The sequence below is a fragment of the Lepisma saccharinum genome, chromosome 2 (assembly GCF_977018435.1).
Source record: "Lepisma saccharinum chromosome 2, izLepSacc3.1, whole genome shotgun sequence".
Lineage (NCBI taxonomy): Eukaryota > Metazoa > Arthropoda > Insecta > Zygentoma > Lepismatidae > Lepisma > Lepisma saccharinum.
The window spans coordinates 1,229,931-1,330,912 of record NC_139230.1 but is presented as its reverse complement, the minus strand read 5'-3'; the positions used below and the strand labels follow the sequence as shown (position 1 = coordinate 1,330,912).

Sequence of the window (100,982 nt, the reverse complement as noted above, 5' to 3'; positions counted from 1 at the left end):
TGTTGGCAATTTCTATTTGTAGGTTAGCTTAGCCAGTGAAAGATCATATAGTGGAATTTTCTTCGGATGGGTTGGCAAAACCCAAGCCTCAAAAGAGAAACATCCAATAGAGTTGCCAAATATAAAAAAAGGACAATAGGTCCCCCTCATAAAAAACTACAGTAAAAGCCCACAGGTCGCCAACACTAGGCCCCCAACAGTGTTGCCAGACATAAAAAATACATGGACCCCTCAGGCCCTTTGATGAAAATTTACAGTGAAAAACCCAGTAGGTTAACAACACTGTCAAAAAATCTACGGCAGTGTTGCCAGATGTAAACAGGGGGGGGGCAATAGACCCCCCCTCATAAAAAGCTACAGTAAGAGCCCACAGTGTTGCCAACTCTGTGCCCTCAAAATATACATCATAAAAAACTACGACGGGCCTCAAATGATGATTCGAGCCTCAAAAGAGGATTTAGAACTGTCCAATTGTCTCTACTAATGAATAAAAACTGTATAAAATCAGTTTCGCAGTGTCAGTTGACAATGATAATGGATTTTAAAAACAGATGTTAACAACTTCAAACAAGATTAATATTGTCTTTGTACAACTACCCAATACTAAGAAAGAGTTGTTTCGCAAAATTGATTAGAATATTATTTTTACGAACTTTGAAAAATGATAATTAAGAATTTTGTTTAAAACCTTTCTGCCTACACCATACTAAAATTTCATCACGATTACAGTAGAGCGTCGATTATCCGAACGTCGGTCAACCGAACGACCGCGTAACCGAACTGTGTACTCGCTCACTTTCAGATATCTGTAATGAAAAAAGTACGTGACTTAGCTGCTCGTAAGCGTGTAGGCTTGCTTAGACAGATCAAAATAAAGGATTTTTTTAAACATTAATTTTGTGTACTGTGTGTATTGTTCATGCAAAATGCGTATGTAATATGTACATATTTTTGTTTAATAAACTGTACCACATACTATATATTCCTACTAAAGTTGCCTTTGTATGTTACTTTGTAATACATACTTAAAGAGATGCCTGTTTTTATGAATAAATTTACTGTACAGTACTTCTTTTTGGCAAATAAACATGTACAGTTCGATTATCCGAACAAACCAGTTGTCCGAACACCCATGTCCCCCAATTACTTCGGAAAATCAACGCTCTATTGTATTTATACGATTTCAAAGAGAGCAATGGTTTGCAAAACCAAAAAATTCACTTTATTTGTTCTCACAACGATTAAGAATGTAAGGCATACTTGAAAAAAGAAAGTGGTTAGCATCAATTAACACAGAATTGAATAAGCTAAATTTTGATATAACTCATTTTTATGTAGGTCTATTGGATAATTTTTAATTGGAGTCAAAACTCTAGTATAGTTTTTAATCCGACAGTAATGGCACACATCAGTCCAAATTAAATTAACATGTCCAAAATTTTAGTACCTGTTCACATTGGTTACATACATATTTGCACGGATTAAGAATTGACAGTGATAAGTGAAATATTTCATGACTGAATATGTGCACTACATTTACTTTAATGAATGAGATTGGCTAATATGGCGGTTGTTACAGGTTTTTGCTTCAAATCTTGCCCTGATTATAGGAGTTTCACTACTAGCTAAGTGTCAAAAAGCAATACAAAATATGCTTGATTTATTATATTTTTTAGGCTGCTCATTCTAATATCTATTAAAATAGTTGTTACCCATATTCAAAAGAAGACGCTCCTTAAAAACATTAATTACTCAATAAAATAATGACAATCTTTTGTAATGATAGAAATTACATTTTGATGAGGCTTTGTGGGATTCCAGCAATGGGAATGGTAAGACATGGTTATAATCTGCTGACACAATATTTCGTTGCAGGAGTGGTTTCAAGAAAGATGCTCCTTAACATCTATTCATTATTCTGTGAGATTAATGACAGAATTCCTAGTGAAAATGCTTAGAAGGCATAGAAATGACAATTAAATTAAAGGTTTCTTCACATAAAACAAGCATGCAGTGGGAAAGATAAGTTACAAATATGCACCTTTACAACATGCTTAAAAAGGATAGAAATGAAGTTTAAATTAGATATTTCAGAACATATGGCATGCATTTTGTGGGAAAGATAAGAAACGAATATATATTGCCGCTACACCGGGTTGAAGGGAAACTTTATTTAGAAATTAACCTTTATTCCACAAAATAATGGCAGAATTCCTTGAAAATATGTAGAAATGAAGTCTCAATAAAATACTTCTCCACATGTGGCATGCATTGAGTGGGGGATATGTATTGCTGCCACAACACTTCGTTGCAGGAGTGGTTTGAATGATTTGCTGCCACAACAGTTAGTTGCTGGAGTGGTTTGAAAAAAGATGCTCTTTAAAAATTATCTAATTTTCCACAACATGATGGCATAATTCCTTGATAAAATGCTTAAGAGGAAAAGAAATGAAGTTTAAACGAGATATTTCAGAACATATTGCATGTATGTTGTGGAAAAGATAAGAAACGAGTATGCATTGCTGCCACAACACTCTGGGTTGATGGGAGACGCTCTTTAAAAATTAACCATAATTTCACAAAATAATGGCAGAACTCCTTGAAAATATGTAGAAATAAAGTTTAAAATGAAATATTTCTCCACATGTGGCAAGCATTTAGTGGGAATGATACGATACGGATATGTATTGCTGCCACAACACTTTGTTGCAGGAGAGGTTTGAATGTATTGCTGCCACAACACTTTGTTGCAGGAGAGGTTTGAATGTATTGCTGTCACAACACTTTGTTGCAGGAGAGGTTTGAATGTATTGCTGCCACAACAGTTTGTTGCTGAAGTGGTCTGAAGGAAGCCGCTCTTTGTAAATATTCGTTATTCCACAAATTGATGGCATAATTCCTTGAGAAAATCCATTTAAAAGCAGAAATTATGTTTAAATAAAATATTTTCTTCATGTGGCATGCATTTAGTTTTGAAAGATACGAAACGGATAGTGTATTGCTGCCACAACACTTCATTGTAGGAGCAGGTTGAAGGAAGACGTTTTAAAAATTAAATTTTATCCGACAAAGAAAAATAAAAGAAATAACGGAAATCATTGAAGAGTGTAGATATGAAATTTAAACCAGATATTTCAAAACATATGGCATGTATGTTGTGGAAAAGATAAGAAACGAGTATGCATTGCTGCCACAACACTCTGGGTTGATGGGAGACGCTCTTTAAAAATTAACCATTATTTCACAAAATAATGGCAGAACTCCTTGAAAATATGTAGAAATAAAGTTTAAAATGAAATATTTCTCCACATGTGGCAAGCATTTAGCGGGAATGATACGAAACGGATATGTATTGCTGCCACAACACTTCGTTGCAGGAGAGGTTTGAATGTATTGCTGCCACAACACTTTGTTGCAGGAGAGGTTTGAATGTATTGCTGCCACAACAGTTTGTTGCAGGAGAGGTTTGAATGTATTGCTGCCACAAGTTTGTTGCTGAAGTGGTCTGAAGGAAGCCGCTCTTTGTAAATATTCGTTATTCCACAAATTGATGGCATAATTCCTTGAGAAAATCCATTTAAAAGCAGAAATTATGTTTAAATAAAATATTTTCTTCATGTGGCATGCATTTAGTTTTGATAGATACGAAACGGATAGTGTATTGATGCCACAACACTTCATTGTAGGAGCGGGTTGAAGGAAGACGTTTTAAAAATTAAATTTTATCCGACAAAGAAAAATAAAAGAAATGACGGAAATCATTGAAGAGTGTAGATATGAAATTTAAACCAGATATTTCAAAACATATGGCACGTATGTTGTGGAAAAGATAAGAAACGAGTATGCATTGCTGCCACAACACTCTGGGTTGATGGGAGACGCTCTTTAAAAATGGCAGTGTCTGCTGCCACGTTCTTTTTCTGCTGGAACCTCAAAAAAGATGCGCGTGGCAGTAAACTCGGTCTTTGTTTTATCGTGATTTCATCATGCTATGTATGCAATTACGTCTGTAACACATACTGTTAAGTTGTAGCGATTACTTTTACAAAAATGTTTTAAGATTACGTCCCTCAGCATTCTTCTAATAATAAACCTAAATGCTCTCGTAGTTAGGTTAAGTTCTGTTAGCATTAAAATAATATCGCTAAATGCTTTCTAAAGATAAAGGTTCTAAATTACCCGTACATTCATTCCCACTAATCATAAACTTGCATTTCTCTCGTCTTAATCTGTTCTTAAGATTTGTAACATCCTCTTAGCAGACGAATTACGTGGCAGCAGCAAATTTGACGCTTATTCTTACTGCTGAGACGTGCGTGGCAGCAGACTCGGCCTTTAAAAATTAACCATTATTTCACAAAATAATGGCAGAACTCCTTGAAAATATGTAGAAATAAAGTTTAAAATGAAATATTTCTCCACATGTGGCAAGCATTTAGTGGGAATGATACGAAACGGATATGTATTGCTGCCACAACACTTCGTTGCAGGAGAGGTTTGAATCAAAGTAAGTATATAATATAGTTGAGAAAGTAGCGCAGTCTTCCCTCCCGAAGCTGAAAAAAGAGGGTCGTGGGCGTTCCCAACCCTGACGTCACTCACGGGACAGAACTGACGCTGTCACAGACCTTTCCGCTTGTTATAGGATCTGCATTTGTGTGAGGGAACGTGAAAGTGCCTTGTGTTTTCTTTTTCTCTAGCTCTTGTGTGATAGTGGAGAATTTTTTCAACAACAACAACATTTCAGGAAAATGCCACGCAATTGTGCTGTTGCTTTGTGCCCGAACAACGCAAGAAATACAGCAGGACAGGCACATATCCAAGAAAAAGTTTTCGGTTTAAACTAGATAAAATGAGGATTTTGGTTTCTTGTGTGAAATAAGATAATGTGACGATAATTTTAGGAGAGAAATAATTATCAAGGCAAGACGGAGAATGTTCTGTAACCCTGTTATTGATAATAGCACGCATCCAAAGTGGGGAATAGGGGGCTTGACCCCCCCTCTCTCCAGGAAATGTTTCAGTTTACATTAAATAAAATTAGGATTTCAGCTTCGTCAATAATATGACTGAGAATGTTCTATAACCCTGTTATTGTTACTATCGCGTATCCAAGATGGGGATCAGGTGGCTCGAGTCCCCTCAGGTAATTTTTCAGTTTACACTACATAAAATTAGGTTTTTATCTTCTTGAATAATGTGACGATAATTTAAGGAGAGAAATACTTATGAAAGCAAGACGGAGAATTACCCTGTTGTTGATAATATTGCACGTAAACTTTACTTGAGCTTTCAGTGCTGTCGCAGTGAACTTGAGCACAATGTAGAGACTTGTTAGTATTTGGAAGCTGCACAACAAAGGTAGCTCCACACGTAGGGCGATTCGTTGTAATTTCTAATCTCTGGAAGACGCGAGTGGGAATGTTCTTGAATAAGAGGAGTCGAACTACTGGCAATATCTATGAATCGTTTATCTGCGGAACATTCTAGAATATAATAAGGATAAATATGCTTTAATTAGAACCATTCCTAAATAGATATACTTTGACCGGATCTTGGATCCAATGAGAAAAATTGCGTTGTTTCTGACTTCATTGCCTTTTAAGTGTTCAATTCAAGGACTTGTTCATGATTTATTTAATCGTGTACAAGGCGCTTTACTTCAGTCTCCAATACGAAATCATAAAAACTTCTGGGGACTTGATTTCAAAAAATGTTTCCGAGATAACGAGTGGTGTTCCCAGGATTTTCGGAAGGGAAAGTGGTTACGTATACTATTTTTGGTGGTCAGTCCTCATTTTGCCATCTTTTCCTGTCTTTGACGTTCAAATGGGGCTATGACCCCACCAACCCTCCCTTGGGCACATCGCTGGAGATAAATAAGTAAGCATTTAACCATATTGGGAGACGAAACATTAGATGTGTTGGGAACGGAAGGGTTTTCACTGTGCATTAATTGTTTCGCGATCCAACTGTATTCTAGATTTCCTTTGTTTCGTGCCGATGTGTGAGACTGGGGAAGCTGTGACAGACAATTTTGAACACTTGCGAGTGGTTATGCCTGAATATGAACAATTTGGTGGGTTTCTGCTTTTATAAGAGCTGCAAACATGGGAGGACAAGACACATTAGTAGTGTTCAGGCTCGAATCAGATAGAAATATTCGAGAACTGCCTGTGTCCAGTTCGCAGCCCACAGCTTGAATCTCGCGTTGTCGAGTGGATTGTCCATCTCGTGTATGTGTAACAGCTTCGTAAAAGCACTTCTGGTACACAGATGGTTTGATCCTGATCAGAAGAAATTGATAAACACACATACTGAGATGGTTATATACAAAGTTATAGCATGGAAACAGGAGTCGAGTGGTAAAAAATTAGTGTTGCCCACGGGACGAGACGGGACAGGCTTTTAAAAATTCGAGACGAGACGAGATTGATCATGTGTCCCGAGACAAACGAATATTTTCGAGACGAGACAGCATTTCCACGAGACGAGACAGGCCAAAGTCTCGTCTCGTGGTGAACATAAAAAAATGTCCCAATTTCACGTTCTGATTCAAATGAGAGCCTTAAACAGTGACGACGATTTAGGGGATTGTTGCTCCCCATTTTCTTGCCTCCACACTATGTCCTCTTAATGCTAAGCCTTGTCTATCAAGAGAAAGTAAACTTTCCTTGCAAACCCCCCAGTTTTAGAATCAAATTGCCACCACCTGGCCTTAAACATACAATACCCCTTAAAAAATGGTGTTCACCCACCTCGTCGAAAGGAATTGCTGGATACGTGCCTGGGTGTAAGCTATTTTTCGTTCCTAAAGGATCCGATTACGTGCAAGATGTGGGTTTCAAAGTGAAGAGATTAGATCCTGTTAACACCAAAACAGCGACAGTGTGCTCATCGCATTTTCTGTATGCCGATTACGAACGGAACTTAAAAGCAGAACTGCTGAGTATTATTACCTGTAGACCGCAGCTTAATAGAAAAGCTGTACCATGTATACATTTGCGTGGTTGTGTGGTGAATTGTAGTAGTGTTCAATAGCCAAATGGCATAATTGATCGGAGTTTACGTGCCAATAAACGTCAGATTCGAAAGCGAGCAGTGGACAGACTTGAAGAATTGTCTCCTCGCAAAAGAATTTGCATGGCACATAATTCACAGACTTTGAGTACTGGAAATATACCCAATCTCCAACAAGATAGTGTGTTGGAAACTCTGAAAAAGAAATTAAAATGTGCTGAAGAACAAGTAAAGAAATTGCAGACACTACAGGATGAAAGTGCTAAAAAAGCAACTTTTGGATTATAAAACATGAAGTTGTAATTTCTCGGCCCCAGTGATTTATCCAACAACTTCGCCCTAACACCCCACACAATGTTTTAAAAAGGACAACTTTGTGGTCATTTTGGCTCAAAGTATAACTTTTCACCCCCATAAACACGAATTTACACCACTCAAATAGAAAATTCTGAATAAACCTCTCTGCTCCACCTCCGAGCCGTCTTTCCCGCTTTTCATTACATGTAATTCTATTGATAGTTAACTTTCAGCGACACAGTTTACTAGATATAGTCTGCTCTATACATATACATTTACTTATACACACACGCCAGAACATTCATTCGATTTTTAAAACAAATTTATTTCCGAAAACACGGAAGAAGTGTGAATTACTATGACGTTGCTGGTGCTCGTCTTTGACATGTCCCGTGGCTGACGTCATCCGTGGAGGTTTACGAATGGTTCCGAACTTTTCCGAACGCCAGACTGCACCTCCCTGGTTTGAATGTATTGCTGCCACAACAGTTTGTTGCTCAAGTGTGTTGATTAATCTGTCAGCTAAGTATTCTGATACAATTTTAAAATGTACCGAATGTGAGGCAATCTTTATTTTTAAATTAATTATTTCCAATTTTATTGTGCCTATTTTTGAGGGCAGTCTTTCGCAATAAATGACTTCTTTCTTCGTTCAAGTTTTTAAGTAATGATGTTACTACGCCGCCATTTAAAACAAGAGCTTCTGAATCGTGTTGTTTGGCCCTTAAGATTCAAGATCCACATTAAAGTTCAAGTCTGACGTCATTGTTATGACGTTGCACTAGCACATGCGCAAGCCTACCTTTTACGCTACGTATTAGAAGAAGACAAGGAATAAGTGTTGTGGTACTAATTCCAACCCCAGGCACCAGTACGCGCGCACTAGCCCACGAACGAAACACCTCCCATGTGAATGTGTGGCGAGTCCTGGCAGAAGAGAGGATGCACCCATACAAATTGAAGAAAGTGCAAGACCTTTTACCTCGGGACTTTGGCCCACGTGAGGACTTTTGCCAATGGTTTGTTCATCAAATTGAAACTATCCCCATTTTTCAGAATACGGTACTATGAACTGATGAAGCTATCTTCACGAAAACTGGCGTGTTCAATAGTAAAAACAGTCATGTGTGGGAACATGAAAATCCACATGCACTGCTAGTAGCACATCATCAGCACAGATTTGCAGTGAATATGTGATGCGGGATACTGCATGACCATTTGATTGGACCGTACATTCTCGCTGTTCACCTGTGTGGACCCACTTATCGAGCATTTCTCAGTGAGGTTTTGCCTGAACTACTAGAGGACGTTCCCTTGGCACTGAGATAAAGACTGTGGTTTCAACATGACGGTGCACCCCCACATTTCGATCGGAATGTGCGCCATTTCCTCAATACCGTATTGCACAACAAGTGCATTGGCAGGGGAGGGCCTCTACCATGGCCACCTCGATCGCCTGATATTACGCCCCTGGATTTCTTCCTCTGGGGAGAGATGAAACGCCTCGTTTACGCTGAGGACCTTGTTGCCCGTATCAATGTAGCTGCAGCATCGATAGCAGAAACGCCGGGGTTGTTGGGTCGCACTAGACAATCCTTGATTCACCGTTGTCGCCTCTGCTTGGAAGTACATGGTGGACACTTTGAAAACCGTCTGTGATGAGGTTCCCTTCACATCTCCATTAAGCATACTGTGTGCCCTTCAGGGTATGCAACCTATGACAGTTCATTTTTTTCGTTTTTACTTCATGGTGCCGTTCGCTCAGGAAATTTTCTTTGTTTTTTGGTGCCATTCAACACATGCCAATTTTCGTCGATACCAGCTCACGCAGAACGCACACCTACCCCATTCCCGTCAACATCTTCGTTCGCGTCCTTTGGGGAATCCCTTGCACCGACATTGCACAACATTGCCGCGTGATTTTTTGACAAGAGCGTATCCAATTTCTTAGTGAACCGCCCAACACCGACGACTTCTCTCCACCCGTTTTGAAAATATTCACTTCGGAAAATCATTTTCCCACGTTTTCAAACGTCAGTAACTCGACAACAAAGCCGTTTCCGGAATTTCGTTACATGAACTTTCTACCTTATTTTCACTCGTACAATCACCTCCCAAGCGTTGTAAACGAACTTACGAAACACCCTGTATAAATATAGTATTTATGAAAGCAATAGACCGAAATTAGTTTCTAGTCATTCGATTTTTGACAAATTCTAGGTTGTTTTTTTGTTTTTTGTTATGAAATAATTTTCTAGTTAACGAGGTGAGACATTTTAAGTGTGAAGGAAATCCATAAAAACAAGAACATATATTTAAATAAATTGAAATAGTCAAAGTATGGAACTCATCCAAGGAGCAGCGGTAGTCTGGTCGGTAGGGTGTCTGACAACCACTCAGGAGATCCGTGATCGATTCCTGGAATTGGTTGTAATTTTTCCGACTTTGTCCCCGCATAAATGTCCCCGATAATTCACATCTGGATTGTCTCGCTGTTCTTACAAACAAAACATTTTACAATAGTTAAAATTGTTGTAAATTGGCGCGGTAAACAATGGGAAGGTGGACTGGTTACAGTGTAGCTATTCTTGTCTGCCTAGCCTTTGTCTATACATTAACCACTTACAACGAACAAAGAACTTTCTTTAGTTAATGCTCATTCTTCACACAAAAAAAATACATGTTCATTGAATATTGTTGCAGATGAGATACAAAACAAATTTTTTCTCTTTTAAATCATAGTTGCCGTCATATTTTATTTTCAAGAACTCTGTTTATTTTCAAGGCATTCACTCTGAAAGACGCGTGTGTTTGGAATGCTGTGCTTTTCTCAGTGCTGCATGGGAACAATAATTCAAATTATTTTTATTATTATTATTATTAGTAGTAGTAGTAGTATTGTCGCAGATCTTTGACTGTGATAAATCGGCCATTTTTATTTTCTTCCACAGAATTTTTCATAATATTTCAAAAGCTCAAGGGGGGTTTAAACCCCGTAACCCCCCTTGCGTACGCCACTGATCTGGAGAATCTATTATGACACTGCACGTTGTTTTCTGATATATAAACTGTTCAGGCAGCAGGAAATATTTCAACCTGATTTTACCAGGACGAGGTTAGTACTTCAATAATATTTAGTTTCTTGAGATTTAGATGAATATTAATCCTAATCTACTTCAGCAGTGGCGGAAAAAGGAGGGCTATTACCCACAACTTTTGTCCGTGCAGTAGAGGTGCGCAGGATCCCGAAAGGTCGGGATCGGGGAAAAAAATTCCCGTCCCGATCCCGACTTCTGGAAATGACTTCCCGACTTTTCGGGATCCCAAGCAGTCGGGAAGTACCGAATGGTCATTTTAAAAGTCGTCAATTCTCGACATTTTCTGCGTTGTAAATGTCTGGAACTTATCGAAAATTGTTAGTTTTTTTTTACCCTGAAGTGCAAAAACAAGCACTTAAGATGGAAATTACGTGTAGAATTCGACATTTCAAGTGCTTTGGGAAAGTTCGAACATATCTTTGTCGGGAAATGGAGAACTTTCCCCGTCCCGAATGTCGGGATTTAAAGAATTTCCCGTCCCGACTAGAAAGTTGCGCGGGGACTTTTCGTCTCAAGGTTTTTTCCTTGTGGTTGATCTATAGCATAACAATAAAATAAATGAACTGTGACGGGAGAACGCAAGGTTGCTCAAGTGTTGTGCAATAAAGGAGACCCGGTCTGTGTTGTGCTGTGGTTGAAAAAAGAAGTGTTCGCTCAATGTAAGAAGGGGAAGGAAGTGCGCAGGGGGTGCTCGTTCGGCAGCGCAGATCGTATGCGCAGTTGTCCGTGGATGCATGACGTCATCGTCGAAACGCTCGGCACGGAAAAGGCTGGTTCCTTATGCAAATATTGAGATATTTGACAACAAATATCTTCTAAAATATAGTAGCAGGGGAAAAGCTACAACTTTTACTGTTAAGATTCATCCTTTCTAATCAATTTATCACAAAGTTGATCCAAATGTGTAAAATGGTTTTCAAGAAATCGTGTTACGAAGGAAACCCTGTTTTGTTCTCTCCAGGCTTCCAATGTAAGGGAGTTTTAACTTAAGCGCGTTGGATTTCTTTTTGCTCTATGTTTTGAAATAAGATTATTTTGTTCTTGTCAACTGAAATCATGCCTAAATGCTATGGAAAGCTGTGAAAACTATTATCAGAAAACTAACGGAAGAAATCTAAAATATCACAGCTTGATTGATATAAAAAATGCGGATTGCCCATTTTTGTGAAAAATGCATTGTGCGAGATCTAAAAGCAGAACTTTTTAATATTGTATGTAAATGTAATGGTGTAATAAACGTGACTGCTTCCCGTAAAATATCACTGGACTCTCCACGTTTCTCTTCTGTCTTTTCTTTGGCGCCGTTAACTCATTCAAATTTAATTAAACAGGTATGTGCTCTCTCTAAATTTAAATCATAGTTCACAAATAATTTGATTAAAAGTTTTTAAAGTATCTATTTTATTTAATAACGTATTAATTGGTGCATTCTTCTCCAGCATAGCTACAGGCACTGACCACCTACAGGGGGGGGAGGGGGCAGGAACGCCTCCTATTCTCGTTCGACAATTTCTCTCTCTCTCTCTCTCTCTTTTGTCTGCCCTCAGTAAAACGACAAAAATAAATAAATGAATGAATGCTCTTTTAGCCAAAATATGCATTTCTGTGTCGTATGTAACGGAATAATAAACATGTTTGCCCCGGAAAAATATGATTTACCCCTCCATCTTTACTATTGCGCCATCACTAGCTACAACATATTTTGATTTCTATTGTTCCCACATATTTATTTTAATTTTAGTATTGTGAATCATATTCCACTGTGTTGCCTCACGTAGACACCCCCCTCCCACACACACACACACGTACGATTTCAGTTGTAAGTTTTAGACTAAGCTTGTCAAATGTCCACTTATATCTTTGTATTCTTGAGCCATTTAAAAGAAATCATTTCGCCCCTTCTTCTGGACTATTTCATAGCAATGTTTTACCACTGGAAGTCCCTTTGCAGATTGAGATAAGGGGCTATAGCCTTCCCAAGCTACCGTCCCCTCCAAATACTCTCTTGGCCTCATGAAAGAAAAATATATGTATTTCTACGAAATATTAATTTGACTTGGCAGTTTCTTTTTTCGAACAAGAATAAGTTTTAAATTTTAATAGCTTATAAATTTACACTAGCAATTTTGAATAAAGGTTTTGCGTAACCTTAAAAGTACATTTAGAGACTGCAAGGTCAACTCTCGATATTTCAGATATATTAATAATTTTCATCACAACGTCTTGTAATAATGGACATTTCCACTTTCACATGAAAAACGTTTTAAATCCATTCATTTTACAGATAATGACACAAACATGAGATGTGCAAAATATCTCGGCGATATTTGTTTCGGTTCTCGAAAAACACGCCTTCAAACACCGCTGAAATTCACCTACTACGTCACGGATTTGAAAACGTCCTCTCCACAGACGAGGTCCTCTGACGTCATCACTTAGAAATGCGTGCAGGCGGGGCTTCTGCTCGTCCCGTCAACTTAGCATGAGCCGCGGAAGTGACTGAAAAATCACTTGTTACTGTGTAAAACAAGTATCTTACAACTTCCAGTGCAAAAATCTATGCTCCATTTCTTGGAGATGAATTATGCCCTAGCAGTACCTATAGTAGTATTTACTATAATTCAGCCACTCGGTAGACATGGACGTCCGCAGGATTTTTTTAGGGAGGGGCAAGGAAGGTATTTTTTTCCACGGGGGGCAAACAAGGCACATTTTCCCCAATAATAGTATTGTTCCCTCAAAAAACATTGCTTATATTTGAATTTATCATATTCATACAATAATTAATACATATTGTTGTGGCTGAAATGAAATTATATGTCAAAAATATGTAATTTTTGGTTTACTTTCACTTTCCAGTGGGGGGGGGGGGGCACGGCCCCCCTTGCCCCCTCTTCCGGACGCCAATGTCGGTAGAGAGTTTTCCCATTAGGGTGACAAAGCAAACCTTGTAAGAGTCAATGGCTGAACACGAGAACAGCCTTGTTCATTGCGAATACATAGATTAGTTCTGACTGGCAAGAACTTGATGTTATAGGAATGCATTTTCTGGAATTACAGTTATTTTCGTCATAATATTTTCTTCACAAATTTTAAGATAATACTTTTAGAACACACTGGTTTACACGCCAATTTCTGCAATATAAGAGGTGATACGGTATAAAAAGGTACGGCGAGTTTTTAAATTTCCTGCAGTAAACGACAGTTTTCTTCAGTTAATATATATATTGCAAATTTTTGTATTTAGCCTACTTGTACGTCGCTTTTCCGTTCACTTTGTTTAACCGCAACGATCAGAACGTATGGTTAATTTATTATGTATCATCTCTAACATCACATTTCTTCCCACTTTTGACTAATCGCTACAATGAAGATGAATAACTACAAGCTGTATTCGAAGTACAGGAGTACACACACACACTACCACCAACTGCACAATCTACGTATCACCCAACCTGCCATGATAAGAGACGAACTACTTCTTCTCTCCCATCTCATTTCGAAAACATTCACTCGTCCCATCTCCTTTTATGAGACGAGACGGAACATGCCTCGTCTCGTGAGCAACACTAACATTAACAATAGAAGCATCCCCCTAGCTGTCCCCAAGGCTGCCATGTCTCGTCTCGATAGAATCCTTAGTGGTGAAGTTGTGAACCAACCAATTAATGAGTTTGGGGTAAAGAGATGAGGTGGCTTTTTTCGCAGTACAAAATTCAAAATAATTATATCGTACCATTTCAGTATAGGATATTGTTATACACATGGGCGTATATATAGTTCACGGGGTGGGGGATGGATCAACTTTTGGTAATGATTAGGGTTGCTTTATTTCGTAAGTGAAAATCCAGGACACTGCTGGCCGGAAGCTTGTTGGGGAGCATGGGAGGAGGGGATGTTGGACCCGACAAAGTTGTGTGTTTGTAGTCACCAAGTATTGATACTTGTTGAGTGTCAGTTTCCAGAAAGCCCCGCACTACATTGGCTAACTGGCTGAACTCCACCCTGGCCCGAATTATCCTAAATGCGTCGGTTCCCGCACGGTGTCTGGTTAAGTAACAGACGCACAAACACGATATATACATACATTTAATGTCTATAATACACATATACGAAGGACTATACAATAACTAAACAACATACACGAAGGACTGTCTATTCGGTTGTAGACTGTCTCTACAACGCACTTGTAACCGCGCGCGTGTGACACGGTTCTTCTCACGACGACCCTCTGATGACGACTGTTCTTTTCTCGTGGCAACGCCCAAGCTAAGCGCCTGGCTCAACTCTCGGGACGTTCCCGAATTTACTTGTGGGTGTAAGTTCCCGTAATCAAGAATACGGGAGATTCTGCAGTTTCTTACTCCCACACACTTCACATGAATAACTCACACATTATATACAAAAATGGAAAACAAGATAAAAACACTAATTATATACATTGTTCACCGAACACACTCCCCCCAGTTGAAATATTAATTTCAACCACAATCAATAATTTCAATGTAGTACACTTATGTCTCCTTAGAATAGGGGAGAGGAGCAAGTTTCACAATTGGACGTCTGTATTGTCCATCAGCTGTTCGCACTGTCACTGATCGTACTAACTTGTCTGGTCCTGGATGAACTTTCACTACTCTTCCTAGCTTCCATTGCTGTGGAGGGGTAGCTTCTTTCAACAACACCAGATCTCCTGTCTGTAGATTTTCCTTCTTCTCCATCCATTTGGGCCGCTGCTGGAGTCTGGACAAGTACTCTGTTGCCCACCGTTTCCAAAAATGTTGCGTCATTTTTTGGATCAACTGCCACTTAGACAAATAATTCGACGTGGATGTCGTAAAGTCTGCTTGTGGTACAGCCAGTAACAAATCACCGGTTAAGAAGTGTCCTGGCGTGAGTGCCGTTAGGTCGTTTGGATCACTACTCAACTCCGTTAATGGCCTCGAGTTAAGACACGCCTCTATTTGTGTCAATAACGTGATGAATTGCTCATAAGTGAGTAATGTTGAGCCCATAACTCTTTTCAAGTGATATTTCACTGCCTTCACTGAAATTTCCCATACTCCACCCCAGTGTGCTGCTCCGGGTGGATTGAAATTCCATTGTATGCCTTGAGAGGCCGTAACATCTGACACCGATTGGACGTGCTCATTTTGTCGCATGAATTGAAGTAGCTTTTTCAATTCTCTGTTTGACCCTACGAAGTTCGTTCCGCAATCGCTGAAGATCTGGTTAGGTTTGCCACGTCTGACCACAAACCTACGTAATGCAGCAATGAATGTAGGCGTTGATGCATCATTTACCGCTTCCAAGTGAATTGCTTTGGTTGCAAGACACACGAAAAGAGCGACGTATCCTTTGGTGATTTTTGAAGACCTGAGTTGGCAACTCTTTATTGAAAATGGGCCGCAGTAATCTACACCTGTATTTGCAAATACTCGGCCTGGATTGACGCGAGGGGCTGGCAAACTACCCATGAGTTGAGTTGCTGTCAACTGTTTTTCCTTAAAGCATTCTTTGCACTTAAACACAATTTTTCGAATTAAGTCCCTCCCTCGTATAATCCAAAAACGTTGCTGTAGGACAGCAAGAAGCAATTGTGGGCCCGCATGTAAATGTTTCAAATGTTCATGTTTCACGATGAGCTCTGTAAGTTTATGTTCACGAGGTAACAGAATGGGATGTTTCTTGTCAATTGTCATTTGTGCATTGTGTAAACGTCCACCTACTCTCAGAATTCCCTCCTGGTCCAGGAAAGGAGTCAAATTGAGTAATGGGTTGTTCGAAGGCAAAGGATTCCCTTCTTTCAAATGCTTCATTTCTGTAGGGAATGCTGTAATTTGTGCTTGTTTCACTAAGACAAGCAACGTGTGATTAAGTTCGCGTGCTGAAAGGGGTCCAAACTGACGTTCATTAACACTTCGCTTGGTGTTATGCATAAATCTGAAGCACCAAGCCACTACTCGTTGGAGCTTTGATAAGTTTGAATACTTGTTTACTAATAACTCCTCCACCTCGACCGAAGACTGTAATACGAGAAGACCCTTTTTTCTCTCTCTCTCAACCTCAGCTGTTGCTGCTGCGTTGACCGTGCGTGTAGGTTTGAAGGACTGATTACGTAACCACTGTGGGCCGAAGAACCAAATATCACGTTCGAACAGGGTTGAGGTAGAAATCCCTCTTGTCGCCAAATCAGCTGGATTATCTTCACTGCACACGTGGAACCAATTCTCTGCAGGGAGAACGTCGTGTATTTTAGCAACTCTGTTGGCAATAAATGTACGCCAATTAGAAGGAGAAGAATTTATCCAACACAAAACTATTGTAGAGTCGGTAAATGCAAGCATATCTGTAATGTTCAAATGAAGAGCTTCCTTTATTGTCTGCAGCAAACGTATGAGTAACACTGCAGCACAGAGTTCGAGTCTCGGGAGAGTCACTTTCTTCAGAGGCGCGACTCTCGTTTTGCTTGCTACGAGATGCACTTCAACACTACCGTCGCTGTATGTAGAACGTAAATAGGCAGTGGCCGCATAGGCCCGCTCGGAACTGTCACAAAAGCCTATCAGTTCGCACGTTAGGGGTTTTGAAGACACGATGCGCCTAGGCACCTTAATATCCTGCAACTTATGCAACTCCGCCCGAAAACTTTGCCATGCAATTTCTAGTTCTGGTGGAAGTACATCGTCCCAGTCAAGTTTAACCTGCCAAAGTGTTTGCATGAAGATCTTTGCTTTGACAGTTACTGGAGATATCCACCCGAGGGGGTCAAATATTTTCGCAATGTCTGATAGCAATATGCGCTTGGTCAATTGATCATGAGTTGCTGGTTGCGTCACTGATACTGCGAATTCGTCACTCGCTGGATGCCATTCGATCCCGAGTGCCTTTATATGTTCATTTATGCTCACATCCAATGCAAAGTTCGTTTCTCGCAAATGTACAGGGATTTCATTCAATACTTCTGAATTGTTCGAGCACCATTTCCGCAATTCGAAACCACCTCTTTGTAGAAGTTCACTTATTTGTTTTTGTAACGCGATAGCTTGTGTTACTGTATCACTGCCAGTCACTAGATTGTCTACAAAAAAGTCTCTCAATGTAATCGCCGCTGCTTCAGGGAAGTCTGCCTCTTCGTCGCGAGCCAGCTGTTGTAAACACCTGGTGGCTAAGAAAGGAGCACTAGCCGTACCAAACGTCAGCCTCTCTAATCTGAAGTCTCGTATATCTTCTTTCGGTGCTTCCTCCACACAATGCGATGATATTCTGCATGGTCTGGGTGTATTTTCACCTGTCGGAACATTTTGACAACGTCCGAAGTAAGGGCTATTTGATACGTACGAAAACGTAGCAACAAAGGCATTATGTCGTCTTGTATCTTGGGTCCTACAAGCAACTTATCGTTGAGGGAAACTCCTGTCGTCGTCTTCGCACTGGCGTCGTACACGATCCGTAAAGCTGTTGTGGAACTGTCCTTTTTGATGACACTATGGTGTGGAAGGTAGCAACTGCCTTCTTGGGACACAGGTAATTCTGAATTCGGAATGACGCTCATGTGACCCAAGTGTATGTATTCCTGCATACACTCAGCATACTTTTGTTGGCGTTGTGGATTCTTGACGAGTTGTCTCTCCACTTGTTTGAGATGCTGCACCGCTAGGGGACGTGAAGCTCCCAGAACACCACTTTGTTCTCGGAAGGGCAATCTCACAACAAAACGACCGTTGATGTCACGTTCGTGTGTGTTTCGAAAATGTTGTTCACAAAAGTTTTCTTCTTCGTTGTACAGTTTTACCAATGGCACAGTCTCTATTTCCCAGAAGCGCTGTAGGGTAGCGTCCAGATCACTACATGACGCATGATGTGATGACACTGCGCGTTTATTGCGCGGAACGTTAATTCTGCCCATAAGAATCCACCCAAGTGAAGTACTTATGGCCGTTGGTGTACCTACTGGACCTGCGACTTTCTCAGGTTTTAAAAGTAAGGGAACAATATCCGCACCAAATAAAATGTCTATCTTCCCTGGTTTGTTGAAGGACGGGTCGGCAAGATCAAGGTTATGTAGGTGTGTCCACTGTTGATCAAAAGTGAATTGCTGCTTGGGCAAATTATTTGTAATCTTCTTCACAACGATGGCTTTGGTGGTGTACGTTTCGTTGCCCGCTTTTGACCTAAACTGTAGGTCCACCATGGAACGAGAAGTACCGATACCGGTTGCTGAAATACCGGATATGGCAACACTGATGTGTTTCTTTCGAAGGCCTAATTGCTGACTACAGTCTTCCGTGACAAATGTACACTCGGAGCCCGTATCTAAGAGTGCACGAAAATGCCGAACGTTGTTGTGTCTATCCCTCACGCCCACGGTGGCTGTAGACAAGAGAACTTCCTGCAACGGAATGGCTTTCTTCTTGCTGGCGATGTGGGACGTTACTTGCTGCGTAGAACTGGGATTTTCACTAGGAGAGAAGTGAAGGGATGTGTGGTGTTTTCTAAAGCACACCGTACACGTGCGCGGAGTACACTTTCTGACATTACAATCAGATTTCAGACAGTTATAGCACAGATTATTGGTTTTCACGAAATAGTACCGATCTTTCACAGCCATTTGTTGATACTTCTGACAAGTATGCAACCTGTGGTGTCCGCGGCATTTAAGACACACAGTTTCAGCACCTGTGTGATACGAATTCACATTCTTCTTTACTTGATGATCAGTGGCCCTGGGAGGGGGTTTGCTGGACATTGGTAGGCTGGATGTCACCGTAGACGCTGCAAGAGCTCTGGCACGCACATCCAGTAACGTAGTCAGGTCCTCGAACTTGGGCACTTCTGCATTCTTCAGGGAAAGTTCCCACTGTTGCCTAGATTCTGCATCCAACTTGTCGGTGGTGTGAAAGACTAATATTGCATCCCAAGCCTCTACAGGGATGTCCAAAACCTTCAGCACACGCACACTCTCAGAAGTGACGTCAATGAGCTTGCGTAACCCTGTGGCCGAGCTTGATGGCACACAAGGTTGATTCACCAAGCGTTTAATCGTGCTGTTCACAATCTCTCTCTTGTTTTGGTACCGCGAAACTAGCAGATTCCACGCCTCCTCGTAGTTTGCATCAGTTATTGCGATGGACTGGATTAATAATGAAGGTTCACCCTTTAATGCCAAATTCAAGTATTGCAGCTTCTGAGCGCCACTGAGGTGTTTGTTGTCATGAACCGATGCCACGAATAAGTCCCGAAATGACAACCATTGATGAATGTCACCACTGAATTCTGGTAATGTCAGTTTTGGTAACCGAACGTCACTTTTCGCATCACTGTTCACCGCGACCGCGACAACGGGAGAAACGGCTTCCTTCTGTTTTTGGTACATGGAGCCCAACAAGAACTCTAATCTGTCTTGCACCGCACTCAGTGCATCGTAGTACTCGGAGAACAATGTTTCTTCGCACTGTTTAGCGAGATTCACAAGTAATGCACTACAGTCTGCACTTAGTTGAAGGACCTTGTCTATGTAGACTTGAAGTGTTGCACTTTCCAGCGTTGGTGAAGCTGACTTGTTTTCAATCCGAGTAACTTCCCGCTTGAGGACTGTCTTTGATGCCTGTAACTGCTCCATGTTGACTCGTCGTACAAGAGACGCTAAACGCATATGGCGGACCTGGGGTGTGGCACGTTGACTCTTCTCCTGGCTCGTTGATTTCCCGACGATGAACTACCGGAATACGGCACGAATACTACAATTGCGACGCATCCGGCCCGGAGGACTATTTGTTGAGTGTCAGTTTCCAGAAAGCCCCGCACTACATTGGCTAACTGGCTGAACTCCACCCTGGCCCGAATTATCCTAAATGCGTCGGTTCCCGCACGGTGTCTGGTTAAGTAACAGACGCACAAACACGATATATACATACATTTAATGTCTATAATACACATATACGAAGGACTATACAATAACTAAACAACATACACGAAGGACTGTCTATTCGGTTGTAGACTGTCTCTACAACGCACTTGTAACCGCGCGCGTGTGACACTGTTCTTCTCACGACGACCCTCTGATGACGACTGTTCTTTTCTCGTGGCAACGCCCAAGCTAAGCGCCTGGCTCAACTCTCGGGACGTTCCCGAATTTACTTGTGGGTGTAAGTTCCCGTAATCAAGAATACGGGAGATTCTGCAGTTTCTTACTCCCACACACTTCACATGAATAACTCACACATTATATACAAAAATGGAAAACAAGATAAAAACACTAATTATATACATTGTTCACCGAACAATACTTTTCTGTTCATCTTGTGTCACTGCGTTTTTAAGAAGCAAATTTCTTTAATATGATTCGAGGGGGAAAAAATAACTGATTTGATAGTCTCAATGTAGTTTCTTATCGCAGAAATTCCGAAACTATCAGGAAATTGCAGATATTGGTCTGCAGTCCCATCTGGTGTGTGAAATTACGAAATTTCCTTCCCATCCGTATCCCGTCCTATACTTCTCTAATTTAAGAGAATGAAATAAGTCCGAAGGAATTTTTTATGAACAAGCGGATAGAACAAGGAAACTGGTAATTTTAGTGAACCAAAAAAGGAAAGGGGTTGGACCCGTTGAATCCCCCTTAAATACGCCTATGGTTATACACATTATTTCTTTGTAATAATTATACATAAACTAAGTACAGATATGTACTGTGCAACTAATGTAATCTTCTCAGTGTATTTACAAAAATATTTGATCATAATTTGCTCAACAGAAATGGAACACAAAATGAAATTGCTTTATGGAAAAGAAAGTTAAATAGGCTTTATAAATAAAGTGAAGAATGTGAAAATTCTGATTTTGCACTACATAGGTTACGGTAAATATCGATAAATATAAGGTTAAAAAATATTTTTGAGTGTCTGGTCAGCAACCAATTTTATAAGCAACATTTTTCGCATGGCCTGAGAACACACACGCGGCTGAACCCTTTCATTTATCTTGCACGTAAGCAGCACGGATATTTCATAGAAGAATGATCATTACAAAGCATAGCTTTCCTTTCTCCTATCGCTCCTTCTTCCATTATTTAAGTCGGTACAGATTTGTAAAACTGCTGCACGTGTTCGCTCACCGTGGGCTACCCATCCGGAACTGGACGCTCGAAGCAGACGACAAACGAGCTCTCCCTAAGGAGTGACGTAGTAACATGGCGGCGCCGTGTTTTCAGCGCAACGCTAGCCTCGCAACTTAGAAAGTCTCGTTTCTGCCTTGAACTGGACGCAGAGAAACGCGAGAACTTGCAGGGGTCATTTTTCCAGGGTGTAGTTTTTTAAAATTGTTGTAAAAAAAATCGAGTGGAAATGTCCATTATTTGTTACTTCAATAACCTCCTCGCAAATGTTTCTCGCATATTAAAACATAGATGCCATTTTCTGTAAATTTCCTTGTAATGCTGACCTCCGTGGCGAAGTGGTTAGCACAACGCTTTACGATGCCAAGGGCCCCCAGGTTCGAATCCCCGCCCGGGCATGGGTCTACTTTCCTTTCTTCAATTTCATCGTATCATCACGCATCCTCATCTTTGCGATTAGCGAAGTAAAATAAACTAAGTCTATTAATCAATTATATTTTTAAACTCTTTAATTCTTCTATAGGATGCCACGTTTTTGTTAAATTTATATTACGATTTGTAAAATGACGAAATTCTAAAGGAGAACACGCAACTTTCTTTGTAGCGCATCGGTCAGAAAATTTCAGGAATATGGATTTTCAAAATACATTTTTTCACATGTACTTTGGCCCCTTTTAAAAGTAGCGAGTTTTCAATTATGTTACTAATCATAAGGATGCCTCAATACCATCTTGGAGGCTGACAATTATTATTTTCCCCCTCCTAAAAGTAATAATATACTTTCGCTCTCTGAATCTCCCATACAATTGCTAGGGGCAGTCTGCTTCAGCCGAGCTCACTGCTCCTCCGGTGACGTCACGCGTTCGTGCAAGATCGGCAATCTTCGGATGGCTCTACCTAATCTCTATGTACCTTGGGAAGTGCGTAGTGTCAGATCCTGTTAAATTGTGCTTGACGCAACTCTCCGCCACAATTGAAAATATTCGCGGTAAATCCCAGACCTATGTAATGTCATTGGTATGCGAAATCAATTCTACGTGGTGCATATTCGGACAATTATTGTGGTGGAAGGTAGGTGACTAAATCACAACAAATGCTAATCGAACTAGACCTGATTCACCTAACCTAACTATTAGAGCATGTAGGGTAGAAATCATCTAGGGTACTTGTTTACTATCCTTCGAACACATTTATTTATTTTTACAGAAGAAACTACTTACCGTAATAAGTTCCTGTATCATTGTCGAAAATCGGGAAGGTGTTTTGTGTGATGGAATGTTTCATAGCTGAAATTCATGGGAACGACTTGAGATGACCGGACCCCTCTCCGATTTTCTTCATATTTGACATACTTACTGTTCTTGTTTATTGCCACACACAACATGGCGATAGTTTACCGTTGATCGTTCGTTGAGCCAGTGTTTTGTCGACTTGGAGTGTGCATGCAGTGTTGCAAGCTCCTTTACCAAAAAATACCTACTTTCGGGATTTCAAAGCATGTTCAAATAAAAGAAAGAAATTAAATTTTTTTAAAAAAAACACGGTAAATTTCTCGTATCGGACAAACGGATTTCTTCAAATTTACAGGAGAAATTACTTACCGAATGCAGTTTCTTTAGACTTGTGGAAGTTCGGGGAAGTGTTTTCTTGCATCGTTCATTGAATTTTGCCGGTAAATCATCTATTTTTTGATATAAATGTGTGACCGATGCACGAAAGCTCTTGCATTCATTTACTTCCAGGTGGATGTAGCCTGTGTCTGATGACGTAATCCCGGTCAGTGTTTCCAAACACGCGTTTTTTTAACTGAAGAAGGTACGTTTCCGCAAATGGTTTGTGGGGCTATGTGTCAATGGTTTGTGGGGCTGTGTGTCAATGGTTCGTGGGGCTATGCGTCAATGGTTCGTGGGGCTATGCGAGAATGGTGTGTGGGGCTACGCATATTTCTTTTCGAAACCAATTTTTAACTATTGTAACCTATAGTGACCCTACCTAACCTAACCTTACCGGAAATGGTTCGTGGGGCTATGTATGAATGGTTCGTGGGGCTATGCGTCAATGGTTTGTGGGGCTACGTAGGTATTTTTGGGTGCAGTGGGGTGGAAACACTGCATGCCGAGTACGGTAGTGAAACTGTAACCGCCATTTTGCGTGTTACCGAAGGCAAAAAGAAACGAAGAAAACTTACTCGATATGTCGCAAATAGAGCTTATTTCCGTGAAATAAGCGAAATGCCACATTCAGCAATGTTTCTCAAAGCAGAATACGTAAGTACGAATATTCAAATTCAATGAACTAGCAAATTTCAGCCGTTTGTCCGATACGAGAAATTTACCAAAAACACCTCAGGAACGAACCATTGACGTAATGTTAGGTTAGGTAAGGCAAGCATAGTTTAAACAATTTAAAAAAAATTAAGAACACTTTAGTAATTTTAAATTGATTTTTTTACTTACTTATATCACTTCTTCAGCTTGATCACAATATAAATCACAATTTTTTACATTGCTAATGTACTATTCTGCATTGCGGAACATTTATTTAGGTGAAATAATGAATTTCTAATGAAAATAATGTGTATTTCTTACATTAACAAGTACTTACTGTTGTTCCTTATTTCCCACAAACCATCCACGGGTAGCCCCAAAAAAGATTGACATTAGCCCCAAAATTCACGATAGCCCCACGAACCATCACGGGGATGAGGTATGCCTACTAGGTTAGGTTAGGCCTGTTAGGTTAGGTTCCATTAGCACTCCTTTCGTTCAATTTAGCATATACGGACAATACGGAGCATATTGTGCTGCCCTGGACTCTCTTCGAACAGATGTACATCCAGTCACCATTTTCTGCAATGTCCAGTTCGCATACAGTCCCACATTTTCCGCATTCCATTTCTTTCTTCAGGATTCCATGTTGAATTAAAAATTCTACCGCATCTTCCACACCTGGCAACAACTTCACGGCGCATCCTCGACACGTCATCTTCTAGAGATAACACCGTGTGGCTTGAAACACTGACTACGGGGCCGTGCTACGGGGTTCACGCGTACCACGCATTGTACTCGTTCACAAAGCAAATGGCCGTGCAGCAATAGCGCGTATAGTGCTCTCGTGTAAAAAGCAAATGGCGGGAGCAGGAATAGCATGTCGGAGAGAGATTTTCGTATAAAACCACATGGATTCGCATTAAAATGGACCAAAACTACATTCCGGAACATCAACAATGCTCCAGAAAATGATTTCCGTAAATACTTTCTTCTGTAAATTTGAAGGAATCCGTCTCAGGTATAGTAAAGTGTTACCTTAAAATTTGTCGGAAACGTCTAGAAATTGCAAAATAAGCGAAAGTAACAACTTCTACATGTTAATTTACAATTTCTACACGTGACCACCAAATCTTAACTGCAGATACATGATCAGGACTCCATAATTAGTGAGTATTAGAATTATTAACGAAATTATGCCTTTTTTTGGTGTTGTAAAATCACAACCTTCTACACGTTATTTTGAAAGTTCCACACGAGAGCACCAAATTTTAACTGCAGATTCGTGATTAGGAGCCCTAAATTAGTTAGTATGCGAAATTTCAAACAAATTGGAGAAATTCCCTGTATTGTTAAATTATACCTAAGTTTGTACCGGGTGTGGAGGATTCCGTGAAGTTTCTGATTTTGGGCCTTGTAATCACGAATCTGCACTTAAAATTTGGCGCTCACGTATAAATTTGCAGTTTATTTGGGGGCAGGTGAATCCGGCCAATTTCTAACATGCCCTTAACAGGGAGTCTATAGAAACAGGCGGGTAGTCGGAGCGGAGCGGAGGCGGGGCCGCGATAGCGGTTGGGGGCGGTAAGTCGATTACCCCAGGGGCGGAGCCCGGAACCGGCGGGAAATTCGGAAATCGAGGATGTGGAAATACGAACTTAATTGAGATTATTTTGCTATTTGCACGTGTGAGCGCCAAATTTTAACTGCTGGCGCTTATTTGGGGGCAGGTGAATCTGGCCAATTTCTAACATGCCCTTAACAGGGAGTCTATAGAAACAGGCGGGTAGCCGGAGCGGAGCGGAGGCGGGGCCGCGATAGCGGTTGGGGGCGGTAAGTCGATTACCCCAGGGGCGGAGCCCGGAACCGGCGGGAAATTCGGAAATCGAGGATGTGGAAATACGAACTTAATTGAGATTATTTTGCTATTTGCACGTGTGAGCGCCAAATTTTAACTGCTGGCGCTTATTTGGGGGCAGGTGAATCTGGCCAATTTCTAACATGCCCTTAACAGGGAGTCTATAGAAACAGGCGGGGCCGCGATAGCGGTTGGGGGCGGTAAGTCGATTACCCCAGGGGCGGAGCCCGGAACCGGCGGGAAATTCGGAAATCGAGGATGTGGAAATACGAACTTAATTGAGATTATTTTGCTATTTGCACGTGTGAGCGCCAAATTTTAACTGCTGGCGCTTATTTGGGGGCAGGTGAATCTGGCCAATTTCTAACATGCCCTTAACAGGGAGTCTATAGAAACAGGCGGGGCCGCGATAGCGGTTGGGGGCGGTAAGTCGATTACCCCAGGGGCGGAGCCCGGAACCGGCGGGAAATTCGGAAATCGAGGGTGTGGAAATACGAACTTAATTGAGATTATTTTGCTATTTCCACGTGTGAGCGCGAAATTTTAACTGCAGATACGTGATTACGGGGCCAAAATTGGTGAGTATACCGAATTTCAAACAAAATGAAGAAATTCCCGGTATTGTAAAATCGCTCCCAAACTTAATCACACATCCAGCAAACGTCATTCTTCTACCTCCCGTTTCACGTTCTAACGCTAGTCGCAAACGCAGACAGTTCGAAACACTGCATATCAACAAAACACAATCACGACCCGTCATGATAGTCACGACGGTGTACGAAGGTGATGGTGTACGAAGGTGTACGAACGTGATGTTGTCGGAAGATGTACGCGCCAAACGCTATCTCCGTCGGAGAATTAATTTTCAACGAACAACATAAATTTCAACTCTGAAACATTCCCAAATCACACAAAACACCTTCCCGATGTTCGACAATGCTACAGGAACTTATTACGGTAAGTAGTTTCTTCTGTAAAAATAAATAAATGTGTCCGAAGGATAGTAAACTAGTACCTTACTAAGTATACCGAATTTGAAACAAATTGAAGATATTTCCGTTATTGAAAATTAACGTAACCTATCCTTACCGTCAATGATTTGTTGAACAAACTTACAATCCACACCCTCGTTGAACAAACATACAATCTACACTATCCAACATGCCATTTTCTCGCATACAAATGAACGCTCAGCGTTGCCAGGTCAGATTTTCAAAAATCGGGAGATCGTCCCCTGAAAAATCAGGAGATCTGCTTAAAAATCAGAAGAACTAATAATAGCGGATTATCAACGTTCTGGGGGGGGTAGAGTGGGAAAGCTTTCCACTATCATTATTGAACGTTAATTATTAATTTTAGATGTCAAAAGATAAATTTTTTGCTGTTATGTCAATACAAATTTTATTATGAATTTACACTTCAAAGGGTACAATCTGTGGGTACTATAACCCCACCCCCTTAATTGACCTAAGGTAAAGGTACAGTTTCCCCCAACCAGTGGCGACGATCGGGTGCCAAAACTGAGGGGGGTGCAAGGATTGCCCCCCCCAATCGCTCTAAAACATGAACTATTATTTCTAAGTTACGAGATGATTAAGAAGAAATAAAACTGCGACGTATAAGTTTGCAACAGCAGTTTACTAAGCCGACCTCCGTGGCTGAGTGGTTAGCACAATGCTATGACATCAGGGATCTCGTCTCTGGATCGAATCTCGGCCTGGGCATAGTTGTCCCTTCATTAATTTCATCATATCATTACTCATTCTCGTCTTCGCGATAAGCCAAAAGTGGAAGAAATGCGCAGAAAAATAAATCAATCAATCGACAGTTTACTAACAGCTTTTGTAACCATAACCTTTGGCTGCATTTGTAATATGGACTCCCTTTTTTATCAGAGTCAAAAACCTGAACCTGTATCTAGCATTTTCTTGCAATAAACACTACCATAAAACTGAATACTTACTTGTTCGTATGTGTGGGTGGCAACATTGGTATTTAGTTGTAACCTTTCCAGTTGCCTCCCCTTTGACAAAAACCGCACCAGATGGGGAAAGTTAGGATTCCCGTTTTGGAGTCTCAATGCACCAAGGGCTAAAGAAGCCTTGCGCCTTTCCCAATATCATCAAGCCTGGTATGACCCTCCTGCCCAACCCCCCTCTCTCTCTCTCTGCGAAATATTCATGGGTCTTTGCATTCCACCAGCTGAATATGTAAATTTTAAATCAACTTTCGATTTTTTTTAAATATTGTTCATTATAAATATTTAAGAAAGCAAAAAATCAGGAGATTTCCACATTTTCTTGAAACTTGTCAGGAGATCAGTAGATCGTGCTGAAAATCAGGAAATCTCCTGCGAAATCAGTAGACCTGGCAACACTGTGAACGCTCCATGCAACTGGTATAACTTTCGGCACAACACTCTAGGAACCACACCGTTGCCAAACTTACCTCTATTTGAAGCCGCATTCCACAACATCTTCTCTCTCCATATCCTCATCGTTACTGTAAATGATTGCACCAAATTAACGATCTTTTCATTCCTTCCCTCCTCCATTCTTCCACGATCAATGATCTCCAAGTGACAAATTAACAATGTCGCAACGCTGTAGACAGTGTAATGAATACCGATCTTCAATTGTTCACATCATCAAATATGGCTACCACAATAGTGTATCGGCAATCATACCATTACTAATTGCACATAATTTCGCAATTTCTATATGCCAGTGCCAAGTTTCAAGTTGAGATTCATCATTAGGAGGCCAAAGTTAGTGAGTATCTTGAATTTGAAAGTAATAGAATGAACACCCCATATTGTTAAATCATACCAGGAAATGTAGGACACAAAACATTCTCAATAAACAGTACATATTTCTATAGAACACGTTAGAAAGTAGTTGAAAAATCACACTTTTCAGTTTTAAAAAAATGAATTTTTAAATGCAAAACTTCAAAACTTGCAATCATACTAATCAATGTACCTCTTGCTACATGATTTTAGTAGTACTTCTCAGAGGAGACAATTCTTATTAAAATTTCAGGTTTAGTCAAACTATATTTATGTTAGAGTGGACAGTCAAACTCTTTGAAATTATAGGGACCAGTACCAAACATTTTACAGACTTTATGAAAAAATAATTTATCTCTTAAGTCTATTGTGCGGATGGTAATGAAAGTACTCTCTCAACATTTGAATTATGAACTGTAATGGCAAACAAATATTCAGCAATTATCGTAATTTAAAATGGTTCCAGAAGTTTCATCTTGAGTAGTTTTTGTTCAATGACAGGGTGTCTACCAAAGTAACTCATCCAGAATTCTTGACTTTTTCTGTATTTATCTAGACCTTCTTTTCCGTTTTTCTTAACGTTTATTTATTCGACCCCTACTTAGGTAAAGTTGGGAATTAGTAATTAAGAAATTAAATATTTATTTAATGAAAACCCCTGCCAAAGGGTCAGTTAAGATGAAAACTGAAGCTGAATTTAAGAAGAGAATTAGATCTGTTTTCTTGTATTAATGCATCTTGAACTGTGTTTGGCAGACATATTATGTGCGAAAAGGTATTAATGAAAGCATTTACTGATGTGTTAGGTTAGGCTGCTCAGGTTTAGGGCTATTAGCATTAATAAAACATCATTAAATGCGTTTGTTGTTAGGTGAATCAGGTTTGGAACTCAGCATTAGAGTAACATCCATAAATGCTCCCAACACCTGATAATGTAACATCTGGTCTCAAGCAGGAAACCCCCTTCGAGCATTTCATAAAAACTGCCAGAGCTCTGTGTCTGACATGACTGTAAACCTTTAACTGCTCGTTAATTTTTCAATAATTTTTTCAACATGACAACTGTCATGTGCATAGGGCAAAAACTGTCACTGCATGGTACACTTCTGTTCAGAGAAACTGGCACACTCGTTTGGCAGTACAGCCGAAGTAAAGGTTTGGGAAGCACTCTGCAGTGTTGCTTACCACTAAAGTTTTTCACAGGATGCAGGGAATTTTCTGACTTGCCGAGTGACAAGAAACGACAATTACAGGAAACCATTATTTTAAATATTAATACATTGCAGTATCTAATTTGAAAAGAGAGTGGCAGGAAAAAAATCAGGAAAATATGTTCGAGATGGTCAGTATCCCTTAACTAATCTACGTATAAGAAAACCTACCTCAATCCCTGCACTTGGGAAAAAGCCCATATTCATTTGAAAGAAGAGAGGAGTGGATGGTGGTTCCATTACATCTTTCCTACCTTAACGTAACAGCAACGTCGACGTTCACCAAGACGACCCGGGTTCGAATTCCGATCTGATCGTGGTTGTTCTTTTCAAGTGTCCCTTCATCAATTTTCCCATATCATCATTTATCTTCTTCGTTGTGATTATCTGAATGTGGAAGAAAAGCGAAGCTAACAAAAAATAAATCAAATTGACATTCAAGATGCGGACGGGAGAAAATAAACAATCCAAGGCAATAAGAATATCTATCATGGCTTGAATGACGTGCCTTCAGAATCACTTTCGTTTCTTTCTCTTACGTATGCAAACTGCTTTTCTAGCTTGTAATTTGAACACGAAAGTAGTTTAATAGAGCTCCCAAAATCAGTACAGGCTGGATGAATGTCTTCATATTTTCCTGAAAAATCACTCTTCTTTGTCAAATAGTTAGTTTAAAAATGTAATTATGTATATGCCATTGACTTATAACATTTGTAGCCACATATCAGAATCTGCTATGTTGACAGAAGCTAGATCATGAATATTATTAGGGGTTGAAACTCTAACCTTGCACAAAAGCATCTTCGATCATCTTCATTAATATTTATTTATTTATTTACCAGTGAATTCAAAATACAGCTTTCCTTATTTTACACTGGACTTAACAATGGAAATAACTTGAATAACTTGAAAACTATACTAGATAATGGCAAACGGTTTTCAACATTTGACAAGAAAACTTATAAATTTTTTTTGTTTTCCAGGTGATGCAGATTTGACGAAAAATGTGGACGCCACAGGAAAAAGCTGAGTGTGTAGCCTGGTTTATAGAGACGAAGTCTGATACCCAAGTGCCTGAAGCAGCTGCACCTTGTAAGCATATAGACGTAATCTCTTATGCAAGACTTTGTGCACTGTTGCTCGTGGCATTGCCAACTCTCTGGCTGCCGTATGCAATGATTTTGTTGGACTCCTTGCAAATGCCTGCCGCACCCTGTCCACGTTGGCATCTGACACAGATGGCCAACCCACCCCCTGTTTATGGAGAACACTACCCGTTTCCATGAATGATGTATGCCAAGCCCGAATGGTGGGTCAGGATGGTGGTTCCTTTCCATACTGTGTCCGAAAGTTTTGTTGCACTTGGGTATCAGACTTCGTATCTATAAACCAGGCTACACACTGAGCTTTTTCCTGTGGCATCCACATTTTTCGTCAAATCTGCATCACCTGGAAAATAAAAATAAAAAACTTTGAGTTTTCTTGTCACATGTTGAAAACCGTTTGTCATTATCTAGTATAGTTTTCAAGTTATTCAAGTCTAAAGTTGTAAAGATAATTTATGGGCACCCTGTATAACACTGCATATATTATAATGTTTTATTTTAATTTTAAAAACTGTATCTTTAGAACAATTGTATAATTTTTGTATAACATTTCTATCTTGTTAAATGTGTTAAAAGTTTCATCCTGGAATGGAATGTCTCACATTTATGTGTGTTTCCATTTCCAAAACATTCGAATGAATACATATTCGTTTCAATGGCATTTACAAAATCACCTCTGACATTTTATGTTATACAAGTAAGACTATTTTTGTGCACGGGTGCGTTAGCCGATGCGTAGCAAAGTATTTTAGGAACAACACTTGAAAAAATTTTTTTAGGACTAACTAATGAAAAATGTCTTTGTAATCTAAGATCATAATACCTTTTAAGGTGTGGTAATATTATAATGGGATTGAGATACGAAACTCTCAGATGGATCCAGGACTTTTGGATCCAATCCAAACAGATCTGGATCCGTTTGGCCATCACTATTGGTTGTCCAGCGAAAAGAATAGACTGTTGGGTATATGAGAACAGCGTTGCCGCTTGCCGCAGGGGCGAGTAACGGACCTACTGGCAGTGAAAGTACAAGACCAAACAAACGTGCGTGGGGCTTGAATCGCGGGTACGTACAAATTGAAGAAATAAGTTCACGGTGAGCTATTATTAAAAACAAGAAACAAATTCACAAAATTACATAAACTGAAAGAATAATTCTTAATGAACTTACTTTTCTCTCACATGTCACTCCAGGGGGTTAATTCCTTCCATTGCAGAATCATCACCAGAATCATTTTCTTCTGTCAGATCATCACTCTCGCTGGAATCTTCACCCAAGTGGATTATTATCTGATCAACGTCATCCTGCAATTCATCTGCATTCCACATTTCCTTCTCTATGTCCATGACATGTTTTACGTAATTTTGCCAGTTTTCAACTGTTACTGTCTTAAATGATTCAGTGATTAAATTTTCAATGTCTTTAGTTTTGAATGTAGTGTTGTTACACCGCACATAATGCTTAACCTGTGACCACACAAGTTCAATCGGGTTCAGTTCGCAATGATATGGGGGCAAACGAAGCACCGTATGCCCCATCTGTTTTGCCATCTCATCGATCTTATACTTATCGTACTTAATTTTATGAATATTTGTAAGTTCCAGAAGATCTCTCCGTAACATGTCGTCATCATAACGTATGCCATGAGATTTCAACCATTCTCTTAAATCATTCTTCTTCCACGAGGTTGTCGGCATTGGCTCTTGCTTGCGGCTATGATAAGAGGCATTGTCAACAACAATAACAGATCCCGGAGGGAGATTGACGAGCAACTGTTCCCGAAAATACATCTCATACGTTTCTCCATCCATTTCATCATGGGCATCTGCTGTATTCTTTTTGCACTGAAACACAAGTCGGGCGTTTTGCAGAAAACCGCGCTCGTTACCCGCATGCACTAAAGCGTATCGCGCTCCGCGAGATGTTGGATTTTTTAAACCAGTGGAAAGACCTGCCAGAAACGCTTGTTTTGCAGTTGTAATTGTCTTGTCTTTCCATTCATAATTGACTGAGGTTCCGGTGTTCACCCAGGATTCATCAGTGTAAACAATATTTCTATTTTCACGCCTATAATTCCTAATCTCTCTTAAATATTTATGGCGAAGAGAAATTAAATCTTCTCTTTCCATTAACATGGATTTGTTGTCCCTTTTCCCTTTTCTCATACGAAAAGCCAAGTTCTTTGAGAAAGACATGAAACGTTGATCTTTTAAAATTCGGTAATGTGGAGTCAGAATTAACAGCAACAAGAACAGAATTAAGTGTTGGGGGTTTGTTTTTAAAAAAGAATTCGTGAACTTTACGTCGCACAGCACTTCTGACAAAATCATTATATTTTACATTTCTACTTGTAATTGGCGATCTTTTCCTGGGTCGTTTCTTACCTGGTGTTTCAAAAGGAACTTGAGAAACCTCGCCCCGAATTTTATACACAGTAGCCCGAGAAACTCCAGTTGCTTTCGCCGTCTCGCTGGCTAACCAACTTACACTGCGATTCGGATTTTTCTGTTTTAAATAAACAAAAATATTCATTACTATTTGCCTTTCTTTACTTTTGAGAACCTCACCACGCCTTCTCTTCTTTACACTACTTTCGCTCATATTTCAGTATTAAAACCAACGGTTTTTTACAGCACAACACAACACAACCCAAAGCACAGATCCGCCACAGTCATTCCTCGTCAAAACCAACGGTCAGTCACCCTCTCCTTACGTGAAATTTTGTCTACCGCGGTACTGGCTGAGGGGGTGGGGTGGAAAGCAGTCGACAACGCTGGGCTCGCCGTTCCCCTCCGTTCACGTGCCCCTGCACAAACAAAATTAAAAACACGCGCTGCTGGAAGGAACTTTTGCTGGTCTGAAAGCTTAACCAGTTCCAGAATAGCGTTTTACATTCGAAAGAAAAGCAAATGTGTGTTCACCTTTGCGCTCAGTAGTGAAAACAATATTTAAAAAGAGGGGGAATGTAGGAAAAGTAAAAGCCCATTTGAAGCAACAGTCTATTCTTTTCGCTGGACAATCTATAGTGTGCACAGCTTAGAGACACTATACCATGAAGCGTATTGCTTTCAAATTAATGTAATTAGAGCATTGAAAGTTTGGAACTGGACAGGTAAAAGTGCAATCTTCAGGAGAAATCACCCTAATAGGATGCTTTTTCACACCGTGGCTTGTGTCCATGTCGGTAAACTGACAGCTTCATAAGCTGAAATCCTAGGTTCGATTCCCCGTGTGGTCAAAGCTTTTACAGTGTTACTTGGATTGTATTCTCTGATGAGATTTTTTTACTACTTTTAATATTATGAGACAAGAAAGCAAGTTTTATTCATGAGATGTAGCAGAATTTACCACATATATAGCAGCTAAATGCTCACAATAGAAAATTTTGTATGCATGCACAAGACTGTAATTGGAGGTTTCACCTCTATTGAGGAAATTACACCAACCTATCCATGTTGAAAATTATGCATTTATTGCTACAAAGTTGGATCTCATCTCAAATGTGTATACTTTAAAAGAAAACTGTGGTGTGTGCTGTTGTCTGGCACAGAGATAAGCACATTGGATAAACTTTATTTCTTAACTCCTTTTTAAATACAGTGCTCAAAAAAAGTTTTGCATATTCAGGGTTTGTGAGCATTTTATTGTACTAGATACATGGAATCATATTCAAGAGTACAGGGGAGACATACAAACAGAAAGAAAACAGTGCAGCCATGCAGAAGAAACAAAATCACACCAGATGCACAAGATTGAAAATGCGGGATGCGAAACACAAAAGAAAGGCAGTGCAATACCGTGTACCTACGGCTCGCAGGCATGTTTGGTATCAACAGATGGGAGTTCAGTACCGTGTATAGCCACCTTGAGCCCGAAGGCATGCTTGAACACGACGGGGCATGCTAAGGATAAGAGCATTCAACTTTTCCTGAGGAAGACTGTCCCACTCTTGAATGACAGCCTCCTGCAATTTCACCTTGTTCACAGGAGGATTTTCGCAGCTGACAATTGCTTGCTTCAGGTGTCCCCATGCATGTTCCACACAGTTCATGTCTGGAGAATACGCCGGCCACACCATGCGTCGAATGCCATGCATATCAAGGAACTCTTGAACCACTCTGGCTTGCTGTGGTCGAGCGTTATCATCCACCAGCATGAAGCCATCCCCCACAGTTGTAGAGAAACCTGCTACCACAGGTTCGAGAATAGCGTTTCTGTACATCAGACCAGTCATGTGACACTAGAGAGGAATTAGAGGCATACGTCTACCAAACATGATTATACCCCAAAACATGATGGAGCCCCCCTGCTGCTCGTGACGTTCCTGGATGAAGGGCTCGTTCAATCTCTCATCTGATCGTCTCCAAACCCTTATGCTTTTGCTTAATGGGTGCAAACTGATGGTGACCTTGTCTGTCAAGAGCATGTTCTCCCACTGTTCCTGACTCCATTCGCTGTGCATTGTTGCCCACCTAACACGGTCTCTCTTATGGTGTGGTTTCAGAGGATCCTTGGGTATGGGTCTTCTTGATGTCAATCCTTCCCCATGAAATCGATTCTGCACTGTCTGATTGGAAACATTCGCTCCCGAGGCCCACCGCAGATCCTGGCACAAACTGTTACCAGTTGCAGTGGGTCTACGACGTGCCGAAATCACCATGTACCGATCTTCCCTGCGTGTTGTTTTGCGTCCTTGGTCGATCAGCAACTGATTGTGTCTCCCTGAACTTTTTCCACACTCGAGTCACTTGGCTCACCCCAACATGGGCAGCAACGTCCACTTGGCGATATCCCTCTTGCAGCAGCGTTACAATTCGAATGCGATCCGTAGCAGAAATGGATCCTCGAGGCATGTTGCCCTTCATTTTCCACCCGCTCTCTGTGCAGTTTCCAACTCACAAGTGCGAATAAGACATGGACAATGCCTCCCATCGGGCTGCTTTCAAATCTGCTCAGGGATCTTGTTGCAACTACTGCCCTCTATCTGCTGAATATCAAACTTACTTGGGGCATTATGTCAGTTTCTTTCTCGGGCATTGCTTACATAATGAACATTGTATACCTTTTGGGGATATCGTGACTCAAACCGCATGCAATCATAATATGCAAAACTGTTTTTGAGCACTGTAGTATAAGGGAAAGAGACTTGGGACTACCCAGTCAGGAAACTAAATTTTTTACAAAATGATGGAATCTCTTAAATAATATTTTTTCTTCATGATGCAGTTGCAATTTAGCTGTCGCTAATTTCAAAATGCGACCATAATTTTGAGTTTGGCACCTATCTGAACTCATCAAGTTTGCCATATTTGGTGAGGATTTAATTCAGACTATTAAAATCATGATATAAATTTGCATATCGTCTTGCCTTCTTTCTATGCAGGAACATGGGCTATTTCAGTTTTTCATTATTGAACTATGTTTTTTATGTCTCATGAATTTATTTAGAGAATCAATTTTATACTTCCCTAGCTTAATCATGCCCAGAGCCCTGTAAAGTCTGGCTTTTACCTACCTGTTGCTTCTTGCCCCGCGAGAAGAAGGTTTACATGCTCCCCAGCTCACGTTCGTCACCTGCAAGGCACTCTGCACTTATAAGGTAACTGGCCATTCAACAAGACCCGGGCACCTGCAAATCCTGTTGGAAGGAAACAACCCTCCGGCAGCATGTTGCTCCTGACGTTTCTTCACCACGTAGACAGCTATTGCCTACTTACGTAGCTCTTAAATTCTAAATCACGAAATCCAAGTAGGAACGGTCTCCTCCAAAAAGAAGGTTGAAAAGGTAAAGTGCTCCCCTGTGCTTAGCACCTCGCCATGAAGGCATATAGGGGGTGTGGGGGTAACTCCTCACACTTTCTTGATCCAGTCGTGAGTGGGGGTGATGTGATCAGCATCATGCCCCTGACCGCCTTTATCCCCCAGGGTATCCCCCAGGTACCCATGTAATTCAACACTGGGTGGGCGCTTGGACTGCTTCCAACGTTAGAAAAGTTTCCAGATTTGAACCGGCCAAAGATAATTTATTTACTTGGCAATTTCAATGTAGGTAGTTTTTATCATATTGCCAGGAAATGCGCACAATATTTACAGCTTCATTTATAATGAATGATCGGGCATACAAAAAACTCTGCATCGAAAACTAATTTTTTTTCAATGCATGGTGTCTTAACCAGGCCCGCAGTAGCGCAACTACAGGAGGGGCAGGGGGCATTACCTTCAACCTTTTGGCGGAAATGAATTCTAGAGAGGGGCAAGTGGGGTAACATTAAAGTAGAAAAAAGGGCTAGCAGAATCTAAGAGTAGCAGGGCAAAAGGATACTCAAGAAGGAATTAGTTTTCATATTTTTCTTCCAGAAGGCCAAGGTCACCTACAGAGGGAGAACGGAGGGGCAATTGCCTTCCTCAATTTCAAATTATATTCCATTAAGAATATATTTCATAAAATTTTCTTGCTTGTTTCACTTGCAGCACCTAACAGTTGGGCTGAAAAGTTCGTAGGCTGACTCATTGATGGCGTTACTAGAATTAAATCCATGTGATTTTTACTTAGTACTAACCTTCAAAAGATACGTGTATAAATTTCACAGCTGCCGGATAATTAGTTCGTGAGATATAGCATTGTGAGTGAAGCAGCTTTTGTTATTGTGAAAAAATGGATAAAAAAGAATTTCGTGTGTTAATAAAGCATTGCTTTTTGGCGAAAAAAATACTGTTGAAGCCAAGGCTTGACTTGATAAACATTATTCGGATTCTGCACCAGGAAAATCAACCGTTGAGAAGTGGTTTGCTAAATTTAAACGAGGCGAAATGAGCATCGAAGACGATGCACGCAGTGGACGCCCCAAAGAGGCTGTTACCGATGAAAACATCAAAAAAGTCCACAAAATAATTTTAAATGATCGTAAAGTGAAGTTGATCGAGATAGCTGAGACTTTAAAAATATCAAAGGAACGTGTTGGACATATTGTGCATGAATATTTGAACATGCGAAAGCTGTGTGCAAAATGGGTGCCGCGCGTGCTCACAATCGATCAAAAGCAACAACGTTTTGATGATTCGGAGCAATGTTTAGCGATATTCAATCGTAATAAACACAAATTTTTCCGTCGATATATTACAATGGATGAAACATGGCTCCATAACTACACTCCAGAGTCCAATCGACAGTCAGCCGAGTGGACTGCACGTGATGAACCGAATCCAAAGCGTGAAAAGACGCAACAGTCGGCTGGCAAGGTTATGGCATCAGTATTCTGGGATGTGCATGGTATTATATTCATCGAGTACCTCAAAAAGGGCCAGACCATCAACAGCGATTATTACATAGCGTTGTTGGAGGGTATAAGGATGAAATCACGAAAAAACGGCCCCATTTGAAGAAGAAAAAAGTGCTGTTTCATCAAGACAATGCACCGTGTCACAAATCAATGAAAACGATGGCAAAATTATATGAATTAGACTACGAATTGCTTCCCCATCCACCATATTCTCCAGATCTGGCCCCCAGTGACTTTTTCCTGTTTGCAGACCTTAAAAGAATGCTCGCTGGAAAGAAATTTAGCACTGATGAAGAGAAATCGTACTATAAAAATGGCATCGAAAAATTGTATGACCGCTATAATCATTGTATCGCCCTCGAAGGCAACTGTATTGAATAATAAAATCAAATTTTGTCAAAAAAATATTTTTTACTATGTTAGCCTACGAACTTTTCAGCCCAACTGTTACTTTATTACAGTCTCATCAAGTTCAATGCAGTAGGTAGGGGTTAGCGGGAGTCGGCCCTGGGCGGTGAACGATCTAAATGAAAAAAGCAAGGTGGCTACTCATCAGGAATTCCTTGAATTCCAGGAATTATGTGTGAATTCTGCTTGGATTTTTCTCCATAGACGTGAAAAATTGCAACTTTTCTTAATCCAAATCCTATTGAATTTATACATATTGATAAATGCCCTGAGGCGAGATTTTCACAGTTGAATTTTTTTTATATATTTATCGATGAAAGAAAATAATGTTGTGTGAAAAATAAAACAGAATTCTCTCGATCTGTTTACTTTGTTACCATCCTTTGTAGAGCAATCTGACAGATAAGATGATTAGGTAGATTTGAGTTTGAAATTCTTACACAATTAACAATTTTTGCATGCTAGAATATATACAATAACATTTGTGTGACTTGTGTTTGTAGATGTATTTCGAGTCTGAGTATGTGAAATGGCAAATGTAAACTAAGAACCTCAAATTAAATGTTTTAAATATACCATATAATTAAATTCAATTAGAATTTTTGGATACATTAGAATCACACAGACACTTCATATTGTTACTATATTTGTGTGTGCATATTAGTGGCGCAACCACAGTGGAGCAGGGGGCATTGCCCCCCCCCCAACCTTGAATGGAAGTCAGTTCTAAGGTGGGCAAAGGGGCAAAGATTGATGGCGAAGGGCACCTGCATAGGGCACAGAGGGGCAGTTATCCCCCTCTATTTCAAATTTTATGCAAATAAAAGTACATTTCATAAAATTTTCTCACTCGCTTCGCTCGCAATACCTGCTTTCCTTAGTCTCGTCAAGTTCAGAGTGGCGGGAGTCGGCCCTGACCTCCCAACAATCTAAACGATAAAAGTTCTAAAAGAGAGGATGCCATGGCGCCTCGTGAAATTATTTGTGCCCTATTAAATCAATATTGTTTCCAGTTTGCAAAAAAATGGATTAAAAATTTTCTTGTTCACTTCACTCCCAATATCATTGTTTTCTGTAATGCATTGTAAACTACCAGAGAGAGAAATAAGGCTTCTCTTAATGGGTTTTGTCTTAAATGCATGAACAATGTTGGGAGGAAAAGGAGCGTGCACATTTGAGAGACAATTTAGGCTATATAATTTTTGCTGTTGGTTTGTTATGAGGTAAATGAATTAATTATGTAATATACCTATATGCTTCATATATATACAGGGTGTTGCAAAATACCTGTTACAACGCTTGGGAGGTGGTTCGACAAGTAAAAACGAGGAAAAAATGTCATGTGAAAAAATGTCGAAATCGGCACCGTTTGCGAGTGACAGGCGTGCGAAAATTGCCTCACACCATGCGTAAAGTACAATAACTCAAGAAGGAAGAAAGATATCAATGTCGGAATAAAAGAATACAAACAAAATCGTGCCTGACGAATACAATGGTGCAGCAATTGAGGCCCAGTGTAAATTGCGCAAGGTGACTCTCAAAGAAAGTGGGGAATCCCGATGGAAAATATAGGAAATTTACTACTATTTTCTACATAATGTTGAGATCGGAATGTAGGCATTAAAAAATGACGAAGTATGTCCACATGTCCCACTACTGCTGGGACACCGTCCCACACTCGGGAAATAGGAAATTCACTCGAAAATGACGCTATGCCGTCAAATTACGCTCAGATTGATTTCAGCTAATTGGTACAGAAAGCTCCACTAGAGGCGCTGTGAGTGTAGGTCACCTGTTACGTATTAGTGTTGGTGGATACTACGTAGAGACTGTAGTCGACCGTTGTTTTTCCTGTCTTGTTCTGCGTCTCGCAGCGTGGAGTTTAGTCTGGCGTGTGTGTATGGTTGAATTGCGCTAAGGAATACTGTACGTAGAGTACGTATTCCCGTGTTCTTTCTCGGTTTGCAACAACTGCGTGGACACCTGTGTGACATTACGTGGGTGCTAATCACGGTAGTTGTGATCCGTCACTCGGAGGGAAAGTGCCCCTGTTTCTGGGCAGTTCTCGAACAAGACAATGGTGGAGTACTCTACCCACGAGCTTGCTGATATGCATCTCGTTTATGGAGAGGCAAACCGAAACAGCCGTGAAGCACGTCGTTTGTATCACGAACGTTTTCCCAATAGGCGATTACCAGCACATGCACTCTTTCAAAGACTTGATGCTCGACTGCGTGAAACTGGATCTCTACTACCCCGTAGGTGGGATTGTGGAAGACCCCGCACTGTGCGCACTGTGCAATTTGAAGAGGACGTGTTGGACGCGATACGAGACCGTCCTGACACCAGCACACGTGTCATTGCTCGTACTCAACAAACCCACCATAGCAATGTGTTCCGCGTTCTTCGAGAGGAGGGATTGCACCCATACAAATTGCATAAGGTGCACCACATACTGCCCACGGACTTTCCCCTACGCATGGATTTCTGCCAATGGTACGTGCAACAAACTCTTTCCATTCCAGAGTTCCCAACAATAGTTTTGTGGACCGATGAGGCAATGTTCACCAGGGACGGCATGTTCAATAGCCACAACAGCCACGTCTGGGATATGGACAATCCGCATGCAATCATTGTGCGCCATCATCAACATAGGTTCGCAGTGAATGTGTGGTGTGGCGTAGTAGGTGACCACTTGATAGGCCCGTACATTTTGCCATCTACTTTGTGTGGTGGGAATTATCGGGTGTTTCTACATGACGTATTACCTGAACTTTTGGAAAACGTGCCACTGGCAGGTAGACAACGTATCTGGTTTCAACACGACGGCGCCCCCGCACATTTCGACCGGGGAGCCAGAGCCTTACTCAACGATATTTTCGGCGATCGTTGGATTGGCAGGGGTGGACCTTTACCGTGGCCACCTCGTTCCCCCGACCTCACACCACTGGATTTCTTTGTGTGGGGAGAAATGAAAAGGCTCGTGTATGAAACCCCTGTGGAAAGTGCTGAGGATCTCGTTGCTCGTGTTAGTGCCGCTGCTGGGACAATTGGTGACATGCCAGAGGTATTTGCACGTACCAGACAATCAGTGCTTCGCCGATGCCATCTTTGTCTTGAAGTCAATGGCGGACATTTTCAACAACGTCTCTGAGTATACCGGTGTTTGTGTGAGCCCCTATCAGCACCACATAGTGTCCTTTAGTGAAAGGTACGAGTGAAGATGCTGGATATCGCTGTACTTCATACCGTCGATCTGCATGTGCGGAGGTTGTGCGCTTCTCAGTGGAATCCCTTCCAGATGTGCTGTGCCTGGAAATGTTACATGCCATTGTGTGCGTTTTCTCGCCATTCTCCGTCTTCATTCCTTCGAGGATTACCCACTTTCTTTGGGGAGCTCTCTTGTAGTATATGTACAGCCTAACGACATGTGGCCATTGTTTAACTTTTGTTTTTCGTACTGCAAAGTAGTGTGTCAACATTAAGGGATTGAAAACTTTTTTTTATGATTTTCCAGTATTTTTTTCCATTTGGGATGGTGTCCCAGCAGTAGTGAGACATGCGACAAATTGGTTTCTTTTCTTCGAACCGCAATGTGAACCGTGTACAACAGGAGATTTGCAGTTATTTTCCTATTTCCCGGGTGTGGGACGTTGTCCCAGCAGTAGTGGGACATGTGGACATACGTCGCCATTTTTTACTGGCTACATTCCGATCTCAACATTATGTAGAAGATAGTAGTAAATTTCTTGTATTTTCCATCAGGGGATTCCCCACTTTCTTTGAGAGTCCCCTTGCGCAATTTACACTGGGCCTCAATTGATGCACCATTGTATTCACCAGGTACGATTTTGTTTGTATTATTTTATTCCGACATTGCTATATTTCTTCCTTCTTGAGTTATTGTACTTTACACATGGTGTGAGGCGATTTTCGCACGCCTGTCACTCGAAAACGGTGCCGATTTCGACATTTTTTCACATGACATTTTTTCCTTGTTTTTACTTGTAGAATCACCTCCCAAGCGTTGTAACAGGTATTTTGCAACACCCTGTATATATATACAGGGTGACCTGTAATTAGATGTATTCCCTGAAAGGGGTTAAAGTAGAGGCAATTTGCAATAAATTTGACCCATATGATACCCCATCCGAAAATTAGTAGTTTTCGAGATAATCTAATTTCTATTGTTTTTTTTAAATGACAATTTTCCACATAAAAATACGAATTGAGAAAAAACAGCTGATTGTATTGCACATATTTCAGCGTTTTCTGATAGCTAACAAATAAGCGGTTCATTGAAAAAACGTTTGTGCCAAATAACTATCACATGTGGATCTAAACTTACAAGTGGTGATAAAAAAATCCAATCTTAGTTTACTTGGCAACATATTAATAACAAAAATGGTATGACATGAAGCGTACAAATTACTTAAATTACTTCCTTGTGTCATCAGCTATCCAACAAGGTACAAATGTTGCTAACATTCACATTTGTGTACAAGAAATAATACTTCATTCATCTTCATGTGAATGGAATCAATGAACAATACATTTAAAGAACATTATACATCTTGCTCAAAGTGAGCACCTCCGTTGCGAATGCAGGCACGCAGGTTTTACGGACATTTGTTCTCTTAACTCGTGATGTGATGGTGTTCTTGATGTGTTGACCAGCTGTTAAGATCCTCTCCCTGAGCTCTTCTTGCGAGTTTACCGGTGTCTTGTAAACTAAGTCTTTCACGTGGCTCCAAATGTAAAAGGCGCAAGGCGCCAAATCGGGTGATCGAGCCAGCCAGGGAATTGGCTGGCCAATCCATTTCTTTGGGTAATTTTCATCCAGCCACTGTCACACGCCCAGGCGGCAGTATGGAGGGGTGTCATCAACAATCATTTGATCGAGCCATTTATCCTGCCCCAAATTTTTTAGTTTAAATTTCCCACCGGGATGCATAGCCCCAAGAACCATTCTCGGATAGCCCCATGAACCATTACAATTTTCTTCGTAAAACAATGCGAAAAAGTTAAAAAAAAAAGATTACATGGGCTTTGTTCACGGGTATTTCTTGGGTTCTGAAGGTTGAAACACTGCATAACGAATGAAAATCGACAAAACACAAGCACGACGCGTGATTATCTAGGAAGGTATAGCCGGCAAGGGTAAGCGAAAAGACTACGAGAAAGAAGTACTAGTAATGTGAAAAATTGCAATGACTTTGATAAAAAAAAAATGTGAATACACCTTAAAAAATGTTCCGCGATGCAGATAAGTAAGTACGAATGTCAAAAATTGACGAAACGAAGAAGTTATAGGTGTCCGGGGAATAGTAAATTTTTACCAAAGGAAATATATATGTAAAAGTGTATTTCTTTGTAAAAGCTCTGCCTAGGTTGCCTTTTCTCGGTAGTCTGGGAAGCCAATGGTTGGGTTTTCTCAAACGGCTTCCCCGTTTTGAAAGGTAACAGTAGGATCTTGCCTCGTTGGTTTGGGGGGCGGGTCGTTTGTCAGAGGTATAAATACCGGTTCCGACTTGTTACGTTCTCTCATATCTCAGAATCCCAGGCTCACAGATACTTCGATACAAGGCCCGATATAGTGAGGCCATTTTTATTGATGCTTAGAAATACACACAGAGTGAGCGCCGTAGGTTTAGAGACCCCTGAGTGATAAACTGTGCGGGTGGGTTAGCGCTATGGTAAATAGTGTGCTCGTAGCTCTTATAAATTGTACTGCACTTAATACGAGGACGGCATAGGGACCTCTGCGTGATAAACTATGGGGGCGAGTGATAAACTATGGGGGCGAGTTAGTGCTGTAGTAAATAGTGTGCTTGTAGAGAAAAGCCCTGAGAAGTGCAATTCTCTGTGTTATGGGGCAAAAGGCAACCGGGAGCAGTTGATATTGGATCTGTAATGGAAAAATGTATATACGGAGAAGGGCAGTATTGTAAATAAAGGTTGTACATAAAGAGAAATACGTGAGACGTCATTTCTTGTCGACAAGAGTGACATTTCTTGTCAACACAGTCCATTTTCAATATCTTCTCAATCATAGCTGAAGCCGAGAGAAAATATTCTAATTACTTCCTGCTACTTTGACTTCAGCTCGTAAATCAGATGAAATAATTTTATGCCTATCTGTTCTTTGCATTCTGTGAACTTAACCTTTATCAAGTTTTGAGAAAAATAATATCTGCTGTCTACATTTTCACTCGTCACTGCAATCAAATCTTACAATGTAGATATACCAAACTTCAGAGGGGGGAGGGGTGACGACAATGCCTCATGCCCCTACCTGGCTACGGCCCTGGTGTTCACAGTAGAACAGTGTGTTGCGTGACGCACGATCTCTGCATCGAACGTGACATGTTCCAGTCCTGGCCCGGGAATTTTTTAGTTTCCCTCAGTGGCGGCGATTGTGTTCCAAATCTGAGGTGGGGGACAAGGATAGTTTAATTTCTCTTTATGCATAAGATTTACGATAGTGCAGGGGCAACTCTGCCGCCTTGTGATCAAAGTTTTCCGGTGGCGGATGTATGTAGACATTCAGATCTCAAATTTAAACTGTAGGTCCAGATCCTGTTAGCCTATCTGTGAATAAAGTGGACTTAAAACTTTCATAAACTTTCTGTGCGAGTGTTCCTTCACCAGTATCATCATATCAGTTCATCCTCATCGTTGCGATTAACCGATAGTGAGAGAAACAAGAAGAAACAAATCAATCAACCAAATGAAAATGGTGGTTTATTATAATTTAACGAAAAATATGTTAACTTTAGATGGTCATACCAGTTAAACTAAGGAGAACCTGCTTGCAGTTGAAGCATGTTTAGCTTATACCAAAAGTAATTGTAGAAGGAGCGTCATTGTTCCTTAAACTAGCATAGTGATTACTATCACTATGTAAATAAGTTACATCCCATAAGAAGTACTGTATCTTAGTCACTTTTTGTGGTAAAGTAACTGAAATGGGGTTAATTTTAAAAAGTAACTTTGCAAAGGCCGAAACCGATATGTTGACAGATTTGAGACACATTATGCAGGAGAAAGAATGGTTTGCTAGAAGCATGTCACTGAAAATTAAATATTTTTTTTAAAAAAGAAAGTCATAATTTTGTTCTTTTTGTGTATTTTCCCCTGAAAACGAAAAAATATGTTTCTCTTTGGCACTACTTTTTGACATCTGAATGTTTGCTATTGAACTGAAAGTTGGTGGCTTTCGCAATTATGTTATGCATTAATAATCATATTCGTAAATTCCAAATTGAGCCAAAATAATTTAGTCTAATTTCAAAACCTGTCACATGTAACTTTTCACCTTGAAAGAAAAAATTTAAACAAATATTGATCTCACCAGGGTTCGAACTCACGTCACTAAGTTTCAGACTTCTAATTTAAAGAATAAAACGAGACGTGTCAGCTCCATGACGCATGCGCTCTATTCACTCATTGTGTGCCAAGGGTTCTGCAAGGAACTTTGCTTTTGCTTCCTGTTGAGGAGCTAGGTGCGATGGAGACACGTGATTCCTTATCTTTGTTCAGCGCTGTGGCCACAGCACAAGAAGAGGAAGTTTCAATTAGATAATTTGTTGGCTGATTTACTTTCATTTATTTTACTTTGATTTTCCTGTTACTTTTGGCTAATCATGAAGATGAGGATGAATGATTCAATAACAAACCCAAATAAACAACATACAGATGTTAGTCCGGAAGGGGAGTTAGGGTGGCGTGCCTCCCCTTGTATGTCAACATAAAATATAGGATGCAAGGAAAAATAGGTTTGAAATTTAAAATTGGAGAAGATTAAAAAAATTGTAAATTCATTCTTCTTGGAGGAAGGAGCAGCTACCAAAGGTAAGAGGGATGAGAAAATGCATCTTGAGAAATATGACAAATAATTATTTATATGCTGAAAATAATTTAAATATCTAATTATCAATAAAATGAATATAAGTTTGTTTTCTAAACATAACATCAATGATTTTCGTCCAATAATAGTAGTTGAAGATAATTTGTATTTGTTTTTAACCTTTTGATTACCGAGCCCATTTTGCTATGTAACAATTTTTAGCAACATTTAGAGTTTCATTTAGATGACTGTAGAGCAGAGGCTAATTGCCCTAGACAGACGAATGATATATCGTTATATGCAGAATGAACCATAGATTCTGACTTTATACAATTTATGCACATAGAGTATATATATGGAGGGGGAGGGGAGGAACCGGAAAATTCTAATATTTATGAAGAAAAATGCCCCTCCCCCCTCTCTGGACATTGTCAAAATACACATGGAAATTATTGCTGGCATGTTTGGAACAAGAAAATAATTGCACTATTATCATATGAAGGGCTCGGGTGTAAAACATGTGAAGTGACATTTTGGTAATTTTTTTATTTTCAAAGTAAAATGTGATATCCTTCAATTTTCGAGTGAAATTGCCATGTCATATAATTTGCATTAGACTCAATGAAGCCTTCTGAAATGGGTAAACACAACACGAAAACAATTTATCTACAGTATAGCTTCTACCAGGTAACCAACAAAGTTCATGTGGTTTTTACAACTGCCCGTAGTTTTCGTGGGGTAGTACGCAGTTCAGCCGCCAGGGGTACATGTATGTGTGATTGGCGGAAAGCTCATTCCTTGGCACGTCGGCTAACGTAGATAACAGGTCTCAGTCAATAGTTTGGGAGCAAGTATTCGCAGTGAACCATGGCTGTGTCGAATGCAGTAATCAGGGCGTGTTTACTGTATGAGTACAAGTTGGGCACAAAAGGAGCGGAAGCAGCAAGAAAAATATGTGCAGCGTTTGGAGAAGGTACAATTAGTGAACGGACCGCGCAAAAGTGGTTTCAGACCTTCTCGAGTGGCGATGAGACACTGGCAGACAAACCTCGATCGGGCAGACTGAAATCTCTCGATGTGGCCCAACTGAAGGCAGCAATTGAAGAGGATTCAAGTCAAACGTGTCAAGAACTCACTCAACGATTTGCGGTAAGTGCTGAAACAATTCGTGTGCACTTGCATGAGCTTGGCAAATCATGGAAACTGAGTAAGTGGGTTCCGCACGAGCTGACTGCTGTGAACCGTCTTCAACGACTGAACATTTGCACTTCCTTGCTCACTAGGAACAACAACTGTCTAATTTTGGACCGCATTTTGACGTGTGATGAAAAGTGGGTAATGTACGATAACAAGAAACGCTCATACCATTGGCTATCGTCAAATGACACCATACCTTTAACTGCAAAACCTGCCCTTCATCAGTGGAAGGTGCTGCTGTGTGTCTGGTGGACTACGGCTGGGATTGTGCATTATGAGTTCTTGGAAAGTGGTAAAACCATCAACAAAGAGGTGTACTCCGCGCAATTGCAAAGAGTGGCCGAACAGCTTGCAAGAAAACAACCTGCATTAGTGAATAGGAAGCGTGTTCTTTTCCACCAAGACAACGCTAAACCGCATACAGCAAAGATGACCCTGGAGGTGATTTCTTCTCTCGGCTGGGAACTTCTGCCACATCCAGCGTATTCACCCGACATCGCTCCATCAAACTACCATCTTTTCTTGTCTATGGACAACCATATGTGCAATCGACATTTCCAAACTCGCGAGGAGGTTGAAAATGCGGTGGTGCAGTTTTTTGCGGCCCTACACAAAGACTTTTTCAAACATGGCATCTACAGGCTTGTACAAAAATGGGAGAAGGTTGTAGAAGTGGATGGTGGATATTTTGCAGAATAAATATAAGGTAAAGACATTTGTTTTGGACCTTTTCTTCTTTGTACTAAAGCCGCATGAACTTTCTTGGTTACCTGGTAATAACCTTGTTTCTTTATGAACTTAGAAATGACCAAAATGTAATCATGTTAAGGTTTACACCCGAGCTCTTTGTATGAGCAATAGAACACGACTTAGAGCCCCCCCTTCCCCCACAAACGAGATGTCTGTGCTCCACTGAAACTTGTCAATGCACAGCCACACATTACAAGAACTTTTCGCTGCACAACCACAATTGTGAGTGGGGCCTCCCCCATGGCGCAGTGGTAGCGTCATTGCCTTGTAATCAAGGGGTCCCGGGTTCGATCCCCGGTGGAGGCACAAGTGGTTCGGATCCCACTTTAAACTGTAGGTCCAGTCCCGATTAGCCTTACTGTGCATAAAGTGGACTTAAAACACCAACTCAAACCAAACCACAATTGTGAGTGACTCAGAACCTTGGAACTTCTTAGAAGTGTGTTATCAGTGTATTTTTGGATGTTGCCAGTCACATTGTAGTCACGTGACTAACACCTGTACTCGAGTATAAGGATTTCTCTTTTCGCCTGTGCTTTGATCATTTCCTTTGTTACACCTCTCCTTCCCCCACCCCTTACTCCCCCCACTTTTGCCGAAACTGAAAGTACTTGGCAACCTCCTGCTACCAACCAGCAAACTATTCCCAAATCGAGGTTCAACTGCATTATTGTAGTGGAACAAAAATTCCGGCCTTGGATGGGAACAATGCTTTTTTCCTTCAGAAGAAGCTGCCATTTTTCCGCCTTTTTTTTTTTTGGAACACCAAGACATGCAAGACTCATTATGGTGCAATATATGTGTTAACAACAATATAAAATGAAAATTGCAATTCCAGCAAATAATAGCGACATTATAACGTAAAAACTATGAACATGTCAACATATCCCGATCGAGATATTTGGTCCCTGCGGGGTTACAGGTAAATATCTCGATCGAGAAATTTGGTAAACAAGAGGTTAATAAAAGCACCTTCAATCAGCAGACAGGAATGTTTTGACTTTACAATTTTATCAGAAAATTTCTCCTCTCATTCAGGAATTACTGATATTGAATCGGGCATGAAACCAGTCTGTCAGTGTTTGTGTGTGTGTGTGAGGAGGAGGGGTGAAACAAGGGAAGTGGCAAATGATTGACGGAAAACATTAATATTCACTTACCATTGTAACCCAAAGTTATGAACATAAATTCTGTAATTTTTTTTCACAGAGGAATAATGTTTGATCTTCCAGTGGGATTTGTTACCAGAAGAAAAATCACATGTGGTTGTTCTATGCAAGGAGTTTCAGTAACAACATAATAAAGAAAAATACGTTCCAAACTCAAAATTATGCCACACGCATTATTTTCTCATTGCCACACACAGAACAATGTATAAGGCTGTGACTTGGTGAAATACTTTTTGTGGCACCCGTTTGGCAGAAAAAGGAAAAAAAAAAGCTTTGACCACACCGGGAATCAAACCTAGGATTTCAGCTTATGAAGCTGTCGGTTTATCGACATGGACACAAGGCGCAGTGCGAAAAAGCATGCTATTAGGGTGATTTCTCCTGAAGGTTGCACTTTTATCTGTCTGGTTCCAAACTTGCAATGTCCCTTCTCTCTAATTACATTAATTTCATAGCTCTAGGCTTCATAGTATAGTGTCTCTATGTTTGGCACACATTGCTCTTAGACTATAATATAAGTTAATGTTGTGTGTGCATATTAATGAAGCCTACCAAAGACGTGCTTTTGTGCAACCCCTAATAATATTCATGCTCTAGCTTCTGTCAACATAGCAGATTCTGATATGTGGCTACAAGTCTTTTAAGTCAATGGCACATACTTAATTATATTTTTAAACTAACTATTTAATGAAGAAAAGTGATTTTCATTGCAATATGAAGACATTTATCCAACCTGTACTGATTTAGTCTCTCTTTTCTTCCACTTTTATTTAATCACGACGAAGAAGATAAATTATGATATGGGAAAATTGATGAAGGGACACTTGCAAAGAACACCCACGCCCAGGTCAGAATTCAAACCCGTGTCCTCTTGGTGAACGTCGACGTTGCTGTTACGTTAAGCTAGGGAAAGATTAATGGAACCATCCACTCCCCTCTTCTTTGAAATGAATATGGGCTTTTTCCCAAGTGCAGGAATTGAGGCAGTTTTTTTTTTATTAGTTATGGGTTACTGAGCATCTCGAACATATTTTCCCGAATGTTTTCCCCTGCCATTCTCTTTTCAAATGAGACACTGCATTGCATTAATAATTAAAATGCAATGGTTTCCTGTAACCGTCGTTTCTTTTCACTCGGCAATTCAGAATATTCCCTGCATCCGGTGAAAATTTTAGTGGTAAGCAACACTGCAGAGTGCTGTTTTCCCGAACCTTTACTTCGGCTGTACTGCCACACTCGATCGGCTCCGAAGCTGATCTTAACTAAAATGAGTGTTCCAGCCAGCAAAGTCCCCAGATCTTAATCATATTGAGAATCTGTGGGACCACTTGGAGCAGCGGGTCAAGTAGAGAACTAGATTTTCACGTACCTCATGGAACTTCATGACCAGTTGATGACAGAGTGGTTTGCACTCAATGTGACCCACATCCACAGACTGGTAAAGTCCATGCCATGTTGAATTGATGCTGTCATTTGCTCCATTAGAGGACCAATCAACTATTAGGTACAATTTCCTTTTGGTTGTCTAATTTTTTGTCCGGTGTGCTTATTTCTAATATATCAATTTTAATATACATGAGAATTTTTTTTGGGTGGGGGGGGGGTGTTCTTCCTTGCCCTGTCAAGTTATGCCTATGGGTTCCAACATCCCACCGCAACACCCTCTGGTGACATATCAAAATAGCAGAGAATGGGCTTGTAAATATCATCAGCTCTAGCACCTGATTTTTTTTTGAGTAGTTGACTTTGTTATATCCCTTTCTGAAAAGTTGTTTCGAAGGAATTAATTTTCTTCACCACGTATTCCCTCCCTCGGCTCTACTACCAGACCTGAGTACGCTTATGCCTGTCACTGTATTCATCTCTTTTCACCTTCCACAGACAAGGCATAAATTAATACAAATTAAGAACCTCCCTCCAAAAGTTGCCACTCATTTTCAACCATGTTAATTAAACAGTGGAAAAACAGAGAAGCAAGTTTTGCATACACACAACTTGGCCAGATTGGTGCAAAATTTCCAAATGTTTGGAATGCCAGAATCTTGGGGAAAACTGAAGGATCCTTGGAACTTGAAATCACTCGCACTTTCACATCTGGTTGGGGCAGCAGTAAACCATTCTCATACCTGACACGAGGGTCAACAACCTTCATGGGGAGAAAAGATTCATGCTTCCTTGCAAATGGATGGCCCTGTTTAGAGTAGCCACCTTGTACTATTTCTTCTGAATTATGAAGACCGGAAACTTTGCTTAAGAGTTTGGTTTGGTTTGAGTTGATGTTTTAAGTCCACTTTGTACACAGTAAGGCTAATCAGGACTGGACATACAGTTTAAAGTGGAATCCGAACCACTATGTGCAGTATCGAACCTGGGACCCCTTGATTACAAGGTGAGGACACTACCACTGCGCCATCGGGAATGCCATTTTGCTTGAGACATTTAGTCTTGGTTCACACTTCAAATAGTGCTGAACACATATAAATGTAAGTAGCTTGTATTTGTGAGGATTGTAAATACTTTTTTATAGCTCGTTTTTATCTCATTTGTAATCCTTTTCCATCTTCTGATAGTATTTCAAATAAATCACATTAGGTCCTTTATCTGTTATTTTTCAGTTTTTTTATTGCTGGACTCCTTCTGAAATATGTTATTTTTGTACAATTTTTTTTCACCTTTCTTTCCAAAATCCAGACATATGCTTTCCTGAATTTTACCCAAATACTGACTGAAATTTTGTGTTAAGATCTTTATGTTTGAGAAAGAAAACTTTTTGTGCATAATATGAGAGTTACAATAGCAAGTGTTACAATTTTTTCTTCTGTTTTCAGGAAAGAAACAGGAGCTATGGAAAAGAAGGTTATACTGAAGGGAACATGGATGGAATTGAGAAGTAGGACTGGTAGTTGACTTTACTAATGTTTTAAGAAGACTGTGTTCAAAACCAATTTCAAATAAAATATCTATCCTATGTAGAGAAAACTTTTCTTGGGAATGTGTCAGACATTTAATATAGGAAATGGTATTTTATGTAATTTTTGTCGTGTTAAAAATATAGCTTGTGCATAGGGAAACTGATAACTACTCCACCATGTCTTAATTAAATTTATTTGCATAGAGTAGTGAATTGGTTTCTTTCAGTCATGCGTTATGGAAAAAGTGCTATCCAAATCTGATCCACATGGAATGAGTGAGACCAAGAGTCCATATTTCACAAAAAACAAGAAACAATTATCAGAGAAATGTATTGCAAAGTTGCCCAGTAAACAAAAATGGATACCCCCTCGTTCGCCTTACAATTTAATTCAGGAAGATTTATACCATGATCCATGGAAACTACTAGTTGCTACAATTTTCCTCAACAAAACAAAAGGTAAGTACAGTGTACTTTATGAATATAAGAGTGCCTATGTATTACAGTTAAGTATTTCACAATGTCTGAGTGGAAGATATACCAAAAGAAAATACAAATAAAATCCTTATATTTTGATTTTTTTGAAAATAAAGTTACTTTGATGACCTCCATTTCATTCCAGACACTCTACTCTGTCTTTGGTTTCATTGATTGATGCTTTATTTTACTTTGCTTTTTGTGCCATTTTTGGCTAATTTGTGAAGATGGGGATGAGTGATGATATAATGAAATTGATGAATGGACACTCACAAATATCCATGCTCAGGCCGGGATTTGAACCCTGGCATCGTAGCACGATTTGCTAACCACTCCGCCACTCTGTCTTTGGGTAGGTATTTGGACCATCTCTTCCTTTATCCAATATTTAAATTCACTGAGGGTGCATCATCACATGTGGACAGGTCCGGTGATCTAGTGGGCCAAGGCATATCACAGTTGTTTTTGTAATATGCTTTTATAGTAAATTCACACAGTGCCCCAATCTATGACTCCATCATTACTAAATAGTAAAGCAGGCTGCTGCAAGATTGTCCTCCTACTAAATGGAGAAAATAATAGGGTGGAATTTGCAACCAACCCAGAATTAAATACTACAGAAAATATTTTTTCCAGGAATGTTCCAAAATATTAGGACAACTCAAGTGCAAAATCTGAATGGGGAAATAATTCTATATATGAGGGTTAGTTGATAATTATCCACACTTTTGCTGCAATTTTCTTCAGATTGACCATAGTGTGACCAATAGTGCATTCTGTACGGACATGTAAAAGACGTATGCATTAGGCATTCACTTTGCAAATTTTGACATTTATCACTTCTAGTTGTGTTTGCAGAAAGAATCTCCTCTCTCCCATTTGCACCAAAAGAACAGCAATCAGCGATTTTTTTTTTTTGTTCTGTAGCCTGATGGTGTACCAGGGGCCAAAATCAATTGAAGGCTTGCATAACAATGTGGGAAACTAAAGTGCAGATGATATTCCACTTTGGGCCTCCCCGATGGCACAGTGGTAGCGTCCTCTCCTTGTAATCGAGGTGTTCCTCCCGGGTTTGATACCGGTGGAGGCACATAGTGGTTTGGATCCCACTTTAATCTGTAGGTTGTCCCAATTAGCCTTACTGTGCACAAAGTGGACTTAAAACACCAAATCAATCAATCAATCAATTTGCCACTTCTTCAATTGTCATTTGTCGGTTTGTCAGATTCACTGCACAGACTTGCTCAATGTTGTTGTCAGGAGTGGATATGAATGGGTGTTCTGTTCCTCTTCATGCTTTACAATTGTCCAACCATTTTTGATCTTTCCAATCCATTCCTCATGGTTAGCACTTTCCCCATATTGTGACGCAAGCCTTGCATGAATTTTGGTCCCTGGCAATCTCATCTCTGCCTGCTGAAGTACTCTTGTCTGTGAGTTCTCAACCTCCTCCATGTGTTAAATCCCATATAGGGTGCTGATCACATTGCTATTTTTCGACTATCATTCTCTCATTAGGTTGAAGCTCAATTGTGTATGTTTTCTTTATGTCAACAATTTGTCATGTGTGGATGAAAATCTTGATTTTGAAATGGGCGGGCCATAAGTTTATAATCTAAATATATTGTATCACATAGATTAGTGTTCAGATTAACCAGTAATGTTCAGTCTTCTTCCACACTCAAGTGACCATACTTTTGTTTTCAAACTACAATTTATTGTACTAAAAAAATTTACCAAGGCGCTGGTCTGTTTTAAGTTCAAATCTTTGTCCTCTAAAAAAAACACTTGGATGTTTAGTTGTTCAGTCATTCAGCATGCAATGGATTAAGAACTTTGAGTGCCATTTGTTGATCTAGTGTTTATTTAAAGATCTTTGCTAACAACACATCTTTCATTTTATTGTAATGCAACCAATGTTGAGTGTTTTCCTATCCTCCAGTAAGTATATGTAATTGTGTTATAAAAACACTTGCTTTTATTTTGAAAAATGCAATGACAATTAGTTGAAAACCTTTTTTTCAGCTAAACTTGCCACTCCTGTTATCTGGAATTTTTTCAAGAAATATCCATCAGCTGAAGTTGTATGCAAGACTGCTGTTGAAGAAATAGAGAAGCTTATAGAATCTCTTGGCTTAAAAGTAAAAAGAGCTTCAATTCTTAAGAAATTCTCAGGTTTGTAAAGTTATTCTAGGTTAATCTCACTAGTTGGCATACATGGGAGATACTTTGCTGAAATTTCCATGTATTCTAGTTTAAGAAATGTCCTGAAATAATTACCAATTCTTAATTGAGCTTCACTTACCTGGACTAGGGTTCAAAGTTAATGTACTTGAAACACTAATTCAATCACAGTATGTAACTGATTCAGTCAACTTATTGCAGGATGTGATCTATTTCATTCTTTTTCATGTGTTAGATTTTATCATCTTCACAATTGATATTAGCAGTTATGAATCAAGATTTCATTGCACTATTCAACTTTGGGTATTTGTCTATGGACTGCAAATTCCTACCTAATTTGACAGGTTTATTTTTTTTCTCAACATGAAATTTGCTCATTGAAACGTTTTCATTAATACTGGCCACAGTTTCTACAGGATTTTAATTTGGAATGAGAAAGCCATATTTTGTCAAGACAAAATCTTTCCCAGATGATTTTGTATGTTAGGAAAGTGGTGAAAAAACACTTCTCCCCCATGGCGCAGTGGTAGCGTTGTCACCTTGTAATCAAGGGGTCCTGGGTTTGATTCCCTGTGGAGCCACGTAGTGGTTGGGATTCCACTTTAATCTGTAGGTCCAGTCCCAATTAGCCTTACTGTGCATAAAGTAGACTCAAAACACCAAATCAATCAATCAATCTTTGCCAGAGATAACTGGATCTCCCCAGTGGTTGGTTGCCTTGTTGCAATGACTTGGTTTTGAATACACCTGGAGGCACTTAGTGGCTCAGATTTCACTTAAAACTGTAGATTCAGAGCTAATTAGCCTATCTGTGAATAAAGTGGACTTATTTAGCTTTACTTTATCAGAGGAAGCTAGGTTTATTTTCACCACATATTCAGGTATGAAATAAGCTTAAAGAAGGACCAAATCATACAACCAGTTTCATCTTTTGTTAAAAAGTGTTTTTGAATTCTCTGAAGCTACTTTCTTGTACAACTTAGCTATCTCATTAATAGGGGTGGATTGATTTTTTTTTTTCAAAATCCGAAAGCATACAGTGCGCAAAAGTTGCTTCTTGGTCCCAAAAGTCCACAGAATAAAAATCAGGAATTTTATTCAATTTCACACCATGCCTCAATGGGCTTGAAGTTTTGCTTTTTCTTCGAGAACCACACTGAAGATCTTTACAGTGGTTGACTTGTTTCCTGCAGTTCAATGAGCTACTTGCTTCAACTCCTTCTGATAACAATTGATGGACACACAACAGGAGCTTATTCATTTCGAGTCCTATGGGTAAAATGCTCTGTAATTGTGAGAACTGACCAATTATAAACTTTGAGGTTATCCTTGTGGAAATTTCAACTTTACACACACAAGATTTGAGCCAAGATCAACAGTACCCTGAAACAGGAAGCCTAGAAAATTATCACATGCTGGATGGCTTACTACTACCTGTCGCCTGCTTCTGCTTTACATATTAACAGTAAACCCAACTGAACAACTGAAGATTCATGCTAAGTTTGTTGTATATATGTGTGTGTGTGTTCCTGTTTATTTCTCCATAAATTCGAATCCAATGTTCAAATATGGTGCTAGGCATTTGTTTCTGGCAATTAAGCAATTAATGTGTAGCATTAAACCACACCAGTGGCATGCCCAGGTTTTTGGAAAGGAGGGTGTAATGTATACTTTTTTTTTTCTTTAGTAGTCAGTCCTCATTTTGCCATTTTTTCGTGCCTGTGACGTTCTTGTTTGAGGAATACTTGCATTTCGACACAGAATTTGCTGTTTGCATCAAGAAAAGAGTGCACTTTCTTTATTTCGATACAAGATAAAGAGATCTCTTGAGATGCAGGTAGAAATACTTAAAACAGGCTATAATTTTTTGTGAGATGTTCCTGTATTTTCTCCTTCAGATGTGTGTGATCCATTTGAAATTCTAGTCACACAATGTCCTGAATAACTTCCTTGTAATAAAAGTGAATTTTTGGATAGTAGGGGAGAAGTTCCGAATATTACACCCATTTTGTTTTTCGTACGTGGCAGAGCAAAAATAGGTCAAAATGAAAAAGTAACAAGGGCAAAACAAACTATGGAATGTTTGCCAAGACGTCTGATGGTTCAAATGTTTTTCAATACATTATACACATGTACATAATGTTGTAAGCAAAACTCTATGATTTTGAGAGTTGAAAAAATGTGTGCGTAATATTGGACCCCAGTGTGATATTAAGAACACATTCTGTAACAACACAATTTTCGAAGACTTTATTGCCGAAAGTAAGGACAAGAAGTAGTAATGAAGTATTTCATTAAAGAAAACATAATAGTAACTGTTAAGGTCCTTCACATGACAATACATGTGTTTTACAAATTAGAAATGAAACATGGAAATTGCAGAATACAAGTATGTTACAAATTACAAATGAAACATGGAAATTGCAGAATACAAGTGTGTTACAAATTACAAATGAAACATGGAAATTGCAGAATACAAGCTACAAATGACAATTGAAACATGGAATGAATGCTTTGAAAAAAACCATCAGCAAAAAAGTAGTTTAAGAATGAGCAAAATAAAAAGCAATGCAGTTCAATGTCCACGTCAAAAGCAAACAAAAATTGCACACAAACCGTTTGTAGTCCTCAGTACCCGCGCATTGCTCATGACACCAAGTGCTACACTGAATACAAATGATCCATTTTTCACCTGCTTTGTCATGTGAAAATGTTTCATTACAATAGGGACATTCACAGTCCTCATTTTCACTATCTTCATCATCAGTTGATACTAATTGAAGAGACATATCCAAATCTTCCTCACTTGTGCTAGGGCTTCTCTCCCATGTTCTTTTCTTCCCCTTCTTTAACGCCTGTTTCTTCTCTGTACGACGTGTGTAATTTCCACTTTGCTTTGCTGCTTTCTTTCCACTCTGTTTGACTGTTCCTTTTTGGGAAGTGTGTTGCAAATCTGCAGTCAGTTTGTTTTTGCATGGTGAACTCGTTAGAAGAGTAGCAGAACCACCTCGTCATCCTCTAGAGAAACCTGGATTGCTCAGAACTTAGACAATGAGGTATAACCCTGCAACCAACTTGTTTACGTTGTCCTTAGTAATCACTCCAATGGGACCTATGCTATTCATAATATCGCACCCGTGCGGTATTTGGAACACATGCAGGGTGCGTTATTTGGCACAACTGGGAAAGCCAACATGGCACCTACTTCTACCACAACAATGGAATCCACTTCACAATATACACTTTACACTGCAACTACATAATGTACACATACCATTTATGCACTAATTACACTGGGGAACAAAATTGAACTTTTGTTTGGCACACTAGGAAAAATACCTAATCCTAATAGAACTTTTCACACTGAATTCAAATATGTAAGTAGTTCTTCTCCATCACCCACAGTTTTTTTGTGACCCGCAGGTTAAGTGTGAAATAGTTCTGTGTCTCTTTACATATATGCATGACACTATTCAACTTAACTAAAATGTGAGAGTTGTTGATTTCCTTCTGTATTTTGCAACTGGAAATTCCTCTTCAGCATCCAACAGTAATCAGAATTATTGTATTGCATTGTCCCTGGCACCTCTTTTCCATAACGGAGATGTCTTGGTGGAAAATTTCCCCGTGTTCGTTACTGACGGCACCAAGAATGTCAGGGATGAAATGCAGTGAGATTCTAAGAAATTTATTTTGAGGGACATATTACACCCCATATATTTGTATGACTGTTACAGTTCACCCACAATCTCACAGTAGTTCGAGCTTTTCGATTTCCTAAAACGTCTATGTAGAACGCCACGCTGATATTTCATCTTTGCTAAACAGACCTTCGAATTGTTTATACCTTATCAAAGCTCTAATTTGAGAGCGCACAAGAATTCCTTTCTTGATTTTAGCATCACTAACACGAGGAAATTTTTCCATTAAATAATTAAACTAAGCACCATTTTTGTCCATCGGCTTAATAAAGTTTTCAAAAAGGCCTTAACTTGATATGAAGTGGGGGAAGAAGAATCTTATCAGAGTTGACTAGTGAGGGATGCACACATTTCTATGTTGAGACATATGTGATTCAAGTCTGGGCCATTCTTTCTTGATGTAGTGATTATTCATGTCCCTGGAGTCCCATTCGCACAAGAAACAGCAAAATTTAGTATAGCCAAGTTGCAAACCATTTAACAATGCAATTACTTTTAAATCGCAACAATACTTGTCATACTGATTTTTTTCTAACAGCATTTTCATATCTTCATATGTTTCATGTTAGTTGTGCAAACTAACGGCACAGAAGGAAATGTGTTCCCATTGTGCAAAAATGCAGCCTACAAACTAGTTTTCGAGGAATCAATGAACAGTCTCCACTATGTTGTTTCATGTTCATGATCAAGTAAATCCATCACAGCGAAAATATTATTACAATACACTAAATCGTTTTCTTTAGAATAAAGATCTTCAAACTCTTCCTGTCGGTTATGAAAGAAGCACACTTTGGTGTTTTTATGAAGAAGATTCCATCCTTTCAGCCTAGATCTCAAAAGTTCGACCTATTTCTTTCCAAATTTCAAATCCAAAGAAGGTCGTTTAATTCACCTTGTGTTAACAGATAAGGTTCACAGGAAGAGGCTTCGAAAGTACAATGATCTTGATCGTCATCTTGAACTTCGGTAGCTGCCTCATGTTCCCATTCATCTTCTACAGTTAGATGTGTAGGGGGATGTGGTACAGGTAAGTAAGTTCTCACTGTGAGGTACTAGCCTCATAGCAATGGTAAATTTCCATTTACTACTTAAAATGATCTCGTGGTTCAAGCACACCATTTAATTTCATTCCAAGTCGCATCAAATACGAGGTTCGCTTTCGCCCTCCCCCACCTCAATGTGATTCAGCCCTCCCCCGAAGTAAAATCCTGGGTATGTCATTGTGCATTCGTAAAAGTTTGTGCCCACCTTCTGTTCGAAATCATTTAAAATATTGTTTTACATACATGACTAATTACAGAAAAAATACCTATTTTTTTAAAAAAAAAATACTTAAAAAATGTCATTGTACAAAAACTGTGGGTGATGGAAAAATTCTGAGTACATATTTGAATTCAGCGTAAAATTTTACATTAGAAACACAATATACATTTCATGTGCCAAAAACTGTGTTCACCAGTGTTATATGACTATATCATACCTTTGTCCACAGAATATGTCATTGATGACAACCTTGCAAAATATTTTGGGCTTCACAGAAATTTAAACCTCTCATGCTTTTCTTCACCTGCAGAGCAATTCCAGACGTAACGGACTGACACTTTAGAAGATTTTCTTCAGCTTTTTAAATTTTTAATTAACCAGATATGCAATATTAAATTTCCAAAACATCACCATGTTAGATAACTAAAAGAGTCCTTTTTAACCCAGTAACAGACTTTCCACAATTTTGTCTGACTATGGAGAAAATATGCATGGTAAGGGACTGACCCATATGTCAACCCACTCTTTCAAATTACTGAATGTTTTGATAAAATTCTCTGAAAGTTGGACACTTTAGTACTTCTATTTTTCAATGATTAATAGTGGAAGATGGTACAGTAAGACAGCAAAATCTGAATGCTTCAGTTTTATTCAGTGGTTCAGAAAAAAATAAAATAAGCCTGGTAACGGACTGACATGTATGGTAACGGACTGACACCTTCTGAAATATATTCATAAACTCAACAGACTTACATATTCTTACTAAGAAAAATGTTTTTCTTTACTATATAACTGAAATTAGTTAAAGTAACACTAAAAACTACTAACAACAAGTAACACTAAAACTATTTAAACACTACAACGGAAATAAGGTATATAAACTGTGCTAATACTGTATGACAATGTTACACTACTTGCTTCTTAAAATCTTTAAATTGTTTTTCTATTTCTCTTAAATGTGGAATTTCAAAAGAACCAGCACCCTACAATTCAACTGGACCATAAAATGAAAACTTCTTGTTTACAGTTTCTATATCATTAGGTCGTGGCCAGAAAAAGCTGTTAACTGAACGATATTTCATCATTGTCCATGGTTAATATTCTGTTAATATAAAATGTCTGATCATAAAATACTGCATAATATTTCGTTCTTTGGTAATACTTTGTAACTTCCAGAAAACTGATTTTTCAAGAGGAATGAACAAATTTCTCAGTCGATCCTGTATAGTTGGAGCATTCAATGACATTTTTAGAGATGACTTTGAAATGGTGAATATTATGTGTGTTTGGAATTTGTTGAATATGAAGCCAGTGTTCATCTAGTGTTGCTTTCACATCTTCTATGGTGAAAATTGGGATTTCTGCTACTACAATTTTTGTCTTCTTTTCTTGAAGAAATGTGAGAAATTCATGTGCACAGTGAATTGAAGTCTCTCCAGCCATTACAGCTTCCCTCGCCATCCTCTTTACTTCTCCCCCAATTGCATCTACAGCCCCTTTACCATGGGAAGTTGAAAAAAAACACTCAATGTTGTTTGTTCCTGCTGTAAAAAAAATATGTGATGTTACATAAAGTGTACCTTTGCTTAAACTGTGAAGCTGCGCCATCTGAGAAAATATGAAGACTGGAAATTGGTAATCCAAGATTCTCTTTGGAGATAATCTAAAATATACTGTAAATATACATGTACACTGTATTTATCATGATTAAGGCAGTCAGATAAAATAGCAAAATACTTCTTTTGTGATGTAGTTCCATCGTGAAACCAAGTTACAGCTGTAAAAATGGTAATTTGTTTATTGCTCCAATGGGCAGATTGGATTTCATCCTGTTCCTTGCATGTGAAGTTCTCAGAAAAGTCAATTTGTAAGACATCTTCTTCATTAAGTTTTGAATCCTTCCCTGGAAAGCCATCTGCTGTTTACGTTTTATGAAAGTATGATGCAGAAAGTGTGGAATTTTTCCTGACAGAGACTTAAAACAATCTTGGACAGTTTCAGTCTTTTCAGTTTTCTCAACACTGTTAGTAGTATTTACCCACTCATACCACTTACAGAACTCTGAAAGATCTATTTCACTTTCATCACTATCTGTTATGGAATTTAAGTCTGGACATATTTTGCATTTGCCGGTCATACAAGGTTCATTATCTTGACTACATACTATCTGGTCTATAAATGGCATGGCCGAAATTCTGTAGAAACATGTATGCCTGAAGAATGCAGGGCGATTAATAACAGTTTCATGTTTTCATGTGTCATGCAAACACAAACATTTTGAGGTGTATTTCCTAAAAGAAACACAAACTTGGGCCTGCAATCAGCAAAAGTGGAAAAACTTATTTTTATCTCGGCATGCTTCAAGCAAAATATTGCATTTGCTTCCTGAAGGGTTGTAAGTAAGTACCGTTTCTGATATTTTGTTTTCACTCCACCTTCACACACAGTTAGTGTCTTGCTCCAGGGGCTTGCTAAGAGATTTCATCCGTGGAGTAAAATTATTTTATAACATTTCTAGTTTCTGATTCTGATGAGGCACTTGAGGGAGCTGTAGAGCTATTACCAATCTTTAGTCCTTCATTCCTTGCAAAATCAACTATAAGAGCTCGTCTCTTTCTGGGGGAAGCAGGTAAGGCAGATGATGCACGTTTTTTTGCTTTCCCAAATGATTGACGTGATGAATACACTTTTGTCGGTGTTTCAATGACAGATGTTGTTGGTGTTTCAGGAGGAACAGTGGCACTAGTATTATTCTGACTACCAGTAGTTTCTCTTTTCCTCTGTCTTTCCTTTCGTTTGTATTCATGTTTTTTCTTCTTAAGCTGCCATTTACCTCTCACACTAAGTGCACTTCTTTTTATTTTTTGTCTCTCAGCGTCTTTTCTCTTTACTTCTTCATAACAAGCCTTTTTTTCATACGCTGTCTATAATTCTGCTGCTTCTCAGCAATGCTTAATCTTAGCATCTCGAAACAAAAGAAAATATATTTTGTTAAGTTTGATTTTTACAATAAAAATTATTTTATAATATAACTAACATTATTTTATAACTTTATAAAAATAATTTTGAGTAATAAAAGTTCAAGCAGGACTGTCAGATAGCATGTATGAAAGTTTTTAAATATTTTATATAACGTCTCCTTATAATGTCAGTCCGTTACCAGTGTCAGTCCATTACCTACCCATAATACCCTAATGCCTTAAGATATAACTGTAAAATTTTTTGTTGTGAGTAGTCTGGGTAAACCTAACGCAGGATATAAAGTTTTATGAAATTGTCACTTTGGATTTTATTATAAAAAAACTTTTTCAAATATTTTGGTAACAGACTGACACTACCGCTTAATAAAGTTTAGCGTGCATTACTTCTTCATACATGATATTTTTAGTATACAGTTTCTGTGCAAAATAGTTATTTTTATGCACATTCTAGTAATATAATTAACTTTCAGGTAGATAGTTTCTGAATGATTTTATAGGTGTTGAAATAAAACCATTATTTATACAAAGCGAACTCAGACTAGCAGTACCATCATATTTTATTATACTGCAGCTGCAAAAATCAGTTACATGAGGAGATAATTATACTACATTAATCTACATGAAGTTTTGTTTCCAACAAGGTATAATACATGCTACGTGGTTACACTTTGATTTTCACACACCAGGTTGACAATTTTCTGGAATTGCTCTGCATGCAGTGCGACAAAACTCTCTCTGCTGGAGTACCTACCTCAGTCAATTATAGTACAACTGTTCACACCAGAGTGCAGCACTTCCCGGCCAAGATACAATGGGGTATGGCATTAGGAAGGGGTGTGATAATCGGTACTTCTCCCCTATATATATTTAAATAATGCTTTCTCAGTCATCTAAATAACAAAACTAGAACAAAACCTTATATCTTTGATGTTTAGCACCAGTGTTACAATAAACAGAAACAGTTTTTTTAATAAAATATTTTTTGTGCACCTATTTGTGAGTGGAAGTATTTTAAAGTCTCTGAACATGTTCAGTATAATGTCACTCTACCAGCTCTTCCTTGAATCTAAATTTGTCAATGCAATGTACTTGTGTTTTGCAGATATGTTTGATACGTTCTTCCTGGAACTGTTTCTAACTTTCTTCCTGTCCTCTCTGGAGTTCCACAGGGTAGTGTTCTAGGACCTCTCTTGTTCATATTATTCGTCGATGACCTTGCCGACCATCTCACAGCTCCCTCTAGCAATTAACTTCTTTTCGCAGATGACTGTAAAATTTTCAGGGAAATCTCCACTTCCGACGATACTCATCTTCTTCAGAATGACATAGCAACATTTACTTCCTGGTGCCTGACATGTGACCTTACATTACATCCTGACAAGTGTACTACTCTCACTATCTCTCTCAAGAAGAATTTGTTAAAGTCATCTTACTCCATCTCTGGCAATAACATCAAAGCAGTATCCTCTCATAAGGACCTAGGCATTGTTTTCGACCAAAAGCTCACATTTGAGGAACATATTTTATGCACCACCAAAAAGGCCATGCGTCTCTTAGGTTTACTCTACCGTTTCACTGAAATTAGTGACATCTCAGCCCTCACTTTGTACTTCAAATCATTCATCTCCCCAATAATAGAATACTGCTCTCCCGTCTGGTCCATGGCATGTCCCACTCACCTCTCCAGAATCGATTCAGTCTTTAACTTCTTCCTAGCTATAGTCCGTCACAGGGTTCCCTCATTACGCAATTTTTCATCTCCGCATCTCTTGTCTTTTCTAAACTTACAAACTGCTTATCAGCGACGTTTGCAGAATGATTTCAGTTACTTATACAAAATTGTGAATGGCAAAATCCGCTGCAACACACTCCTTGAGGAATTCCACTTTAGAGTACCTATGCGCACAACTTGCAATACAAGGTTATTTTATACAAAAAAACCTAGACTGGAAATTCAAAAAAGATCTCTCTTTTATAGACTTGCCACACAATACAATGATCTCCCCTCAAATATTGATATATTTTCCTCCGAGTTTGCCTTTCGGTCTTCTATCAGAAGAAATACTTGTAATTAATATCACATAGTGCCATCTCTTACTTATTTTTTTGTTCATTTGCTATTCACTTTTATGTTGTTTTGTTACTCTTAATTATTTCTTATTTATTTTTATTTATTTATTTTATTTTATTTTTTTATCTTTATGCTTATTATAATTATTGCTTTCTCATTGTTGACAATTTCAGTGTAAAATGGCCACCTGTGCTGTATCTGAAATTTTCTCAAATAAATAATAAATAAATAAATAAATTCCTCTATACATATCACTTTAAGCTAAAGCTTCGATAGACATACATATTTATTGATTATGGGGCGGAGGTACAGTTACGCACCAAGTGTGCATTTATTTCAATATCGCCCGAATGGGCACTGCTACTAAAAAAAAACTGGGTGTATCAAGAGTATGAATTTCTCTCCATGTTGCAAGTGGAAGCATTTTATTATGTTGATTATTAAGCTGGACACGATATTTGAAAAATATGATGAATTAGAATTTTTGGAATCCCGTGTATTCCTTATGGGGAATTAACTTCAACATCAAATGGAAGTTTCAACTTTTCCACTTGTCAAACACATCTTCAAACACCCTCTTTCTGTTGATATAATTTTCTAATTCATTGGAAGTTTGTTATTCCCAAGAGAACAAATCAAATAATACTCCAAACCTGATGCGCATAACAGAGCCAAATTTCACCTGACTTTCAAGGAGCTAGATTTATGAAGTGCTTCCTAGAGTAATGTTAGTTGTCAAAGGGGGCTGCTATTACCGTTAACTCTACATTTATGACAATGTATTCTTATTTTTCACATCTACATTCGGCGGCATCACTCATCTCATGGTCGTTTGAAATCAAAAGTAAAGGATTCCCTGATAATACATCAACACGGCACTATAAAAAAAGTAGCTGGGGATATAAGAGGGGGTGGAGCGACACAGCCAATATAACACTATCACATCACATGCAAAATGTATAATCGTGGCAAAAGTTGGTCTATGTGGGCCGGAACCAGTGATGCCATCACAGTGGAGCACTGGGGCAGGTGCCCCAGTTCACAGCCAAAGGAGTGCATGAAAGAACCAGACCTGGCTCCAAGCGAGCTAAGTTGGCAACACTGCCACAAGGAAAGAGCAGAGAGTGTCCCGCATGCCCTGAAAGACAGGATGCAAAATTTATGTATACCTACTAAGTGTAACAGAGATTTTTTTTATTTTTTTTTCAGAAGAGTACCTGTATAAGAAATGGACCCATCCTTCTCAGTTATGTGGTATTGGCAAATATGGAAGTGATTCATACAATATATTTTGTATAAATCAGTGGAAAAATGTTCGACCAAGGGATACAATGCTCAATGCATATGTTGCTTGGTTATGGGAGAACCATGGTAATTATGAACAAAGTAATATGCAATAATAATAGAGTGTAATGGATTGTTGGAGCATTATTAGAATGTATGAATGAGTTGTAGATTCCTCAAACTTTTTCTACTTGGTTGATAGGCAACAATCATAGTGAATTTCTGTTTTTACCTGGAAAAATCTTTTGGCCATTCACAAAATCTTTCTATATTGAAATATTTCTGTGTTGAATTAATATAATGTATTATTAACTTTTAATATTAAATTATGCTGTGTAAATTTATGTAAATTTTGAACATGACAATAGAAAAACAAATGAATGTAAATAAATAAGTGATTAATATATGGAGATTTCTAATAGTCACGCATTTTAATTTATCACATTGTAAGCAGCTTTTTGATACAATAAATATTAGGATGATCAGTTGCAGTCTTAGCAAAAGAGCTTGCTTCAATAATTTGGTGCCTGCAGCCAGGATTCAAGAAAAATGGGACAATTTTCTGATATGTATGGTTTGAAAGTTGGGCAGTTGTTACCGACTTTTCATTTATTTTGTCTTTGATTTGTAATGTAGTTGAGTGTGTTGCAAAGGCAAAATTGGCAACTCTAAATATTTTACTTAATTTTATTATTATTCTGTGCAATCATGACAGATAAGTCTAAAGAAACAAAATCTGGATAGACATTCTAAAATCTAATGTTACATCTAATGATATGAAGGAACCTACTTAAATAGTAGCAATTCTTGTGATAGTGACATTGGTCATGTAGTCAGTTAAGTTGAAATTGAAGAGGTGACATGTTGTGATAAACTCGATAATGACCTGAGATATGTGTAATGTTTTGTCATCATTTTGTCATTACCATTAAGGAAAAATACTGTTGTAATAAATGTGATTCCAGTTAATGATCCTTATCAATTGCCTGTTTATTTTAAATATAAAATCCTAATTTCAGTGACATTTTAAGCAGCATTAAAAACATACAATTAGCTGTTTTAAGTTTTAATAAGGAACTTAAGGTCAAATTTGATCAGTCACTTAAGACTCAATTAGATCAATCTAATCAGGAATTTAAGACTGTTAGATCAGTCTAATCAGGAACTTAAGACTCAGTTATATCAGACTAAACATGAACTGAAACTATAACAGTATGTCTGTGAATAAAGTTGAATTATCCAGAGCTCACACCCAATTAACTTCACAGCTTAATGCTAAATTTGAAGCTGTTAATCATGATATTAGTCATATCAAGAATTGGTTAAATATTTTAATGTCTGAATTTAAGGACAAAATAGATGCAGCTGGTACAGCATGTGTACAATCGACTACATGTCTTGAATCTGCATTTGATGATAAATGTTGAAAATTTTGATGACAAACTATCTAAATTTCACTTTATTAATTGTGATGGATGTTTAAAGGATTTGTTAATATGTTTAATGATTATGACCAATATTCAGATAATCTTCAATGAAATTATAGTATTTGTTCTTCTAACATTGATGATATTATGTCCAGAGTAATTATTTTAGAAAAAAGCCATGTTCATGTTGATATACATAAGCATATTTTTGATTGTACACTTCTCCAAATGTTATCTGACCAACCTGACAGATTTCCAAGTCCAGAAATCGTTAATTTGGCAACATGGCTCTTGAGCACCAGCAGAGAGGCGAGATCTAGGAGGCGAGCAACACTGTGGTGGAAAATTTACATGCATTGTTATAAAATGAAGTAAAAAACTATATTCGCCCAACATATTAATAGAGAACAAAACTGAAAACTTAAGTATGACGAATAATTTCAGAGAATACTAATACTTGTGATTTGGCATGATAAAATTAGAATCAGAGAAACTGTTGTGATGTTGGAAACTCTGCACTTGCTTGTTGTTCACCTGGAGAAAATTGCTGTCAAGTTTGAATACAAAGTTACATAATTTGTGCAAAATAAATATAACACCACCTTGTAAAGTACTGCACAATGAGTGAGAATTAAAAATTCTCACAATTTGAAGAGAAAATGTGTTCGTTATATAGAAAAGTGGCAGCTTGCAAATCCATCAATGCGTTTCAATATGTTTGCTGCCAGCGATCTTGTAGAAATTTTTGGCAATGCCTTAATTAATTATAATAATAATAATCCGTGGCCCAACAGCCCTGGAAGGTCCTTGGCCTATCTCCCAACTGCCAGTCTCACTTCCACAATACTGCTTAGAGGTGTGGAGATCTTGAACCAGTATTGGGGTGATGTGGGGTCAGCACGTCGAACCCTCAGTCATTAGAGATTTCAGAGACCGAATTATGCTACTCACCCGTAGCTCCCCAATTTCCTCACGATGGTATGTTGCTATCGGTCCTATACACAGGCTGAAAACCCAGAGACAACCCAGGCAGACTCGAACCCATGCCATCACACAGTCAGAGCCCAAAACACAGCACCTTGGACCACACGGCCACGGAGGAGAACTATTAAATAATTAATTGTGGTAAATTTATTTTTCCTCCAGCAAACTTAGAATACTTTCTGTGAAGCCTAGTTTGAGGTTGCTTTGGTGGCATATATTATCCCTTTAATCTGTGCTTTTATAGTAAAATTAGTCACAGTATAAAAACAGATGTAATCTTATGTACGTGAAGCACAACTGTATTTTCAGATGCTGGCAAACTATGCTTCCTATCTGGTCTATACACCAGCCATGTGGTATCTGATTGCTGCAATTAAGATAGCTTGTTGGGATTTAAGGTTTTCAACTTTGGGAAGGAATCAACGTTCTATCCATGAGTCTGAAAATAATATTTCATCCAATGCATCTGCTCTGGTTCGGAATTGATCTTACGCCCCCCGTCATGCAAGTCAAGCATGCTACCACTACACTACAGATGACACTGTGACTCAATATACACTTTGAGAAATTACAGCCACAGTTTAGGTCTTCTAGTTTAACATCTCGTGTCCGTATTCATTTTTAGCGATGTGAAACGTGCAGGGAATTACTCATGTATGTGCAAGTAGTGCATTCGTAGGTTCAGAAGTTCGAAGTACCGAGAAATGTTGGGGAAAGAAGACAGGTCATGCACCAGCATAACATTCGCATTAGTGGGAAAAGTGAAATTATACATATTTTGATTGAGAGGGGGAGGAGAAAGACACCTCAATATCCCAGCTCGGTATTTACAATTGTATTTTGCACAATTTGAGAAATACTGATACGAGATAGTAGTATGAAAGTATATAATATAAGCGCACTTATAGCGTACAAATGAAGAGGTTATTTGATTAAACAGCCCGATTTGCTTACACTTAAAACTATGCCAAGATGCTCTTATTCCCCATTTCTTCAAGTGTGATATGCTCTTAATTCTAAGAATTCTGAATTCTAGTGTAGAAAAGAAGAACCCTCAATAGACAGATTTGCCTACACTTAAAACTATGTCAAAAAGGGCATATAGCCCAATCGGCCATGTGTGTACATATTTAAATCTAAAGAATTTTGAATTCTAGTGTAGAAATGAAGAACTCCCCTCAGACAGATTTGCCCATGTGTGTAAAAGCTACATCTCTCAGGTTTGTTGTCCATAAACTTGTCAAAAATATGTGAGAGGAGATAGTGAGAGTAGTACACTTGTCAGGATGTAATGTAAGGCCCCATGTCAGGCACCAGGAAGTAAATGTTGCTATGTCATTCTGAAGAAGATGAGTATCATCGGAAGTGGAGATTTCCCTGAAAATTTTACAGTCGTCTGCGAAAAGAAGGTAATTGCTAGAGGGAGCTGTGAGATGGTCGGCAAGGTCATCGACGAATAATATAAACAAGAGAGGTCCTAGAACACTACCCTGTGGAACTCCAGAGAGGACAGGAAGAAAGTTAGAAACAGTTCCAGGAAGAACAACACGTTGTTGGCGATCGCTAAGGTAGTCTGTGAGAAGGGTGAGAAATTTGCCATGAATGTTGAATCTATTGCATAATTTGTGAATCAGAAGACGATGACTAACAGTATCAAAGGCTTTGGCCAGATCAAAGTATATTACATCTAATTGTGAATTATTTGAAATGCATTCCATAGCATGTGAGAGTAAAACAGACAGGTTTGTAAGACAGGAGCTACCAGGAAGAAAACCATGTTGCTTAGAGCTTAAGTACGGAGAAACAAATTTGTACAGTCTGTCTTTGATTACTTTTTCACAGATGATGGACAGAGGAGAGAGTAAGGAGATTGGTCTGTAAGATGAAACAAAATTTTTGTTACCACTTTTGTGAATCGGTGTGATGTTAGCTTGTTTCCAAGCGTGAGGAAAGATGCCTTCCGAAAAACATCTGTTCAAGAGAATGGAGAGGGGATAGCACAGGGATTGCACAGTTTTCCTGAGGAACATGGTGTTGATATCGTCCGGTCCTAGGGCACGGTGAACTGAAAGAGACGACAATAGATGCTTCACCTCATCGGGTGTAGTGACAAGCGTTGTTAGGGAGGAGGAACCGACTGATCTTACGTTTGGCAATGCTGCAAGGGAAGACGGGGGGCAGAAGTTACCATGAAAATAAGCGTTGAAGAGTTCTGCCCTTCGGTCCCCTATCGCACTTTCACTATCATGCGTAATTTCAGCTGGAATCCTACTGTTATTTTTCCTTGAGTTTATTAGATTAAAAAAGTTTTTTGGGTTTTCCGGGATTGTTGCAGTGATATTGTCTATATGTTCCTTATATTTTTTTCGAAGCAGATACTTTGAGTGTCGTCGCAGAGCCGCAAAGGTATTGTGCGTGTGTTCACTCGGGAAGCCCTTCCAAAGTTGCCATGCTCGTGTCTTGTTGGCCAGTACATCCCGCACTTCGGAGTCGAACCAACACGGAAATCTCCGAGAAGATATTTTCCCTGTAGGCACGTGGTCCATCACTGCTGCTTGAATGACACCTGTAAATAGGTCAGCTGCCTCGTCGACCATCCCGTCTTCCAAGATGCACCAGGGGAAGGAGTCGAGGGAAAGTCTTATCTCCTCCCACGGCACTCGGTTCCACAGGTAGCGTTTGTTCTGGATGGAGGGGCGATGACCTCTTCTAGGGGGTGGGGGGATGAGAATAGAAACATCCAAACTGTCGTGGTCGGAGGTCAGGAAGTTCTTACGTGGCGTGATACTAATATCGTTTAGGGTGGATAGAACATAATCCAGGTTGCTGTCCTTCCTGGTGTTGTTCTTGATGTTGCAGTTATCAAATTTACTTGAATTTTTTTCCTGATTATTGTGTCTTCCAGTCTGAAACAGTACCACCACAAAATCCGGCATGTCATATTGTATACTGGAGAATGAATTTGTAGCATCAAACTCATAATAAGTACCAGTGGCGGGCTTCTGTACACATTGATATGTATAAAATTGTAAAGGAATCTGTGGATTTTTTAGAATATCTGCTTTGTATTTAAGAGCATAACTGGCTTCATATTCAACAACTGGCATTCTTAGCTCCATAGTCTGAATAATGCATTTGCCTTCATCAGGTAGGGTATTAGGCAGAGCTTGCCCTGTAGAGTTTAATGTGCTGTACCTCATCAAAGCATTATTATCATTGGCAGCTCTTCTAAATGTGATTCTTAAACCACCCTTCCACATAATATCTTTGTAATCTGAGAAGAATCCTGGCAACAGGCGCATGGGGAACAGCACTGTGTGGCTTTTAGATATAATTTTATCACCAGCCTCAAATCCACCTATTTTGTAGTAAGAAGCCTCGGTTTTGGATAATTTTAGTGTGGCCAAAGCTGTGGAGGTAATGCCGGGATAATCTACTCTGTTTATAACAACACCATGCTTTCTGATCTCAATTTCAGAGAACAGATGCGGCACAAAATTGTCTACCAATCTTATATTTGAATTTGCCGGATAATCTGTACCATCGAGCTTTACAACATCAAATTTGATGTATAGATCTGCTCTGTGGGGGTGTATAAAGCCATCCCCTACATCAAGATCAACCTCAATCTCTGTGTTGGGTTGATTTAAATTTGCAAAGGTCCTCCTGTTTGGGGGGAATGATTGTAGCTCATAACTCTCAATATTTTCCATTTTTTTGTATGTATTTTTATTTAAATATTAATTTCTATGATTGCAGTTGTTGTGGCTCCAGCAAAATCAACTAATTCTTCTTTTTCATTAGTGACCATCAACTAATGTAATCTATTCTATTATGGCACACAGGAAAATATAATGTTGGGGATGGAGTGTAGATGATTGGCTCCATAAATTCAGAATTAGGTTTAAATGTTGCAATGATGCCAGTTTGTTTGTGAGTGCCTATGCCATTTGATTTGGTGATCATACCCTCGGCCACATTACAGTGAATATTCAGAGTCTCTATGGCTAAGAATTTGGGTATATTAATAGCAGTGTGTTTGATGGCTGCTTCAAGTTTTGTGTTGTTCTCAAAACCTAACAACTCTCCTATAGTACCCAGATCCACTGTTTCTGTAGCAGATACAATCTCTACTCTGTGAGTGACAGAATTTTGAGTTAAAACTATACCTCTGGGTAACTGAGCATTTAGAGTGGACAGATTATACTGCCCTGGAGTGATGACAATTTTTTGATCCCCTACTGCAATTGTGTTGTTGTGGTGTGTAATATTAGGGATCAAGTACATGCCATAAAATGCTCTGAGAGCTATTGTTTTGGGATATACTATATCATCATGTAATTTGAGTTTCAATATTGAATTTTGGCTGGTGAGATGGAATACCCCCATGATGTTTCAGATACCACAGGGCTTTTTGAAAATTTTCAATTGATGGTTTATTTATTTGAGACATATATCTAAGAACAGATAAACACAAATGTCCGCAATTAACATCTTTGAAATTTTGAACACGGGCATTATTGTAATAAAGATTAGCTGATTTTAGATATTTTACTAAATTTTCAGGTGGAACACCTCCAAATGAATCAAACACAAATGCCTCATTTTTTAAATATTTAAGATAACAGATCCAGTGAGTGCCCTGATTTTTGTACTTATCCAAATTAACAATGCCACACTCTTTGTTGAGTGGTTGTTCTGGTAAAGAATCAGACATGTACACACCTCTAAAATGTTTGATGCCCAGTGGCTTGATTAAAGCTTCAATATCTTGGTTTGTAAGCGGCTCTTGTTTTTTTTAAACTTATGCATGGCTCTCTTAACACCTTTGCCTTGTTTCTCCATGGCCAGGTTATGGCGCTTCAATTCATCTAATTCTGCCCTATTCTTCTTGGCATCTATTACTGTTTTTGCTATGGCAGCTGATCCCCCAGCCAAGCTCCCTACAGCCCCAAGTGCTGCTAAGATGGCCGGGATAGTAAATATGAAGCCCCCTACATGTGATTTTTTTCTAGATTGTTGTAATTTTTTTAATTGGGGGGTACTAAGTAACAATTTCATACCATGGCCCTTGGGAATACAAGAATTTTTTTTCTTGCGCTGCTTTTTGGTTAAAAGGCTATCAATAGTTTTAAGAGATTTAAGACCTGCATAAGGTATCTGATACATAACACCCTTGGCCTTCATCCTAGGTTTATTATATATATATTCACAGCCCCCACCCCAGTTTTTGTTTGGTGTTCATAGCTATGGTGGTTCCCAATGCTGCTATTTTTTCACTTAAAGAAGCATCTTTGCTTACAAATCTACCAAATGCAGCCTCTTCTAATTTCTTGTCTGCAACATGTCTCTTGTCAAGATCAGAATGTGTGTTGTATGCTATGTCATGGTCTCTACAAGCAGCATCTAGGGGATTAACACCAGGATCACCTCTGTTTAATCTATGGTCTAGTTTTGTGCCTGGACCACAATACTGATAGCCTGGAATGTGTAGTTCAAATGGCAGCTTGTTTATAATGTCATTAACAAGGCCCCGACCCTCAGAAATATTCCAAAATTTAGGTGGTAGAGTATTAATAATTTTTATAAGATATCCAATCCCCTTAGTGTCATTTACTATAAAATTAGACAATTTTGTGCTTATCATGTCCATAATTCCAACCTTTTCATTGTAAAAATTGTGGTTGCCAGCATTTTCCTCCCCAGCTATCACCAATAACCTATCTACAAGTTTCCTGACATCATCATCCCACACAAATTCTTTGGGCAGGGTGTTGTAATGTTTGATTCCACTGCCAGTCTTGATCTGTGACCATATGGGCTTGATTAAGTTGTTATATTTTGCTCACTGCTAGACTTGACTCTTTTTTGTGTGGGATCATTGTTCTGGTACAGAGCATCTGATTTTATTAATATTTCTTTGTAATGCTCATAATCTTGATCTGTATAGCTGCCAGGCCTTTTCCTAGTCATCAGTTCCCACAATCCAGGTGTTCCGGGATACTTAACAAAAGCACCTTTTTCTCCAAGATGAGATTCTGAATATACAATCAGATCATCTCCCATAAATGTTACTCTGAAATTGCCAATTCTATGTATGATGCTACCATCACGCTCTGTGTCAGCATATAAGCCAAAGACCTCATCTTTGTTGTCTTTAGGTGTGGTTAAATATTTTTGAGCAAGAAGACCCAATTCAATAGGATCCTGAGTAGCTTCAATTCTTCTAGGAGCAATAGGACTAGGTGTATGAATACTAGAAAGTGGGGTGATTGGATAATCTAATATGTTCCTAGCAGCTACAGGTACAAGCTCTGTGATCAAATTTTGATTTTCCTCTGTAACAGTTTTGATATTTTTAACTAATTCACTAATAGCATCAATAATGGGCTGTTCTGTTTGTTTGTGTTTTTCATAGATTCCTCGGTTCTCTGATTTCCATCCCTTAAATTTTTTTACAAGATAATCTCTTAATTTAAGATCATCAATGATTGGCCTTTTCATGGTTATTTATATATGTTTCAATGTCTAGAAAATTGTTAATTTTATTTCTATATTTACCAGTATTAGGTGTTCTTGTCATATCAATTGTGACAAACCCATAACTATCCTGGTTCCAGCACCTACTGCAAAACTTGGAAAAATCATTGTAGCTCAAGTCCCCACCTACATATTCATCATGTATGTGTTTGAGGTTGGTATGATCTTGATGAAACACACATATAAAATTGCTGTTGTCTCGGATCAGCTGCTTGGGTATTTTTGAAAAAGTCTGTGCAAGGTAGAAGCAATCAATGTTTTTGTGTCGGCCCTGTGTAAAGAAATTTCTAACCTTGTTTTGATTATCCAGTATAATGTCATCAAACACAACAACAGAATTATCGAGACATTCATGAAGTGGCTTAACATCTGATTCAAAAGTGGCAATATCCAGTCCATCATATAGCTTCATCAGCTGCTGATATTTTAATTGTTCCAAGCTCTTAGAGAAGACATACAAGTGCCTGTTTTTCCAGTCTAACCAGTTGGGTGCCAATAAAAAATTATCAATCATTAGTGTAGTTTTACCACAAGCCGATGGCCCAACAATAAGACATCTAATATTTTCAGGCAGCAACTTGCCATTTCTCTTATTCTGCTGTTCAGGTTCTGGCAGCCTCTTTATAACATCCCAGGTGTTCATATTATCACTTTGTTTGCCTCGATCCAGCTGTGTTCTGGAAGTCCTAGCCATTTGACAAGTAACTTGTTGCCTTTTTTGCGGATGATTTTTTCTATGAGATATGTGTCAGGCTGTTTAGTTTTGTTGAGTTGTTCTTCATAGAACCTGCCTTTGAGAATTTCTCCTCGGTGATCTTTTATTATATATGTGTTAAGGGTCCCAGGTTTAACTTGAACCACTGTAAATAATTCAGTGCTCCAGTTTCTTGTAAAGCCTCTTTTGAATAAGTGCTTATATTTGCTGATTCTTACTTGATCACCCACCTTGTATTTGGCTTTTCTTGTTGTTGGCTGATATTTAGGATAATAAACAGTACTGATCAATTTTTGCTCATCAGATGAAGTTACTTCAGAGGGTTTCATGTTGATTGTGGAATGGACCGAGTTGTTATATTTTTGTAGAAGTTCTGGAAGAATATTAATCCATTTATAATTACCTTGAAGTGTAAATTGTTTATACATATGATTTTTTAGGGTTTTGTTGAATCTCTCTACAATTGAGGCCTTGAGATCACTGTAACTCGAATAATGTTGTATTGAATGGCTTTTAATAAATTGTTGGAACACAGAATTATAAAATTCTTTGCCATTATCTGTTTGCAAATAGCGCGGTGATCTTCCACTCTGATTGATGATTGTCCTGAAGGCTTCTGTAACATATTTTCCAGTCTTGGATTTGAGTGGCACAGCCCAGGCAAATTTTGAAAATGTATCTATTACAGTGAGTAGATACTTGCAGCCCTTGTTGATTTTGTCTAAGTTTTTCAGCTGTCCACTTGCCATCTCAATCAAGTCGCTCTCAATCAAGTCGCTCTCAATCAAGTCGCTCTGCCATAAATCATCTATGCCTTTTGTGACTACTGGCAGTCTCTTATAATTATGTCTGGCTTGTCTGTGTAATTCATCAACAATAATTTGTCTAAACATAGTATGTAAACAAGAATATTGCAACTATGGGGTGTTCAGCAGCTGATACTACAGGATTTTCTAAATACAGTTTGTCTCCTATTTGTATATAAAATTCCAGAGAGCCATCATCTTCAACATAAGATGTTTCTAATGTATTGGGGTCTGTAAAATCCTCTAACTCTACACTGGTGATTTTTGGTTTGTTGTCAGCATTTGTTATTGATAAGGTGCCTGTGGTTGTAGCCAATATTTGATCTTGATTGGTCTCAGTGTGCCCCAACAAAAAACTGGTAATAAAATTGTGCAGGGGACAGCATATATATTTTGCCTCCTGGTGTAAATGGTGAATCATATTCTTTGTTGGGGATGCTGTACAATTCAAGAATTACTGTATGTTTAGGATTCTCGATTATGCCTGTTATTTCTTTTTCTGCTGTAAGCAATCTGCTTGTTACAGATTCAAGGTGCTCATTGATGGTCCTAACAACATCATCATGGCCTGGCTTGATTTTTATGTCCACAACAAGTTTCTTGTATTGTTGCACAATTTCTTGTAGCTGGGTGGCAAAAACAGACAAAGCATTTGCTTGATTGGATTCCATGGTCCCTAGCTGTTGCTTGATATTAGCTACAATTTGCTGTAAATTTTCAACAACTGCCAATTTTGAATTTTGAGCTGTAAGATCATGGACCTGTCTTCTGATATCCTCAAACAGGGCATGCAGTTCATTAATATGTTGATTAGTTGGTAGAGTGGCCACTGTCTGAGTAAGTTGTTTGATCTCTGTCTGGATATTCTTGATATCTTCTGATTTCAATATGCGATTCACTGCCCTCTTAATATTTTTAAGTTCCTGTGATGTAGGCAGATTTGATACAGTATTTTGCAAAGATTCAAGTGCCAATTTTACATTGTTTAATTCAGGAGCATCAGCCACACTTTGCATAGCATCTTGGAGCAGGGCTATATCTGCCTGAGTAGGTGTGGATTGTTGTAAAATTTCAAGCTTTGTTTGGATATCATCGATCAAGTGATGAAAATGAGATAGCTCAGATTCAGTGTTGAGGTTTTCAAGTTTTGTGATCTGTTGCTGGACACTGATAAGGGTATCTACAATACCAGGCAGGCGGGATTCTAGAGATTCTTGTACATTTGTCAGATCACTTTGCACTGCTGCTATTGTACCCTCAAGATGGGTTATGGTACTTTGAATTTTTCCAAAATCTTCATATGTTTCAAGTTGCAGCTTAATGTTTGCAACACTCCGAGTTATTGCACTCAAAGCATCAGAAGATGGCAAGTTGTTCATAAAATTTTCAAGTGTCTCAATTTTTTCTTTAACCTCGGCTATGGCATTGTTCAAGGGGTCCAGATTAGGTATCTGTAATGATTGAATCTGTTCTTTTAGAGTGGAAATCACTAGATCAAAATCTTCTTGTGATTTTATGCTTTTGACAATTGTTTGGAGCTGTGCCTGGACATTATTTATTTGCTCTTCCAATTGTTGTTTCAATTGCTCAGAGTTAGTGGCCTGGGTCTTAAATTTGGCTTGAAGAGCTGCTACAGCTTCTTCTAAATTTTGAAAATTATCCAATGTGGCCAAATCAGTATATTTCTGAAGCAATAATTTGAGTTTAGAATCAATTTTAAGAAGAGGGTCCATGCATTGTGATTGTAAATTTGTAATTTCTAATTGAAGACTGGCATTGAGTGTGGTTTGTAAAGCTTGTAAATCACTTCTTAATTTCTTGACTCTAACATCAAGCATCAAAATCTCATCACTGTGATCTTCATGCCTTGTATGGCCAAATATATCATTAGGCATTTTTGTTTTAGTGGTTATTTATTATTGAATATCTAATTCTTAATTCTATAAAAAAAGGTATAAGTTTGTCATAGGATCCCGGGACCTCAATATATAAGCAGTCACCAGCAGAAACAGTATATACAGTGCCAGAAATCATGTTTGAGTGCTTAATTCTATAAATATTTTTCCCTATTGAAATCTTGACATTACCCTCAGGGGTTGTAATAAATTGTAATTGTCCACCTACAGGTAATTGGTAATGATTTAAATTATTGTTAAATATGTACAATGTTTTACCTGTTTCATCATCAACATCTGTAAGTATGCTGTTCAGATGAATAATTAACAAAGCACTTAGTTTAGATATTATATCAGAAGAGGGTTGTGGTGTTGGCAGGTCCATAATAGCCTGTTTTTTGAACCCAAATAAGTTCATAGGCATGTTTGTTTATTTCAAATCATGCTCTGTAATTGGGCATTGATTACCACTTTTCAAATCACAATGACCCCATGGTAGAGTATGTATGCCACATGACAAAATACATCTCTTATCATCATGTGGGTCCAGAGCCACTTTTCTTACAATATTGCTAGTCAACAAGTGATCCACACTCTGAATTCTGGATTCTGATGATCTGATTGTACTACATGATTTGAGGCAATTTTTGTAATCCTCAAATTCAAGCTCTTTGTCTACAGTCACTCTGCCAATGCCCTTGGCTTTTTTGGCAACAACACCACTACATGTTTCAAAACTGTACATCTTGGCCCTTAACCCAGCAAATGCCACAATAACATCACCAAGTGTCTCATCTTTTAACTTGCCAGGCACCTTTTTGTTGTGGTGTTGAATTTTTGAATATTCACTGGTATCAAAGTATTTAAACAATTCAGGCTGGGACATATCTTGATAAACATCTTCTGTCTGAATATCAAGAACAAAACTATCTGTGTCCATGTACATCAGTTTTACACGATCCTTATAAAAAGGCTTCAACACATCATAATACAATTTTAACATGTGTAATTTGGCCAATTCCAATATCACAGCCCCTACATAAATAGGTTTATCAAACTTAATCTTTGTTTTTTTCATGTTGAAAAGTGCCATATTTTCATCATAAATTCTTCTGTAATTGAAATTAGGCTTTGCAACCAATTTTTTGCTCAGGCTGGGGTCAGTAATTATTTTAACATCGGTATGTTTTCTGACATTTTCAATTGTTTTGCCATATACAGAATTGACCATCAATTTAAACAAGGCCTTATCAAATTGGCTTTTTGCAGATGTTCGAAGCTCTGTATTTGTATTAATATATGGTTTCAACCATTTTGAGTGCCTGAACCTCAAAACTTTGCCAAGTTTGGTCACTTGAACACCATGTTTTATCAGGAACTGGAGGTTTTTCTAATATATGACATAACCCTGTTTTGGCTCCAGAGTCATCATCAATTTCTTCTGTTTAGAGCCAGGTGAGCACTTAACCTCAGGAATTGGGGGCAGATCAGAAAATTTGTTGTGTAAATCATCAGGAATTGTCAGATCAACCTCTAAGAAGAGGCCATAATTACTGTCATCAAAGTCCTGAAGATCCTCAATATTAAAATCTTCAACCCATTCAAGCCCTGCATATGGCAGTTTATCCATCATAGCATAACCATACAGGCTGTTTGCATCCACATACAATATATAATTTGATGGCCGTGCTGGATCATAATCAGAAATATATTTGTTATTTGCTCTGGCATATCTCTGAGAACATTGCACCATGCCTCCTCTTATACATTGCTCCATAAACAAGTACATATCTTGATCTTGGATTAGATCCAATTGCTTTTTAGTGTTTAAAAACATTGCAGCCCATGCTAGGCCCGGGGCACTGTAAAAATACACTGGATCCAGCTCATAATTTTGCATAGAAGATTTTCTGAATGCCTGCAATATATCAGCTAAGAGGGTCACATCAAGTTTTAAATATGCCATGTGATAATCACCAAATGTCTGGCATTTTAAATTGTTCCACATCAATTGGGCATGGTGATAATCATCATCAGTGATTCCAGATCCTCTGATTTTGCTGTAAAACTCTTCTTGTGGTGGCAAAGAACACTCATCAAATTTAGAAAAATCTGTAACATAGTCATATGGATATACACCCTTCCGCCTAATTAATTTCAGGTCCTGATTTGGAAACAAAGCACATGTGATTTTGAATTGATCATCAGATAATTGAGTGGCCAGTGTAGCCAGGCTAGCAGACAGAATTCTGTAGGAATCAAGAAATCTTAAGTGAATAGGAACACCATTAACTTTAATTATTTTGCTAATAGCTATATATTTTTCATTATTTTCTGCTAAAATATTTAAGTTCTGCTTGTTAAACCCCTCGTACCTGATCAGATGATGGAAATCATAATTGGATGCACCATGGCAAAATATAGGGACAAATTTTGGTCTCTGGATCTTAATATTACAGCTATTACACAGGGCCATTAAGAATTTACCATCTGTATGGGAATGGTGATGTACCTTGATATTTATATCTGAAAATTCAGAATCACATACCGGGCATTTTTCTGCATTGTTGAAATCTTCAATCTGATCCTCTGTTAAAGGCAACATGGGTTTTGATTTTAATAAGATATTAGATGCTATGTCATGGCACTCATTTTCTATTCTATGTGCAAATTCTTTGATGGCATCTGGTCCCATGTATAAATATTCTTCACTAACAACACCATCCTGTACAACCACATAATAAAAACTAGAAGGTTCATGTAATTGATATGATGTAATTGAAGATTCCTCAGGATCTGGGCTACAGAATGCAAGAGGTTTCAGGTTTGACTCAAAATCACAGACTATATATGCTGGGTGTTCCAACAAGGCTTCAAATTTTTTAAAATTGGCTTTTTCACTTGGATTAGGCATCACCATATGAACAGGTTTATGATTGCCACAGTATTTCAGATGCTCAATTAACTTGTTTTTAGCAATTTCTGTATTCACTTTACAAACCCCATTTATTATTTTTTTACCATCAAATACAGTCAAACATCTTCTGCACAACTTGAATATTGTCTTAGATTTGTCTAATTGTTTTCTGACTAAAGCTTCAAGATTATGTATCAGAGTGTAATGATATGTGTCATCCCCTTCAATTAACTCTTTGCGGCGCAGTGGTTACCAATGGTAACCACCTCAAGATTGTCCTTTTCGGCTCGGTGGTTAGTGTCACTGACCACCACTTGAAATGCAAATTTTCGTTTTGTGTGGTATTTTAACTCGAATGTTTCGCTTTGAGGTGTATCGCCTTTTGTCTGAAATTAGATTTTGGGGATTGTTGTTTCTTAGGTTTACTCCAGTCTCCTTTATGGTGCCGCTTTTGTTGAATGTTGTTGTAAACAGTGATTGTTAATGACTAATTGTTGTAATGGTAGTTCTTTTTCGTTTTCTGTCGAATCCACTGTGCTTTTATATTTCCCCATTACCGTGGCTACGTCTGTGCCAAGAAGTGGAGGTTTTTGTGCGGTCGTTCACAAAGGAACTCTTCATATGTAGGTGGTTAGTGTTGCTGACCACCGCGCAGATTTGGTTGCTTTCGGAACTCTGTGTAAAGTTTACATATTTCCTAGAATCATGGAGAGGCTGACTGATCAGGATATTCGAGACTTTTTTAATGCTGAGGACATACCCTCAGGCTCCGATTTGGACTTCAGTAGTGATGATTCAGGTGCAGATCCCACTTTTCACCCAGAAATAAGTGCAGAAGGAATGTGCATTGCAGAAACGTCCTCTGAAGATGAATTTCTTGGGTGCAATATTCCTACTAACGAAGGACCTTCGACATCAACACAAAGTGCCACAGGTTGTGTTAGTGCATCAATGAGCGTCAGACAACAGGATGGTTCCAATGAGGTCACAGTGAGTACTCCAATTGTGCCATTGGTTCATGTAACAAGGTCACCAATCTGGTATCAGACATCTCATCAAACAACTCCAGTGCCACATTTCTCAAGTAGGGTGGGACCGACTGATGCTGTGAAGGAACTGCAAGATAAGAGCCCTCTTGCAATTTTTCCACTCTTTTTCAATGATGAGCTGCTCAATCATATTGTGTTTCACACGAACTTATATGCTACACAACAAGGTAAGCCCTTCCAACCGACAGACATGGATGAAATTCGAGTATTTATAGGAATGAACATTTTTATGGGTCTCAAACGAATGTCAAGTTACAGAGATTATTGGTCATCAAAACCAGACTGGCATGACTATTATATTTCAAAACTAATGAGTGTAAAAAGGTTTGGTTGGCTGTTGGGTCACATACATTTCAACAACAATGCTGTTCAACCAGAGCGTCGTGATCCACAATTTGATAGATTATATAAACTCCGACCATTTCTGATCAATCTGGCACACTCTTTCGCGCAAAACTACAAAGCTTATCAGAAACTTGTCGTCGATGAATCGATGGTAAAATTCAAAGGAAGATGTAGTATGAAACAATTCATGAGGGATAAGCCAATCAAAAGAGGTTTCAAGATATGGATGCTCTGTGACTCGTCTGGATATAACCACAGGTTCGAAATCTATACTTGGAAAACAAGGGAGCAAGGTGAGAAAGTGTTGGCTTCCCGAGTTGTTCTCAGTCTCTGTCATGATTTTATTGATAAAAGCGATGTTCTATTTGTAGACAACTACTTCAATAGCTATGAGCTCCTGCTAACTCTAAAAGCCAAAAATATTTTTGCATGTGGGACAGTGAATCCTGCACGGAAGTTCCTACCTAGTCTCAAAGGGGAGAAGGAATTAAAGAGAGGAGAATATGATTGGCAACAGTCCGATGATGACATAACAATGATAAGATGGAAGGATAAACGAGCAGTGAACTTTTTGTCTAATTTCCACAATCCCAAAGATACAATAACCATCAGTAGGAAGGTACTATTTCAGATGTGCCCTGCCCAAAGATTGTGAAGGAGTACAATGAAAATATGAATTTTGTCAATAATTTTGATCGACTGAAGAATGATTACCAGATTGACCGCAAAAGTAAGAAATGGTACTTGAGATTATTTTTTCACTTTCTTGATGCAGCTCTAACAAATGCTTTTATTATTCACAATCAAATTGAAGGTGAGAAGTTCACTAACAAGGAATTTAGGAGGGATGTATATATAGGTTTGCTCTCCAAAAGAATAGCAACTCCACACACTCCCCCAAACAGAAGTGTAGAAATAAAGCGCCACAAACCTAGTGTCATGCCGAGTATTAGGAACCAGAGTGCAAGCCATCAACCTAAGAGGTCCACATCAAGAAGATGTGCTACGTGTAGCACGAAGAGCAATCCAGTTCGCACAATATGGATGTGCAGTGTTTGTAATGTGCCCCTTTGTTTGCGGAAGGATAAAGACTGTTTCCAAACCTTTCACCGAAATTGAAGTTGAATTTAGGTAAAGAAAACCTTTGTATTTCACAATTTTCATTCACATATGTTGCATAAAAAAACATGTTACATTTGCGTGGTGGTTAGTGCTGATAACCACCAGTTTTTTTCAAATTAAAATTACAATTACAATAGAATTTAAGAAATATTATGAAAATATGTATTCTTATGTCAAAATAAAAGATATTAAAAGTGTTAATGTAAAAAAAAAATTTCGAACCTTCTCCGCGCCGGAAGGATCGGGAAATTTATCCAACTCCTGAGCCGCAAAGAGTTAAGAGCAGATCAATCGGAACAGCAGAATCATCATCAAGTGTACTGATTCTGAGAGGTGCTATCAAGCAATTGCCACGGCCAGTAGAACAAGTAAATACATTAATAGATAATTGTTTATTATTGATATCCCTGGCCTTTTTTTCAAATTTATCAATATTCTGAACAGACATTGGATATTCTAAACCCTCCATTGCTTCATCAAAATTGTGTTCATATTGTTTATAATAAGTTATTCTCTGAGGATCCCTTAAAACTGGATACAAAGCAGCTAAAATACACCACAGAAAACATTTCTCATCATTATTTTTTATGTTAACCACGGCTTTTTTGTTTTTAATATTGGCAGGTAATGGCAGATATGTAGATCCTTGTAATGGGCTGAATTCAGAAATATTAACATAGAGCTTGTGTGGAGTTCCGCATAGGCTCCATCCTGACTCTTTTGCAGCAAATTCAGAGTGTTTAATATTCAATTGATCTATCAAACTGCTTATTATTTTGTCTGAATTTGTATTTGAATATACAGCTACAGTTTCTGTTATGTGGGGCTGTGTAAATTTTGTGCCATTTGGTTTCTTATATTGTGTAAACAATTTGAGGGACAGCTTATAAGAGCCATTTTGTGCATTTAGAATTGCCTGCACATCAGGATTTATTCTGTTCAAAAAATTCTTAATACCACATTTTTGCTCTGATACAAACCGGTAATCCCTAAGTTGGCCATTAAAACTGCTATGGATAGGTGGTGCATAGCGTGGCTGCTTTGCTGCTCTAGCATTAACAGGTGTTTCATGATTCCTTTTCAGACCAGATGTAGATGGTTGTGGGGGCAATATTGATGACTGTACATAAGAATTACACTTATGCCTTTTGTAATATGCCTTGCTTAATATTTTATGGCATCTTGGACACATTTTTGTGGCCTTTCTGCATTTCTTAAGATCACAAATAAACCGGTGCCTAGCCCAATTAGAACTAGATATATTTTTATTGCATTGATTGCAATATTTCAAGTTTGGCATTTTTATTGTTTATTTATATAAAATTTCTTGGTCCAAAAAAACAGAACTATGGACAATATGCCAAAACAATTATAACAGCAGTTAGTGGCTGAGCTGGTGCTTTTATACCCAAACAACAGCAGTAACTAGGCTCTGGTGATCCCCAATATAAAATAATTTTGTCCTATTATGCTGTTGTACAGCACACTTTACCAGGTTTCATATCTGGGAGCTATCAGTTGTATATCAACTAGCAGTGAATATTCTCAAAATCTCACGTGTGGAGATATTATTTTGCCACATGTATTTCAATCTTACATATTCTATCAGGCCTCAAACCCAGAGCTCTTGTTTACAAGGCAACAATATTAACACTTTGCCATCAGGGGAGGCCTTACATTTTACCAGGACTCAAACCCAGAGCTCTTGTTTACAAGGCAACAATATTAACACTTTGCCATCAGGGGAGGCCTTACATTTTACCAGGACTCAAACCCAGAGCTCTTGTTTACAAGGCAATAAACCATGGGACTATGTACACATTTTATTGAGTATCAGAACCCAGGAGCTATGAGCTCTATATCAGCTAAATACAATTCAAAGTTGGACTTTGAACTGTGCAATAAATATTCTGTAAGTCTCACTCGTGTTTATATTAACAGAACAGAGCCTTTTAGAATTGTACCCAGGCTTGCATGACAGCATGACAGATTGAAGTTTTATGCTCTTCCAGTAAATTGGAGTCAATGGCATGATGGCATGTATGGGAATTTTCCCTGAAAGGGCACAGTGTAGATTATATCTCATGCATGCAAGCATATGAAATCTCCCAGGCGTGCATAATTTATTGCTGGCCAGGACATGAACTGATCAAAGATTAGAAAAAACATGAAACCAATTTGCTTGCCTGCCCGTGTTCTGTAAGTTGTAGAGGATGAGAATATAAGCATTTTTGCACTAGTTTTAAGTATAGTCAAAACAATATCAAGGGGGGCATATTTTTGACAAGTTTATGGACAACAAACCTGAGAGATGTAGCTTTTACACACATGGGCAAATCTGTCTGAGGGGTGTTCTTCATTTCTACACTAGGGCTCAAAATTCTTTAGATTTAAATATGTACACACATGCCCGATTGGGGTATATGCTCCTCTTGACATTGTTTTAAGTGTAGGCAAATCTGTCTATTGAGGGTTCTTCTTTTCTACACTAGAATTCAGAATTCTTAGAATTAAGAGCATATCACACTTGAAGAAATGGGGAATAAGAGCATCTTGGCATAGTTTTAAGTGTAGGCAAATCGGGCTGTTTAATCAAATAACCTCTTCATTTGTACGCTATAAGTGCGCTTATATTATATACTTTCATACTACTCGAGATGTTAAACTAAAAGACCTGCCATCCTTCAAACTGCACACTGAGTACTAAGGTCCTGTTCAGCCCAGTTCGGTACATACTGGAAGTGCTTCACATCAGTTTCTAGGCAAGGGCAGGGGTAGTGCAATGGAGGGGTGAGGTGGGAGCAGAGAGCAACGATGTCAGATCTCTCAGATATTCTCTCCGCCGGCCCTCTTACGCAGTTGCTGAGCTAAAGCTCTGATTCTCTGTCGTCTGCTGGATGGTACAGGTCTCAACACAGGGTGTGGTGTTGCAACCACTTCCAATGCATTTTCCGTTCTGTGGATTTTAATGTATTGACATTCCGAGGGTGAAGAGCGGCTCTGAAATCTATCAGCTTGTGTTTGTTATTGCGTTGTTGTTCTGCGTTTTTTTCAGTTTCTTGATTTATTCATCTTGCATTGTTGTTTCTATTTTCGTTAATTATTATTTATTGTTGTTTGAGTGTGGAGTGCATAAAGTGAGCAAGGAGAACAATGGCATGTTTTTCTCCAGAATGCTACAAGAACAAGCATAAAAAGGCAAATGTTTGTCTTCGGCCGAACAGTGTTGAACGTGTATGCCTATTTCTGGGCAAATAAATTATTGGCGGCATTGAAACAATGAAGACTGCCACTCGATTGACTTTAATGTAAACAAAGAGGGAAACTTTCTACACCAAGTAAGAAGAAGAAAGATATGGGACAATTAGTCTTGAAAAATATGATCGGGAAAATGAGCTACCGATTTTAAGAAAACTTCATAAAATCGACGAAGATGATTTTCCTAAGATGTCACTCTCAACTTTACAGCGTAAATGTAACAACATAAGAATATGTTGTTACGTTTTAAAAATAACTTTAAAGGTTCCTGTACAAATTTTTAAAATATGTAAAATTTTAATTGCTACTTTTCATTAATTTGAGGAAGGACCACGCGAAAATATAAACATTTGTTCCGTGTTCTCGATTTGATTGAACAAGTTCGTTTAAAGTTAGGAAAAAGAGAAAGAAAGAAGGAAAAAGAGAAGGATAGAAGGAAAAAGAGAAAGATGGAGGGAAAGAGAGAAGGAAAGAAAGAAAAAGGGAAAGAAGAAAGAAGGAAGGAAAGAAACAAGGAAAGCTGGAAAGAAGAAAATACAAGGAAAGAAGAAAAGAAAACGTAGGAAAGAAAGCAGGAAAGAAAGAATAAAATAAGGAAAGAAAGAACGAAAGCAAAAAGGAAGAACAAAGGAAAGAAAGAATAATAGAAAGGAAGAAGAGCAAGAGAAGGATAGAAAGGAAGAAGAGCAAGAGAAGGAAAGAAAGAACAAAAGAAAGAAGAAAGATGGAATGATCAAATCAAGGTCTTTCAAGGTCAAATTAAGGTCATTCAGTCATATGAAGGAAATTCAAGGTCAAAAGTTGGAAATCAAATCAAGGTCATTCAGTTTCAAATGAAGGTCATTCAAGGTAGAATGAGGGAGATCAAGTCAAGGTCATTCAAGGGTTTTTCAGGTCAAATCAAGGTCATCCACAGTCAAATCAAGGTCATATAAGGTCATATGAGGCTCATTCAAGGTGAAATGAGTAAGGTCTTTAACAAATCAAGGTCAATGAAGGTCAATGAAGGTCAAAAGAAGGAAGAAAGGAAGAAAGGATAGAAAAGGGAAAGATAGGAAGAATGAAAGAACAAAAAGAAATAAAAGGAAAGAAATTGAGAAGGAAAAATAAAGGAGGAAAGAGGGAAAGAAGAAAGACTGAATGTAGAAAGAAGGAAAGATAGAGAAAATAAGAGAAAGAAAGAAGAAAAGAGTGAATGAAAGGAAAAAGGAAAGAAAAAACCCTGAAACAAATGAAAAAGAAATACTTTCCTACTTTCTTTTGTTCTTTCTTTCCTTTTCCTTTCATTCTTTTGTTTTTCTTTCTTTCCTTTTTCTATCTTTCTTTCCTTCTTCCTTTCTCTCACTCCTTTGTTTTTCTTTTTCTTCCTTTCCTTATTTCTTTCTTTTTGTCTATTTTTTCTTTCCTTTCTCTCCTTTCATTCTTTGTCTTTCTTTCATTTGTTCTTTTTCATTTGTTCTTTCTTTCATTTGTACTTTTATTATTCCTTTTTCTCTTTTTCCTTTTTTGCTTTCCTACTTTTTCTTACTTTATTCTTTCCTACTTCTTTTGTTCCTCTTTCCTTTTTCTTTCTTTCTCTCCGTATTTCTTTAATTCATCTATATTTATGTCTTTCCTTCAATTTTTATTTTCTTCTTTCTTTCTTGGTTCTCTCTTTCTTGCCATCATTCTATCTTTCTTTCGTTCTTTCTCCCCTTCTTTTTTCTTTCCTTCTTTCCATCTTTAATTTTTCCTTCTTTCTTTCCTTCTTGCTATCTCTTACCTTCTTTCATTTATTCTCGTTTTCTCTTCCCTTTTCTTTCTTTCCTTTTTTAGAGAAAAAATAAGGAAAAAAAGTAGGGAAGGAAAAACAAAATAAAGAAGGAAATAAAGTAGGAAAGAAATATAGATGGAAGGAAAGAAAGAAGGAAGGAAAGTAAAGGAAAATGAGAGAAATAAGGAGAGAAATAAAAGGAAAGAAAGAAGGAAGGAAAGAGGGAAAGAAGGAAAGATAGAGAATATAAGAGAAAGACACGAAAAGAGTGAACGAAAGAACGGAAAGATAGAAAACGAGAGAAGGAAAGAAGAAAGTCGAGAAAGAAAGTGAAGGAAATAATGGAAATAAAGAAAGAACGAATGAGAAAAAGGAAAGGGGAAAAACGAAAGGAGAGAAATAGAAGGAAGGAGAGAAGAAGGAAATAGGAAACGAAATAGGGAAAGAAGATGTAATAAAGAGGAAGGAAAGATTGAAAGGAGGAAAGAAGGAAAGAATGAGAGAACCAAGAATGAAAGAAAGAGGAAATAAAGAAAAAATAAAATAGATAAAAAAACTGACAGAATGAATGAAAAGAAAAAGAAAGAAGGAACGAGGAAGGAACAAAAGTAAAGAAAGTAGGAAAGAATAAAGAAGGAAAGGGGGAGAGAAGAAAGAAGGATAGAAAAAGTAGGAAAGCAAGAAAGAAAACCGGAAGGAAAGATAGAAAACCAGAAGGAAAGAAAGAAAGATAGAAAAAGGAAAGGAATAATAAAAGAACAAATGAAAATTGAAGGAAAGATAGTTTCTCTCTTACTTTTTGTTCTTTCTTTCTTTTCTTCCTTCTTTCCTTTTTTCTTCCATTCTTTGCTTTTCTTTCTTTCCTTCTTTCTTTCTCATTCGTTCTTTTCTTTTTGTTTCTTTTTCCTTCTTTCTTTCCTTCTTCCTTTCTCTCACTCCTTTGTTTCTTTTTCCTTCCTTTCCTTCTTTTTCTCTTTTGTTCTCTCTTTTTCTTTCCTTCCTTGCATATTTGCTTCTCTCCTTTCCTTTCTTTATCTCCTTTTTCTTTCTTTCCTTCTTTTTCTTTCCTTCTTTCTTTCTTTCCTTCTTTTTCTTTCCTTCTTTCTTTCTTTCCTTCTTTCTTTCTTTCCTTCTTTTCTTGTTTCTTTCTTTGCTTTATTGTTTTTCTTCTTTGGGTCCTCTCCTTTCTTTTTCTTTTCTTTTATACTCTATCTTTGTCTTTCCTTCTTTCTATATTTCCTTCTTTCTGTCATTCTTGGATAGAATAATACAAAGGAAAAAGAAAGAAAAGGAGAGAAGGAAAGAAGGGAAGAAGGAAAAAAGAAAGGGAGGAAGGAACAAAAAGATTGAAGGAGAGAAAGTAGAAAAGAAGGTAGGAAGGAAAGAAAGAGTGAAAACCAGAAGGCAAGAAGTAAAGGAAGAATGGAGAGAAAAATCTTGCCATCTTTCTTTCCTTTTTTGCTTTCCTACTTTTTCTTTCTTTCCTTTCTTTTCTTCTTTCTTTCCTTCCTTTCTTTCTCTCCTTTCCTTCTTTCTTTCTCTTCTCTTTCTTTTTCTCCTTTCCTTTCTTCTCCCTTTTCCTTCTTTCATTCCTTCTTTCCTTATAGTTTTCTCTTTCTTTCCATTCATCTTTCTTTACTTTTTTCTTTCATTCCTACTTTCTTTCTTTCCTTCAGGTTTTCTCTTTCTTTCCTTTCTTGCTTTCCTACTTTTCTTTCTTTCCATTTTGTTATTTCTTTCTCCTTTCTTTCTTTCTTTGTTTCCTTGCTTCTCCCTCTATTCTTCTTTCCTTCTTTATTCTTTCCTTCTTTCCTACTTTCTTTCTTACTTTTGTTACTTCCTCTTTCATTCTTTCTTTTTCACCGTTTTTCTTTAATTCATGTATTTCTTTCCATCTTTTTTATTTTCTTGTTTCTCTCTTTCTTTACTTCATTCTTGGTTCTCTCTTCCTATCCTTCCTTCTGTCTTTCTTTTGTTCTTCCTTTCTTTCCATTTTCTTTCCCTCTTTCCTTCTTTCCATCTTTAAATTGTCTTTCTTTTCTTCTTTCTATCTTTCTTCCCTTCATTCATTCATTCTTTCATTTCTTCTATTTTTCTCTTTCTTTCTTTATTTCCTTGTTTCTTCCTTTGCTTCCTACTTTCTTCTTTCTTCTCTTGGTTCTTCCTTCTTTCTGTTTTCTTTCATACTTTCTTTGTTTCTTTCTCTCCGTCTTTCCTTTTTTGTTTCATTCTTGGATAGAACTAAGGAAAATAAAGAAAGAAGTAGAGAAAGATAGAAGGGAAGGATAAAAGAAAGAAAGAAGGGAAGAAGGAAATAAAGTAGGAAAGGAGAAAAGAAAGAGAGAAAGTCAGAATTAAATAAGGAAAGGAAGAATAAAGGAGAGAAAAAGAAAAGATAGAACGAAAGAACAAATGAAAGAAAGAAGGAAAGACGGAAAGTAGAATGAAGGAAATATAGAGAAAATAAGAGAGACAAAGACGAAAAGAGTAAAAGAACGAGAGAAGGAAAGACGAAAAGAAAGAAATAAAAGGAAGAGGGAAAGAAATAAAAATGGAAATAAAAAGAAAAATAAAGAAAGAAAGCGGAAGAAAGAAAAAGGGAAAAACGAAAGAAGGAAAGAAAGGAGAGAAAAATAGAAGGAAAGAGCAAGGAGAGAAGAAAAATGGAAAGAATGCAATAGGAAAGAAGAAGGCATAAAAAGGAAGGAAAGAAATAAGGAAAGATTGAAAGGAAGAAAGAGAGAAAGAAGGGAAGATAGAAAGAATGAAAGAAAGAGAACCAAGAATGAAAGAAAGATTGACTAAAGAAGGAAATAAAGAAAGAAAAAAGAAAAATAGATGACAAAAACGGAGAGAAAGAAAGACTGAATTTGTTTTTCTTTTCTTCCTCCTTTCCTCTTTTCTTTCATTCTTTTATTTTTCTTTCCTTTTTCTATCTTTCTTTCCTTTTTTCTCATCCCTTCTTTTCTTTCTTTTTCCTTCTTTCTTTCTTCCTTTCTCTCCATTGTGTTTCTTTTTTCTTCCTTTCCTTCTTTTTATCTTTTGTTCTCTCTTTTTCTTTCCTTCTTTGCATCTATGCATGTTTGCTTCTCTCCTTTCTCTCGTTTCTTTCTTTCTCTCCTTTCTTTCTTACTATCTTTCTTTCCTCCTTTCTTTTTCCTTTCTTTCTTTCCTTTTATTTCTCTTTCCTTCTTTCCTCTTTCTTTCATTTGTTGTTTTATTATTACTTTCTTTCCTTTTTCTATTTTATTATTTCCTTTTCCCTTCTGGTTTTCTCTTTCTTTCTTTCCATTTCCCTTCTGGTTTTCTCTTTCTTTCCTTTTTCTTTCCTTCTTTCTTTCTTTTCTTGTTTTTTCCTATTTTTCTTTCTTCTTTTGGTCCATCTCACCTTCTTTCTTTTTCTTTTCTTTCGTACTCTTTCTTTCTCTCCGTGTTTCCTTCTTTCTCTATTTCCTTTCTTCTTTCTTTCATTCTTGGATAGAAAGAAAGAACAAAAGAGAGACAGAAGGAAATAAAGTAAGAATGAAATATTGAAGGAAAGAAAGTAGAAAAGAAAGAAAGAAGGAAGGAATGAAAGAAAGAGTGAAAACCAGAAGGAAAAAAGTAAAGTAAGAATGAAGGAGAGAAAAAGGAAGAATGGACGAACAAATCTCAAGAACACTGTGTAGGATATGAAAAGGTCATAAAAAGAATGGATCGCCGAAGGAAACGCCGCTAAAAGAACGGGTCGCCAAAGGACAAGACTCAATAACACTGTATATCATATGGAAATGTAGCAGAAAGACTGGGTCGCTGAAGGACACGCCGCTAGAAGAACAGGTCACCAAAGGGCAAGTCTGAAGAGCACTGTGTAGAATAAGGAAAGGTTACGAAAAGACTGTGCCTCCGAGGGACACGCCTGGAAAGGTCAAAAAAAGCCTGGGCCGCTCAAGAAAACGCCTGTAAAGGAAAGGGTCGCCAGAGAACAAGTCTGAAAAAGACTGTGTAGTATATGGAAGGGTCACTAAAAGACTGGGTCGCCGAAGGACACGCCGCTAAAGAACGGGTCGCCAAAGGAGAAGACTCAATGACACTGTATATCATATGGAAATGTAGCAGAAAGACTGAGTCGCTGAAGGACACGCCGCTAAAAGAACGGGTCACCAAGAGACAAGTCTCACGAGCACTGTGTAGCATATGGAAAGGTCAGAAAAAGAATTGGTCACCGAAGGACACTCCGCTAAAAGGATGGGTTGTCATAGGACAAATCCAAGAACACTGTGTAGGATAGAAAAGGTCATAAAAAGAATGGGTCGCCGAAGGACAAGCCGCTAAAGGAACGGGTCGCCAAAGAACAAGTCTCAAAAACACTGTGCAGCATATGGGAGGGTCACAAAAAGACTGGATCGCCGAAGGACAAGCAGCTAAAGAATTTGTCGCGGAAGGACAAGACTCAATAACACTGTATATCATATTAAAATGTATCAGAAAGACTGGGTCGCTGAAGGACATGCCGCTAAAACAACGGGTCCCCAAAGGACAAGTCTCTAGAGCACTATGTAGAATAAGGAAATTCAACCAAACTACTGTGCCTCCGAGGGACACGCCTTTAAAAGAACGGGTCGCCAAAGGGCAAGTCTCAAGAAAACTATGCAGCATGTAGAAAGGTCACAAAAAGACTGTGTCGCCGAAGTACACGCTTGTTAAAGGAAAAACTGACCGAAGGAGAAGACTCAAAATGACTGTGTGGCATATGGAAAGGTCACAAAATGACTGGGTCGCCGACGGGCACGTGGCTTCAAGAACGGGCCCTAAATGACAAGAAAAACACTGTCCAGCTTGTGGAAAGGTCACAAAAATAATGGAACGCCGATGGACACGCCGCTTAAAGAATTGATCGCGAAAGATCAAGTCTCAAAAACAGTGTGTTGCATGTGGAAATGTTATAAAAAGGCTGGGCCGCTGAAGGAAACCACGCTAAAGGAACGGATGGCCAAAATCCAGATTACAAAATCACTGTGTAGCATATGGAAAGGTCGGAAAATACTGTGTCGCCGAAGGGCACGCCGCTGAAAGAAAGGGTCACCAAAGGACAAAGAGAGAGATAAGACTCAATAACACTGTATATCATATGGAAATGTAGCAGAAAGGCTATGTAGCTGAAGGACACTCCGCTAAAGGGAAAGGTCACCAAAGGACAAGTATAAAGAGCACTGTGCAGAATATGGAAAGGTAACCAAAATACTGTGCCTGCGAGTGACACGCCTTGAAACTTGATAAAAAGCCTGAGCCGCTAGTCTCAAAAACACTGTGCAGCATATGGGAGGGTCACAAAAAGACTGGGTCGCCGAAGGACAAGCAGCTAAAGAACGGGTCGCGGAAGGACAAGACTCAATAACACTGTATATGATATGGAAATGTAGCAGAAAGGCTATGTAGCTGAAGGACACGCCGTTAGAAGAAGGGTCTCCAGAGGACAAGGCTCAAAAACACTGTGTACCATATCGAATGGTCACAAAAGGACTGCTCGCTGAAGGAGACGCCGCTGAAAGAACGGATCACCAAAGGACAAGACTCAATAACACTGTATATCATATGGAAATGTAGCAGAAAGGCTATGTAGCTGAAGGACACTCCGCTAAAAGGAAAGGTCACCAAAGGACAAGTATAAAGAGCACTGTGCAGAATATGGAAAGGTCACCAAAATACTGTGCCTGCGAGTGACACGCCTTGAAACTTAATAAAAAGCCTGGGCCGCTAAAGGAAATGGTCACCAAAGAATAAGTCTCAAAAACACTATGTAGTAAATGGAAGGGTCACAAATAGACTGGGTCGCCGAGAGAGACGCCACTAAAGAACGGGTCGCCAAAGGACAAGATTCAATAACACTATGAATGATATGGAAATGTAGCAAAAAGACTGGGTCGCTGAAGGACACGCCGATAAAAGAAAAGGCCACCAAAGGATGAGTGTCAAGAGCACTGTGTAGAATATGGAAAGGTTACCAAAAGACTGAGCTTCGAGGTACACGCCTTTAAAAGAACGGGTCGCCAAAAGACAAGTGTTAAGAGCACTGTGTAGAACATGGAAAGGTTACCAAAAGACTGAGCCTCCGAGGGACACGCCTTGAAACTTGATAAAAAGCCTGGGCGCTAAAGGAAATTCCGCTAAAAGAATGGGTCTCAAATACACTGTGTAGTATATGGAAGGGCCACAAAAAGACTGGGTCGCCGAGAGAGACGCCTCTAAAGAACGGGTTGCCAAAGGACAAGATTCAATAACATTATGAATTATATGGAAATGTAGCAGAAAGACTGGGTCGCTGAAGGACACGCCGCATAAAGAAAAGGTCACCAAAGGATGAGTCTCAAGAGCACTGTGTAGAATATGGAAAGGTTACCAAAAGACTGAGCTCCGAGGGACACGCCTTTAAAAGAACGGGATGCCAAAGGACAAGTCTCAAGAGCACTGTGTAGAATATGGAAAGGTTACCAAAAGACTGAGCCTCCGAGGGACACGTATTTAAAAGAACGGGTCGCCAAAGGACAAGTCTCAAGAAAACTATGCAGCATGTAGAAAGGTCACAAAAAGACTGTGTCGCCGAAATACACGCTTGTTAAAGGCAAGACTGGCCGAAGGATAAGTCTCAAGATGACTGTGTGGCATATGGAAAGGTCACAAAAAGACTGGTTCGCCGTAGGACACGTCGCTTCAAGAACGGGTCGCTAAAGGACAGGTCTCAAAAACACTGTCCAGCTTATGAAAAGATCACAAAAAACTGGTCGCCTAAAGGCACGCAGGTAAAAGGACGGTTCGCCAAAGGACAAGTCTAAAAAACACTGTGTTGCATATGGAAATGTCACAAAAACACTGGATCGCCGAAGGACAATCCGCTAAAAGAATTGATCGCGAAAGAACAAGTCTCAAAAACCCTATGTTGCATATGGAATGGTTATAAAAAGGCTGGGCCGCAGAAGGAAACCAAACTAAAGGAACGAGTGACCAAAACACAGATTACAAAATCACTGTGTAGCATATGGAAGGGTCGCAAGAAGACTGCGTCGCCTAAAGAAACGCCGCTAAAAGAACGGGTCAACAAAGGACAGGTCTCAAAATCACTGTGTAGCATATGGAGAGGTCACAAGAACACCGGGTCAATGAAGGACACACTGCTAAGGAAACGGATCGCTAAAAGAACAAGTCTCAAAAACACTGTGTATGGAAAGGTAACACAAACACTGGGTCGCCGAAGGACACGCCGCTAAAAGAAGAGATCGCGAAGGAACATCTATCAAAAACACTGTCCAGCTTATGAAAAGATCATAAAAAGACTGGTGGCCTAAAGACACGCCGCTAAAAGAATGGATCGCCAAAGGACAAGTCTCAAAAACACTGTGTTGCATATGGAAAGGTCACAAAAACACTGGGTCGCCGATTAGCACGCCGCTAAAGATTGGGTCGCCAAAGGACAAGACTCAATAACACTGTATATCAGATGGAAATGTAGCAGAAAAACTGGGTCGATGAAGGACGCGCCGCTAAAACAACGTGACCCCAAAGGACAAGTTTCAAGAGCAGTGTGTAGAATAAGGAAATTCAACCAAACTAGTGTGCCTTCGAGGGACACGCCTTTAAAAGAACAGGTCGCCAAAGGGCAAGTCTCAAGAAAACTATGCAGCATGTAGAAAGGTCACAAAAACACTGTGTCGCCGAAGTACACGCTTGTTAAAGGAAAAACTGTCCGAAGGAGTAGTCTCAAAATGACTGTGTGGCATATGGAAAGGTCACAAAAAGTCTAGGTCGCCGAAGGGGACGTGGCTTCAAGAACGGGTCCCTAAAGAACAAGTCTGAAAAACACTGTCCAGCTTGTGGAAAGGTCACAAAAATACTGGTCGCCGAAGGTAAAGTCTCAAAAACGGGTGTGTTGCATATGAAAAGTCACAAAAACTCTGGAACGCCGATGGACACGCCGCTAAAAGAATTGATCGCGAAAGATCAAGTCTCAAAAACGCTTTGTTGCATATGGAAATGTTATAAAAAGGCTGGGCCGCTGAAGGAAACCACGCTAAAGGAACGAATGGTCAAAATACAGACTACAAAATCACTGTGTAGCATATGGAGAAGTCGGAAAATACTGTGTCGCCGAAGGGACGCCGCTGAAAGAAAGGGTCACCAATGGACAAGACTCAATAACACTGTATATCATATGGAAATGTAGCAGAAAGGCTATGTAGCTGAAGGACACTCCGCTAAAAGGAAAGGTCACCAAAGGATGAGTCTCAAGAGCACTGTGTAGAATATGGAAAGGTTACCAAAAGACTGAGCTCCGAGGGACACGCCTTTAAAAGAACGGGATGCCAAAGGACAAGTCTCAAGAGCACTGTGTAGAATATGGAAAGGTTACCAAAAGACTGAGCCTCCGAGGGACACGTATTTAAAAGAACGGGTCGCCAAAGGACAAGTCTCAAGAAAACGATGCAGCATGTAGAAAGGTCACAAAAAGACTGTGTCGCCGAAATACACGCTTGTTAAAGGTAAAACTGGCCGAAGGATAAGTCTCAAGATGACTGTGTGGCATATGGTAAGGTCACAAAAAGACTGGTTCGCCGTAGGACACGTCGCTTCAAGAACGGGTCGCTAAAGGACAGATCTCAAAAACACTGTCCAGCTTATGAAAAGATCACAAAAAACTGGTCGCCGAAAGGCACGCAGGTAAAAGGACGGTTCGCCAAAGGACAAGTCTCAAAAACACTGTGTTGCATATGGAAATGTCACAAAAACACTGGATCGCCGAAGGACAATTTGCTAAAAGAACGGATCGCGAAAGAACAAGTCTCAAAAAACCCTATGTTGCATATGGAATGGTTATAAAAAGGCTGATCCGCTGAAGGAAACAAAACTAAAGGAACGAGTGGCCAAAACACAGATTACAAAATCACTGTGTAGCATATGGAAGGGTCGCAAGAAGACTGCGTCGCCTAAAGAAACGCCGCTAAAAGAACGGGTCAACAAAGGACAGGTCTCAAAATCACTGTGTAGCATATGGAGAGGTCACAAGAACACCGGGTCAATGAAGGACACACTGCTAAGGAAACGGATCGCTAAAAGAACAAGTCTCAAAAACACTGTGAATGGAAAGGTAACACAAACACTGGGTCGTCGAAGGACACGCCGCTAAAAGAAGAGATCGCGAAGGAACATCTATCAAAAACACTGTCCAGCTTATGAAAAGATCATAAAAAGACTGGTGGCCTAATGACACGCCGCTAAAAGAATGGATCGCCATAGGACAAGTCTCAAAAACACTGTTGCATACGGAAAGGTCACAAAAACACTGGGTCGCCGATTAGCACGCTGCTAAAGATTGGGTCGCCAAAGGACAAGACTCAATAACACTGTATATCAGATGGAAATGTAGCAGAAAAACTGGGTCGATGAAGGACGCGCCGCTAAAACAACGGGACCCCAAAGGACAAGTCTCAAGAGCAGTGTGTAGAATAAGGAAATTCAACCAAACTAGTGTGCCTTCGAGGGACACGCCTTTAAAAGAACAGGTCGCCAAAGGGCAAGTCTCAAGAAAACTAGGCACCATGTAGAAAGGTCACAAAAGGACTGTGTCGCCGAAGTACACGCTTGTTAAAGGAAAAACTGTCCGAAGGAGAAGTCTCAAAATGACTGTGTGGCATATGGAAAGGTTACAAAAAGTCTAGGTCGCCGAAGGGGACGTGGCTTCAAGAACGGGTCCCTAAAGAACAAGTCTGAAAAACACTGTTCAGCTTGTGGAAAGGTCACAAAAATACTGGTCGCCGAAGGTCAAGTCTCAAAAACGGGTGTGTTGCATATGAAAAGGTCACAAAAACACTGGAACGCCGATGGACACGCCGCTAAAAAAATTGATCGCGAAAGATCAAGTCTCAAAAACAGTGTGTTGCATGTGGAAATGTTATAAAACGGCTGGGCCGCTGAAGGAAACCACGCTAAAGGAACGAATGGTCAAAATACAGACTACAAAATCACTGTGTAGCATATGGAGAAGTCGGAAAATACTGTGTCGCCGAAGGGACGCCGCTGAAAGAAAGGGTCACCAATGGACAAGACTCAATAACACTGTATATCATATGGAAATGTAGCAGAAAGGCTATGTAGCTGAAGGACACTCCGCTAAAAGGAAAGGTCACCAAAGGACAAGTATAAAGAGCACTGTGCAGAATATGGAAATGTTACCAAAATACTGTGCCTGCGAGGGACACGCCTTGAAACTTGATAAAAAGCCTGGGCGCTAAAGGAAATTCCGCTAAAAGAATGGGTCTCAAATACACTGTGTAGTATATGGAAGGGCCACAAAAAGACTGGGTCGCCGAGAGAGACGCCTCTAAAGAACGGGTTGCCAAAGGACAAGATTCAATAACATTATGAATTATATGGAAATGTAGCAGAAAGACTGGGTCGCTGAAGGACACGCCGCATAAAGAAAAGGTCACCAAAGGATGAGTCTCAAGAGCACTGTGTAGAATATGGAAAGGTTACCAAAAGACTGAGCTCCGAGGGACACGCCTTTAAAAGAACGGGATGCCAAAGGACAAGTCTCAAGAGCACTGTGTAGAATATGGAAAGGTTACCAAAAGACTGAGCCTCCGAGGGACACGTATTTAAAAGAACGGGTCGCCAAAGGACAAGTCTCAAGAAAACTATGCAGCATGTAGAAAGGTCACAAAAAGACTGTGTCGCCGAAATACACGCTTGTTAAAGGCAAGACTGGCCGAAGGATAAGTCTCAAGATGACTGTGTGGCATATGGAAAGGTCACAAAAAGACTGGTTCGCCGTAGGACACGTCGCTTCAAGAACGGGTCGCTAAAGGACAGGTCTCAAAAACACTGTCCAGCTTATGAAAAGATCACAAAAAACTGGTCGCCTAAAGGCACGCAGGTAAAAGGACGGTTCGCCAAAGGACAAGTCTAAAAAACACTGTGTTGCATATGGAAATGTCACAAAAACACTGGATCGCCGAAGGACAATCCGCTAAAAGAATTGATCGCGAAAGAACAAGTCTCAAAGACCCTATGTTGCATATGGAATGGTTATAAGAAGGCTGGGCCATATGGGCTGCTGAAGGAAACCAAATTAAAGGAACGAGTGACCAAAACACAGATTACAATATCACTGTGTAGCATATGGAAGGGTCGTAAGAGGACTGCGTCGCCTACAGAAACGCCGCTAAAAGAACGGGTCAACAAAGGACAGGTCTCAAAATCACTGTGTAGCGTATGGAGAGGTCACATGAACACCGGGTCAATGAAGGACACACAGCTAAGGAAACGGATCGCTGAAAGAACAAGTCTCAAAAACACTGTGTAGCATATAGAAAGGTTATAAGTAGTTGTATTTGTGGTATAACCAGGACGAGAAATGATGAGCCCCCCTCAAGCAGATTTGTCTATACTTAAAACTAGCTCAACATGAGCATATGAGCTTTTTGCTCAAGTGTGGAACCCTGTCTAATCCAAGATTTTTGTAAAAATGCCCTCAGGAATTTCCTGTGAAATGATGAGCCCCCTCAGATTGATTTGCCCATACTTACAAAAATTGCATCAGCCAGATTTTTGTCCATAAACTTGTCAAAAATTGATATTTTTTTGGCTACACCTGAAATTAAGCTAAAACCCATACCCACCCACACATATTTACTTCTGGTTTAAGTTCAATTGGATACCAGGTTCAATTTGTTTATTTAATATTAAAACAATGCAATATGCAGAGACCCTCTAGAATTGCTCCGTGACTCTCTCATTTCTTACATCATAAACATATGATTTTTCTCCTATGAGAATAACACTACATATAGTGTCATCAGGTAATGCCTCATGGAATTCACAGATAATTTTAATGTTTGTCCTGTCATTCACC

The 100,982-nt window shown here is 38.9% G+C and overlaps 3 protein-coding genes and 1 pseudogene across 5 annotated transcripts; 2 read left to right on the top strand and 2 right to left on the bottom strand.

Annotated features, from left to right (window-relative positions):
* Positions 1-14,929: 14,929 nt before the first annotated feature.
* LOC145984332 (uncharacterized) lies at positions 14,930-17,137 on the bottom strand. Its single transcript, XM_083117984.1, has one exon. The coding sequence runs from the start codon at positions 17,135-17,137 to the stop codon at positions 14,930-14,932; it is 2,208 nt and encodes a 735-aa protein (XP_082974110.1).
* A 485-nt stretch (positions 17,138-17,622) lies between these two features.
* On the bottom strand, positions 17,623-20,037 carry LOC145984331 (uncharacterized). Its single transcript, XM_083117983.1, has one exon. It carries the CDS (start codon positions 20,035-20,037, stop codon positions 17,623-17,625), a length of 2,415 nt encoding a protein of 804 aa, XP_082974109.1.
* Positions 20,038-22,459: 2,422 nt separating this feature from the next.
* On the top strand, positions 22,460-67,263 carry LOC145983852 (methyl-CpG-binding domain protein 4-like). 3 transcript variants are annotated; one of them, XM_083116896.1, is made up of 4 exons: positions 22,460-22,602; positions 52,244-52,785; positions 54,829-54,978; positions 66,213-67,263. In XM_083116896.1, the coding sequence occupies exons 2-4, from the start codon at positions 52,563-52,565 to the stop codon at positions 66,401-66,403; spliced, it is 564 nt and encodes a 187-aa protein (XP_082973022.1). In that variant the 5' UTR covers positions 22,460-22,602; positions 52,244-52,562; the 3' UTR covers positions 66,404-67,263. The 3 variants fall into 3 exon arrangements, with proteins under 3 accessions (XP_082973022.1, XP_082973025.1, XP_082973024.1); XM_083116899.1 differs by lacking the exon at positions 22,460-22,602 and adding an exon at positions 28,316-28,423; XM_083116898.1 differs by lacking the exon at positions 22,460-22,602 and adding an exon at positions 28,316-28,427.
* Positions 47,167-48,195, top strand: LOC145984330 (histone-lysine N-methyltransferase SETMAR pseudogene; annotated as a pseudogene).
* Positions 67,264-100,982: the final 33,719 nt, after the last annotated feature.

Coding starts and splice junctions, on each gene's coding strand:
- LOC145984332 (XM_083117984.1), bottom strand. CDS start 17,137: ATGCAAACACTTTGGCAGGTTAAACTTGACTGGGACGATGTACTTCCA.
- LOC145984331 (XM_083117983.1), bottom strand. CDS start 20,037: ATGGAGCAGTTACAGGCATCAAAGACAGTCCTCAAGCGGGAAGTTACT.
- LOC145983852 (XM_083116896.1), top strand. CDS start 52,563: ATGGAAAAAGTGCTATCCAAATCTGATCCACATGGAATGAGTGAGACC. Junction 52,786..54,828: donor TTTCCTCAACAAAACAAAAG/GTAAGTACAGTG, acceptor CCTTTTTTTCAG/CTAAACTTGCCACTCCTGTT. Junction 54,979..66,212: donor AATTCTTAAGAAATTCTCAG/GTTTGTAAAGTT, acceptor TTTTTTTTTCAG/AAGAGTACCTGTATAAGAAA.